At 41.7% G+C, this 101562-nt stretch overlaps 1 protein-coding gene and 1 pseudogene across 2 annotated transcripts; both read right to left on the bottom strand.

Annotated features, from left to right (window-relative positions):
• Nucleotides 1-1241: 1241 nt before the first annotated feature.
• Nucleotides 1242-29519, bottom strand: LOC125125655 (zinc finger protein 709-like; annotated as a pseudogene).
• A 21437-nt stretch (nucleotides 29520-50956) lies between these two features.
• On the bottom strand, nucleotides 50957-100980 carry LOC125125653 (zinc finger protein 709-like). Of its 2 annotated transcripts, XM_047776960.1 has the most exons (5): nucleotides 100807-100980; nucleotides 87137-87263; nucleotides 86872-86932; nucleotides 83767-84805; nucleotides 50957-52158 (listed from the first exon to the last, which is right to left on the bottom strand). In XM_047776960.1, the coding sequence occupies exons 1-5, from the start codon at nucleotides 100807-100809 to the stop codon at nucleotides 51307-51309; spliced, it is 2082 nt and encodes a 693-aa protein (XP_047632916.1). In that variant the 5' UTR covers nucleotides 100810-100980; the 3' UTR covers nucleotides 50957-51306. The 2 variants fall into 2 exon arrangements, with proteins under 2 accessions (XP_047632916.1, XP_047632915.1); XM_047776959.1 differs by lacking the exons at nucleotides 83767-84805; nucleotides 86872-86932; nucleotides 87137-87263; nucleotides 100807-100980 and adding exons at nucleotides 53303-53363; nucleotides 53568-53694; nucleotides 61699-61865 and having other exon boundaries at nucleotides 50957-52441.
• Between the last annotated feature and the right edge of the window lie 582 nt (nucleotides 100981-101562).

The raw sequence follows: 101562 nt of genomic DNA, 5'->3' as shown, positions 1-101562 counted from the left end.
AATTTAAAACAGACTGAAGGAGTACATTCAACTACAAGAACTGGACACACCAACACAGAGAGTTTTTTCTCACATGGAAGCATCAGGTGAAGGCAGCCAGTGTACATTGCAGCAGAGAAACAAACTCCCCTGTTGTTTTTTTCACTGCACATTGTAGATCTCACAGTGAATCACGAAAATAAACTCACTAGCACCATTAACAGAAATAAGGTGTTTGTTATACACTTTAGACTTTAAATACATATAATCTAGAGGAGTGTAGAATCAGACAATACTCCCAAGTAGTAAAGGCCAAAGTAGTTTCCTGGTGGATACAAGAGGTCTCACAGAAAAATCCAAACTCTGGTGGATCTTTAATGTAGATCTTGGAAAGACATCAATGGAAATCTATAGATCTCAGAAAATGGAACTCAAACAGTTGGGTGGTGGTTTTGAAGATACTCTTGATTGGAAGGTCAAAAAATTCCTAAAAGGAGTTCCCATTGTGGCGCAGTGGTTAACGAATCTGACTAGGAACCATGAGGTTGCGGGTTCGATCCCTGGCCTTGCTCAGTGGGTTAAGGACCCGGTGTTGCTGTGAGCTGTGGTGAAGGTTGCAGACGCGGCTCAGATCCTGCGTTGCTGTGGCTCTGGCATAGGCTGGCGGCTACATCTCTGATTCGACCCCTCTCCTGGGAACCTCCATATACCGTGGGAGAAGCCCTAGAAAAGGCAACAAGACAAAAAAAAAATTCCTAAAAAAAAAAGGGATGGAAGATGGTATCCTTGAAGCTCCAATGTATTGGTTTCTCTTCCACTATGGTGGCTCCAAACTCTGACTAATGTCTTGTTCATTTCCGCCTTCCAAATCCCATGCAACTGAGGCTACTGGTGAATTCTAGAATGGAACTATAAAGGGGATAGATTCTATAAAATTTAGTTTCTAACATTACCCACAGGTCATATATCTGTCCCATCACAAGTCCCTCTTCTGAAAATCTATTCACCAAGTACCAGTCAGAAGAAGGGACAACAAGCAAAGGCCCATATATAAAAATAATAATTCACATGAAATTCCAAAAAAAAGGAGCTTTGTCATTAAGAAAAGCAGAATAATATGTAATAGACTAAAGATATCCAGGAACTTTCCAGTATCCAGATATCCAGTACAAAATCCCAACAAATGCCACATTTTCCAACTGCCCCTTATCACAGAATAAAACTATAAAAAATTAAACCTGATTAAATATCAGAAATACATTTCAATTCACCCATGGATCCAACAAACTTCAAACTGGAGAGAAAAAATACTAATTGATTCAAGGATAAAGCACTACTTATTAATCTTAGGTGCTGTCATTAGAAGACAATTTGCAGAATTATTTCACCTCAATATTCATTGATGAAACTAGTAGAAACCCACACTCCAATGATGTACTAGAAAGAGGCTTGATAAACACAAATATATTTACAACTTGTTAATAATTCTTTTTTGTGTTGAAAGTTTTCTGAAGCATTATACATGGATTGATTTTCATAAAGCTTTCTCATGTTATTTACATTTATATTTATTTCTGGTGGGAGTCTTAACATACAAGGTTGAAGGCCAATTGAAGTCTTTTCCACGTTGTTTACATTCAAAAGGATTTACCCCATGAGTGCTTTCATGCCTTTGGAAAGAAGTGGGATGACTGAAGGCTTTCCCACATTCTTTACATTCATAAGGTTTCTCTCCAGTGTGAGTTCTTTCATGTCTTCGAAAACTCTGATACCATCTGAAAGCTTTCCCACATTCCTTACATGCATAGGGTTTCTCTCCTGTGGGAGTTCTTTCATGTGTTTATAAGGAACTGAAACCTCTGTAGGCTTTACCACATTGTTTACATTCATAGGGTTTTTCTCTGGTGTGAGTTCTTTCATGTGTTCAAAGATTTACTGGGACACCTGAATGCTTCACTACATTTTTTACATTCATAGGGTTTTTCTCCAGTGTGATTTATCTCATGACACTGAAAACTCTGAAAACATCTGAAGGCTTTTCCACATTGTTTACATTCATAGGGTTTCTCTCCAGTGTGAGTTCTTACGTGTGTTTCTAAGGAAATGTAATCACTGCAGGCTTTTCCACACTGTTTACATTCATAGAGTTTCTCTCCAGTGCGTGTTCTTTCATGTATTCGAAGTGAAGTTGAACAACTAAAGGCTCTTCCACACTCCTTACATTCATAGTGTTTCTCTCCAGTATGACTTCTTTCGTGTTTTTGAAACGAAGGGTAATATCTGAAGGTTTTACCACATTGTTTACATTCATAGGGTTTCTCACCAGTGTGACTCCTTTGATGGGTTCGAAATGAACTGGGAGAAATAAATGCTTTCTCACACTGCTTACATTTATAGGGTCCAACTCCAGTGTGAGTGATCATGTGCACTTGAAGGCTTGCAAGAGCTCTAAGGGCTTTCCCACATTCTCTACATTCATAAGGTTTTTCCCCAGTACGAGTTCTTTCAAGTTTTCGAAAAGAACTGGGACAACTGAAGGCTTTACATTTTTTGCATTCATAGGGTTTTTTCCCCAGTGTGATTTCTTTCATGTATTTGGAAACCTATATTGGAACTGAAAGTTTTACTACATGGCTTACATTCATAGGGTTTCTCTCCAATATGAACTCTTGTGTGTTTGGAAGGAAGAGTAATATTTGAATGTTTTACTGTACTGTTTGCATTTATAAGGTTTCTTTTCAGTGTGAGTTCTTTCATGTATTCTAAGAAACTGAGACAACTGAATGCTTTACTACATTTTTTACATTCATAGGATTTCTCTCCTGTGAGTCCTCTCATGTGTTTGAAAAGTTTGATGATATCTATAGGCTTTTCCACAATATTGACATTTATAGGGTTTCTCTCCAGTGGGGCTCTTTCATGTATCTGAAGTGAAGCTGAAGATCTAAAGCTTTTCTCACAATCTTTACATTTATAAGAGGCACATCCGTATGTGTTACCATGTGTCTTTGAAAAGTTTTGAGTCACTTAGAGGTTTTCCCACATTCCTTACATTTATAGGTTTTCTCTCCACTGTGATTTCTTTCATGTTTTTCAAAACACTGCAGATAACTAAAGGCTTTCCCACAAACATTACATTTATATGGTTTCTCTCCATTTTTCTGACACTCATATGGCTTGTGTCCAATGTGACTGCTGGTGTACCTATTACAGGATAAATGATGCATGAAGACTTTTCCACATGCTTTGTGTTCCCATGGCTTTACTCTGATAAAGAGTTTTCTTGTTCAGACTGAGTTTTGGAATAAAGCTGAAGTTTTCTCCACATGGATTATTCTCTTTCCCTTCATAGATTCTCCCTACTTTATGTCTTCTGTAAGAAACAAGAAGACAATTATTAATGATTTCTTTATTAATGATTTTATCTTTATTAGAATATTTCAGCTACCCTTTTATGATTTATTGCAAAAATTAATGTTTTTTTTCTATCTTCAGTGAACTGCTTGCAATTAAATATACTGAATGCTCCACAAGAAGACTCACTCTTGTTCATCAAACAGTGATATTTAGGAGTTCCTGCTGTGGTGCGGTGGGTTAAGGATCCAGTGTTGCTGCAGCTGTAGCTTGGATTCAATCCCTGACCCAGTAACTTCCATATGTCACAGGTGTGGCCAAAAAAAAAAGATGTTTATATATATATATGGTTTATTGATATTGTTTCCAAGTGAACAATTTTGAAAACACTGAACATTATGTCATATATAAGAAAGTAATTGGGTGAATTTTTTCTGAGAAACAATAAATTTGAAGCATGGGTTGTTTTGATTCTTTTTAAAATTTGGTACAATAATATAATTCTCATGTGAGACACTGCTTTCTACTGTGAGTGCCACTCACCTTAGTTTCTCCCCTGGTTTTTGTGCTGATCTTCCATGTCATGATCTTTCCATGTTTTTCCTAAAATGCATACACAGAAAAATGATTCCAAAGTAGCAGAAGTTATAGAAAAATTACAAGACTCCAGTTCTACAATAAGCTGTGACCATGCCTAGTTTTTTTAACATTCACACATTCTACCTCTTAGAATAATACTGATGAACAGAAAAACATGTCCTTTGACTGACAAGGTGAAGGGAAGTTTTCATCCTTACCTAATGACACCAGGTTCCTGAATGTTTCCCCCATCACATCTCTGTAGAGTTTCTTCTGTGAAAAAGCCAGTAAAGCCCACTCCTCCAGGGTGAAGTTCACAGCCACATCCTCAAAGGCCACTGAGTCCTAAAACATTCCAAATATGTATATGGTAGGATGAGTGAGAATGACTGCACTGGACATCTATACTTAATTTACAAGAAGGTTACATATGACTCTGTCATCTCTAAACATTTACTCTCTGACTGGATCATCAGAAATTTACTCTCTATCCCACTTACTTCCTCATAAATTTAACAACGTCATGAACACATGAAAATTATTTACATAGTTTTATTGTGATCACATTACAAATTTTACTAGTCTCCAATGGCAGGGTCCAGAATATGTGGGGAAATAAAAGAAATGCTACACAAATGAAATAGATAGCAATTTAAGATCATCAATTTCTTGTGAGAAAAACTCTTTCATCTCCTTCCTTGTATCCACCATTTACAGCACGCCATGAGCCAAAGGGACAAATCTGCATGAGGTTAAAACGAATAAAAACACAGTGAAGAACTGAGAGTTTTTGCCGCAGCTTGGGGCAACTGGGGATCCTTAACCCACCAAGCGAGGCCAGGGATTGAACCCATATCCTCATGGATACTAGTCGGGTTCATGAACCTTCTGAGCCACAACAGGAACTCCTCCATCATACTTAACATAAAATGTTTTACAATAAGAAGACATTAGGGGTTTCAATTAAGCCCTGAAATGTACTAGGAATTTCAAAATTTCCAAAAGCTTTAATGTTTTTTCCTCATGTCAATAGAAAGTCAAAATTTAACTGCTTTATTATCCATTAAAACAGGAATGGTAAGTATAACCTCTTAAAAGTCAAAGTTCTCTAGTGACATAAACAAGTACTGACCTAAAAATGGAAAAAGCACCTGAGAACTTAAAAACACCCATATCTTTGGAGTTTCTTTGTGGCACGGAGGGTTAAGGATCTGGTATTGTCACTGCAGGGGTGTGGGTCCCTGCTATGGCATGGGTTTGATCCCTGGCCTGGGAACTTTCACATGCCCCAGGCATAGACCCCCGCAAAAAGACAAACAAACACCACTCATATCTCACATCTTGAGGTTCTCTTGCCTAAACTGAACTAAAACTCCATTTGGTTCCACAATATTTTTTTTTTGTCTCTTTTTTTGGGGGCCACACCCATGACATATGGAAGTTCCGAGGCTACGGGTCTAATTGGAGCTACAGCTGCCAGCCCACGCCACAGCCGCAGCAATGCCAGATCTAGGCCACATCTTCGACCTACACCACAGCTCACAGCAATGCCAGATCCTTAACCCACTGAGCAAGGCCAGGGATAGAACACAAAACCTCATGGTTCCTAGTCAGATTCATTTCTGCTGTGCCAAGACAGGAACTCCTGGTCCCACAATATTCTCATCTTACATTCTATGTGTGAATTAACTTACATAGCCTTAACCCAGAATACCAATGCAAACTAGTTTCAAAGGGCTGCCTTAGTCACTGGATAAAAGAAAAAGAAAAGAAACACAAATATTGCAGATATGCAGCATGCTTCCCTAAATTCAGGGGAAACACACACACACACACACACACACACACATATTCAGAGAGTTGACCGTAATTGCAACTTGGGTTCTCAACATTGCTGGTTGAGATGTAACCCCTGCAGTGGGACAGTGAGTCAGTCCCTGGTGAAGAAGGGTAGGGACACCTGAGAAGCCACAGGAATGAACTTTGGGAACTCCAAAATGATCTCGCCTATGCTGTTAACATGGAAGCTCTCCCTCTTTCATGCTTCTATTCTCATGAGAAAGAAAACTCAGCCTGACTCTGTTTTAGGTTCTGACTCAAATGAACTTCCAAGTTCATCAATCCTTTGTCTATGAGACCCAACACCTGATCTTCAGACTTTCTCAGTGTGTACCAATGACACTCTGAATGCAAAACTCAAACATATGGTCTAAAAATATCTAGACCTAGGAGTTGCCATCATGGCTCAGCAGAAACGAATCTAACTAGTATCCATGGTGCAGGTTCAATCCCTGGCCTCGCTCAGTGGGTTAAAGACCAGGGATTGCCGCAAAGCTGTGGTATAGGTTACAGACGTGGCTCAGATCTGGCATTGCTGTGGCCGACAGCTGTAGCTTCGATTAGACAGACCCCTAGCCTGGAAACCTCCACATGCCACAGGTGCAGCCCTAAAAAGACCAAAAAAAAAAAAAAAAAAGAAGAAGAAGAAGAAGTCTAGACCTAAAAACCCCAACTACGAACTCAGAAATAGAAATAGCATCATTTGCACCTTAACACACACCCCTCCCCCACCACTCCATGTGAACATGCATCCCCAGTGTACTAGAGTTTGGTAGATTTTCTAAGAATCAAGAACTCCTTCTGTGGTGGGTGTGAGCAGGAAGGACACCTGCAGAAGGAGGTTCCCCAAGAATCCAACAGGCCTTTAAGTACTTCCCTTTGCAAGACAAGGGAACCAGAGCTTGGGTCAGCGACCATAGGCCTCTGCTCCACTCTGTAGTTGCTTTGGAACAGGGTTGATACTTTTTTTTTTTTTTTTCCTTTTTCCTTTTTAAGGCTGCACCTGGAAGTTCCCAGGCTAGGGATGAATCAGAGTTGCAGCCACCTACCTACACCTCAGCCATAGCAACGCCAGATCCAGGCTGCATCTGCAACCTACACCACAGCCTACAGCAACGCCGGATCCTTAATCCACTGAGAGTGGCCAGGGATCAAACCCACTGTGCTGCAACAGGAACTCCCCAGGGTTGATACTCTAAATGACATAAACCCAGCACAACCCCCCCCAAACCCCCCCCCAACCCCCCCCCCCAAAAATCACTCAAATCCAGAATTTACACTGAAAGGAGGTATGAAAACTGTAAGGGACTTTGACCAGTTCAAACAGAAAATCTCAAATATCTATTCCTTTCAGAAAAAGACGTCAGTTAATTATTATCTCCAAGGAGGGAAATTGGGTTGCAAAAACTATTCATACTGGAACATTTCTACTCTGCAATTCTAAGCCCTGGAAATTTACCTGTAAACACTAAAAAGTAGATAACATCTCAAAAACTTTTTTTTTTAATTGTTTGCCTTTTTTTTAGGGCTGCACCCATGACATATGGAGGTTCCCAGGCTAGGGGTCGAATAGGAGCTGCAGATGCCGGGTTACACCACAGCCACAGCGACATGGGGTCTAAGCCACATCTGTGACCTACACCACATCTCATGGCAACGTCTGATCCTTAACCCACTAATGAGGCGAGGGACCAAACTGCATCCTCATGGATCCTAGTCGGGTTCCTTAACCGCTGAGCCACAAAGGGCACGCCTCAAAAACTTCTTATACATGCTCAGTGGAATAAAGAGTGAAAGAATCCTATACAAATGGAATGTAATACCTGAACATATAATTTTTCTTCTCAAATTCACCCCTCTCTCACTTGTCTATAACTCCTTTTAAGCTCTATTGATTAAATACATTTTATTTCTATTGACAACCTGAGACTTAAATAAGCGAAAAAAATCTTTCCAAGGTGACAAATCCAGGGAGGGGCGGTGCTGACAAAACACCCAGGAAAATTTCCAAAGAGAACCTCCACCCAAACAACTTCCCATAGGATGTGTGGGTCCAGGAAATATCCTAGGGGGAGAGACAAGAGGATTTAGGTGGTTATTCTCGGCTTCCTTCTCACAAATATAGGCACAAACAAATATAAATCTTTTTTTTTTTTTTTTTGGTCTTTTTTGCCATTTCTTGGGCCGCTCCCATGGCACATGGAGGTTCCCATGCTAGTGGTCTAATTGGAGCTGTAGCCACCGGCCTAAGCTAGAGTCACAGCAAGGCGGGATCCGAGCCGCGTCTGCAACCTACAACACAGGTCACGGCAATGCTGGATCCTTAACTCACTGAGCAAGGCCAGGGATCGAACACTCAACCTCATGGTTCCTAGTCGGATTCGTTAACCACTGAGCCACGATGGGAACTCCACAAATATAAATCTTTTTAAAAGAGCATTCCATGACTCTGGAGAAAAAAGATAAAATCTGTTTGACACGCAGTAGGAGAACAAATAGCTGATTATAATGCTGTGAGTTAGAGAGTGTAAGTTGGCTTTGGAAAGGAGATGAGGGATCTGAACATTTTGGCATTTATTACCAGTCCTAGGAGGTGGGGGCAGGAACAGAGATTTGAGACCCTGCTTCCCAAATATTCAGAAAACTCAAGAGAAAAATAGGTGACCCGTGGGAGAAAGAAGACTACAGCCCCTCCCCCCCGCACGAACTCCAGAGACTGAGGCCTGTCACTAATGACCCCCTCTATGGTCACCACACAAACTAAGTGGAGACACAGGGATGTGGGCACAGCGTTGCCCAGGGAGGCTCTGGAGCTTGGACTAAGCAGCCTGGCACAGTGACGAAAAGGCCCGGCTGCCGGTCCAGGGCCCACGCTAAAGGCTGGAGAAAACTGAGGTCCTAGTCTCGCCACAGCTGGTTCCCACAAGATTCTCAGCCTCAACTCTGCACCTGGGGGCAGAACACTCACCATTTCCAGATTTCCCAGGGTCTCCCTTACTACGACTCCCACAACCAGTGCAGATCAGAGCACAACAGAGACCACGGCGGCGGCCGCACCAGGAACGTGAACTACAGACCTTAAGACAGGCCAGCAAGTCTACGTTGGTGAGGTGCGTCACCCCCACCCACCTGCGCCAGTGGAATCCCTGATTGGTTAGTTCCAAAGGCCACGCCCCCCAGCTTGAGTGACAGCCTGAAAGACTCCTTCCGTCTCACCCAAACCAGCTTTCACCAGTGAGTAGAAATCTAACTCAGCCACGGTCATTTGCGTTGGGAAAAATTTTCCCTGGCTTGGGGTTGCCTCTACAGTTTGTGAACTTGTGGGCACATTTGTTCATAAGGACTTCTTGGTTGAGTTTCCATGAAACGAGCATACAGCATAAGGGTTGGCCCAGGCCCAGATGGAACAAGAGGGTCTTATGTCTCTAGGGGTCAAGGGATTGGTGTAGATGGAGTTCCCGTCCTGGCGCAGTGGTTAACGAATCCGACTAGGAACCATGAGGTTGTGGGTTCGATCCCTGGACTTGCCCAGTGGGTTGGGGATCTGGCATTGCCCTGAGCTGTGGTGTAGGTCGCAGATGTGGCTTGAATCCTGCGTTGCTGTGGCTCTGCCGTAGGCCGGTGGCTACAGCTCCAATTAGACCACTAGCCTGGGAACCTCCATATGCAGCAGGAAGCAGCCCTAGAAAAGGCAAAAAGACAAAAAGGGGGGGGGGAATTGGCGTAGAGCTGTCAAATCATCCATGGAACTGTGACCCTTGTTTAGAAGCACAAAAGGCTTAATGTGACCTTGCCATTTACAATAAAGAACCCGGCTCCATTTGATCTTTGATCCTTGCAAGGGTAGAACCTTCCATCCATCCCTTTCCTACTCCCACTCATTTGGTACTTAAATGAATGAAAGCCAGGGCACTTGGCTGTGTAGAAAGTTTGAACCCAACAGCCCCAGGCTGAGTGCAAGGACTTCAGTCCAACCACAGGGTACAAGATGTGCTCATTGAACTTATCAGGTGATGAAATAAAAATTTGTATTCGAGGCAAGTCAAAAAAATCAAAACAAAAAATTTTCTCTGTCCTTTGGCCTCATTTCTCTTATGTGTTGTGTATCAGCATTATGCATCAACTGAAACTCCCCCATGGCAGAAATACTTGCTCAACCATAATGCTCAACATTCTCCTAGCATCAAGAAGATAACTCCTTAGGAGATAACCATTTCTGCTTTATTTTGTAAGGGGCCACGATGACCCATGACCCACTATTCATGCTTGCTTTGCATGTGTAGACCTGGACTGTGTAAACTGTGGGTAATACATCATTTAATGTACAGGCCTCTATCTAAAAACCTTACATAACTGTGCTTTGACCTCTAATGGGCAGAACAGTTCTTGGGGATTTCTGAGGGGCTATTCCCAGGCTATAATCCTCAATTTGGCTCAAATAAAATTTTCCATTTTTTTCCTAGGTCAACTGATTGATTTTCATCAACACAGGTTTCATGAATTCACATTTTAGGAATTCCCTTGTAGTGCAATGGATTAAGGATCCAGCATTGCCACACCTGTGGCTCAGACTTGATCCCTGGCCCAGGAACTTCCATATGCCACAGGTGTGGCCAGAAAAAAAAATTTTCACATTTTACATCAGAAGGAAATTCATTTAGCTCAAATTTTGCCTGTGTTTCTAAAGAACTTCAAAATGTGAATGACTATACTATCCCTAAGGCAACTGATTCCAATTTTCACTGATAGAAGAAAAATACTGTCTTTATGTAAACATAGGAAGTATCTTGAAAACCCTCCCTCACCTGCTTTACTGAGGTAAATAACTAATAAAACTGTATTTGGAGTTTCCTTGTGGCACAGTGGGTTAAGGATCCATTGTTGTCACTGCAGCAGCCTAGGTGGTTGCTGTGGCATGGGTTCAATCCCTGGCCTGGGAACCTCCACATGCCTTGGGTGCTGCCAATAAATAAATAAATAAATAAAATTTTAAACCTGTATTTGAAGATTACAATGTGATGATTTAATATAAGTATCCTACGTTGTAACCTGATATCAGCCAAGACATTGGATTAAATGATCTCAGCACACACACAAGAAGTAACCATGTGTGGTGATGGATGTGTTAATTATTCTGAAACTCTTACAGGCCTACAAGATTGAATTGCAGAACTCTTAATGTATTTATGTGAACACCTTTACTGAGACATAATGCACATACTACTCAATACACATTAAAGAGCACAATTCACAAGTTTTCAGTATATTCCCAGATATGTGCTATCATTCCCACAGCCAATATTTGAAGATTTTCATCACCTTAAAAAGAAATTCTTCTACAGTTTTTCACTCCCAATATTCCATCCTCCTCATCCAACATCCAGATTTAGGAAACCTTAATCTACTATCTGTCTCTATAGATTTCCTTATTCAGGGATCTCAAATGAAAGGAATTACATAAAAATGCTCTTTGTGATTGATTTCATTCACTCAGCATTTTTTCAAGGTTCATCCATGTTGTAGCATTAATCAAGACTTCATTTTTATGGCCAAATGATATTCTATTAGATGGATAAAATGTTTTGTTTATCCTTTCATCTGTTAATAGACATTCAAATTATTTCCACTTTTTGACCACTATGAGTAACACTGCATAAATTACATGTACAAACTTCTGCTTGACCATATGTTTTCATTTTTCAATTGGATTTAATTGAAAACCATGCAATAACTCTACCAAACAACAGGAGAATATACATTCTTCTCACATACATATGGAAAATTCTTGGAGCTAAAATACATTCTATAACATAAAATAAACCTTAAATTTAAAAGAAGAGAAATCATACAAAATATGCTTTCAGACCACAAAGGCATTAATCTAGAAATCAATAACAGAAAGATACCGGGAAATCCTCAAATATTTCAAAATTAAACAATACATGTCTAAATAGCTCATGGATCAAAGGAAACAAGAATGATTAATAAAATTATTTTTGATTAAAAGTGAAAGTACATTATCAAAACATTAGAAATCACCTACACTAAAAGCGAAAAAAAATGAAAGTACAATTTATCAAATTTTGTTGGATCTAGCAAAAGAGTGCTTAAAGGAAACTTATAGCATTGAAGGCACACACTTAAAAAAAGAGATCTGTAGTAGGAGTTCCCTTGTGACGAAGTAGGTTAAGAATCTGGCGTTGTCACTGCAGCAGCCTAAGTCACTGCTGTGGTGAGGGTTAGATCCCTGGCCCAGGAACTTCCACATGCTGCAGGTACAGCCAAAAAAAGAAAAAAGAGATCTGTAAGCAATGACTACACCTCAATCTGACAAAACTAGAAAAAGAGAAAATTAAGCCAAAATTAAGCACAAGAAAATAAATAATAAAAACTGGATACATAAATCAATGAAGAGAGTTCCTGGTGTGGTGCAGCAGAAACGAATCCAACTAGTATCTATGAGGATGCGGGTTCAATCCCTGGCATCACTCAGTGGGTTAAGGATCCAGCATTGCCACAAGCTATGACATAGGTCACAGATGTGGCCTGGATCTGACATTGCCATGGATGTGTTGTAGGTGGGCAGCTGCAGCTCCAATTCAGACCCTTAGCCTGGGAACTTGCATATGCCTAAAGTGCAGCCCTAAAAAGCAAAAAAAAAAAAAAACAAAAAAAAACAAAAAAAAACTTAAATTATGGGAGGTCAATGGAGAAAAATCAACAAAACCAAAAGCTGGCTCTTTGAGGATATTAATAAAATTGAGATATATCTATAAAGCTGAGGAAAAAATATTAATATCAAGAATGAAAACAGAGAAAATGAAACCGTAAAAGCATTTGACAAAATGCATTCATGATGGCAAACTACAAATAGAGTGGAATTTCCTCTTCCTAAAACCATCTACAAGAAACCTATAGTTAACATCATACCCAATGGTGGGAAACTAGATGCTTTCTTGGTAAGATCAGGAAGAAAGTAATGATGCTCCCTCTCACCAGTACTGCTCAGCACTGTACTGGAAATCTAAGATAACAGAGAGTAGAAAAAGAAATAAAAAGGATAAAGAATGGAAAGTAAAAAAATAAAAAACAAGCAAAAAAACTGTCTCATATGACATCCTTATCTACAGAGAAAATCTCAAAGAATCAATAACAAAAAAAATCCCTTCCACTAAAATGAGAGAGTAGGAGTTCCCGTCGTGGCACAGCAGAAATGAATCCTACTAGGAACCATGAGGTTGAGAATTCGATCCCTGGCCTCACTCAGTGGGTTAAGGATCTGGCATTGCCATGGGTTGTGGTGTAGTTTGCCGATGTGGCTCAGATCTCAAGTTGCAGTGGCTGTGGTGTAGGCCAGCAGCTGTAGCTCCGATTAGATCCCTAGCCTGGGAACCTCCATGCCACGAGTGTGGCCCTAAAAGCAAAAGAAATAAAATAAAATAAGAGAGTAGATCAAAGCTGAAGGATAAATGCTTTATATATACCAAAGTCAGCGCTTTATATGTACCAAAGTCAAAGATTCAAACAAATACAGTCAACTGATCTACAAAGGATCAAAGGCAATTTAATAGAAGACAACAGTCTTCTCAAAAAAATAGTTTGAGGAGTTCCCATCATGGCTCAGTGGTTAACGAATCCGACTAGGAACCATGAGGTTGTGGGTTCGGTCCCTGGCCTTGCTCAGTGGGTTGACGATCCGGCATTGCCATGAGCTATGGTGTAGTTTACAGACACGGCTTGGATCCTGAGTTGCTGTGGCTCTGGTGTAGGCTGGCGGCTACAGCTCCGATTCGACCCCTGGCCTGGGAACCTACCTATGCCGAGGGAGTGGCCCAAGAAATGGCAAAAAATACAAAAAAAAAAAAATAGTTCGAGGGAGGAGTTCACATGAATTTTTATAAAAGCTTTACTCATGGTTGCTAAGACTTACAGGTAACCAAGATATCCTCTAATAAGCAACAGAAAAAATAATCACGGGAACATCCATTCAATGATATATTATTCAATAATAAAAGAATACGAGGTACAAAAACAGACATATGGATCAATGGAACAGAACAGAGAGTCCAAAAAAAACCCCAGACACCTATGATCAATTTATCTTCAACAAAGGAGGCAGGAATATAAGGTGGGAAAAAAGGCTCTTAAGCAAGTGGTGCTGGGAAAGTTGGATAGCTTCATGTAAATCAATGAAATTAGAACACACTCTCACACCATGCACAAAAATAAACTCAAGGAGTTCCCGTCGTGGCGCAGCGGAAATGAATCCGACTAGGAACCATGAGGTTTCGGGTTCAATCCCTGGCCTCGCTCAGTGGGTTAAGGATCTGGCGTTGCTGCAAGCTGTGGTGTAGGTTGCAGACTCGGCTCAGATCCCACATTGCTGTGGCTCTGGTGTAGGCCAGCAGCTACAGCTCCGATGAGACCCCTAGCCTGGGAACCTCCATATGCTGCGGGTGCAGCCCTAAAAAGGACAAAAGCCAAAAAACAAACAAACAAACAAAAAACCTCAAAATAGCTTAAAGACTTAAACATAAGACATGACACCATAAAACTCCTAGAAGACAACATAGGCAAAACATTCTCTGACATATATCATACAAAAGTTTTATTAGGTCAGTCTCTCAAGTCAATAGAAATAAAAACAAAAATAAACAAATGAGACCTAAATCAAACCTATAAGCTTTTGCACAGCAAAGGAAATCATAAAAAAAAGACAACCTACAGAACAGAATAGTTGCAAATGATGCAGCTGACAGGGCTTAATCTCTAAAATACACAAACTCATACAACTCAACAACAACAAAAAACAACCCAATTGAAAAATGGGCAGAAGACCTAAATAGACATTTCTCCAAGAAGACATAAAGATGGTCACGAGGCATATGAAAAGATGCTCAATATCACTCATTACTAGAGAAATGCAAATCAAAACTACAGTGAGGTACCACCTCATACCAGTCAGAATGGCCATCAACCAAAAAGTCTATAAATAGCAAATGCTGGGGACAGTGTAGAGAAAAGGGAAACTTCCTACACTGTTGGTAGGAATGCAAATCAACCACTATGGAAAACAATATGGCGGTTCCTCAGAAAACTAACAGAATACCATATAATTCAACAATCCCACTCCTGGGCATATATCTGGACAAAATTATAATTCAAAAAGTTACATGCACCCCTATGTTCCTAGCAGCACTATTCACAATAGCCAAGACATGGAAACAACCTAAATGTCCATCGACAGACAAATGGATGAAAATGTAGTCCATAAATACAATGGAATATTAGCCATAAAAAGAATGAAATAATGCCATTACCAGCAATGTAGATGGACCTAGACACTCTCAGACTGAGTGAAGTAAGTCAGAAAGAGAAAGACAAATACCATATGATATCCTTACATGTGGAATCTAAAATATGGCACAAATGAACCTATCTACAAAACAGAAACAGACTCAGAGATACAGAGAAAAGACTCGTGATTGCCAAGAGGGAGGGGGAGGGAGAGGGATAGACGGGGAGTTTGGGGTTAGTAGATGCAAACTATTACATTTAGAATGGATAAACAATAAGATCCAACTGCATAGCACAGGGAACTATATCCAATCTCCTGGGATAGAACATGATGGAAAATATATATATATAAAGAATGTATACATATGAATGATTGGGTCACCTTGCTGTACAGCAGAAATTGGCACGTTGTAAATCAACACTAATTTAAATAAAAAGGAAAAAGATGAGGTATCAAGCCAAAAAGACTTGTAAATACCTTAAAATAAGATTGCTAAGTGATCCCATAGTTCTAAAAAGGACAAAACTATGACAAAGTGAAAGATCTTTGGTTGCCGGTGATTTGGGGCAGGAAGAAGGAATAAAGAGGTGGTGCCCAAAAGATTTTTGGAGCAGTGAAAGTACATGACACAGAAATGATGGGCACATGTCATTCCATGATGTCAAAGCCCAGAGGCTGTATAACACAGATTAATGCAATCTTAGATGTACATTTTTATGCATCAATATTGGTTCACTGAATGTAACAAATATACCATAGTAATACAAAATATTAAAAATAGGGAAAACTACGTGGAGGCACAGGGGTTATGTGGGAACTCTCTGTACTTTCTGATCAAGTTTTCTATTCACCTAAAACTGCTGTAAAGAAAAGTCTATTTGGGGAGTTCCTGTCGTGGCACAGTGGAAACGAATCCGACTAGTATCCATGAGGATGTGGGTTCAATCCCTGGCCTCTCCCAGTGGGTCAGGGATTTGTCATTGCCATGAGTTGTGGTGAAGGTTGCAGACGAGGCTCAGATCCTATGCTGCTATGGTGTGGGGTAGGCTGGCAGATACAGCTCTGATTCAACCCCTAGCCTGGGAACTTCTGTATGCTGTGGGTGTGGCCCTAGGAAGACAAAAAAAAAAAAAAAAAAAAGAAAAAAAAAGAAAAGAAAAATCTATTTGGAAAAAAATGATAAAGACAGATGCATTAACATTCATCCCAGATGACTGGTGACTAAAAAAGGCCATTTTTCATTCAACTGATCTGAAGTTACTTCAATGAGCCATTTTTGTGCTCTCAAGAGGCCCGCACCTGAGAGAGGGTGAAACTACACTGAACGCCATGTTCCACAGCCCAGGACTGCATCATCTGAGAAGTGGAATGAGTGCCTTGGTCATTATCCAGAGTCTGGTATGCTGAAGTGGATAAGAGCAGCCTGGCAAGGCCTCCTGCTATGGCCTCAGTACATATACAGACAAGCGTTACCTTGATTTACATGATGGTATCTGTTAGGCAAGAGATTCACAGGATTCTTTTACTATAAAGTGGCAACTCTTAAGACAACCATCCAGGGGTTTGTAAACATATGCTGACAAAGCCAATTGCTTGTCAGTGCTAAGACGACAGCCTGGTGTTTGGTCAGCTGTGGACCCTTGAGTCCCTTCCTTCATCAGGATGTCCAATGAAGAGATGGAAAGCAGCCACTCCGCCTGAGCTGGATCATGTGTGAATGTGACCACGCTGTCCTGAAGTCTATGCATCCCACTGCTTCTCACTCAGGGAACCTAAGGAGCCCTCAGGGAGCCTGGGGGTCTGGGAAGGGGGTGACCTCCCTGAGTACCATAGCACCTGTCAAGGACTGCAGAGACAGGAAGCCACCCCTCCTGCAGGTAGGTTATCTTGACTCAATGTGGGGGGGGGCGATCTGTAGCTGAGCTGAGCTCTTGGGGTGCTGGTTACAGACCCCAAGTCATGATGGGAGGCTGGATGAGGGGTGACATGCTCAGGCCTATTTTTAGCATAGCTCTGTAAGAAGGGGTATTGCCACTCAAATGGCAAACAGACTGGGGCCTAGGGAAGGAGTCAAAAGCCAATGAACAATTAAGGCCACAATGGGTAACTCCAGAGGCACAAGAGGAGGTCACTGAAGCCTCTTTTGGGAATCAATATCTGACAGCACTAAAGGAAGTGCCTGTCATCTGGCATTCTGACCCAAGTCCAGAGCCTTTTTCGTTGTTTTGCAGGGGGAATATTCAAGGTGGACCCATCTGCAAATAATAGAATAAATGGGCTCAAGTAAAATTTGTAAACAAGGAATAAGATGCTTCCAGAACACCAGAAGAATCCAGGCAAGGTTGTGGGTGCTGAGAGGGGCAACACTTATTTCTTCACTGCATCAGGGAGGGAGCAGGCCCCAGATTACCAAATAATTTTTAGGAATTTAAGCAAATTACCTGGAACCTCAATATCGTATGCGTGCAATTGCCTTTCTAATCTTTAGGAGCTGTTTGTGTCAACCTTTTTATGGTCTGATGTCCTCAGAAAACAATGTCATTGGTGTAATGTCATACCTGTGCTTCTGGAGGAAGGAGGCTACAGTTTAGACCCTGCCTGCAGACACTGTGTGTGTTTACAATAGCGTTGAAGTGCCCTGAGGGTAACCAGTTAAAGGTGTATCATGCCCCTTCAGAGGTAAAGGCCAACTATGGCCAAGAGGCTGTTGAAACAAACACTGAACAGAACAGACTTAGCCAAATCTGTGAGAGCAGAATATCTGCGCCAGTTACTGAATGGATGGAGTCGAAATTTTCCATAATGTGGGGACTGGGAAAAGGGATTTTTTTGGTGCATCCAAAGCCTCATAGTTACAGTAATCCAGTGTGAAGTGTCATTCACCCTTTCCAGGTTTAAGAACAGGTTAAATGAGGCTGTTAAAAGGAGAAACAGAGGAGATAATCACTTCTTCATTAAATAGGTGTTATATAGTAGTTCTCAATCCTTCAAGGCCCAATCTAAGGTTTAGTTTATATTGAGCCAGATTAAGTAATTTAACTGGTGGGTAAAGCCGGTGGTGTTCCATTTTCCCTATATAATTTGAAAGTGTCAAAGACTAAATTAAAATTTCATTTTTAACTCAATGGTTTGGACTTCTCTGCTCAGTGTGGGATGATAAAAACAATGGGTGCTATGATCAAGAGGAATTTAGTTCTCATGGTTAAGGTCAAACATCCATTTGTCCTCTCTATGATTTAACAACTCCCCTGAGATTATTCAGAATATTTTGCTTAAATTTTGTGGTATTCCAAGGTATCCCTCATTAAAGCCCTAATACAGATTATCTGCCTGAGAGTTTGTGAATGAGTGCATTACTGCAATAGGAAAATTACTTCAGAACCTATGCTATAGAGGCCCCAAAGCAGAACAGTGTCCTTTCATATCTTTAATTTTTTTTTAACTTGGTCTCTTCTTTTATTCTTTTTGTTGTATAAGTTCTTTTAGAATATTTTGAATTATGAACTGAGTTAAACTGTAGACCTTTGCTTCTATATATTTTTTTTCTTTGTTCTCTTCCTCTTATCTTTCCCTGTTTTGTTTTTCTGGTCATTAGATATACTCCCAGGGTGGGTGTTTCCTCTCTACTCTGGTATCCATAAACTTTTTCATCTAGAGAGCCACCAAAAGGTGCCATCATGGTTAAGGGCCTCCCCCATGACAACTGCTACCTTTTAAATGTTAAAAAAAAATAAGACAACAAAGGAGTTCCCTGTGGCACAGCAGGTTGAGAATCTGGCCTTGTCACTGCAGTGGCTTTGGTCGATGCTGTGGCATGCGTTCAAACCCTGGCCCAAGATCCTCCTCAGGCCTCAGATGTGGAAAAAAAAAAAATAAATACCACGTACACACACATGACACATATATATATAAACAAAACAAAAAAAAACAAGACAACAGGCTCAAAACATGATTACTTATACAAAGCAGCATGTCACCAAACCAAGACTTAATTTCAGTTTCAGTTATCTAAGAAGTGGAATCTCTTTTTTTTTTTTTTTTTGTCCTTTTAGGGTTGCATGCTTGGCATATGGAGGTTCCCAGGCTAGGGAATGAATTGGAGCTACAGCTGCCAGCCTACAACACAGGATCCAAGCTGCGTCTGTGACCTACAACATAGCTCATGGCAAAGCCAGATCCTTAACCCACTGAGTGAGGCTAGGGATGGAACCCACATCCTCATGGATGCTAGTCAGATTTGTTTCCACTGAGCCACGATGGAAACGCCCAGTTATCCAAGAAGTAGAATCTTAAACCATCAATCAGGAATTACCCAGTCAGCACTAGTTAAGTAACCAACCACACAAACCACTACCATCCCCGGAAAGGAAGTGACCTTTCGGGACCAATCCACTTTCTGCTAGTATTAAAGTTCCTTGTCTCCAACCACCTCTGCCTATGTAAGCCTTCCACTTCTTGCAGCTCTTCGAAGCTCCTTTCCATCTGCTAGATGAGATGGTGACTGATGTAAGAATCACTGAATAAAGCCAGTAAGATATTTAAAATGTATCAGTTGCATTTTGCTTAGTATAAAGTGTAAGGATTGTGGGCTTCTGTAGGATTTGAAACCCTTTGCTGTGCCACAGTGAGGCCATGGTTGTTGTTCCCTATAACCCCTATGATTGAGATCTTTGCTACAACAGAGGAAGCAGCAAGAAGTACTAATGGGTCCTGGAAGTCCTCTAGTATTAGGAATGTGGATTCAGCCCACCATCTAATGGCTGCTTTTCCCCCCATGTTTTCCCTCTTTCTTTGTTTAAATAATTGTTCTTTCAGGAAGGACCATCCAATGGGCTCATCTCTTGCACAGGCTATAATTTCCCTCTCTCATCAGTGATACAATGATGGGGTTGGGGCCAACCCATCCTCTGGCAGATTCACTCTAACACACAGATAAATCTGGGCAAAGAAACTAATTTAAGATTTAAGGACGACCCCAATCCTATACTCCTGCTCCCAAAAGCCTAGGAATTCTCCAGTGTCAGCTCTGGTCCATTTAACTTAGAACTGAGGCTTGGTGGTGTCAACAAGGCAACAGAGGGCAGCATGGCTCACAGCAAGAGTGCCCGGGGCAGTTGAGCAAGTCCAAACAGAAGACAGACCCACGGGTGGTGGTCATGTCTGGACATGCTGCTCACGGTGCCAATTATTATGGTCACCTGCAGAGGTGTGGTTCCCATGTTGAGTGACACCAGTGGGGCATAAATACACACATACACACACACACACACACACACACACACACACACACACACACACAGAGGGAGAGGGTAGGAGAAGGCTTATGAATCACACAATTGAAGTTTCAGAGGAGGGCAGGGCAGACCTCTCAAGCAGCTCCGAAAGGACTTCAGAAAGCAAGGAAAGGAGCCTGGCCTGTGTGCTCACTGGGGTTGGGGGTTGGGGTTGGGGCAAGAAATCCTGCCCAAGGGCAGGGATTCATGTGACTTGAATCTGTTACCACCTCTAGAGGGGAGAACACCCAGATTTTCTCATCTGCTGGTCCAGATGGAGGCACAGAGGAGGAGGGAGGGATGAGGCTTAAGCTGAGAGCAGTCAAATACCAAAAAGTGGGGGCTCATTCCAAGGACAAAAGTAAGAAAAATATGCATTCACAACTGCTTTTTTAGATAAAGAAATACCAGATATTCAAGAAATGATAGCCCCACTGGCTTTTGGGGTGGCTAAAGCAAGAGCACCAGAGGGGAACAAAATGGTCAGACATGGAGTCTAATTTAGACCTTCTTATCTTACAGAATTTTGCTGTCATATGATTATTTAAAATAGGCAGAGTAATTTATATAAACCAAATTCATCTATTTAAATTCATTTTTAGGAGTTCCTGTAGTGGCGCAGTGGAAACGAATCCAACTAGAAACCATGAGGTTTCGGGTTCGATCCCTGGCCTTGCTCAGTGGGTTAAGGATCCAATGTTGCTGTGAGTTGTGGTTTAAGTCGCAGACATGGCTTGGATCTGGCGTTGCTATGGCCCTGGTATAGGCTGGCAATTGTAGCTCTGATTAGACCCCTAGCCTGGGAACTTCCATACGCCACAGGTGTTGCCCTAAAAAAACAAAAAAAAAAATTTTTGAATAATAAATAAATAAATTCTTAAATTATTTTTTATTTTTTAAATAAATTTATTTTTTGGCCATGCCCACAGCCTATGGAAGTTCCCAGGCAAGGGACTGAACCTGTGCCATAACATCGACCTGAGCCAGAGCAGTGACAACACCAGATCCTCAACCTGCAGAGTCACCAGGGAACTCTGACTTTATTTTTTATTAACTTGCTTTTGCTTTTTAAAATTTAATTTTTGGAGTTCCTACTGTGGTACAGGAGACTGCAGGAGTTCCCCCATGATTCAGCAGGTTAAAGATAAGGCATAGGTCACAGCTGTGGCTAGGATTTAATCCCTGGCCCGGAAACTTCCATATGCTGAGGGTGTGGCCAAAAATATATATTTTTTTTTTGTCTTTTTAGGGCTGCAGCCGAAGTATATGGAAGTTCCCAGGCTAGGGACTGAATCAGAGATACAGCTGCTGGCCTGCGCCACAGCCATAGCAAAAGGGGAGCCAAGCCGCGTCTGTGACCTAACCACAGCTCACGGCAATATTGGATCCTTAACCCACTGAGCTAGGCCAGGGATCGAACTTGTGTCTTCATGGATATTAGTCAGGTTCATTTTCGCTGAGCCATGACAGGAACTCCAATTTTTTTTAATTTATTTAATTTTTACTTTTCTACAAGGACACTATTCTAGAATTTAATCCTTTAGACACTGATGCTTATAAAAATTTTAACCATACAAAAATTTCAGATCTCTAAAAGGCATTATGAACTAGACTTTAAAATATTGTACACCATAAGAAGTATTATACAAACTATTACATTTAGAGTAGATAAGCAATGAGGTCCTGTTGTATAGCACAGGGAACTATATCCAATCTCTTGGGACAGACCATGATGGAAATAATATAAGAAAAGGAATGTATGTATATATGTGACCAGGTTGCTTTGCTGTACAGCAGAAATTGGCACAACACTGTAAATCAACTATAATTTTTTAAAAAATTTTTAAAAGAGGTATTATAGTTTCCCCCTTATATCTTACCCTGGGGGATTATTCAGGAATGAGTAACATAATGCACTGAGGATTTGGGAGTAATCCATTAAATGCATCAGATTTCTTAAGACTTAACATAAGTTTTAAGTAGTTTTTCTCATAGCTATTAAAATAGGAACTCATGTGCCTCAGCAATATTATAGAATTTAAAATTTCAAAGCTCTAGGGTCATGCACATACAAAAACTGACCTAAAAAAATGTAAAATCTGGGGGAGTTCCCGTCGTGGCGCAGTGGTTAACGAATCCGACTAGGAACCATGAGCTTGCGGGTTCGGTCCCTGCCCTTGCTCAGTGGGTTAACGATCCGGCGTTGCCGTGAGCTGTGGTGTAGGTTGCAGACGTGGCTCGGATCCCGAGTTGCTGTGGCTCTGGCGTAGGCCGGTGGCTACAGCTCCGATTAGACCCCTAGCCTGGGAACCTCCATATGCCTCGGGAGCGGCCCAAGAAATAGTAACAACAACAACAACAACAAAAAGACAAAAAAATATATATATAAAATCTGGAGTTCCCGTTGTGGCTCAGCAGTAACTGACTAGCAGTAACTGCCTAGTATCCAAGGATGCAGGTTCAATCCCTGGACTTGCTCATTGGGTTAAGGATCCAGCGTTGCTGTGAGCTGTTGTGTAGGTCACAGACGTGGCTCGGATCCTGTGTTGCTATGGCTGTGGTGTAGGCCAGCAGCTGTAGCTCTGATTCAACCCCTAGCCTAGGAACTTCCATATGCCTCTGGTGCCACCCTAGAAAGAAAAAAAAAAAAAAAAAAAAGTAAAATCCACCTGAGAACTCATATACTCTTATCTTGAGAATTTCTTGCTTAAAAGGAACAAATATTCTGTTCCTGCCAGAATTTCTTGCCTTACCTCCACTGTATCTCTCAATCAACTTACATTTTCGAAGCCCCACAAAGAAAAGTCTTATGCATTTGTGGAAAATAATATCACAAATTGGCAAGGGAAAACAGTTAAGAGCTGCAATATTCAATATGTTAAAGTATACAAAGAAAAATGCAAATATTTGAACAAGGAAAAATGCAAATATCTGAATCAGGTAAGCTAAGCAGTCTGTTTTCCTACAGTTCAGAACAAAATCCAGATTCCTAAGCCTGTAAACCAGTTTCTGCCTTAAGGGCTACAATCCCTAGGGTCTCCCTTGTAATGGAGGGTTAGGGGACACCTGAGCAGCCACAAGAATGAACTCTGGGAACTCCACATATCCTCTTGTCAGGGCATGATAAAAATAATCCCTCTCTAAGTCTTCACTTCTCACAAGTGAGAAAACTCCTGGCCAGATCCAATTTAAGGTTGTGATTCAAATCAGCTCTCTGCAGAAAAACGATTTGACGAAGTCCAACATCCATTCATGATAAAAACTCTTATGAACATGGGTATAGAGGGAACATACCTTAACATAATAAAAGCCATTTATGACAAACTCACAACCAATGTAATACTCAAGGGAGAAAAGCTAAATGCCTTCCTGCCAAAATTTGGAACAAGACAAGGATGCCCACTCTCACCACATTTATTCAACATAGTATTGGAAGTTCTAGTCACAGCAGTCTTACAAAAAAAAAAAAAAAGAAAGAAAGAAAAAAAAAGAAATAAAAGGTATCCAAATTGGAAGAGAAGAGGTAAAACTGTCACTCTATGAAGATGACATGATACTCTACATTGAAAAGCCTAAGACTCCACACAAAAACTACTCAAACTGATCAACAAATTCAGGAAAGTAGGAGGATACAAGATTAACATTCAGAAATCAATTGCATTTCTGTATGCTAACAATGAAGTATTAGAAAAGGAATATAAAAATATAATACCTTTTAAAGTTGCACCCCCTGAAATTAAATACCTATAAATAAACCTGACCAAGGAGGTGAAAGACTTATATTCTGAGAACTATAAAACATTAATTAAGGAAATTAAAGAGGATTCAAAGAAATGGAAAGATATTCCATGCTCCTGGATTGGAAGAATCAACATTGTTAAGATGGCCACACTACCCAAAGCAATCTACAGATTCAGTGCAATCCCTATCAAATTACCCATGATATTTTTTACAGAACTAGAACAAGCAATCCAAAAATTTACATGGAAACATAAGAGACCCAGAATCACCAAAGCAATCCTGAGGGGAAAAAAAACCAAGCAGGAGGCATAACTCTCCCAGACTTCAGGCAATATTACAAAGCTACAGTAATCAACACAGTGTGGTACTGGCACAAAAACAGACATACAGACCAATGGAGCAGAATAAATAACCCAGAAATAAACCCAGACACCTAGGGCCAATTTACCTTCAACAAAGGAGACAAGAATACAAAACGGGGAACTCCCATTGTGGCTCAGTGGAAACAAATCTGACTGGCATCCATAAGGACGCAGGTTCAATCCCTGGCCTTGCTCAGGGGGTTAAGGATCCAGTGTTGCTGTGAGCTGCGGTGCAGGTCACAGACAAGGCTCAGATACCATGTTGCTGTGGCTGTGGCTGGCAACTATAGCTCTGATTGGACTTCTAGCCTGAGAATCTCCATGTGCCACGGGTGCAGCCCTAAAAAGCAAAAAAAAAAAAAAAAAAGGAATATAAAATGGGAAAAAGATAGTCTCTTCAGCAAGTGGTGCTGGCAAAACTGGACAGCTGCATGTAAATCAATGAAACTAGAACACACCCTCACACCATGCACAAAAATAAACTCAAGGAGTTCCTGTCGTGGCATAGTGGTTAACGAATCCAACTAGGAACCATGAGGTTGCGGGTTCGATCCCTTGCCTCGCTCAGTGGGTTAAGGATCCGGCATTGCCGTGAGCTGTGGTGTAGGTTGCAGACATGGCTCGGATCCCGAGTTGCTGTGGCTCTGGTGTAGGCCAGTGGCTACAGCTCTGATTAGACCCCTAGCCTGGGAACCTCCATATGCCATGGGAGTGGCTCAAGAAAAGGTAAAAAGACCAAAAAAAAAAAAACTCAAAATGGCTTAAAGACTAAAACATAAGACATGACACTATAAAACTCCTAGGACATTGGCAAAACATTGTCTGACATCAACCGTACAAAAGTTTTCTTAGGCCAGTCTCCCAAGGCAACAGAAAAAAAAAAAACAAAAAATAAACCAGTGAGACCTAATCAAACCTACAAGCTTTTGCACAGCAAAGAAAATCATAAAAAAAAACAAAAACAAAAAGACAATGGGAAGAAATAGTTTCAAATGATGCAACTGACAAAAGCTTAATCTCTAAAATATGCAAACAACTTATACAACTCAACAAGAAAACCAACAACCCAACTGAAAAATGGGCAGAAGACCTGATTAGACATTTCTCCAAAGATATACAGATGGCCAACGGACTCTTGAAAAAATGCTCAACATCTATAATTATCAGAGAAATGCAAACCAAAACTACTATGAGGTACCACTTTGCACTTGGTCAGAATGGTCAGAATGGCCATCATTAACAAGTCTACAAATAACAAATGCTGGAGAGGATGTGGAGAAACAAGAACCCTCCTACACTGTTGGTGGGAATGTAAATTGGTACAACCACTATGGAAAACAGTATGGAGGGCACCCCAGAAAAGTAAATATAGAACTATCATGTTCAACAATCCCACTCCTAGGCATATAACCACACAAAACTTTCCTTAAAAAAGATACATGCACCCATATGTTCACTGAGCACTATTCACAATCGCCAAGACATGGAAACAAGCTAAATGTCCCTCGAAAGATTAATGGATTAAGAAGATGTGGTATATATACACAATGGATTACTACTCAGCCATAAAAAGAACAAAATAATGACATTTGCAGCAACATGGATGGAACTAGAGACTCTCATACTAAGCGAAGTAAGTTAGAAAGAGAAAGACAAATACCATATGATATCATTTATATCTGGAATCTAATAAATGGCACAAATGAACCTTTCTACAGAAAAGAAACAAACTCATGGACTTGGATAGCAGACTTGTGGTTGCCAAGGGGAAGGGGGAGGGGTTGGGATGGACTGGGAGTTTGGGGTTAGTAGATGCAAACTATTGCATTTGGTGTGGATAAGCAATGAGATCCTGCTATATAGCACAGGGAACTGTATCTAGGCACTTGTGATGGAACATGATGGAGAATAATGTGAGAGAAAGAATGTATATATATATATAGAGAGAGAGAGGGGGAAAGAGATATGAATATATGTATGACTGGGTCATCACTTTGCTGTACAGCAGAAATTGACAGAACAATGTAAATCAACCATAACAGAAACAATAAAAACCTAAAATATGAAAAAAAAAGAAAAAAATAAACTCCCTAATTCTTCTATTTTTTTTAATGGCCACACCCATGGCATGTGGAAGTTCCCAGGCTAGGGATTGAATCTGAGCTACAGCTGTGACCTACACTGCAGCTGCAGCAACACCAGATCCTTTAACCCACTGCACCAGGCTGTTGATCAAATCCTTGCCACCACAGTGACCCGGGCTGCTAGAGTCGAATTCTTAACCCACTGCTCCACAGCAGGAACTCCAATCTCCCTAATTCTTAAACTCTTTATCCAAAAGACAGAACTCCTGACTTTCAAAGACGTTCTCAAAGGACTCAAATTACTGAGTGCACCCACACTATGGATGCCTACCTCTACAAGCACAGTTAAAGCTTCAAAAAGGCCTTACCTCCCCACCCCAACCCCACATCCCACGTGTGTCCCTAGCTTTCCAGGTCTTTATAGCTTCTCTCAGTATGAAGGGTTCTTCTGCGGTGGGTATTAGCAGGTAGGACACCTGCAGAAGGAGGCTCCCCAGGAAGAACTGGGCCTTCAGGTACCTCCCTTTGCAGACTCAAGGGGGTCTTAGCTTAGAGAAACTGAACTTCCCATTTAGGTGCTCTGGACCACCACCATTGATACTTTAAAGAAAGAAACCCAGGGTTTGAACAATCCAGAAAAATCATTTAATCAAGTGTTTATACAAAAATCATGAAAGAAAATAGAAAATTATAAAGAAAATAGAAACTGGAAATTAGAAATAGAAATTTTCTATTTCAAAAAAAGCCCCACAAATATCTATTCCTTTCAGGAAATACATGTCAGTTAATTATTATTTCCATGCTAAGAAATTGTTCAGAAATATTATTTCACTTACATGTGGAATCTGAAAAAACAAGCATAATAAAACAGAAACAGACTCATAGATACAAAGAACTAGTTGTTGCCAGAGGGGAGGAGGGTGAGAGATGAGTGAAGTAGGTGAGGGAGATCAAGAGGTAAAAACAATAGAGTTCCTATGATGGCTCAGTGTTAAGGAACCCGACTAGTATCCACGACGCTCTGGGTTTGATCTCTGGCCTTGCTCAGTGAGTTAAGGATCCAGTGTTGCTTTGAGCAGTGGTGTAGGTTGCAGACGGGGTTCAAATCTAGCATTGCTGTGGCTCTGGCATAGGCCAGTGGCTACAGCTCCGATTCAACCCCTAGCCTGGGAACCTCCAAATGCTACAAGCGCAGCCCTTAAAAAAAAATAAGTGAATAATTGGCAAACTCATGCAGGACAGCACCAACCTATAACTGTGAGGAAAGGACAGATCATCAGGAGAGGTATCAAAGGAACCTCTATCTGAAGGACTCCTATAGGATGTCTGTGCCCAGGGAGATTCTGAGGACAGACACTACGGCAAACAACATAGTTCCAGGTGGTTAATCTCCGATTTCCTCTCATGTAAAATACCCAAAGGCAAAAAAACAAATCTTTGGGTGGGGGATGTGCTTGGGTTGTGGGATGAAAATCCTGTGAAATTGGATTGTGATGATCATTATACAACTACAGATGTGAAAAAAAAAAAAAAAGCTATAGTAATCAACAGTATAATATTGTCATTAAAAATAAATAAATAAATAAATAAATAAATAAATAAATAAATAAATAAATCTTTAAGGAGTTCCCACTGTGGCTCAGCAGAAAGAAACCTGACTAGTATCCACGAGGATGCAAGTTTCATCCCTGGCCTCACTTAGTGGGTTAAAGATCCAGTGTTGCCATGAGCTGTTGTGTAGGCCAGCAGCTGCAGCTCCCATTCAACATCTAGCCTGGGAACTTCCATATGCTGCAGGTACAGCCCTAGAAAGAAAGAAAAAAAAAATTTTTAAAAGAACTATCCAGGAGTTCCCCTTATGGCTCAGCAGCAATGAACCTGACTATTATCCACAAGGATGCAGGTTCCACCCTCGGCCTCACTCAGTAGGTTAAAGATCCAGTGTTGCTGTGAGCTGTGGTATAGGTCGCACATGCGGCTGTGGTTGTGGCTGTGGCATAGGCTGACAGCTGCAATTCGGATTTGACCCCTACCCTGGGAACTTCCATATGCTATGGGTGTGGCCCTAAAAAGCAAAATGAATGAATGAATGAGTAAATAGATAAATAAATAAGACTATCCATGTGGAGAAATGATAATTAAAATACTGTGTACTTTAAAACTCACCATGGACAACAGTTAACAAAGAAGCTATGAACTGGAGAGGGGAAGATGGCATTTGGGAATGTGGGGAAAGATCTGGAAATTTAGGCATTTATTGCCTGCCCTAGGAAGAGCTAACGTGGGGTACAGGGATTTGTGACCCCATTCCTCAAACATTCAGAAGAGAGAAGGGAGAAGGAGGGACTGGGGACCCCTCATACCAGAGCTCTGCCCATGCATTAAGCCCTGTCACCAAGTCTACGATGCTCCCCAACGGCCTTCCCTGTGGACACCATACAATCTGGAGCAGATGCAGTGAGCGGAATGGACGTCCGGGATCCTGACTGCCGGCCAAGCCCTCAAAGTAAGGGCCATGCCCCCAGCAAACTCAGAGTTGACCGCAGGATGGCCCAGGTCCCGCCACGGTCAGTCCCAACAGGTCCCTCCGCCCCCGTCTCCTGACACCCGGTCCCCCAACTCACCATTTTTCTGTTTCTCGGCTTCCCGGTTATCTACCTCAAGACCGTTGCGGCAAGTGCCAGTCACAGCGACACAGGATGCCACGGAGCTACTGACGGCCTTTAATGGCAGAAACCAGTGTGACCCAAGCGAGGAGGGGCAGAGCTGCACCAAGCGCCTGCTCCACTCCGCCCATGTCATCATTCTAGCGGCGCCCACCGTCGCCCACAACCCATGTAACCAGCGACTCCTCTGATTGGACAGCTCGAAAGGCCCCGCCCTCCCATGCCTGAGTGACAGCAGACCGAAGGGCACATCTTAGAGCCGATCTGGTACTGACTGGGCTGGAACTGCCCTCTCCACAGACACTAAACAGAGCCATAAGGCTGAAAAGCCTTCACGGAGTTGTGACTTCTTTACAAACAGGGACACTTACGAGTGACCTCACCGTATGTAATAATGAGTCTGGCTCCACTTTGATCTTTGACTATTTTCCAAGGGGCCTCAGAGGCACTTGGCTCTGGCTGGGAGGATAAATCCCACAGTCTAGACCAGGCCCTGGGCCTCAGATGCTAGCATGTGGCATACACGCAGAGAGAGAAAACCACTGAAAACCTTTTTAGTGGAATTCCACTCATTGAAATGTCAAAGGTGGAAACACTGAAAAAACCCTGCTGAGTGAAAAACAAAATATGGTAAAGGTTTGAAGAAGAACAATTCCCTGATGGCCCTGTGGGTTAAGGATCCAGCATTGTCAATGCAGTGTCTTGGGTTGCTGCTGTGGAGTGGGTTCAGTCCCTGGCCCGGGAACTTCCACATGCCGCTGGGCACAACCAGCAATAACAACAAAAAAGGATATGATGGATAAACAGAAAATCAGGAGAATGAATGTCAAATCAGGTGGTGAATAAAACAAGATAGATGTGAGTCACGAAAAGGAGTATAAAGACTCTCATCTCTGCCCAAAGGCCATTTGAGTCCCCAAGATGACTCCAAGGACATGTACCTTGTCATTACTGAATCTTACTGCAAAACATTTTGTACATTCTTTCCTGAATATATTTGATATCAAAACTTTAAGAAGTAATTAAGGTTGGAAACAACATAATTTGTATATGTTTCCTCGTCCTGTAATGTGGCAATCTGAGTTTTCATTCACAACTTTGACAGCAAAAATTGTTAACAAGCCAAGTGCCTAGTAAGAAAGTATGAGTTACAGGAATTCCTGCTGTGGTGCAACCAAATCAGGTTCTCTGGAGCATTGGGTCTCATGCTTGACCCACAGCACAGTGAGTTAAGGACCCAGTGTTGCCATAGCATCAGATCTGATCCCTCTCAGGGAACTCCATGTGCCTCGGGGCAGCCAAAAAAGAAAAAATAAGAAAAAGACTGGGTTGGAGTTCCCATCATGGCACAGAGGAAACAAATCTGACTAGGAACCATGAGGTTGCAGGTTCAATCCCTGGCCTCACACAGTAGGTTAAGGATCTGGTTTTGCCATGAGCTGTGGTGTAGGTTGCAGACACAGCTTGAATCCTGCGTTGCTGAGGCTGTGGTGTAGGCCAGCAGCAACAGCTCCAATTAGACCCCTAGCCTGGAAACCTCCACATACCTCAGGTGCAGCCCTAAAAAAAAAAAAAGCCCAATAGCCAAAAAGTGGAAGCAACCCAAGGGTCCATCAACAGTTGAATGAATAGGCAAATATGGCCCATCCATACAATAGAATATTATTCAGCCTTAAAAGGAAATAAATTCTGACACCCAAGAATAGGGTTACATAAATTTATCATTAAATTCATCATCTATATACTCTTTTTTATCATTAAATTCATCGTCTATATACTCTTTCTTTCTTTTTTTTTCAGTTGTGCCCATGGCATGTAGAAGTTCCTGCCAGGAATCAAAATCACACCAAAAAAGTGACCCAAGTCACAACAGTGACAACACTGGATCCCTAACCAGCTGAACCACCAGAGAACTCCCATCTATGTACATTTTCAAAACAAAGGGTCCAGAGGATTTATCAATAGAACAAATAAGCAAAATATATTTATATAGATAGATCTAGATCTATATATATTATAGATTATCTATATATCTATACCTATCTATATATATAATGTTAGCTTTTCAACTACCTTTGGAGACAAGTGGAACCTCAATAGCCACCCAAGGTTTGGTTGAGTCCTAGAGAGTAACACCCACCCTTCAGGAATAGATGAAAGGATTCATTATTTTGGCAACTGAGGTCTCTGGGAAGAGCAGAGCAGGCCTCTCAGGCAGGTGGGAAATGCCTTCAGAGAGCAAGGAAAGGAGGCTGGCCTGCACTTTTTATTGAGGTCAGGGGTGGGCTAGGATGGGAGTTCACAAACACAGTAAGGAGTTTGCTGACTGAATCTCTTACCAGCCCCAAAGCAATGAGCAACCTGGCTTTCTTACCACCTTGTACAGATACAGGGCATATGGGGAAGAAGGAGGGGTATAGACCTTAAATGTCAGCCGTCAGATAATAAATATATACATACTGGTAACTGCCCCCAGTTCCTGGCACAGGGCTCCAAAAACCTTTGTATATGCCTAAGGGGTGAGATTACTAGGAGTGTCTCCTGTTTGAATTTTTGGTGTTTATCCCTGTCTCTAACACAGGTCTGAAACCCTGTAAGCTCATAACTGATAAGAGAATAGGAGCATCTTTTGTTCTGTTGAAGTGATTCTGGTGGGGCTCCTGGATGGGAGCTGGTCACCAGAAAGACTATGCCATGCTAGGAGCTTGGGATTTGCAGTCCAACACCCCATCCTCCAGAGAAGAGAGGAGGGCTAGAAATGGAGTTAATAATTGATCATGCCTACAATGGTTTGGGGTTCAGAGAGCTTCCAGGTTGATGAGCACATCCAAGTGCAAGAAGGATGATGTGCCCCAATGCCACAGGAACCCTCCCAGACCTCACGCTGGGCATCAGTTCATCTGGCTGTCCATCTGTATCCTTTATCATTTCTTTTAATAAACTGGTCAATGTAAGTAAGTGTTTCCCTGAGTTCCGTGAGCCACTCTAGCAAATTAATCAAGCCCAAGGAGGGGGTTGTGGGAACCTCTGATTTATAGGCGGGTCAGACAGAAGTTGTGAGTAACCTAAGGGCCTACTACCTGCACTTGGCATATAAAGTGGGGAGGAAGCAGTCATGTGGAACTGAGCCCTTAATCTGTTGGATATGATGTTATCTCCAAGTACATAGTGTTAGGGTTCAGTTAAGTCATAGGACACCCAGCTGGATTCACACTGGTGACTAGAAGTGTCAGATGTGAAGTGTTCTGGGTGAAAGTAAAGGAGACACACAGGTGGAAAGAACTGGGTTTTCTCTACTCAGGAAGAATACTGAGTTTTCCCAACACATCAAGAGTCAAACATGAAAAACATGGAGTCAGGGAATTCTCTGGTGGCCTAGTGGTTAAGGATTTGGCATTGTCACTGCTGTGGCTTGGGATGCGATCCCTGGCCTGAGAACTTCCACATGCCAGGTCCAAGGCCCCAAAAAATGGAGTCAGAGACCTCTGGTTTCTGGTCTGGCAGATAAAGGAGTTTAGAAGGTAATGGTTCTGTCTTGACTATAAAAAAGCAAACAGGAGTTCCCGTCGTGGCGCAGTGGTTAACGAATCCGACTAGGAACCATGAGGTTGCGGGTTCGGTCCCTGCCCTTGTTCAGTGGGTTAACGATCCGATGTTGCCGTGAGCTGTGGTGTAGGTTGCAGACGCGGCTCGGATCCCGCGTTGCTGTGGCTCTGGTGTAGGCCGGTGGCTACAGCTCCAATTCGACCCCTAGCCTGGGAACCTCCATATGCCATGGGAGCGGCCCAAGAAATAGCAAAAAGACAAAAAAAATAAAAAAATAAAAAAGCAAACAAACTTAAAATCAATGACTTTTCTCAGATCTATCAAAGAATGCAAATCAGAGGGCAAACTGCTAGCTCCAAAATTGGCAAGAGACTTAAAAACAGCCATTTTGAAATATGACCACAATATTCTGATCTTCTAAACAAGTCCTGTCCTCCAAAGTTTCTGTTTCACCTGATCCTAACAGACTGGGATTTTTCCAGCATCTAACTGATGTGGTGGGTGAGATGCTGGCAACATGGGTCTCCTCTAGCCTTCCTGCCTCACCTAAGTCAGGTAACATTTTGCTCAAAGTCTGAATAGGAACAACGTGTTCCTAATATATAGCTTATGGATAAGTGAAATGAATGACAGCAATGTCACAAGGAATTGGGAATACTGTTAGGAGGAATTTGCACATCCAAGGACTGGTATAATGTTACCTCCAAGAAGATTTGGGTTAGTTGTAGACGTATACTGAAAATCAAGCCCAATTACTTAAAAAAAAAAAAGTGTAATAATATACAAGTGAGGAGAAAAAACAGAATCAGTAGAATGCTCAATAAAAAAAAAAAAAAAAAAACCAAGAGTTCCCATTGTGGCCCAGTGGTTAATGAATCCAACTAGGAACCATGAGGTTGCAGGTTCGATCCCTGGCCTTGCTCGGTGGGTTAAGGATCTGGCATTGCTGTGAGCTGTAGTGTAGGTTGCAGACAGGGCTCGGATCCCGAGTTGCTGTGGCTCTGGCGTAGGCCAGCAGCTACAGGTCCGATTGGACCCCTAGCCTGGGAACCTCCATATGCTGCGGGAGTGGCCCAAGAAATAGCAAAAAGACAAAAAAAAAAAAAGAGAGAGAGAGAGAGAGAAGGCAGAAAAACATAGAAGACAAAAAGAAACAAAAAGCAGGAAACAAAAAACAGTCAAAATGCAACAGATATTAATCCAACTATATCAGTGATAGCACTAAGTATCAATGGTCTAATTATGACAAGTGAAAAAACTATTCTGGATAATAAGATAGCCATTATACGTTGTCTACAAGATTCAGACTTTAGATATAGAGACACAGATAGACTACAAGTACAGGGATGTAAAAGGATATACCATGTCAACACTAAGCACAAGAAAACTGCCATAGCTACATTAATCAGATAAAGCAGACTACAGAGCAAGGACAATTCACAGAGATAAAGAGGAACATTATTACATAATGATAAAGGGGTCAGTTATCCATGAGGACACAGCAATACTTAAGAGTATATGTGGGAGTTCCCGTCGTGGCGCAGTGCTTAACGAATCCGACTAGGAACCATGAGGTTGCGGGTTCAGTTCGGTCCCTGCCCTTGCTCAGTGGGTTAACGATCCGACGTTGCCGTGAGCTGTGGTGTAGGTTGCAGACGTGGCTCGGATCCCGCGTTGCTATGGCTCTGGTGGAGGCCGGTGGCTACGGCTCTGATTCAACCCCTAGCCTGGGAACCTCCATATGCCATGGGAGCGGCCCAAAGAAATAGCAAAAAGACAAAAAAAAAAAAAGAGTATATGTGAAAAAACAGCAGAGGGGCAAAATATAAGAGGAAAACATGATTAAGCTTCAAGGAAAATAGATAAATCCACTATTATAATAGTTTTCAACCCCTGCCCCCATCAGTAATTAAGAGTTCCAGCAGGCAGAAAGGACATAGTTAAATTAAACAGCACCATCAAACAAGTGGATTATTTTTTTCTTTTTGGCCATGCCTATGGCATGGGGAAATTCCTTGGCTAGAGATCGAACCCAAGCCACAGCACCGACCCGAGCCATAGCAGTGACAATGCAAGATCTTTAACCCACTGAGCAACCAGGGACTTCCATACAAGTGGATTTAAATGAAATCTATGCAGTGCTTCCTCCAAACACAGAATACACATTCTTCTCAGCTTCACATGAAACATTCACAAAGATTGACCATGTTTGGGGGCATAAAACAGACCTTAGCAAATTTGAAAAAAAAGAGATCTATAAGATATGTTCTGGAGACCACAGTGATAATAAACTGGAAATCAAGAGAACAATAGTTGGAAAATTCCCAAATACTTGGAGATTAGACAACACAATTCTAAAAAACACAAGTCAATAAAAGTGTGATGCCTGCAAAAACATGGAATAAGAGTTTTCTACTGTCATATCCCCATACCCAAGGATAAGAGTACCTCTGTGGAAGTCTAGGAGTCCAGTGGAGAAGTTCCAGCACCACTGGAGCAAAAAATCTGAAAACAAGACACCATCAGAAAGGTAAGAATAGTCTCACTTCACCCCAGAGGCGGCACAGCTCAATGCCAACAAAGACCTTCTCAGTTCATGATTCCCCGACCAGGAAAGTTGAGAACATAGTGTTTTCAGCCTTCAGATTGGTGGTGTAGGACACTGCCTAAGAGACTCACTAGCCAGGTTCGTGACCTGCTGAGCCACCATGGGAATTCAGGAAACAAGAATTTTTAAGACAATCAAGTAATTCTAGACTATTTTCTTTTTTTCTGATATTCACCTATGTCCTGCCTCTTGGGAAATATTTTATACTATCTTTCAAGCTCTAATGATTATATAAATTTTAAACCTTTGAGAATTGAAGCTCAAAGAAGTGAGTAAATCTTTTCAAAGTAACAAACCCAAGGAGGGGCAGTGCTGGCAGGACAGATCACTAAGGAACATTTCCAAAGAAGCAGTTTCACCCAAAGGACTTCTCACAGGATGTCTGTGCCCAGAAAAAATCTTAGGGGAAGAGGCACAAGCATTTCATACACGTAGCTCCAGGTGGTTATTTCTGCTTTCCCTGTTTGGTAGGATATCCAAACACAAAAAAATTAGTCTTGTAAAAAGAGCTATCTGTTACTCTGTGGGAAAAGGATAATCTATATGTGTGTGTATATATATGTATGTGTGTGTGTGTATATATATATATATATATATATTTTTTTTTTTTTGCTTTTCAGGGCCACACTCTCGGCATATGGAGGTTCCCAGGCTAGGGGTCCAATTGGAGCTACAGCTGCTGGCCTATACCACAGCCACAGCAACCTGGAATCCGAGCTGAGTCTTCAACCTACACCTCAGCTCACAGCAATGCTGGATCTTTAACCCACTGAGTGAGGCCAGGGATTGAACACACGACCATGGTTCCTAGTTGGATTTGTTTCCCCATGTGCCACAACAGGAACTCCGGGATAAGCAATATATTAAATCTGTTTGAAACTTGTCACAGAGGATAAATATTGGATAGGCACTGTGACTCAGAGAGGGGATGCTGGCGTTTAGGAATGCGGGAAAGTTCCAGATATTTAGGAATTTATTCCCAGCCTTAGATTTGAGGCACTGTTCCCCAAACATTTGGACAACTCAGGAGAAAAAGGCGCCCCCCACCCGTACCCCCGGGGGAAAAAGGAGAGACTGGGCATCCCACACAGACCTCAGAGCATCTAACGCAGGAACCAGGGACACCCAGTCAGGATTAACCTTTGAAGACCCTCCCTGTGCTCACCGCACAATCTGGAGCAGACACACCTGCTAACAGTGAGCAAAGAGGCCGCCCAGGGTCCCCGCTGCACACCAAGACCCCATGGTTCCAGCCGGAGGGGGCTACAGACTCCGGAGCTGACCACCTGAGGCCGGGGTCCCGCCACTGCTTGTTCCTACCAACCCCCTGGTCTGTCCCAGGACACCTGGCCTGGCACATGCTCCCCTGCACACTCACCGTTTCCCTATGACCTCTGCAATGGTGCAGGTCACAGCGTGATCGAGGCTCCAGCAGAAACACCTGAGCCCCTTAAGTGTGACCACCAGATCTGGCTTCCATCAGATAAGAAGCGTGGAAAGCAGAGTTCACGTGATTCCAGAGCGTAGCCCCGCCCACCTGCCGCAGATGCACCTCATTAGGCGCAAAACTCGCCCCACCTTTTCCCCAGTTACAGCCGTGCACGAGGCCCCATTATTGAGCAGAACCAGCTTTGGCCACAGGGTGGGCACGAGTCCCCTCCGGGCATTTTTTTTCTTTTTTCTTTTTTTTCTTTAGATTCCCCTCACCCACCGGCCCACCCCCACATATGGAAGTTCCCAGGTTATGGGTGGAATTAGAGCTAAGGCTGCAGGCCTAAGCCACAGCTACCCAAGCAGTGTCTGGGGCCTACACCACAGTGTGGAGGCAACACCAGATTCCCAATCCACCCAGTGAGGCCAGGAATGGAACCCGCATCCTCATGGATACTAGTTGGATGTATTTCCATTGCAGCCACAAGGGGAACTCCTCCAGGGAAATTTTCTTTAAAACAAAAATTGTTACTGGTCCTAGACAGGCACTGGTGTCCTCCTGCAGCTCCTTCCAAGCTCAGGAGCACAGGTGTGTGAGGGAAATTCAAGAGTCAGTTTCTAGATGGTGCCATGACCTTGTCAAAAACAGGAAGGTGCCCAAGTCAGTCCAACTGGGACAAGAGGGTCTGAGGTCCTCCCCGGTCAAGGGTTGGCACAGGCAGCCTCTCACAGAACTCTGACCTTTGTTACAAACACCCCTCAAACGACCTCAGCGTGAAGTTCCTGTTGTGGCTCAGCAGCTTAAGAACTCTGTGAGGATGCAGGTTCAATCTCTGGCCTCACTCAGTGGGTTAACGATCTGGCATTGCCCCACGACGCAGCCAGATATATCTCCGATCTGGTGTTGCTAGGGCTGTGGTGTAGGCCGGCAGCTGCAGCTCCAAATCAGCCCCTAGGCTGTGAACTTCCATATGCTGCAGGTGCCATGAAAAAAAAAAAAAAAAGACATACAATGATTAATTATACAATAAAAATACATTAAAATTAGATCTGTATTAATTTCACTCAATGTTTTGTAGATTACAGAGTTTGGGTTTCTCTTTTGTTAAAGTTAAATATTTTACTCCTTTTGATACTTTTGTAAATTGATTTTTCTTAACTTCATTTTTAGATTGTGCATTGCAAATACGTAGACATACAATTGATTTTTATGTGTTGATATTGTAACCTACAACTTTGCTGAATTCCACTATCAGTTCTGATAGTTTGGGGTTGGGTTTGTTTGTGTGTGGATTTCTTAGAACTTTCTATACACAAGATATGTCATTTGCAGGTAGAGATTTACAGTATCCTATCCAATCTGAATTAATTTTATAAGGATAGTGTCAGAAATGGTAAAAACAGACATCCTTGTATTCTTCCTGATATTCAGGGGAAAGCACCTGGTTCCAACATTAAATATAACATCAGCTGTGATTTTTTTCACAGATATTCATTTTCACATGAAGGAGATTTTCATCCATACCTAGTTTGTGGATGGTTTTCTATCATGAAAAGGGTGTTGGATCTTGTCAAATACTTTCTGTGGGTTTACTGAGATGACCATGCCCTTTATTTTTTTGGCTGTGCCCGAGGTGTGTGGAAGTTCCTGGGCCAGAGACTGAACTCACGCCACAGCAGTGACCCAAGCTGCTGCAGTGACAATGCTGGATGCTTAACCAGCTGTGTAACAACAGAACTACTATTTCTGCTTATTATTCTAGTAATACGTTGTATTGCATCAGTTAATTTTAAGATGTGGACCAGACCTAGCATCCCTGCAACTAAGTCATCATGCCTATTTGTTTTAAGATGTCGCTGGATTAGGTTTTCTATTATTGATGATTTTTTTTGCATCCATTATCATAAATGAAATTGGTCTCGATTTTTAAAAATTTTTTGTCTTTTCGCCTTTTCTAGGGCCGCTCCCACGGCATATGGAGGTTCCCAGGCTAGGGGTCTAATCAGAGCTGTAGCCACCGGCCTACGCCAGAGCCACAGCAACACAGGATCCAAGCTGCGTCTGCGACCTACACCACAGCTCACAGTAACACTGAGCAAGGCCAGGGATCGAACCCACAACCTCATAGTTCCTAGTCGGATTTGTTAATCACTGTGCCATGATGGGAACTCCGATCTCTTGATTTTTTTTATGACAGTTTTTCTGGCTTTGGAATCAGAGTAATACTGGTCCCAAAGAATGAGTTTGAAGTGTTGTGTTCATTCTGTTTTTGAGGAGAATTTCTGAAGAGTTATATTAAACCTTTGAATGTTTTGGAGAATTATGTGGTGAAGCAGTCTGGGTCAGGGTTGGGTTTTTTTTGGTTAGTAATTCAATCACATCATTTCACTTGTTATAGTCAGATTTTCTTTTTTCTTGAGTTAATTTCAGTAGCTTGTTTTTTTTAGGGGTCCAAGTTATCTAATTTGTCATACAGATAGCTGTTCATTATATTCCTTTATAATCCTTTTTATTGCTATGAAGTCAGGAGCAATAGTTGCTCTGATTTTAGAAATCTGAGTCTTCCCTTTTTCTCTACATTAATCTAAAGCTTTGTCAATTTTGTTGATCTTTTCATAGAATCCTTTTTTGACTTGACTGATGTTCTTATGATGTTTCTATTCTCTCAATAATTCTTTCATCTTATTTTGGGTTTCATTGCTCCTTGTCAAGTGTGTAGGATGGAAAGTGAGGTTATTGATTTGAAATCTTTCTTCTTTATAAGTATAGGCAGTTATACCTATAAATGTTCCTCTAAGTAGCATTTCTGATGCAGCAAGACACACTTGTATATACTGTGTCCTCAATTCCTTTAACACAAACAATTTTCCTCATTTCTATATTGACATCTTCTTCGACACATTAATCAGGAGTGTGTTGTTTAATCTTCTGATATTTGTGAATTTCTCCAGTTTTTCCTAAGTTTGATTTCTTTACTTTTTTTTTTTTTTTTAATCCTACAGGTTCTGCTGATTCTCTCATTCAGCGGCAGGGCTCAAGTCATTGTTAGGGAATTTTATTTTATTTTTTACTATTATATTTTTTAAAATTCTGTTTTTCTTTCTTTTTTTTTTTTGTCTTTTGTCTTTTTAGGGCACACCTGCGGCACATGGGGATTCCCAGGCTAGGAGTCGAATCAGAGCTGCAGCTGCCAGCCTACACCACAGCTACAGCAATGCCAGATAAGAGCCACATCTGTGACCTAAACCACAGCCCACGGCAACGCCAGATCCCCAACCCACTGAGCAAGGCCAGGAATCCAATATGAAACCTCATGGTTCCTAGTCGGGTTCATTAACCACTGAGCCACGATGGGAACTGCCTAAGTTTGATTTCTAATTTCATTCTATTGTTATCACAAACTGTTGATTGTTTTTATTCCTAGTGTTTTGTTTCTTTGTTTTTGTTTTGCTTTTTAGGGCCACACCTGTGGCATATGGAAGTTCCCAGGCTAGGGGTCGAATTAGAGCAACTGCTGGCCTACACCACAGCCACAGAAACGTGGGATCCAAACTGCATCTGTAACCTACACCACAACTTGCGACAACGCTGGATCCTTAACCCACTGATCGAGGCCAGGGATCAAACCTGCATCCTCATGGACACTAGTCAGGTTCTTAAACTGCTGAGCCACAATGGGAACTCCCCCTAGTGTTTTAAACGTAATGAAGCTTATATTTTAGCATTTGTTCTACCCTAAAGAAAGTTCCAGGTCCACTTGCAAAGAGTATATATTCTTTGTTGTTGTTGGGTGGAACATTCTGTAGCTACATTAGGTGTACTACACAGTACACAGTAAGAAATGTTTAAATGTTGGAGTTCCCGTCGTGGCGCAGTGGTTAACGAATCCGACTAGGAACCATGAGGTTGCGGGCTAGATCCCTGGCCTTGCTCAGTGGGTTAACGATCCGGCGTTACCGTGAGCTGTGGTGTAGGTTGCAGATGCGGCTCAGATCCCGCGTTGCTGTGGCTCTGGGGAAGGCCGGTGGCTACAGTTCCAATTAGACTCCTAGCCTGGGAACCTCCATATGCCACGGGAGCGGCCCAAGAAATAGCAAAAAGACAAAAAAAAAAGTTTGAATGTTTAGATAGTGAGAAGGAAAAACAGCACTGGCTAACCGGGAGCTGCCTTCCACTCACCAGTAGGGCAAGTCCTATATGTTGAAGAGAAAAAGGTCACATACTTCCACCATCAGGCAGTGCTGTTGGGCAACCATGATGGATCATAACAAGATCAAGGAAACTCTGTAATCATGTCTGTCAAAATGGTAAAAGAGATCAGAGTCCAAGCCACCAAAATGACCAACTATTCCAAAAGATTATGGTTACTAATCACAGAATTACATTTAACTCCTCACAATGCCCCAAAGACAGCAAGGTCTTGCTTTATTAAATGACAATAAAATCACCTAGCACCAAATTCTATATGGAGTCTTTTAGCACGTACTTTTTTTTTTTTTTTAGGGTCACACCTTCAGCAATACGGAGGTTCCCAGGCTAGGGGTCAAATCAAAGCTGTAGCTGACGGCCCATGCCACAGCCACAGCAACTCAGGATCTGAGCTGTGTCCACAAGCTACACTGCAACTCATGGCAATGCCAGATCCTTAATGCACTGAGTGAGGCAAGGGATCAAAACCGCACCCTCATGGATGCTAGTCGGGTTCGTTACTGCTGAGCCACGATGGGAATTCCACTTAGAGCATACTTTTACTGATACACCCACAGTCATTTATCACTTACAGTCATGCTTATTACATACCACTCTTTATGACTACAGGTATGTCGTATGGCCTTTGGCAAGAGTGTATTGAGAAAAGCATGATTTAAGGTTTTGGTATTATAAGTGAATAAGTTAGTTTTATGAAAACAATTTAAATAAAAAAAAGACACTAAATTTGCCCTAATATAAATTTCCCCAAATTTCTGTGGCTTGCTAGTATAATTTCAGAATGTACAGATTAAACGGAGTAAATGACAAAGTGGATCTGCAAATATAGGCATCTCTTGGAAATACTGTGGGTTCAATTCCAGAGGAGAGGCAGAGAGAAGGGGTAACACCTAGTCGGTGGAGCAGTCAGAATACACATATTTATCTGTTAAGTTTGTCATCCTATATGGGCACAGTTCATGACACCCCAAAACAATTACAATAGTAACATCGAAGATCACCAGTCACACAGGTAACCATTAACAAATATACTAAAAATGAAAAAGTTCGAAATACTGCGAGAGTTATCAAAACGTAACCAACACAAAGTGAACAGATGCCATTATAAAACTGGCACCAATAAGTTTTCTTGTGGCACAAAAGGTTGTGGATCAGGCACTTTCTCTGTAGCAGTTTGCGTTGCTGCTGTGTTGTGGCACAGGTTTGATCCCTGGCCCCAGTCCAAAAAAAAAAAAAAATGGCACCAATAAAATTGTTCCACTCAGGGCTGGCACAAACTTTCAATTTGTAAAAAAAAAATGTCATGTCTGCAAAACACAATAAAATGAAGCACAATAAAACATATGCCTGTACATAACTGAAAAGGAATATTTTATTGGCCACACCCATGATATGCAGAAGTTCCCAGGTCAGGTATCAAACCTGCACCACAGAAGTTAAAATGTTGGATCCTTAACCTGTTGAACCACCAGGGAACTTGAAAAGGATTTTTTTTTTTTTTAAGGGCCGCACCCACAGCATATGGAAGTTCCCAGGCCAGGGATCAAATACAACCCACAGCTGTGACCTATGCCACAACTCTGGCAATGCCGGGTCCTTTAGCCCACTGTGCCCAGCCAGGAATCTAACACATACCACCACAGAGACAACACCAGATCCCTAACCTTCTGTAAAGCAGCGAGAACTCCAAAAAGGAATATTTTAATGTATGCTTTCAGTAAGGGAAAAATAAAGACAATATTTATACTAGTCGTTTGAAAATACAGCTAATAGGAGGAGTTCTCATTGTGACTCAGCGGTAACGAACCCATCCATGAGGATGTGGAATCCCTGACCTAGCTCAGCGGGTTAAGGATCCAGCATTGCCATGGGCTCTGGTGTAGGTCTCAGAAGAGGCTCAGATCCAGCCTTGCTGTGGCTGTGGTGTAGGCCAGCAGCTATAGCTCCTATTAGACCCCTAGCCTGGGAACTTCCATATGCCACAGGTGCAGCCCTAAAAAGAAAACAAAAATGAAAATAGAGCTAATAGGATATTTCTAAGAAACATCCACATAAAGTTGCACATTGTTGTTTCTTATAAGAGGTTAAATTCAATTATTCTTAAGGATTTTGAATTTTATCCTTTTTAAAAAAAATTTTATGGCCATACTCAAGGCATATGGAAGTTCCTGGGCCAGGGAGTGAATTGGAGCCACAGCTGCAGCAACATCAGATCCTCTTTAACCCTCTACACCAAGCTGGGGATCAAACCGGCATCTCCACATTGACCGGAGGCACTGCAGTCTCGGTCCTTAACTCACTACACCACATTGGGAACTCCTGAATTTTGCCCTATGTTTTTATTTTTGCAGTTTATCTGTTTAGTGTTTGAAGCATAAAGAAACATTTTCTCTTCAAATGCGGATGTTCATATAAAGATAACTGTTCTTAATGCTCTCAAATACAACACTTCATTGTTTTCAGCTTGAATTTCCCAAAGATTGGCTAATACCTGACCAGGGACCTTATGACTATGGAAAATATCCAAATTGCTTATGGTTTAAGGAAAAGTGAAACTGAAACAACAATTTTAACCAAAAACTGAAAACAGAGAGCACACAAGTGACTTCATTTCCCCATATTTGTGGGTTTTGTTGTTGTTGCTTTTTAGGGCCACACCCACAGCACATGGAGGGTCCCAGGCGAGGGGTTGAATCGGAGCTGCAGCTGCCAGCCTACACCACAGCCACAGCAACTCGGGATCTAAGTTGAGTCTGTGACCTATACCACAGCTCCTGGCCACGCTGCATTCTTAACACACTGAGCGAGGCCAGGGATCAAACCCACACCCTCACAGATCCTAGTTGGGTTCATTAACTACTGAGCCACGACGTGAACTCCCATGTTTGTGATTTGTTTTATCACAGTAAGATTTGCGGTAAATAGACCTTTAGCGTGACATTTCGTGTATTCTTGAACAGGAGTTAGACTGTGTTCAATGTTTGCTGTAGGTGTCAGGGGCTTCAGTATCCTCCAGGATACTTGTGTGTGTCTGAATATCCTCAGAAACTCATTAGTAAGTAGAATATCTTCCATTTCTCTGTTAATCCACTGTTTCTTTACTGGAGTCCTGTTGATATGGTGATAGGTATTTAGATGGAAAAAAGCTCTTATGTTATAATTAAACCTGTATATCACCGTGGGTGGGTTTGTTCACATCAGGTGCACTGGCCGGTTGCTAAGTGGCCATGGCAGAGAAGGGATGGCTCATGAATTCTGCCTACCATTGAGGTTAGAGGCCTCCAAATGCTTATGGATTGTGGGGGCTCACAGGGCCAAGGTAATACCATCAGATCCCAGGTGAGAGTGTGGTCAGAAATTCAAGTCAGTTGATTGACTCGTACATTGAAATGAGCCTCTGCAGACTGCAGTTTAATACATGGGCAGAGTAAGGACTGGCATTGATTTGTCCTTGGATATTGTGAGGCAAATACCTCAGCGTTCTTATGCCAAAGGGGGCAACCTTGGAAAGGAGCTGTTATTAGTGGAAAAGACACCTGGATCTTGGCAATGGCCAAAGGACCTATAAATATGCGGGTGAGTTCAACTGGTAGCAGTGCTACCACCTTTGCCTGGAGCTGGATTAATCCCTCTAATACTTGGGTATAATCTTTCATCCCAGGTGGCCTGCTTGATTTAGGGACAGAATGCAGCACCTCTGCAGTGGACCCTATCAAGGGTGGTAGCAGCACCCTTTACATAAACTATGTGAACTCCATGGTCTCCCATGTGATCCCAAGTGACCTCCTCACGTGGCAATGTTTCCAGAAAGAAGGGACCTACTACAGAAGGTTCCTCCAGTAAGTGGGATGTGACAGAGGGACCAATTTTTGCTCTATGCTTCAAGTACCAATGCTTTTTTTTTTTTTTCTTTCTTTCTTGGCTGCACTGATATATGGAATTTCCTGGGCCAGGGATCAAATCCCAAGGCTGGATCCTTAACCCATTGTGCCACAGTGGAAACTCCACCAATGCCTTTTTAATGGGGAGGTCTCTGGGTTAGCAAAACTGAGGGGTCCGTTCATAACCCAAGGAGAAATGGGAAGTTGGTTGGGGAGGCTCAACTCAGGCCATGGGAGGGACTCCATTTACACAATGACACTTCTCTAATTGTATGCAGTAACAGCTGAGACTAGTTTCCAGTCCAATAATGTCTTGGCCCACTTATGGTCACCATGGGTGGTTTAGAAATACTTGGATGCATAATGGAGACTGTTAAAGCCTCTGTGGAAAAGGGGTGGGAGGAGGGAGATAATATTGGAGTAACTATTACTCAAATTATAGAGCATTTGATTTCCCCACGCAAACTCAGTAAAAATTAAAGTATTGTGTGAATGAACAAGCAAGCATATTTGATAAACATGATACAGGAGTTCCCGCTGTGGCACAGTGGGCTAAGAATCAAACTGCAGCAGCTTGGACTGCTGTGGCAGTTTGGGTTTGACCCCTGGCCTGGCACGGTGGGCTAAAAGATCCCATGTTGCCTCAGCTATGGCTTGGATTCAGTTCCTGGCCTGAGAACTTCCATATGCTGCAGGTGTGGCCATAAAAATAAATAAATAAACAAACAAATAAATAAATAAGATGGCTACAGTTTCTGTGGCTGATGGAATGTGCCCATGATATAGGTTCTTCCAACTCATTCTGTCTCCCTTTCAATTCACAGTCACTGTTGTTGCTTCAGAAAATGTTCCAGAGTGGGCTATGCACAGATTATAAAGATGTTTCCAAATTAGCAGGTAAACAGTAGGCTTGAGAGCTGGAGATGGTCTAAGGATGGCCATGGAAAGAAACAATGCTGATTTACATGAATGACAAATGTCCCCAGATCCCACTTGGGATCCACCTTCACATTTCAGAACTATAGTGTTTCAGTACATCTGTCCGAGGAAGCTGACAAAGTGTCAAAGATGAGTTCCCCTTGTGGTTCAGTGGAAATGAACCCGACTAGTATCCATGAGGATGTGGCTTTGATCCCTGGCCTTGCTCAGTGAGTTAAGGATCTGGCATTGCTGTGAGCTGTGGTGTAGGTTGCAGACGTGGCTCAGATCCCACACTGCTGCGGATGTGGCATAGGCCGGCAGCTGCAGCTCTGATTCAACCCCTAGCCTTGGAATCTCCATATGCTGCAGGTACAGCCCTAAAAACAAACAAACAAAAAGCGTCAGAGAGATCTGGGAGCCTTCTCACTTCCCTCCTAGTTATGGGACGAGATGAGGGCAGGGGCAGCCCTAGAGGGTGTTTTCTCAATGAAGACAGGGTGGCAAAAAGGGCCTCTTGGGAACTGAATTCTTCCATATCCTTCAGTTCTTCCTAAGAAGGACCCCACAGTTGTGGAAAGAAGTGCTGAACCCCCAAAAATCAAGGTTCCAGATAGTTTAACGTTCTCCTAGCAAGTGAAAACTTTTGTTATTCATTTTCTATGAAATACATATGCCCATGTGTGTTAATTCAAGCGTAATTTTGAGTTCTAACATATGTATAATGATACTGCCATTGAAGATGGTAAACATGCCATGACCCAGGAGAGAACACTCTTACGGCGCCCCTTTAAATAAAATCCCTCCAGAAGTTTACTGAACGCTGAAAAACAGAAAAGATTTCATTTCCTGTGCTTGTTAACAAAAATTGAAGTTGTTACTTTTATTTTCCAGTCTTCAGGAAAATCTGCTGGAAGTCTAAGCATACAGAAACGAAACCTATGAACAGCAAAGTGCGCTATGGGCTTTGTGGAACATGGAAACAAAAGGCTTCCAGCTCCTCCTGTTAGAAAAAACATTAAATGTTTTCCATCTTTCCTCTTATTATTATTCAAAATGACACAAAGTACCTGAACTTATAGGCCTTGGCTGAGTCAAAAAAGGAGACGATAAAGTGATCATATCATATACTAAGCAGAAAAAATATATTTTTTAATATAAAAAATTGTATTTTTTTTAGTCGTGCCCATGGTTTGTGCAAGTTCGCAGGCCAGTCTCTGAACCTGTGCCACAGCTGGGACCCAAGCCATTGCAGTGACAATGCAGAATCCTTAACCCACTGTGCCACAAGGAAACTCCCCAGAAAATTTATATATTTTTAACTAAGGTACTTAATTGTACCTCAGGAAGTATATACAGTGTTCCGATAACAAGCAGGAAAGACAAGAGCTGTTGCCTTCAGCTCCTTCAGTTCAGAACTGAACTGCAAAGCCAAGTCTTTTTCTACTGAAGAGAGAAATGCTGCACACCAAACATACTTGGTGACCATGATGGACAAAAACATCTATAGCGACATTTTATAACACTATCTCAAAAAACGGGAAAATATAAAAATGATCAGTATTTTCCTTTTCTTACTAAGATGACGGACTGGAATGTCCTACAAATTAAATTTAGCTTCTATATTCGTTTTGGCCTTCTAGAAAACAACAATTATGATCACCAATGTGAGGATTAAGTTTATCTCCTAAGGCATTCAATACAGAAGAGTGTTTTGCTTGCTGAACTGGCCGTCATATCCTCTACAAAAAGGCAAAATCCAATAAGAAATCCACTTCAGCATCCTGTTTCTCTTTTTTATTTGTTTGTTTTTTGTCTTTTTAGGCATACGGAGGTTCCCAGGCTAGGGGTCAAATTGAGCTATAGCTGCCAGCCTACGCCAGAGCCACAGCAATGCTAGATCCGAGCCCCATGTGCGACTTACACCACAGCTCATGGCAATGCCGGATCCTTAACCCACTGAACGAGGCCAGGGATAGAACCCATATCCTCATGGATCCTAGTCAGGTTTGTTAACCACTGAGTCACGATGGGAACTCCAGCATCCTGTTTCTATTACACTGCACAGTCCTTTATGGTCAGAGGTTATTCTTACTAACATTCATTGCACTCTCCTCTGACTATTGGTACAATCCTGTGGGCCAATTCCAAGAGGGCACTGAAAAAAATTGACTTTTAGGGAGCTCCCTGGTGGTTTAGTGCTTAGGATTCAGCACTTTCACCACTGCAGCCTGGGTTCAATCCCTGGCCTGGGAACTGAGGTCCCATATCAAGCCTCTGTATGCTGTGGCCAAAAATAATAATAAATTTAAGTGTTTGGCATTAAGAGTGAATGAAAAACCCCCTTGTAACATGGCGGGTTAAGGATCTGGCGTTGTCACTGCAGCAGCCAGGGTGCCTACCATGGCACAGGTTAGATTCCTGACCTGGGAACTTTTTTTTTTTTTTTTTGGTCTTTTGTCTTTTTGTTGTTGTTGTTGTTGTTGTTGTTGCTATTTCTTGGGTCGCTCCCGCAGCATATGGAGGTTCCCAGGCTAGGGGTTGAATCGGAGCTGTAGCCACCGGCCTACGCCAGAGCCACAGCAACGCGGGATCCGAGCCACGTCTGCAACCTACACCACAGCTCACGGCAACGCCGGATCGTTAACCCACTGAGCAAGGGCAGGGACCTAACCCGCAACCTCATGGTTCCTAGTCGGATTCGTTAACCACTGCGCCACGACGGGAACTCCCCTGGGAACTTCTACAAGCAGCAGGCACGGTCGAAAAATAAATAGTGAGTGAAAAATTAGATTCATGACAAAAATGATAACGAAAGAAGCATAAAAAGTAAAATTTACCTGAGGGGGGAAAAAAACTTTTACACACATAGTATTACTGACTCATAATACATAATGAACATGTGAAGAAAACTGCAAGATTTATCTGAATATCCATAATTATAATGGTTATTTTAATAAATTCTGAGGAAATAAAAACATAATATGAAAGCTTAGAAAAGAGCTGATAAAATACTCTAAAGAAAAAAAGCAGCTTTTGTTTCACCAAAAAAAAAAAAATGAACAAACTTTTGGAATTTTGTTTTCTTTTTTTGTCTTTTCAGGGCCGCAGTGTAGGCTGGCGGCTACAGCTCCGACTAGACCCCTAGGTTGGGAACCTCCATATGCCTCGGGTATGGCCCTGGAAAAGACAAAAACAAAAAACAAAAAACTTTTTTTTAAATGAACATACTTTTAATCACATACAAGCAAACATAATTGAAAGCATATTTAGGGATTATATTCTGCCAAGCAACAGGAAACACAGTCCTCCTGCTATGAAGAAGCAGCTTATTATCATATGGAAACAATGGGTCAAGGCAGCCACTGCCCAATACACCAGAGAAACAAACTCCCATGTCATTTTTTTTTTTTTTCAATCCCACACCCATGTGGAAGTTCCCAGGCCAGGGATCATACCTGTGCCAGAACACGAACCCATGCCAATACAGTGACAATGCCAATGCCAGATCCTTAACTAGTTGTGCCACAAGAGATCTTCCCATGTCATTCTTTTTGGCTGCACCATTGTGAATTTCATGGTAAACCAGGGAAACATACTCACTAGCACTGTTAATTGTTAAAGGTGTTTCCTATATATACTGGACATTATGAAGATATAATCTGCAGAAGATGGTAATTAGACAATACTCCCAACCATGAAAATCTGAATGACTTTCCAACGGGAGGTATTACAGAAAAACTCAAAAAATTCTGACAGATTTTGATGTTGAATTTGTGAAGCTATCAGGGGAAAACTACACTTCTAAGAAAAAGTGTGTCAAACATTTGTTGGTGGTGTTGAGGATACTTTTGACTACAAGGGCACAGAATCTGGAAAAGAAGCTGAAAGACTGTGTCCTCAAACCTCCTATGCACCTGTCCCTCTCCCAGTGTGGTGGATCCAAACACATACATTCTGAAGAATTTATTCTTTGTACTGCCTTTTAATCTGGTTCAAGTGATGCAACTGATGAATTCTAACACAGAATCATTAAGGGTATGGACTCTGGAAAATCTAGAAGCTAACATTAATCACAGACAAGATATCCCAAATCTACATTTTTTTGTGCCATCACAAGTCTCATTTCTTTCTTTTTTTGGGGGGTGCCAGGTATATGGGGTTCCCAGGCCAGGGATCAGATCTGAGCTGCAATTTGTGATCTACGCAGCAGCTGTGGCACTGCCAGATCCTTACCCCACTGTGCCAGGGTAAACATCTGTGCCAGGCCAGGGATCAAACTTGCGTCCCAGCACTAGAGAGCCACCACTGATCCCACTGAGCCACAGTGGGAACTCCCACCAGTCTCTTTTCCTAATTTAAATTCTATTCACCAAATACCAGTCAGAAGGGAAGACAAAAAGCAAACCGGAAAATCGCAATTAACAAAAGTGTACTCAAGACAACTCTGCCATACACAAAAATTCATTCTAAGTGTTTAATAGAATGGAAAATGGAAAAACCCACCACCTCCAAAAAAGGATCTTTCTCTGTAAAAACAGTACAATATATGTCACAGATTAGGGACATCTGGGACCTGCCACCCAAAGGCCAATAGGAAAATTCCAACAAATACCAAATTGCTATTTTCCAATGGCCCTTTCAAAAAGAACAGAATATTATAAAAGTTTAAGCCTAACTGCACATTAGAAATATACTTTAGGAGTTCCCCTGTGACGTGGTGGGTTAAGGATCCAGTGTTGTCACTGTAGCAACTCAGGTTGTTGCTGTGGTGAGGGTTCAATCCCTGGCCCAGGAACTGGAAGGAAGGAAGGAAGGAAGGAAGGAAGGAAGGAAGGAAGGAAGGAAGGAAGGAAGAAACTTTAATTCACCCATAGATCCAAAAGATTTCAAAATGAAAAGAAAAAAAAATCATCATTTGATTAAATGAAAAACCACCAACTTTTAACCTTATGAACTATTGTTGAAAGACAACTTACAGAATTAACACAAATTAATACTCATTTCTGAAAATAGTAGAACTCCATGATCCAAGAATACACTTTAAGAAAGATCCTTAGTCTAATGCTGTCACTGTAGTGGCTCTGGTCGCTGCTATGGCATGGGCTTGGTCCCTGGCTTGAGAACTTCTGCATGCTGCAGGCACAGCCAGAAAAAAAAAAAAAAAAAAAAAAAAGACAGAAAAATCCTTAGTAAATACAATATATTTATAAACTTTTAAAACAACTTTTCCATATTGAAGGTTTTTCTGGAACATTATGCAGAGATTACTTTCCATCAAGTTATCTAGTGCTACTTACATTTATACTGCTCCTCCATGGGAGTTTTCACATCTAAGGATATGGGCCAACTGATGTCTTTCCCAAGAGTTTACAAATAAGAATCTCTGGAGTTCCCTGGGGGGCTCAGTGGGTTAAGGATCTGGTGTTGTCACTGCTGTGGCTTGCGTTGCTGCTGTGATGCAGGTTCCATCCCTGGCACAAGAAATTCCCCATGCCACAGGCACGGCCAAAATAAATAAAACCAAGAGGTTTTATCTAGTGAGTCCTTTCATGCTTTCGTAAAGTACTGAGATCAGAGAAGCCCTTCCCACATTCTTTACATATATACAGTTTCTGTTCAGTGTGCAGTCTCATGTGTCTTCGAATGCTTGAGAGACAAACGTAGGCTTTCCCACATTCCTGACACTCATAGGGCTTCTCTCCAGTATGAGTTCTTTCATGCACTTGAATATAAGAGGAAGTGAAGGTTTTCCCACAAATTTTACATTCATAGCGTTTTTCTTCAGCATGCAACCTTTCATGTTTTTGAAGATATTTGGGGAAACTAAATGCTTTAGAACATATTTTACACTCATATGGTTTCGCTCTAGTGTGAATCCGTTCATGCTTTTGAAGAGAAATGTGATATCTGAAGGCTTTCTCACAGTGTTGACATTGATAAGGTTTCTCTCCCGTGTGAATTCTCTCATGTATTTGAACACTTTCATGACGTCTAAAGGCTTTTCCACACTGTTTACATTCATAAGGTTTCTCTCCAGTGTGAGTTCTTCCATGTGCTTGTAAGGAGTAGTAATAACTGAAGGCTTTGCCACATTGTTTACATTGATAGGGTTTCTCTCCAGTGTGACTCCTTTCATGTATTTTAAGAGAACTGGGATTAATGAATATTTTCTCACATTCCTTACATTTATAAGGTCCATCTCCAGTGTGTGTTATCATGTGTTTTTGAAAGGTTATGAGCCATGTGAAGGCTTCCCCACATTCCTTACACTCATAGGGTTTTACTAAAGTGTGGGTTCTTTGATGATCTCGAAGAGAACTGGGAGAACTCAATGCTTTAGAACATGTTTTACATTCATACAGTTTCTTTCCAGTGTGGCATCTTTTGTGCATTAGGAAGGAAGTGTAATGATTAAAGGCTTTATCACAGTGCTTACATTTATACAACTTGTCACCACAGTTTTGAAACTCTTCTGGTTTATGTTCACTGTGATGTCTCGTGTGTCTTTTAAGGGATGAGTGATCCATGAAGACTATTCCACATGCACTGCATCCCCATTGCTTTAACCCAGGAGTTTTCTTGTCCAGATTGAGATTTGGAACAAGGCTGAAGTTTTCTCCACACAGACTATTGTCTTTATACTCAGAGAATCCCTCTTCCAAATGACTTCTGTAAAAAATGAGAAACACATTTCTAATGGTTTCTTTTTTACTTTTTCATTTTTTTGCTTTTTAGGGCCACACTCAGAGCACATGGAGGTTCCCAGGCTAGAGGTCTAATTGAGCTGTAGCTGCTGGCCTACACCACAGCCACAGCAACATCAGATCTGAGCCACGTCTACGACCTACACCACAGCTCATGGCAACGCCAGATCCTTAACCCACTGAGCAAGCCAGGGATCAAACCAGCAACGTTATGGTTCCTAGTCAGATTAGTTTCCTCTGCACCACAGCAGGAATTTCTTTTATGGTTTCTTTATTGATCTTATATTCATTCTATTTATTATGATTTCTAGGAATACTATAAATCATAATAAATAAGTTTTCCACCTTGTGTAAATTGTTAGGAATTGAAATACTGAATATTCTGTAAGAATATTTCACCCTTTCCACTATTAGAAAGTAATATTCAAATATGGGTTTTTCTTTTATTTATATATTGTTTTTTTTTTTGGTCATGCCCATGGCATGTAGAAGTTCCTGGGCCAGAGACTGAACCTGTGCTACAGCAGCAACCCAAGTCACTGCAGTGAAAATATCAGATCCTTAACCTGTTGTACCACAGGCGAACTACCGGTTTTTGTTTGCTTTTTTAAAAATACAGGGTTTATTAACATTGTTCATTGCAAGGAACTATTTTGCAACCAACTAACATTTATGTCACATTTAAGAAAATGTTTTTGGTATAAGGTTTCTAAGAATAACTGAATTTGAAGTAGGTGCTCTTTGTTTTGTTTGCATGTTTTTAATATTTCATAATATACCAGGATTCTCATATGAGATGATGCTTTCTGGTATGGGTGTGACTTACCTTAGTTTTCTCCCCTGGTTTTTGTACTGATCTCCAATGTTGTGATCTTCCCATGTTTTTCCTAAAATGCAGACCCAGAAAAATTATTCCAAATATCAGAAATTATATAAAAATGATTTGATTCTATGTCCTCTGTTGAATATGACTGAATCCAGTTTATATACCAACATCCTCTCTTCCTCAATTCCACATCTTAGAACAAAGTCAATTAGCATGGAGCATTTGTTCTCTAATTGATGAAGTGAAGGAAAGTCACTATCCTTACCTAGTGAGGCCAGGTTTCTAAAGGTTTCCTCCATCACATCTCTGTAGAGTTTCTTCTGTGAAGGATCTAGTAAAGCCCATTCCTCTAGAGTGAAGTTCACGGCCACATCCTCAATGGCCAACAAGTCCTGAAATACCCAAAATACATGTACAGTAAGATGCATGAATGTGACAGAACTAGACATATAAACTCCACTTACAGGAAGGTTACATATGATTCTGTCGTCTGCAAACATTCTATGACTTGATCATGAGAAATTTACTCTCCATACCCATCCTCATAAATTGAACAGCATCATGAACACATGTAAATTACTGACACATTATTTCTGTGACCACATTATACCATATACCTCATTAATGACAGAGGTCAGAGATTGTTGGGAACTGAAAGAAATGCTACACAAATGAAACAAATTTCACTTTAACATTGATCCCATGAGAGGAAACTTGTTTCATCTTCTTCCTTGTTATCCACCATTTACAGCACTCCAGGAGGCAGGTGGTTAAGCCTGCATGAGATTCCAATGAATAAGTCTCCTGAGAAGACCCAGAACTTTTTTTCATCTAGTCCTACCACCAAACATGAGAGTCCTGGCAGCCTATAGCTATCCATTTTTTTTTTTTTTTTTGGCTGTGCCCATGCCATACAAAAGTTCCCCAACCAGGGATCAAACTCACACCACAGCAATGGCCTGAGCCACAGCAATGGCCTGAGCCACAGCACTGACAATGCCAAATCCTTCACTTCTACGCCATCAAGGAATTTCAGAAATCAAACTTTTAACAAAGCTCAGCTGACCACACTATTCCGAAGTCCTCCAGGTCAGTAGAAATTATCAGATACACTATTATTGTGAGCAAGCACTGCTTTTAAATTGTGTAATAAGGAGTTCCTGTTGTAGCTCAGTGGGTTAAGAACCTGACATAGTGTCCTGTGAGGATGCAAATTCAATCCCTGGTCTCACTCAGTGGGTTAAGGATCTGGTGTAGCTGCAAGCTGCGGTGTAGGCTGCACATGCTGCTCTGATCTGGTGTTGCTGTAGCTGTGGCATAAGCTGGGAGCTGCAGCTCCAATTGGACCAATAGCCTAGGAACTTCCATATGCTACAGGTGTGGGCTTAAAAAGAAAAAAAATTGTGACATAATTATCATAGACCAGGTTCTTCTGTTCCCTCTAGATATAATTGCATGGAGCTAGAAAGTTATTCTAAACTTAGAGCTCAGACTCAAGGAAAAATGGAACAACAACTTAGATCACAAAATACCTACACTCATGTGCCTCAGGGCTTCTTCCAACCAAGTTTTAGAACACACAGTGAGATAATGTTCCAGAATAGCTCTTTCAGGCCAAACTCTGTTCCCTTGAGAAACAGGTTAAGAGCTACAGCTACAAATGCAGGGCAAGTCCATATATGCTGATGGTGAATTTGTCCATGATTAAAAATTATGCAATGTTTTCAACAGTGGTCTCCAAAAACAACATTCAGTCTCCATTTTGCCAACTTCAGAACTTAGTGTTTCATGAGCAGTGACCTTAGCTGTTGCCTGGCCAACTTCCAGTCTAAAATTTATGAAGTTAGCAGCTTTGATTCCCAGTCATAAGAAAAGAAAGAAACAATTCAAAATAAATCCTTCTAGAGCCATGAGAGCACTGACTTCAGAGGGGAAACTGATGCCTCCAAAACTGGGAAAGAGAAAATAAAGACGTTTTATGGAGCTCCCATTAAGGCTTAGCAGATTAAGAACCTGACATAGAGTCCCTGAGGATGTGGGTTCAATCCCTGGTCTCATTCAGCACGTTAAGGAACCGACAATGCCGCAAGATGCAGTGTAGGCAAAAAAAAAAAAAAAAAAAATTATCATGCTGAAACTAATGAAGAGAAAGCTGGCACTGGTATATGAATTTCAGGCAATACAGATTTCAGACAAGGGAAAACTCAGAGCAAAATACGGGCTTTAAAAATAAATAAAATATCTTAAAGATATGGGAAAAAATATATATATAAATAAATAAATAATATGGCTTTACATAATGACAAAAAGGTCCATTCTCCAAGGAGCCATACGAATCCTTCATGTGTACACGCATAGCAACAAAGGGACAAGATACATAAAGCAAGACATGGAAGATGCAAGGAGAAATACATGAACCCATTATTACATCAATATTCTCTTATCACAAGCTATAAAATTCAACAGGCATAAAATCAGAAAGAATAAAGTTGAGCTTAACAAGTACTATTAAACATTTCAATGTAACTGCTACCTGTGGAATGCTTTATGCAACAAGGGTAGAATGCACATTTTTCTCAAATTCACATGGAACATTCACCAAGCCAGAACACATTTTAGGATATCAAACATACCTTAACAAATCTGAACAAAAATCATATAAACTATGCTCTTAGACTTCAAAGACATTAATCTAGATGTCAATAATAGCAAGAGAATTGGAAAATACACCACTACATGAAGATTCAACAAGATACTTCTAAGTAATACATAAGATCAAAGAACTCTGAAGAAAAATAAAATTTATTTTGAACTAAATGAAATGTATCAAAGGATGTGAGATGCAGCAAAAGCAGTGCCTGGAGGGAAATTTATGCCATCAAGTACATACACCAAGATGTATAAGCAGTAACGTTAAGAACCTACCTTAAGAAATGATAAAAAGAGCATACAAAATGCAAACCAAGAGAATAAAAGAAGTAATAAAAATTAGGATAAAAACTGATGTAATTATGGAATATCAATGGAGAAAAATATTTTAATTCTTGCTCTTTAACAAGATTAATAATACTGATAAATATCTAGCAAGATAACTAAGAAAAGATAGAAGACAAAAAGTACTAATATTCCTGTCGTGGATCGGCAGTAACGAACCCGACTAGTATCATGAGGATGTGTGTTCAATTCCTGGCCTCACTCAGTGGGTCAGGGATCCGGTGTTGCCATGAGCTGTGGTGTAGGTCAGATGCGGCTCAGATCCTGCATTGCTGTGGTGTAGGCCTGCAGCTGTAGCTCCGATTTAACCCTTAGCCTGGGAACTACCAAATGCTGCAGGTGGGGCACTAAGAAGCCAAAAAAAAAAGAAAGAAAGAAAGAAAAAGAAAGTACTACTATCAGAAAGGAACAGAGGGGGGGAAATGAAAATTAAAAAGGATTTGATAAAACCCAACATCCATTTATGAAAACAAACTAGTTACAGAGGGATCTTTCATTTTTTTTTTTCTTTTCAGGGCCACACCCACAGCATGTGGAAGTTTCCCAGCTAGGGATGGAAGTGGAGCTACAGCTGCTGGCCTATACCACAGCCACAGCAACTTGGGATCCAAGCGGAGTATGCTACTACTTGTACCAGGGCTCAGGGCAACACCAGATCCCTAACCCACTGAGTGAGGCCAAGGATTACACCTACATCCTCATGGATCCTAGTCGGGTTTGTTAACCACAGAGCCACTAAGGGAACTCCCTCTTTCACTTCTTGAGAATGGACATCTTCATGAATCCTGTAGCTAAATCTATAACATTTGTTTACATAACATGATTATCCCTGTGAAACCTCCAAAAGAATCCACAATGACAGAGATTACTCCTGGAATTAGTAAGAGACTGAGATTGAAGGTTAACGAAGTACTTTCCTATAGACCCACACGAATGTACTCAACTGAACTGGACAAAGGAAAAGCAATTCCAGTGAAAAGGAAATCTTTTAAACAAACAGTGCTAGAAATAATGGATAACCACATAAAACACATGCACACACACAGACACACAACTGTAGACAGAGGCCTTACACATTACACAGAAAAAAATTCAAAACACATCACAGACCTCAATGTGAAATGCGAAAGTAATAAACTCCGGAATCAATATAGGAGTAAACGTAGGTGACTCTGGACACACTGATGAATTTTCAAACGTAACAACAGATGCGATGTCTGAACAAGAAAAAAAAAAAGGTAATTTCACCTCATCGAAATGAGCAAAACCCTGCTCTGAGAAAGACTGATAAGAGAATGAAAAGAAGGAGTCCCTCTGTGGTGCAATGGAATTGATGGTGTCTCTGCAGAGGCAGGAATGCAGGTTCAATTCCTGGCCCGGCACAGTTGGTTAAAGATCTAGTGTTTCCACAGCCGCAGTGTAGATCGCAGCTCCGGTTCAGATTTGATCCCTGGCCCAGGAACTCCGTATGCTGCAGGGCAGCCAAAACAGGAGGGATAAAAGAGAGAGAGCGAGGGAGAGGGAGAATGAAAATCCAAGTCAGAGAGTTGGAGAAAATCATTGCAAAACACTAATCTGATAAATGACCAGCGTCTGACAGATGCAAAGAACTCTTAAAGCTCAAGAATAAGAAGAAAAAAAACAACCTACTTAAAAATGGGCAAAATATCTAAACAAATAGCTCGCCAAGGAAGATATACTTGAAAAGAAACAGGCTCTGTGAAAACATACTCAATATCAAATGTCAATGGGAAGTAGAAAATAAAACAACAAAGAGGTATCACTACACACTTTTAAAATTCAGAACACCAAATATTGGTGCAGACATGAAGATAATCCTCATTCATTGCTGAGGAGAAAGGAACTTGGTATCCCAACAATGAGCTCCCAACAGGAGCTTTCTTCCAAAAAAAATATACTCTATGTATAGTAAGATCCAGCCATCACAAGCCTTGTTTTTTGTCCACACGAGTTGAAAGGTAGGGAGTTTCCTGGTGGCCTAGGGGTCAGGCTTCAGGGCTTTCTCTGCTGTGGCCTGGGTTCAACCTCTGGTCTGGGAACAGAGAAGTGAGATCGCACATCAATGCCAGGGCCCAATTAAAAAAAAAAATCCTATGTGGACAGAAAACCGGTACACACATATCTGTAGAGGCTTTATTCATAATTGGGAAGAGTTAAGAGTTAAGCAAGCTATCCTCAACAGTCCAATAAATAAACAATTAGTGGTACATCTACACACTGAAATATTAAGCAGGGATAAAACAAATGAGATATGAAGCCATAAAACCACATGCAAGAAGCTTAAAACAATATTGCGAAGTAAAAGATGACAATCTAACAAGGTTATATATGGTATGATTCCAAGGACATGATGTTCTGGAAAAGACAAAAGCATGAGACAGTAAGATGATCTTTGGTTTTTTTGGGTTTGTTTTTTTTTTTTTTTGGTCTTTTTAAGGGCTGAACCCTCAGCATGTGGAGGTTCCCAGGCTAGGGGTCTAATCGGAGCTACAGCTGCCAGCCTGTGCCACGGCCACAGCAGTGTCAGACCCGAGCTGCATCTGCAACTTACACCACAGCTCATGGCAACGCTGAATCCTTAACCCACTGAGCGAGGCCAGGGATAGAACCCTGGATTTAAGCTCGAGTTCCTTAAATGTCATGAAAAGGCCTCTGACCCTGCAGGCAGTGATTGCAGGCTCTGTGGAGGAGGGGCCTTAAGTTGTCTATAGGCTTCTAACGCAAGGCACTACCCTAGGTCTTTTCATGACATTTTAAGGAACTGGATTCCTTTCTGCTGTGCCTCAAGGGGAACTCTGATCTTTGGTTTTTGAAGGATTTGGAGAAAGATGAAACAAAAGGCAAAGTGCACAGTAATTTTAGGGAAGTAAAACTACACTGTATGTACATAAAGGATGGACACATATAATACATTTGCCAAATCCGTACCTAATCCCTACATTATGTAATACAGAAAGTCCATGCTAATGCAGTCTGTGCACTTTAATGCACCAGTCTTGGTTCAGCAATTTTAACAAATGAACCAGTCCTACAAGATTTAAAGAACAGTGAATACTGTGTGAATGGAGAAGGGTTATGTGAAAACATGCTATAATTTCTGATGAATTTTTCTGTAAACTTAAAACTGCTCTAAAAGGAGTTCCCGTAGTGGCGCAGTGCTTAACGAATTCGACTGGGAATCATGAGGCTGTAGGTTCGATCCCTGCCCTCACTCAGCGGGTTAAGGATCTGGCGTTGCCATGAGCTGTGGGGTAGGCCGAAGGTGAGGCTCAGATCCAAGTTGTTGTGGCTCTGGCTAGGCCGGTGGCTATAGCTCCGATTAGACCTCTAGCCTGGGAACCTCCATATGCCATGGGAAGCGGCCCAAGAAATGGCAAAAAAGACAAAAAAATAAATACAAAATTAATTAATTAATTTTTAAAAACTGCTCTAAAAAAGCTTAAGTCTATACCAAAAAAAAAAAAAAAAAAAAAAAGAGACAGATCAGGACAACTCCCCTGAGAGGAAGGCCTGACTTTTTCCCTAGGTGTGGTGACCCTTGGGTTTGCTTCTTCATCAAGGATGTCCCAGTCAAGGGATAAAGAGCAGCAACTCTCCACTGAGCCCCATCATGTACCAGGCTGAACTGTCTCCTTGGTCGCTGTTCTCCCCACACCTGTGCCTTCAGTTAATCCCAAGCAAGTACCCAGGGAACCAAGGTGCAGGAGAAGAGTGGCTCCTCCAGCACCAGAGCATTTTTCAAAGGACAGAAGAAAGAAATGCCATCTCTCCACCTGGAGAAATAACCCACAGGCCAAGGTTTGGTTCTCTTGTAGCACAAGTAGATGTAAGGAGCTGAGCTGCTGGGGTGTGGTTTCCAGGACCAAAGTCATAATAGGCACCTCAGTGGAGGCCTCTATCTTTAGGCAATCTCAGAACTCCGGGGATAACAGCAGCTTAAATAACATGTTAATGAGAGACCTAGGGTAGTGCCTTGCGTTAGAAGCCTATAGACAACTTAAGGCCCCTCCTCCACAGAGCCTGCAATCACTGCCTGCAGGGTCAGAGGCCTTTTCATGACCTTTAAGGAACTCGAGCTTAAGCTGGGTTTGAACTAATTCCTTTGCTCTGCCAAACTGACAATGTGGGTCTTGTCCACTATAATTGAGAGGGTACAAATCTTTATTGCAATAAATGCCAGGTCAAAAGCCCCAGAGATGCTTAAAAGTTTTGGTGAGCCATCTAGAATCTCATCATGTACTGGCTGCCATTTTCTGTCCCTTTTCTTTCACAGTCTCTGAAATAACTGCACTTTAAGTAGTAACTATCTCTTGGGCTCTCCTCAGTCACGGGGTATAATCATTCTCCTACTCCCCTAATCATCCCCCACACTAATGTCTATGCAAACCCAGCCTCAGTCACACCTTCACACTAAAGACAGGTTCCTGCTCGGACATCAACTCAGGACCACCGTTAGGAGGGCCCCCTTCTCATACTCCTGCTCCCAAAGGACAAGGAACTATGGAAACTGCCAAATCAGAGTCCTCTGTACATAGAACCCAGGCGTGGTGGGGTCACCGATGCCACACAGGGCAGCACAGCACATCGCAGGGCACAGGGAAAGCTCCCCAGCAAACATCTCACAGAGCAGGAGCCTCCAGGCTTTATCAGCCTGTCCAAGTAAGAAGCACCAGGGAGAAAGGGAGGGGCCAAGCCTGACTTTTTAGCAGTCAAAACATTAAATACGTGGCTCCCAAATAATCGTTATATCACAAGGACAAAAACTGAACGAAAAATAGGCATTGGCACTGGGTTGTTTGTATATAAAGAAACAGTAAAAGCATGATGAAGTAGTACTCAAAACTGGCTATCTCAAGGTGGCTGGAGTTAAGAGCTGAGAAGTGGAGGAGGATGTGCGGGCAGGGAGTCTTGAGTTACTTTTCTCCCTCAGGAATTTATGTTTTTCTACAAAGGAAATTACTGCAAGATCTCATCCTTTAAACAGTAATGGATATTAAGTTGCAATCCATAAAAAATGAAATCCTTTCAAACTAAAAGGACAGGGGGCACTAAGTTTGTCCCAATACCACAGTAAACACAATTGTTCCCTAATGACCCTCCACGCGGTCAACAAACAACCTGGGAGAGACACGGTTGCAGAGCTGCACAGAGGCGCTCCGGGGTCGGGCTGAAAAAGCCAGTCGCGGGGACCAGACAGGAGGCCCAGCATCACAGCTACCGGCTCAGCCCCCAGGCTGCGAACCGGAGGGGACTGAGGTCCGCGCAGCGTCCCGGGTGGACCCGGGTCCGCAGATTCCAGAGTTGCCCCAGAGGAGGCCGCTTACGGCCGGTTCCAACCAGTGCCTCCGCTGGGACTCCCCACCCTGGGGCAGCACACTCACCATTGCGAGGTTTCCTCGGCTTCTGCGTCCTTCCCTCGAGTCCACCGACCAATGCAAGTTAGAGCACGAAAGAAGAGACTGAAGCGCAACCGGGAACCCTGAAAGGTCAGCAACACACACCACCTGCGCGGTGGGAAGGAGAAAGGACGTCCACCCTTGTGCGGCGCGTCGCTCCGCCCACCTCCCTCAGCGGCGTCCTGGTTGGACAGCTTCCAATACCCCGCCCCCACGTGCCTGAGTGACAACCTACGGGAAGTGGGACTGGACCTACCCACCCCAACACCCCCACCCCCGCCTGGTCCTTTCGGTTTGTTATCAGAACTTTTTCCTGGACTGGGATTGCCTCTAATGTCTTCCATAACTCCTCGTGTTTGGGATTGCTGACTCATTTTCAAAATGGAGTAAATACAGGTAATGAGGAAGAGCAGGCCACACGTGCCTGGAGCAAGAGGGGCTCATGTCCTCCAGGGGTCAAAGGCTTGCCATAAGCTTCTGTGGCCAATCCTGGAGCTGTGCTTCTTATTAAGAAATGGTGACACTAGGAGTTCCCTCCTGGCACAGTGGTTAATGACTCCGACTAGGAAACATGAGGTTGCAGGTTCGGTCCCTGGCCTTGCTCAGTGGGTTAACGATCCGTTGTTGCCCATGAGTTGTGGTGTAGACAGAGCTCGGATCCTGCGTTGCTGTGACTCTGACTTAGGCCTGGCATCTACGGCTCCGATTAGACTCCTAGCCTGGGAACCTTCCGCATTCCGAGGGAGCGGCCCTAGAAAAGGCAAACACACACACACACACACAAGTGACACCAAAATGTGAACCCACCCTCTGTAATAAAGAGGCTGGCTCCATTTTCATCTTTGGTCCTTGGACCGCACTCAGCTTTCCTATAGGCCAAGGGGTCCAATCCGAGCTGCAGCTGCTAGCCACAGCCACAGCCACAGCCACAGCAACACCAGATCCCAGTCAGCATTTGCAACCTACACCACAACTCTGGGCAACGCAGAATCCTCAACCCACTGAGCAAGGCCGGGGAATTAGCATCATCATGTATACTAGTCAGGTTCTTGAACCTGCTGAGCCACAAGGGGAAATTCTGCATTCACATGCTTTTAATCAAGGAAAGTTCCTGTTCCCATTGAGAGATGGAATAAAGTTGAAGTTTTCTCCATGGGGACTACTGTCTTTATGTCCAGAGAGTCTCTCTACCACATGATTTCTGAAAAATGAGAAGCATATTAGCATTTTGTATTAATCATTTTATATGAATTACATTTATAATTTATATGAATTGTGTGGTTTTGTACCTTTCGTGAACTGCTAAGAATGTCCTGCAAAGGAACTTATCCCTTTCTATTAAAAAGAGATACTCAAATACAGGGTTCATTTTAATTTTTATGTAAATAAATATATGTATATTTATATTATATAGTTGATTTACAATGTTGTGCCAATTTCTGCTGTACAGCAAAGTGACCCAGTCATATATATTTTTTTCTCATATTATCTTCCATCATGTTCTATTCCATGAGACTGGATATAGTTCCCTGTGCCATACAGTAGGAACTCATCACTTATCCATTCTAAATGTAATAGTCTGCATCTACTAATCCCGAACTCCCAGTCTATCCCACTCCCAAGCACTTGGCAATCACAAGTCTGTTCTTTACAAATACAGGTTTATTAATACTGCCTGCAAGTACACTATTTTGCAAATACCATAGGTTTGTATCGCATTTATTAATACATTTTTTGTAGAAATTTTCTAAGAATAAATAAATTAGAATAAAGAGCTATTTCTTTGGTTTGCTTCTTCCTTTTTTTTTTTTTTTTTTTTTTGCCTTTCTAGGGCTGCACCTGCAGCATATGGAGGTTCCCAGGCTAAGGGTAGAAACAGAGCTGTAGCTGCAACCTACACCATAGCTCACAGCAACACTGGACTCTTAACTCACTGAGCAAGGCCAGGGATCAAACCCGTGTCCTCATGGATACTAGTCAGATTTGTTTCCACTGAGCCACAATGGGAACTCCTGGTTTGCTTCTTTTAAAAATTTCATAATAAACACTGTAAAGCAGCTATAATGAAAAAAACTTAAAAGAAAAAACAGTACAAACAACCACGAAAAAAAATATTTCATAATATACCAAGATTTTCACGAGTCAATGCTCTCTATTGTGTGACTTACCTTAGTTTTCCACCCCGGTTTTTGCACTGCTCTTCAATGTCATGAGAGTCCCATTTTGTTCCTAAAAGGCAGACCCAGAGAAATGATTCCAAAGAATTGGAAATAAGAGAAACATTATTCAATTCCATGTACATTTTTAGCTATGACCATGCCCAGTCTATATACTATCATCCTCCCTCCCAACGTTCCACAATGTAGAAGAAGATCAATGAATGAAAAGGATTTGATCTCTACCTGACTAATGTCGTCCTTTCTACCTAAAGGAAAGGCATCATCCTTACTCACCGGGATCAAGTTCCTAAAGTTTTCCTGCATGACATCTCTGTAGTTTCTTCTGTCAAGGATCCAGTAAAGCCTAGTCCTCCAGGGTGAAGTTCATAGCCATATCCTCAGAGGTCACGGAGTCCTAGAATATCTCAAATATGTGTGTAGTAGGATAAGTGAGACTGACTGCACTGGACATCTATACTCCACTTATGGGAAGGTTATGTATGATTTTATCATTTCCAAACATTTATTCTTTGATTTGAACATCAGAAACCTACCCTCTGTCCACACTGACTTCCTTATAAATTTATCGACAATAAACACATGGAAATTATTTACACATTTTACTGTGATCACATCTAATGGCAGGTCCAGAGAACATTGGGAAATGACAGAAATGCTATGCAAATGAAATAAACATTATCATTTTAAGACTATCAATTCCTCATGAGAAAAATTCTTTCATTTCTTTCCTTAGTACACACCCATTCCAGCACCCCAAGGAGGCTGAGGGTCAAAGCTTTATGAAGTTTCAATGAGTAAAAACATAGTGAAAGCCTATACGCTTATTGTCCTCTTCCCATCACCAAGCATGGGACACAAGGAAGCCTGTGGCATGTAACTTTAACAATGTCCAGCTGGGAGTTCCCACTGTGGCTCAACAGGTTAAGAGCCCAACTAGTATCCATGAGGATGCAGTTTCACTCCCTGGCCTAGCTCAGTGGGTTAAGGATCCCGCATTGCCACAAGCTGTAGTGCAAGTTGGAGAGGCACCTCAGATCCCAGGTTGTGTGGCTGTGGCATAGGCTGGTAGCTGCAGCTTCAATATAACCCCTAGCCTGGGAACTTCCATATGCCACAGGAGTGGCCCTAAAAAGACCAAAAAAAAAAAAAAAAGTTACTTGGAACATGAAACTCAGACAAAATAAAGAAGGCTTAACAACTTGAACCACAAGATCCCTATACTTCTGTACCTCAGGGCAGCTTATTGCTAGTTCTGGGCACAGAGAGGCACATACACTGCAATCACTAAATGTCAGAAGAGCCCTTTCTGGCACAACTGTAACTGTATACCCACATCTCTGCTGACATTGAAAAACAAGAGCTGCAGATTGCAAAGGAGCTCACTGAAGTCCACAATGTTTTTGACAGTGAATTTCCCCATGATGATTATAAAATAGTTAAACCTCTCCACAGTGTTTGCCACCAAAAGAACGTAACATCACCATTCTCTAATCCCTGACCAGCCACTCTAGAAGCTGCCCTCCCTTCTTCTGCCATTGCCAAGCTCCCCTGGGGAGGAAAGGAGCATAACAGCTCAACAGCTAAGCATAGGAATCCCTCGGCTGATGACACTACACACTGCCAGTAGGCTGTAAAAGGGTTAACTCCTCCAGAGTTAAGGTCTCTGGAGAGAGTAAGGCAGGCGTCTCAGGAACACATAAAATGGCTTCAAAGAGCAAGGAAAGGTCATGGACTTTTTTTTTAATTGACCTTTTGTGGAGGAATAAGGTGAGAGTTTACACCCAAAGGCAGAGCATGTGTGGATTCAGCATTTGTTACAACAAATGTGGGAGCAAAGGCTCTTGGGTTTTTTCCATAATTTTTTTTATTATAGTTGATTTACAAAGTTCTGTCAATTTCTGCTGTACAGCAAAATGACCCAGTTATACATAAAATATATACACACATTCTTTTTTTAAAATTATTTTTTGGGAGTTCCCGTCGTGGCACAGTGGTTAATGAATCCGACTAGGAACCATGAGGTTGCAGGTTCGATCCCTGGCCTTGCTCAGTAGATTAACGATCCAGCATTGCCGGGAGCTGTGGGGTAGGTTGCAGGTGCAGCTCAGATCCCACGTTGCTGTGGCTCTGATGTAGGCTGGCGGCTCAGCTCTGTTTGGACCCCTAGCCTGGGAACCTCCATATGCCGCAGGATCAGCCCAAGAAATGGCAAAAAGACAAAATAAATAAATAAATAAATAATTTTTTTTGCTTTTATGGGCCACACCCACAGCATATGGAGGTTCCCAGGCTAGGGGTCAAATCGGAGCTGTAGCCAGTGGCCTACACCACAGCCACAGCAACACAGGATCTGAGCCACATCTGCGAACTACACCACAGCTCATAGCAATGCTGGATCCTGAACCCACTGAGCAAGGCCAGGGATCGAACCTGCGTGGATACTAGTCAGATTTGTTAACCACTTGGCCACGATGGGAACTCCTATATATACGCTTTTTTCTCACATTATCCTCCATCACATTACATCAGAAGTGATTTGATATAGTTCCCTGTGCTATACAGCAGGATCTCATTGCTTATCCACTCCAAATGCTATAGTTTGCATATACTAACCCCAAATTCCCAGTCCATCCACTCCCTTGTTTTTTGTTTTTGTTTTTTGCCATACCTGCAGCATGTGGAAGTTCCCAGGCTAGAGACTGAATCTGAGCCACAGCTGCAGCATTGCCATATCCTTAATCCACTGTGCCACAGTGGTAACTCTGCAAAGGCATTCTTTTTTCCCTTAGAAACAAGTGGTCACAAGCGGAAGAAGGAGGGTTGAAGCTCTAGAGCTATAAGCAGTGAATTGTCAAACTTTGGAGTCAGAGGCTTCCCTTCCTTGTCCGGCATTTAAAAACTTAGAAGCAATCATTTCTAACCTCTAAGGAAAAACAGCAATCATTTCTAACCTCTAAGGAAAAAAAACAAAATAACTTGATAATCAGAGCACTTACATCATGGGGAAACAGAGGATCTTTCAAATTGGGGAAGAGAATATAATATAAAACATTATATGAATAAGCCCCCACTACTCTGTTCTTACTATGGCCTGTACTCAAGAAATCCTATTTCAGCAGAGCCTAATGAAAAGACAAAGAAGAATGAAAAATACAGAACACAGGAGTTCCTGTTGTGGTGCAGCAGGTTAAGGATCCAATGTTGTCTCTGAGGCAGCATGGGTTCAATCTCCAGCCTGGTGCAGTGCGTTGAGGATCTGACATTGCTGCAGCTCTGGTGGAGGTCAGAGCTATGGCTTGGATTCAATCCCTGGCTCCAGAAATTCCATATGCCATGGGTGCAGCCAAAAAAGAAAAAGAAAAAAGAACACAATATTCATGAACCATAAGATAATCTGTATTAAAAAGAAGATTTATAGATATCATGGGACTACATAATGAAAAGAAAGATAGCAAAGAACAGAAGAAATTAGTGTAGTAACAATTATTGAGATTTTCCTAAAATGAATGATACACAACAGAGTGTAGATGGAGGAAGATCGGAGAACACTAAACACGAAGGACAAAAACAAAGCTTCCTGGGGAGTTCCCGTCGTGGTGCAGTGGTTAATGAATCCGACTAGGAACCATGAAGTTTCAGGTTCGATCCCTGCCCTTGCTCAGTGGGTTAAGGACCCGGCATTGCCATGAGCTGTGGCTCTGGCGTAGGCCGGCGGCTACAGCTCTGATTAGACCCCTAGCCTGGGAACCTCCATATGCCGTGAGAGTGGCCCTAGAAAAGATAAAAAGACAAAAGACAATAAATAAATAAATAAATAAATAAATAAATAAAACCTTTCTGTTGTGGCTCAGCGAAAACAAACCTGACTACTGTTCACGATGAAGGTTTGATCCATGGCCTCACTCAGTGGGTTAAGGACCCAACATTGCTGTGAGCTATGGTGTAGGCTAGCAGCTGCAGCTCCAATTTGTCCCTAGCCTGGGAACTTCCATATGCTGAGGGTGCAGCCCTACAAAGCAAAAAAAGAAAAAGAAAAAAATATACTCCCAAGAGTCTTGTGTTCACACTAGACAAAAATCAAGGACAAAGTGAAGATACTGAAAGAAGACAGAGGAAAAAATACCTAAGTTATACAGAATCAAAGATTAGAACTAGGGAGTTCCCGTCGTGCACAGTGGTTAATGAATCCGACTAGGAACCATGAGGTTGCGGGTTCGATCCCTGCCCTTGCTCAGTGGGTTAATGATTCGGCGTTGCCATGAGCTGTGGTGTAGGTCACAGACGCGGCTCAGATCCCACACTGCTGTGGCGCTGACGTAGGCTGGCAGCTACAGCTCCGATTGGACCCCTAGCCTGGGAACCTCCCATATGCCATGGGAGCAGCCCAAGAAATGGCAAAAAGACAAAAAAAAAAAAAAATAGAACTAAATCAGATTTCTTTTCAGAAACCATGCAGGAAATAAAAGAGTGGAGTGAAATATTTGAAAGAGAAAAAACACTGTCCTAGAATTTTATATCAAGCAAAATCATCTTCCAAAAATATAGGAGGTATGAGGACTTTCTCAGAAAAATTGAGAGACTTTGTCTTAGCACACATATTTGAAAGAAAAGTTCACAACCTCATCAGAAAGAATGTAAATAATGAAGATGGAAGATGAGAAAAAATATGAAAGTAAAGTATATGTTTATGTCATCATAATTAATATAACATAACCACCTTGTTTCAAATATTAGCTACAATGTATTTGGTAATTATAAACTTATGACTAAATAGAATAAATGACAGCTATGTGACAAGGGACAGAGATGGGGGAAGTTGGTATGAGGTACCTGCATGACCAGTGAAGTTGTATAGTGGTACCTGACAAATGATGTGGCTTAGTTGTAAATGAGTACCGAAAACTCAAGGGAAAGCACTAAAAAAGTGAAAAAATAATCAGATAAAGTGCTCAAGATGGCAGAAAAAAGAGGAAAGAAAAAAGCAACTAAGGACAAGGGTAACAAATAGAAAGTAACAAAAGGTGTGGTAGATATTAATTCAATTGTGTCACCCATCACTTTAATCATCAATGGTTCTTTTTGTTTGTTTGTTTGTTTCTTGTTTTTAGGGCCACACCCATGGCATATGGAGGTTCTCAGCCTAGGGGTCCAATTGGAGCTACAGCTGCGAGCCCACACCACAGCCAATGCAACACAGGATCCAAGCCACGTCTTCGACCTACACCACAGCTCACAGCAATGCCAGATCCTTAACCCACTGAGCGAAGCCAAGAATCAAACCTGAAACCTCATGGTTCCTAGTTGGATTTGTTTCCACTCCGCCATGACAGGAACGTCATCAGTGGTTCTAACACCACTGAAAGATACATACATTAATAACTGATTTTTTAAAAGTCACACTTTATCATACATTGTCCACAAGAAATCCACTTAAAACATAAAGACATAGACAGATAAATGTTAAAGGGATGAAGAAAAATGTCCCATGACAAAGCCTGAGAGGGGCAAGGCTGACAGACCAACCAGCAAAGCTTCCAAAGAGGACCCTCAACTGACAGATTTTCAGATAGGATGTCTGTGCCCAGAAAAGATCCTGAGGCAGAGACATAAGCATTCAAACAATAGCTCCATGTGGTTATTCTTGGCTGTAAAATATTCAAAAGAAATATAAATATCTAAAAAGACTATGGCACAAGTGAACCTATATACAAAAGATAAACAGATTCACAGACATAGAAAATAGACTTAGAGTTGCCAAGGGGGATGAGCTGCTGCAGTGGCAATGCCGGGTCCCTAACCTGCTGAGCAACAACTCTCAGGCTGTTCTCAGAACTCCAGGGAACTGTTAACTGAAAGCAACTGCCCTGGCCAGAATAATCATGTGCATAAGTTGTCTCACAACAGGATGTCCCAATTAGGAACATGGAACTAACAACCTGCCACCAAACACAACGGAAAAATTCAGGAGGGTCCAAAAAGAGAGGACAGACATCAGCCTATGGTATGTCTTGCCAACCTCCCAGAAATCCTCACATTTAGAATCATTCTTGACTGAGGGATGCCAGCATCACCAGGAAGGGCCCTAAGTGGCACAATCAAGATGATTGGCTGGAGACAACTGGGAAAGCTAACCCCACTGCCGTAAAACCTGAGTCCATGAGCCTCAGGCAAAGCAGTTGCCCTAGGTTCACTTACCCTACTACTTACTCTCTGCTTGAGTGGTTTGATGCATTTCAAAAGTCTTTTGTCTGTCAGTATGATAGGTCCCCAGGAGGATGGGGACAGACCCCCCCTCCGCCCCTCAAATGTGGCTGTTCAACTTGGGAGACCAGCTGTAGACATGGATATGGCTGCGTGCAAGATTTACATCCTCTCCTGGAATGTGGATACTCAAGTTGGTCGGCAAAAAAGCAGTGGTTTGTGGAAAACAACTGCCAGCATAAATTAACCACCTACAAAGACTAAATGCCCTCTGTCATGGGACTGGACCCCCTACCCCTCCCCTGACTTTCCCCTCCTCCTTCTTCACTGTTTCCACAAGTTCCTGCCATAATAAACTCCTGCCACACACCCAGTTGGCACTGGCACCATCTTGAGCTCAGCCCATCTTTCGAATGCCTTAATAAATCTCTCTTGCTTTACCGACCTGGCCTTGCACGTTCCTCCCCTGGCAAACTTAACACAGTGCATGTGTCTTCCCTGACAATTCGTTTCCAACTATGAGACAGGCCCCCACTCTTGGGCCCCGGAAGGGGTCCTTCTACAACACAACCATTTGGAAAACTCAGGAGCAAACAGGACCCACTCTGGAAAGAAAAGCAGGGCTGGGGACTCCATGTAGCCTTTAATAGGCAGGAACCCCAGGGACTTAGTCAATATAGTCCCCTGATGCCCCTCCCTATGGTCACTGCACAGTGTGGGGGAGAAATGAGGCTGAGGTTGCAGAGCTGTCCAGAGGTTCGGGGTCAGGGCTGAAATGGCTGCGAAGAGTGAGGGGACAGGACACTCAAGGTCCCACTGTCAGCCATGCCCCCACACTGCCTGCAGGGGGAACTGAAGCATGAGCATCACCGTGGGAGGACTCAGGTCCACAGACTCCAAAGTTGACCACAGGGATGTACAGGTCATGGCTGGGCTGGTTTCCACCAATTCCGACCAGTCTATCTGCAGCATCTTCATAACCCCAGGGAGGAACACTCACCACATCATTTTCCTGGGTCTCCTGGAGTCCCACCCATTTTGTGTGGAAGGCATCCACACAAAGGAAGAGTCTAGGTTTATTTTATGGGTGCTTTTTGTTTACCAACTCAACTACTTCACTTTCTATAGTTCTATTCTGATTTTTTTTTTTCTTGAGTTAGTTTCAGTAGATGGCTTCTTTTGAGGGATTGATGCACTTCATCCAAGTTGTCTTATATTTTGATGTACAGCTGTTCAGCTCCTTTATAATCCTTTTCATTTTGGTAGTAATATCCGTCATTCTTCCTCACTCTATGAATGTTAATACTCCTTTCTCTCTAGATCCGCTTAGCTACAGATACGTCAATTTTGTTAATTTTTCCATTGAACTTGTAAGCAGAGAGGGTAAGGGATTCTTGGAGAAAGAAACCAGGCATGGTACTTTTTTTTCCCACTTGCTGTGTAGCTTCCTGCAGAAGTTCCCAGGCCAGGGACTGAACCTATGCCAAAGCAGTGACCCAGCCACTGAAATGCCAACACTGGATCCTTAACCTTCTAGGCCATGAGGGAACCCCAGGCATGGCTCTCTTGATAGAAACTAGCCTAAGCCATTTTGTGACCTAAGCCTGACAGCAATGCTTTCCCTTGAACAGGTCTCAGTAATTAATGATTTTGAAGTAAGTAAGGGAATGCAGAAACAAAGGAAGAGGAGTCAAGTAACAACAGGTCAGTGAGAAAACAGAGTCCTACTTTCTCCTCAAGGAGGATTGTCATGTATATATGACATGTATCATTTCCTCTCCTGATCTTTGGCTTTTTTTTTTTTTTTTTTTGGTCTTTTGTCCTTTTAGGGCCGCACCCGAGGCATATGGAGGTTCCCAGGCTAGGGGTCTAATCGGAGCTATAGCTGCCGGCCTATACCACAGCCACAGCAACTCGGGATCCAAGCCGCATCTGCGAACTACACCACAACTCACGGCAATGCTGGATCCCTAACCCACTGAAGGAGGCCAGGGATTGAACTGGCAACCTCATGGGTTCTAGTTGGATTCATTTCTGCTGTGCCACAACGGGAACTCCTGATCTTTGGCTTAGATGTGTCTTTTGCTAAAATCCCACCAAGAGGAAAACCAAGTTTCCAGGTAACAAACTCACTTTTGGTTTCATTCTTCTATATGGTTTTACTATTTCCCATTTCATTCATTTCTACATTAGTTTTAATTATTTCCTTTTCTCCTTCTACTGGGTTTGGCTCCTCATCTTTAAAGTCTGTTAAGGGAAACTGGTTACTGACCTGAGATCTTCCTTCTTTGCTATTAGAGGTGAACCAAGAGGAAAGAGGGAAGGACACAACCTTTTTTAAAAAATAGCATAGCCATTGTGAACGTGACAAAAACTCGTTAAAACCGATTAGGCCTAAGATAGTGGAAGTTTTGGCTTCCGGTGGACCTTGGGCCTCATTATCTGCACATTGTAATACATTAGCTAAATGGCACACCCTTCATGCATACTAGTTTGCATCTGCCAATTCTCTACTAATATATTTTGTTTTCTAGTCTGTTTTTCCTGATATTTGTATAATCTCTCCAATTTTCATGTTGTGCTGTTCACAGATGTACTTATCACATGCTTTTAATCTGTTGGTATGTTTGCATTTAAAGTGCACTTCTGGAGTTCCCTGGCAGCAAGTTAAGGGTCCAGTATTGTCACTCTGTGGCTTGGGTTACAGTGATGGAGTGGGTTCAAACCCTGGCCCCAGAATTTCTGCATACCATGGTGTGGCCAATAAAGTATGCTTCTTCTACATAGAACATATTTAGATCATAGGTTGTTTAATCTGAGGTGACAATCTCTTCCTCCTGTTTGGATCGTGAAATCCATTCACATCTAGTATTACTGAGATAGCTAGAATTACATATGCCATTTTTTATAATGATTTTTATTTTTTCCATTATAGCTGGTTTACAGTATTCTACCAATTTTCTACTGTCAGCAAGGTGACCCAGTTACACATACATGTATACATTCTTTTTTCTCACATTATCATGCTCTATCATTTTATCATAACTATATCATATCACTAGATATAGTTTCCAGTGCTATACAGCAGAATCTCATTGCTTATCCATTCCAAAGGCAATAGTTTGCACCTATTAACCCCAAATTCCCAGTCCCTCCCACTCCCTCCCCCTCCCCCTTGGCAACCACAAGTCTGTTCTTCATGTCCATGATTTTCTTTTCTGTGGAAAGTTTCATTTGTGCCATATGTTAGATTCCATATATAAGTGATATCATATACACATGCCATTTTACTTTTAGTTTTCTACAATTCTCATGTGTTTTGTTTTGGTTTTTGGCCATATTCTGCAGCATGCAGAAATTCCTGGGCCATGGATCGAACCTGAGCCACAGCAGTGACAAATCAAATCCTTAACTGCTGGGCTACTAGGAAAATTCCATGCTCATGTTGTCTTAAGTACTGAGTCCTCCTTTATAACTTTCTTTGGCATTAAATGAAGATTTTCAAGAATAATACTTTCATTTTTAAATGACTTTGACATTGTATATTCTTTAAAAATTTTGGAAGTTGTTCTTTGAACATATACACATTAAATTACTAAAATGTGACTCAGATTTATAACTAGTTTAATTCCAGTGATGCATGAAAACATTATTCATATAAAGCTCTATTACAATTTGCCTTTTTTTTTTGGTCTTTTTTTGCCTTTTCTAGGGCCGATCCTGCGGCATATGGAGGTTCCCAGGCTAGAGGTCTAATTGGAGCTGTAGCCGCCAGCCTACACCACAGCCACAGCAACGCAGGATCCAAGCCGCGTCTGCGACCTACACCACAGCTCACGGCAACGCCGGATCCTTAACCCACTGAGCAAGGGCAGGGATCGAACCCACAACCTCATGGTTCCTAGTCGGATCTGTTAACCACTGCGCCACGACGGGGACTCCCTTCTTTGACTTTTTAATGGCAAATGTACAACACAAATATTACATTGCTATATGTTATAATCTAGTAACAGGTTATAAACATAGGATTTATATATTTTCCTTGACTTCACTTAAAAGAAGAACAGAAAGGAGTTCTTTTGCTGTGGCACAATGGGATCGGTGGCATCTCTGCAGCACCAGGATACAGGTCCAATGCCCAGACCAGCATGGTGGGTTAAAGGATCCAGCCTTGACAAAGTATGCCATAGCTGGAGGTCAGATCTGACCCCTGGCCCAAGGAACTCCATATGCCACTGGGTGGCCAAAAAAAAGAAGAAAAGGAGAAAATATTTGTATTGATCCTACTTTTTCTACTTACAGAATTACTTGCAGGGGTATTTTTCTTTCCTTTTTCTCCCATCCTTCCTTTCTCCTTTCCTTCCTTCCTTTCTTTCTGGCAGGACCTGTGCCATGTGAAAGTTCCCTGGCCAGGCACTGAACCCCCACATCAGTGACCTCATCTGCTACAGTGACAGTTTAATCCTCTATGCCACAAGGGAACTTCATTTTTCTCTCTTTATGTTACCTTCTGCAATCCCTTGCTTATAGCCTGAAAAAGTCCTCCAGTAATTCCTGTGAGGCAGATAGCTGTCAATATACTCTTTCAGTTTTTGTTGATCTAAGAGATTCCTTAGATTTTTTTCCTTCATTTTTTTCCCCGAAGGTAGTTTTGGCGAATATAGGGTTGTTGTTGACAGATTTTTTGTTTTTTGTCTTTTTTTTTTTTTTTTTTTTTTTTTTTGCTTTTTAAGCCCACATATGCAGATATGGAAGTTCCCAGGCTAGGGGTCTATTTGGAGCTGTAGCTGCTGGCCCACACCACAGCTCACAGCAACACCAGATCCCCAACACACCCACAGCATATGGAGGTTCCCAGACTAGGGGTCAAATGGGAGCTACAGCTGCCAGCCTAAGCCACAGCCAGCCAGATCCAAGCCACGTCTGCGACCTACACCACAGTTCATGGCAAAGCCAGATCTTTTAACCCATTGAGCAAGGCCAGGGATTGAACCCGCAACTTCATGGTTCCTAGTAGGATTCATTTCCGCTGTGCCATGATAGTAATTCCTCGGTTGTGTTTTAGTATCCATTCAATCAGTGCATGTCTTTTGGTTGGAGTACTTAACCCCTTTATATTTAAGGTAGTTGTCGATATGTATATTCTTATTGCCCATTTGTTCATTATTTTGCATTTGTTTTTGTAGGTCTTTTTTCTTCCTTCCTGTTTTGTTCTCCTTTGTTCATGTTTAGTGTTGTGTTTGGACTGCTTTTTCTTATTTGCATGTGTATCTATCATAGGTCTTTGGTTTGCAGTTACCTTGGGTTTTTGATATAACAGTCTCTCTCTCTTTCTATATATATATATATATATATATATATACACATATATATGTATATATACACATATATACGTGTGTGTGTGTGTGTGTGTGTGTGTATATATATATATATATATATATATATATACACACAAGATTGTTTTAAATTGCTGGTTTCTTAATATCAAATGCCTCCCCAATAGCCTACATTCACTTTCTCCTCTTCTCATGATTGCTGGTTTTGATATCATATTTGTGTGTGGATGATTTCCTACTTTTACTATATGTTTGCCATTACCAATGAGCTATCCCATTCACAATTTTCTTTTTTCTAGTTGTGGCCTTTTTTTTTTCTGCTTAGAAAAGTTTTTTTAACTTTTGTTTTAAAGCTGGTTTGGTGGTGCTGAGTTCTCTTAGGTTTTGCTTGTCTGTAAAGCTTTTTTTTTTTTTTTCTGTCTTTTTGTCTTTTCCAAGGCTGCACCCACAGCATATGGAGATTCCCAGGCTAGGGGTCTAATCGGAGCTGTACCCACCACCCTATACTACAGCCACAGCAACACAGGATCCGAGCTGGGTCTGCGACACCAGACCCTTAACCCACTGAGCAAGGCCAGGGATCAAACCCGCAACCACATGGCTCCTAGTTAGATTTGTTAACCTCTGAGCCGTGACAGGAACTCCTACTTTAATCATTAAATACACAATCGACTCCTAGCAGATTTTCATCATATTTTCCACTTTTTTGCTAGTGTCCTTTGACGTTCATTTTTCACAATCTTAAGAGGTCACATCAATACTTTGGAAAGATAGTCAGAAGTTGCTTGCCCCCCACCCACTCGGCTCCCTGTACTCAAGAAAAATCTCTGTGCCAATCCTGGAACTGTTTGGGGGGCAATAAGAAGCCTGTCAGTATGAAAATCCCAATTAAAGAGCTGAGTGCTCAGTGGAGGGAGGTGGCAGCCTGTGGCCCACTTGATTGTATCTTCTGGCACCTCAGGAATGACTTATGATACAGCCACCTCGTCTGCTAGGAAACAGACAATCAACACCCTGTATTGCCAGTGCCCACTCCAAAGGCATTACCTCTGTTCTATGTGTGGGGAATACAAGAAAGGTGTCCCAACCTTGCAAGCAAAGTCACCCAGTATGTATCAACCCTCAGCAAGATGTAGGAAGGGGTGGGTTTGAAAAGCTGGAAGTCCTGTACTTCCCAGGAAGACAGCACTCTGAGTGGGAGCTGGGGTAACAGGGTGCCATGTGTTCTAGGCCACAGTAGCCTAAAGTGAAATCTTCAGCAAACTGAGCTGGGAGGAGCCAGAGAGTATGTAAAATAAAATTTGTATTTTACAGCAAGACAAGAAGAGTTTGAACATAAATTCTTCCCTGCCCTTTGGCCTCCTCTCTCCCCTCACTGTGCATTGCGCATCTGTATTATGCATCATCTATACCTCTCCAATCAGCAGAAATACCTGCTCAGCCATAAAGAGCAACAATTTCCTTGGGTCAGCATGATGACTCTTTTTTTTTTTTTGGTCTTTTTTTTTTAGGGCTGAACCGTGGCATATGGAGGTTCCCAGGCTAGGAGTCGCATCAGAGCTGTAGCCACCAGCCTATGCCAGAGCCAAAGTAACACCAGATCTGAGCCTCATCTGCAACATACACCACAGCTTGTGGCAACACTGGATCCTTAATCCACTGAACGAGGCCAGGGATCGAACCTGCATCCTCATGGATACTAGTCAGATTTGTTTCCACTGAGCCACGATGGGAACTCCTCAAGACGACTCCTTAAAAGATAACATTCCTTCTTGATTTCTAGGGGTCTCACGACTCACCAGGATTATGCTTACATCTGAACTATGTAAACTGTCAATACTACGTCATTTGATGTACAGTCCTCTATCTCGAAAAACTTCCATGTCTGTGCCTTGACTTCTAATGGGTGCAATGGTTCTCAGAGCTTTCTGAAATGCTCTTCCTGGGTTATAATCCTCAAATTGGGCTCAAATAAAATTGTTGAAATTTTTCCTACATCAACAGATTAATTTTTTGACAAGAGGGAGTACTCTTGATTCAAATAACACAGATCACATTTCCTACAAATCTTCATGATTTTTTTTCTTCTTCCAGTTTTATTGAGATGTATTGCATATAGCACAGTATATATTCTGTGAAATGATTATCACATCAAGTTTAGTGAGCATCCATAATCTCCTATAGACACAAAATTAAGAAATAGAAATGTTTTTTCCTTGTGATGAGAACCATTAGGATTTACTCTCTCAACTACTACCATAAGAACACATATAGCACTGCTAATTTTAATTATCATGTTGTTCATTACATCCCTAGTACTTATTTATCTTTCAACTGGAGTTTGGACCTTTTGACTGCATTCATTCAATTCCCCACTCCACTTCCTGCCTCTGGTAACAACAAATTTCTTTTCTTTTCCTATGAGTTTGTTTTTGAAATATAAGTGACCTATACACTGTTAGTTCCTCTTAAACAACAGAGTGATTTGATATTTCTACACATTTCAAAATGATCACCATGCTAAGTCCAGTTACCAACAATCACCTTATAAAGATATTACATGGTTACTGACCCTTTCCTAGATTTTTGTGAACAAATGTTCTCCACCTATTATTTTCCTTTAAGACCATTTTCAGCAGCTTGAAATGTCTGTTATTATAATGATTCTCCCCAGCTTTATTGCGGAGAGAGTCAGCAGACTTCCTCACACTGGGCAACCCAATGTATTTAGTATGAAGCCCATTCCAATGAACAGAGGATGAAAGCGAAAGCTTTAAAATCACTTGTCATTTTAATATGTGATCAAAATTGAGAAATTCTGGGAGTTCCCATCATTGCTCAGTGGTAAGGAACCCAACTATATCCATGAGTACACAGGTTCAATCCCTGGCCTCTCTCAATGGGTTAAAGATCTGGCATTGCTGTGAGCTATGATGTAGGTTGCAGATGTGGCTTGGATCTGGCATTGCTGTGTCTGTAGTGTAGGCTGACAGCTATAGCTCTGATTTGATCCCTAACCTGGGAACTTCCATATGCTGTGGGTATGGCCCTAAAAAGACAAAAAAAAAAATTTTTTTGAGAAATTTTATTTTTTATGATTTCCAAAGAGACACTGAACTTTTCACAAAATTCACTGTATAGGAGATTACACAGAAGAAATGGCTTCTCATTTATAAGGCATTATTTGATTTCTAATACATAAAAATTAAAATATGATGTTAGTCATGATTCTTCACAGACACAGAACCATCATGATACAGGAGGGTAAGTGTTTATACATATACATTACTATTCCTTTACTTTTCTTTTTCCTTTTTAAGAAAGTAGCTCATGTGATTATAGAGGATTGGCTAAATAAAAAATATGCAATTTCACATTGTAAATCAACTATACTTGAGTAAAATTAAAACAAACAAACCCATGCAATCTAAATGGACACATTGAAAGCCCAAGGGAATAATTGTAGCTCAAGTCCAAGAACACTCTAGTGCCAGAATTCTTCTGGCTCAGGGAAGATCAGTTTTTATATTATTAAGAATTACAAGAGTTCCCATTGTGGCTCAGCAGATTAAGAACCCAACTGGGGGAGTTCCCGTCGTGGCGCAGTGGTTAACGAAACCGACTAGGAACCATGAGGTTGCGGGTTCGATCCCTGCCTTTGCTCAGTGGGTTAAGGATCCGGCGTTGCCGTGAGCTGTGGTGTAGGTCGCAGATGCGGCTCGGATCCCGCGTTGCTGTGGCTCTGGCGTAGGCTGGCAGCTACAGGTCCGATTCTACCCCTAGCCTGGGAACCTCCATATGCCGTGGGAGCGGCCCAAGAAATGGCAAAAAGACAAGAAAAAAAAAAAAAAAGAAGAGCCCAACTGGTATCCATGAGGATGTAGATTTGATCCCTGGCCTTACCCATTAGGTTGAGTATCTGGCATTGCTTCAAGCTTCAGTGTAGGTCGTGGATGAGGCTCAGCTCTGGCATTGCTGTGGCTATGGCCTAGGCCAGCAGCTGTGGCTCCAATTTGACCCCTACCCTGGGAACTTTATGCCACAGCTGTGGCTCTAAAAAATATATATATATATATGTATATACATATATATATATACACACATATGTATATATACACACATATATATATAATTGAAGTTGTACAAGAATTTGTATACAAAGCTTATGATAAAAACCTATGTTGAAAACTAAAAGAAAAAAATCCTGCATTAATTAGATGAGGTGTACCCACACTAAAGAAAGTAATCAGATTTACTCAACTCCATCCCTTAAAATGGTAATCTTATGAGAAAAACTCTACAGAAAAACATCCAGTAGAATGTTCCACTGGGTACTACAGCTAAGCCAAGAGGTAGTGGCTGTTTATTTCTTGGACAGTGGTGTCTTATATTAGGGAGATCTTGGTCTTGCAAACCGAGTTTGGGAGCATTCCTTGCACTGCTAGTTTCTGAAATACTTTTTAAAACACTGACATTAATTATTTGAATTTTTCATTGTTATTTCTTTTGGCCTGTACAGGTATTCTATTTTTAAATTAATTGTAGGCCACAAAAGCAGCCTTAGAAATTTTAAGAAAGTCCAAAACATGTCAAACATCTTTCTTTTTGCTTTTTAGGGCTGCACCTGTGGCATATGGAAGTTCCCAGGCTAGGTGTCTAATCGGAGATACAGGAGTTCCCATCGTGGCATAGCAGAAATGAATCCAACTAGGAACCATGAGCTTTCGGGTTCAATACCTGGCCTCACTCAGTGGGTTAAGGATGCAGCGTTGCCGTGGGCTGTGATGTAGGTAGATGATGTGGCTCAGATCTGGCATTGCTGTGGCTGTGGTGTAGGCTGGCAGCTGTAGCTTCAATTAGACCCCTAGCCTAGGAAATTCCATATGCCACAGGTGTGGCCCTAAAAAGAAAAAAAAAATGTGAGCCACAGCTGCCAGCCTATATACACCACAGCCACAACTACGTGGTATCTGGGCAGAGTCTGTGACCTACACCACAGCTCATGGCAACACCAGATCCCCAACCCACTAAGCAAGGCCAGGGATCAAACCTGCATCCTCATGGATACTAGTCATATTTGTTTCTACTGAGCCACAACGGGAATTCTTCAAGTATCTTTTCTAACCACAATACTGTGAGACTGGAAATCAAGAGTAAAACTGCAAAAAACACAAAACACATGGAGGCAAAACAATATGCTGCTAAGAAACCAATGAGTCACTGAAGAAATCAAAGCAGAAAGGATAAAATTCCTGGAGACAAGTGAAAATGAGAACACAATGATCTAAAACCTATAGGACACAGAAAAAGCAGTTCTAAGAGAGAAATTTACAGCAATACAAACTTACCCTGGAAAAAAAGAAAAATCACAAATAAACAACATAACCTTAAACCTAAAGAGACTATAAAGTGAAGAACAAAAAATCCAAAGTTAGCACAAGGAAGGAAATCATAAAAATGAGAGCAGAAATAAATGAAATAAAAACAAAACAAAAAAAAAGAATGAAAGAAAGAAAAAGAAAATACCAATGAACATAAAAGCTGGTTCTTTGAAAAGATAAAAATATTGCTAAACCTTTAGCCTGACTCACCAAGAAAAACAGAGGGCCCAAATCAATAAAATCAGAATGAAGAAAGGGAAAGTTAGAACCAATACCACAGAAATACAAAAGATCACAAGAGACTAGAATGAATAACTATATGTTCATTAAATGGACAACCTAGAAGAAATGAGCAAATTCTTAAAACTGTACAAATGCCCAAGACTGAGTGGAGAATATGGAAAATATAAATAGACCAATTACTGATACTTATATTAGCAATAATTTTAAAACTCCCACTAAACAAAAGATAGGACCATGTGGCTTCACAGGTGAATTGTACTAAAACCGAGAGAAAAGTTAATAGCTATCCTTCTCAAACTATTCCAAAAAAATTGCAAAAGAAGGAATGCTTCTGAATTAATGCTGGGGGGGGGGGGCCTGGTATCATGCTAATAATGAAGCCATACAGAGATATACGCCCCCCCAAAAAAGAACATATATGCAAAATAACTCAAAAAAATCTTAGCAAACCAAATCCAACAATACACTGAAAGGATTGTATAACATGATAAAGAAGGATTTATCCAAGAGATGCAGGGATTTATCAATATCTGCAACTCATCAACATGATATACCTGATTAACAAACTGAAGAATAAAACCACATAATGAACTCAATATATGAGAAAAGCTTTTGACAAAATTCAACACCCATTTATGATAAACTCTCCGTAAAGGAAGTTCCCTTGTGGCATAGCAGGATAAGGATCTGGTGTTGTCAGTGCAGCAGCTCAGGCTGCTGTGTGGCACAGGTTCAATTCCTGCCCTAGGAATTCTTACGTGCCATGCACCAACCAAAACAACAACAGCAACAACAAAAAAGTCCTCTCCACAAAGTATGTATAGATCCACATAATAAAGGCCATGTATGACAAACACACAACTAACACAGTCAAGAGTAAAAGGCTAAAAGTATATCTTCTAAGACCAGGAAAAAGTCAAAGATACTCACACTCTTCATGTTTATTCAAAATAATATTGGGGGTCTCACCCACAGTAATTAGACAAGAAAGAAAAGAAATTCACATTGAAAAGGAAAAAGTAAAATTGCCACGACTTGCAGATGATACTACACATACCAAATCATAAAGATACCAAGAAAAACTACTATAGCTCATCAATGAATTTGGTAAAGCTAAGATAAAAAAATATATACACAAATCCATTGAGTTACTATACACTAACAACAGGAATTCCCTTGTGGCAGGTTAAGGATCAGGCGTTGTCACTGCAGCAGCTTGGGTCACTGCTGTGGTGCATGTTCAGTCCCTGGCCCAGGAATTTATACATAAATTCAGTGTGGCCAAAATGAACAAGCAAACAAAACAAGAAACAAAAAACTATACACTAAACAACAAACTATTGGAAAGATAAATTTAGGAAATAATCCCATTTACCATTACATCAAAAAGAATAAAATAGCTATGAATAAATCTATATAAGTAGCTAAAAGACTTGTACTCAGGAAACTAAAAGAACCTATGAAAGAAACTGAACAGAACATACACAGATGCAAACTTATACCATATTCATGAATTGGAAGAATTAATACTGTTAAAATGACCATACTCAAGTTCCCTAGAGGCCTAGCAGTTAAGGATCTGGCACTGTCACTGCTGTGGCTCAGGTTACTGTTGTGGCTAGGTTTCAACCCCTGGCCTGGGAATTTCTGTATGCCATGGGCATAGCTAAAAAAGGAAAAAAAAGAAAAAAAGAAAAAAGACCATATTACACAAGACAATCTATAGATTCAATGCAATTCCTTTCAATATACCAATGTCATACTTCACGGAACCAAAATAAATAATTCTAAAATTTGCATGGATATACAAAAGGCCCCAATAGCCAAATCAATCTTCAGAAGGAAGACCAGAGCTGGAAGAATCATAGTCCCTGAGTTCAGACTATAATATAAAGCTACTGTCATCAAAGTAAAAGGAGTTCCCGAAGTGCCTCAGTGGTTAATGAATCCAACTAGGAACCATGAGGTTGCAGGTTCGATCCCTGGCCTTGCCCAGTGGGTTAAGAATTCAGCATTGCCGTGAGCTGTGGTGTAGGCTGCAGACGCGACTTGGATCCCAAGTTGCTGTGGCTCTGGTGTAGGCCAGCAGCTACAGCTCCAATCAGACCCCTAGCCTGGGAACTCCATATGCCATGAGAGCAGCCCTAGAAAAGGCAAACAAACAAACAAACAAAAAAAAGTAATATAGTACTGGCACAAACACATTCACCAAGATCAGTGGAACAGAACAGAGAGCCCAGAGAAAAACACATTCACTTATGGTCAATTAATCTACAACAAAACATATTCACTTATGGTCAATTAATCTACAACAAAAGAACAAGAATATACAATGGAAAGTAGTTTCTGTTGTGGTACAGTGGGTTAAGAATCCAACTGCAGTGGCTCAGGTTGCTCTGGAGGCATGGGTTCAATCCCCAGCCTGGTGCAGTGGGTTAAATGGGTTGCCATAGCTGCAGTATGAGTCACAGCTGTGGCTCAGATTAGACAAGGATTACTTTCCATCAAGTTATCTCATGTTACTTTCATTTATACTCCTTCATGGGAGTTTTCATACATAATGATACTGGTCAATAGAAGTGTTTCCCGGGCTGTTTACAAACAAGAGGTTTTAATCTAGTAAATTCATGCTCTCAAAAACTGCTGAGATCAGAGTAGGCTTTCCCACAGTCTTCACATTTTATATGGCTTCTGACTAGCATGCAGTCTCATGTGTCTTCGAATGCTTGAGGGACAAATGTAGGCTTTCCCACATTCCTGACATTGATATGGTTTCTCTCCAGTGTGACTCCTTTCATGTATCTTAAGAGAACTGGGATTAATGAATACTTTTTCACATTCTTTGCATTTATAAGGTCCATCTTTAGTGTGTGTTATCATGTGATACTGCAAGTTATTATACCATGTGTAGGCTTTCCCACATTCCTTACACTCATAGGGTTTTTTTCCAGTGTGGATTCTTTCATGATTTCGAAGAGAACTGGAAGTACTCAACACTTTAGAACATGTTTTACATTCATAGGGTGTCTCCCCTCTGTGATGTCTTTTGTGCACTTGGAAAGAAGTAAAATAATTGAAGGCCTTTCCACACTCATTACATTCATAGGGTTTCTCTCCTCTGTGAATTCTTTCATGTAATCGAATACTTTTAGAACATTTAAAGGCTTTTCCACATTGTTTACATTGATAGGGTTTCTCTCCAGTGTGGCTCCTTTCATGCAGTCTAAGAGAACAGGGATAAATGAATGCTTTCTCACATTTCTTACATTTATAAAGTCCATCTCCAGTGTGTGTTGCCATGTGTTTTCGAAAGCTTGTGTACCACATGAAGGCTTTCCCACATTCCTTGCAGTCATAGGGTTTCTCTCCTGTGTGAGTTCTTTTGTGTGTTTGAAAGCTTTTTTGATATATAAAGGCTTTTCCACATTGTAGACATTCATAGGGTTTCTCTCCAGTGTGAGTCCTTTGATGTGTTCTAAGAAAACTGCGATAAATGAATGCTTTCCCACATTCTTCACATTTATGTACCTTCTCACCATACTTTTGATACTCTTGTGCATTGTGTTCAATGTGACATTTCATATGTCTATTAAGTGATGAATGATGCATGAAGACTTTTCCACATACACTGCATTTCCATGGTTTTAATCTAGGAGTCTTCTTCTTCAGTTTAAGAATTGGAAAAGTGTTGAAGTTTTCTCCACATGAACTACTATCTTTACTTTCAGAGAGTCTCTCTACCATAGCACTTCTGTAAAGAATGTGAAGAAAATTATTAATGATTTCTTTATTAATCATTTATACTTACTGTATTTATTATGATTTATAGGAATAGTTTCTACCTTGTGTGAGTTGTTACAAATTGAATATACTTACTTCACCCTCTCTATTAAAAAGTGGTATTCAAATACACCATGTATTAATACATGATTACAAGTGAACTATAAAAACTGAACATTTATATCATATTTAAGAAAACATAATAAAAATAAAAATAAACCAATAGGACCTAATCCAACTTACAAGCTTTTGCACCAGCAAAGGAAACCATAAAAAAAAAAAAAACCTATGGAATGGGAGAAAATAGTTTCAAATGATGCAACCAACAAAGGCTTAATCTCTCAAATATACAAACAATTCATACAACTCAACAGCAAAAAAACAAACAACCCAATTGAAAAATGGGCAGAAGAACTGAATAGACATTTCTCCAAAGAAAACATACAGATTGCCAACAGGCACATGAAAAAAAATGCTCAACATCACTAGTTATTAGAGAAATGCAAATCAAAACTACAATAAGGTACCACTTCACACTGGTCAGAATGACCATCATTAATAAGTATACAAATAACAAATAATGGAGAGGATGTGGAGAAAAGGGAACCCTCCTTCATTGCTGGTGGGAATGTAAATTGGTACAAACACTATGGAAAACAGTATGGAGGTGTCTCAGAAAACTAAATACAGATCTACCATATGATCCAGCAATCCCACTTCTGGTCATATATCTGGACAACCCTTTCATTGAAAAAGACACATGCACCCTTTGTTTTTGTTTTGTTTTTTTGTCTTTTTGCCATTTTCTTGGGCTGCTCCTGCCGCATATGGAGGTTCCCAGGCTAGGGGTCTAATTGGAGCTGTAGCCACTGGCCCACGCCAGAGCCACAGCAACCTGGATCTGAGCCGTGTCTGCAACCTACACCACAGCTCATGGCAACGCTGGATCCTTAACCCACTGAGCAAGGCCAGGGATCGAACCTGCAACCTCATGGTTCCTAATCGGATTCGCTAACCACTGAGCCACGACGGAAACTCCATGCACCCTTATGTTCATTGTAGCACTATTCACAATAGCCAAGACATGGAAACAATCTAAATGTCCATTCACAGGTGAATGGGGAGTTCCCGTCGTGGCGCAGTGGTTAACAAATCCGACTAGGAACTATGAGGTTGCGGGTTCGGTCCCTGCCCTTGCCCAGTGGGTTAACGATCTGGCGTTGCCGTGAGCTGTGGTGTAGGTTGCAGACGCGGCTCGGATCCTGCGTTGCTGTGGCTCTGGCGTAGGCTGGCGGCCACAGCTCCGATTAGACCCCTAGCCTGGGAACCTCCATATGCCGCAGGAGCGGCCCAAGAAATAGCAAAAAAAAAAAACAAAAAACAAAAAAAACAGGTGAATGGATTAAGATGAGGTACATGTATACAATGGACTACTACTCAGCCACAAAAAAGAACAAAATAATGCCATTTGCAGCAAAATGAATAGAACTACAGATTCTCATATTAAGTGAAATAGGTCAGAAAGAGAATAACAAATACCATATGATATCACTTATATCTGGAATCAAATATATGGCACAAATGAACTTATCTACAGAAAAGGAACAAACTCATGGATGTGGAGAACAGACTTGTGGTTGCCAAGGGGGAGAGGGAGAGAGTGGGACAGACTGGGAGTTTGGAGTAGTAGATTAGTTGATGCAAACTATTGCATTTGGAGAGGATAAGCAATGAGATCCTATTGTATAGCATAGTAAACTATATTCAACCACTGTGACGGAACATGATAGAAGATAATATGAGAAAAAGAATGTATATATACATATAACTGGGTCACTTTGCTATACAGCAGAAATTGACAGAACACTGTAAATCAACTATAATAAAAATTTTTTTAAAGGAAAACATTGTAGACATTTTCTAAGAATATCTAATTTTGAAAATAAGGCAATTTGTTTTGTTTGCTTCTTTTAAAAATTTCATAACATACCACAATTCCTACATGAGACAATGCTTTGTATTGTGAGTGTGACTCACCTTAATTCTTTCCCCTGGTTTTTGTACTGATCATCAATGACATGGTCTTCCTGTTGTGATTCTGAAATGCAGACCCAGAAAAATGATCTCAAAGTATTAGAAATACTAGAAAAATTACTTGATTCTAGGTCCATGATGAGCTTTGACCATACCTAGTTTATTTATCAACATCTATCCTTTTCCACAGTCACATCTTGCAACAATACCAACAGGTAAGAAACACTTGTTCTCTAACTGACAAAATGAGGGAATCCTTCATTCTTACCTACTAAGACCAGGTTCCTGAAGTTTTCCCGCATTACATCTCTGTAGAGTTTTCTCTGTGAAGGATCCAGTAAAACCCATTCCTCCAGGGTGAAGTTCACAGCCACATCCTCAAAGACCAGTGAATACTAAAAGACCCAAAATCAGTGTACAGTAAGATGCATGAGACTGTGAACAACAGAATCATATGTAACCTTCCTATAAATGATGTGTGGATGATTAGTTCTGTCAAAAAGTGATTCTATGACTTGATCACAGGAAGTTTACTCTCTACACTTCCTCAATAATTTAATAGCATCATGAAAAAAATGAAACGTATTTACACATTATTTCTGTGGTCACAGTATTGCTTATATCATAATGGCAGAGCCCAGAGAATACAGGGAAATGAAAATAATGCTATACAAATGAAACAAATATCATTTTAAGGACATTTATTTCTTGAGGAAAAAAAATTCCTTCATCTTCTTTCTCATGACCCTCCATTTATAGCACTTCATGAGGCAGAGGATCAAGGCTGCATGACGTTTCAATGAATACAGTAAAGAATGGGCACCTTTTCTCTTGTCCTATCACCTAATAGCAGAGTCCAGCTAGCCACATTGTCTCAAAGTCCTCCAGGCCTTTAGAAAAAATGACATGCAGTTGCCTGAATGTCAGTATTCTTCTGAGGAAGCTTTGCCTTTAAGTTGTGTAATAATTATCACAGGTTCTGTTTTTCTTTTCTCTACATATAAAATTTAATGCAGGTAGAAGGTTATTTGAAACTCAGACATGGGGAAAAAGGAATAATACCTTAGACGACAAAATTCCTGGGCTCATGTACCTCGGGGCTGCTTCCAGACAATTTTAGACACAAAGTGCACTTACATGCCAGAAAATCTCTTTTTCATCAGACCATAACAGTATATTATCCTGGGCTTTACTGCCCTTGAACAACAGGTTAAGAGCTACAGTTTACAAGAGAGTTCACCAAAGTCCGTAACAGTTTGATGGTGAATGTTCCTATTGTGAACTTAAGTTTGGCACTTGCCATTAGCCTCTACATGGATTAAATCATGAGCCACTGCAGCTGCCTACCCACAACACCCCCTGAGCAGAGCGCAGGGTGAAAATCAGGAGGCACTCTGTGCTCTGGGAAAACTGGAAGAACAGGTCTTCAGGCAGCTATTTTTAGGAGAAGTTTTACGTGCCCAGTTCTTGCATCTCCTCAAAGCTAGAAAAACACTATAAAGTCCTTCATGGGGATGTCTGCTCCTTGTGACTGGTGGTAACCTTCAGGAGATCAGCAACAAACTTTTGTACAATGTGTGATGCTTCATGCACCTCCCCCTCACCTTTATCAAATCCTGATATTCCCCCTTTTCCTCCTGGGTAGGATTTCAGCCTGGTCTGTAGTTAAGGATAAAACAAAGAATGTCACAGTCATCAGTGAATGCAGTCACCTCCAATGGTGAGAGCTGGTGAGTCTTGCAGGCTGTGAAAACTCAGGATACTGGCCCTGATAGCGGAGGTGCATATCAAAGGAATGATTTCAGTGAGCTCAGGCCTTTTTTGTTCCTGTTCCCTGCCCTTTGGTGCAAAAACTCCAATATATCCTAGCTCCTCCCTCACCACCTTGGAGCGGTTTCTCAGGGCTGCCTGAGATGCTGTCTCCTGGGTTTAAGTCCTAATTTTGCACCAAATAAAACTTAAGTCTCAACTTTCAGGTTGCAACATTTTTTTAAGTTGACACTATGATTACAAAATATGTAGAAGTTTCATCAGTGGTTCCTTCAAAAGAATGTAAATCTCTAATCTGCAACTTTGGTAACAAGTGTTCGCCAAGCAGCCACTACAGTTACCGTCAAGTGAAAATCTAGTCTGGGATGTATGAATTGAGACGCTGTGATTCTTAATCTCACAAGAAGAGAATGAAAACACATGGCCAGAGCCATGACAGCACTTACTTCAAAAGGCAAACTGGGGCGTTTCCTTGTGGCTCAGTGGATAAAGGATCTGGAGTTGTTATTTCAGCAGCTTGTGCCGCTGCTGTGGTGTGGGTTCAATCCCTGACCCAGGAACTTCTACATGCCTGTACCCAAAAAACTGTTCCACCAGAGTTTAACACAAAGACAAAAAAGAGCAAAATAATAGGTGAATATTCACAATATCCATGAACCCTGGCATGACCTTCTTCGACACATGATTTAAGGTACATATAATAAAAATAACTGAAGGAAAAGAAAGACAGAAAACAATAGAAGATATAAGTAACAACTAAGATTTTCCTCAAATTAATGATAGACAAAACCTGCAGACCCACTACGTTCAGTGTACAATAAACATGAAAACATCTAAAATGGAGACCAAAATACATCATATTCAAAGTAGAGAAAAAAAAGGCTAAATCTAACAAAAAATGATACAAAAGAACTTACAGGAGTTCCTGTTGTGGCTCAGTGGAAAAGAACCTGACTAGTATCCATGAAGATGCAGGTTCGATACCTGATCTCATTCAGCAGGTTAAGGATCTGGTGCTGCCACAAGCTGCAGTGTAGGTTGTAGAGGCAGTTCAGATCTGGTGTTGCTGTGGCACAGGCTGGCAGCTGTAGCTCCAATTCAACCCCTAGCCCAGGAACTTCCATACACTGCAGGTGTGGCCCTAAAAGAACAAAAACCCAAAAAAACAAACAAGCAAAAAAAAGAACTTACAAAGAAGAAACAGACAGAAAGATTCTGAAACCAAATTCATGGTTACCAAAGGAGGTAGGGATAAATTAGGGGGTTGGGATTGACATATACACACTACTATATATAAAATAGGTGTCAAAGACCTACTGTATAGCACAAGGTAATCTACTTAATACTGTGTAATAACCTATATGTGAAAAGAATCTGAAAAGAAACAGATATATGGAAGTTCCCATCGTGGCTCAGCAGTCAACGGATCCGACTAGGAACCATGAGGTTGTGGGTTCCATCCCTGACCTTGCTCAGTGGGTTAAAGATCCAGCGTTGCCGTGACCTGTGGTGTAGGTTGCAGACACGGCTCGGATCCCACATTGCTGTGGCTGTAGTGTAGGCTGGCGGCTACAGCTCCAATTGGACCCCTAGCCTGGGAACCTCCATATGCCTCAGGAGTGGCCCTAGAAAAGGCAAAAAGACCAAAAAAAAAAAAAATCAGACATATGTATATGTATAACTGACTTCTTTGCTACACACCTGAAACTAACACTACTTTCTAAGTCGACTATACCCTTAACACAATTTATCTTAGAAAAACAAACAAAAAACAGGAGTTCCCGTCGTGGCGCAGTGGTTAACAAATCCGACTAGGAACCATGAGGTTGCGGGTTTGGTCCCTGCCCTTGCTCAGTGGGTTAACGATCCGACGTTGCCGTGAGCTGTGGTGTAGGTTGCAGACGCGGCTCGGATCCTGCGTTGCTGTGGCTCTGGTGTAGGCCAGTGGCTGCAGCTCCAATTAGACCCCTAGCCTGGGAACCTCCATATGCCGCGGGAGCGGCCCAAAGAAATAGCAAAAAGACAAAAAAAAAAAAAGAAAAACAAACAAAAAACAAAGGCAAAGAGAATATAAGAACATCAAGGGAAAATATACTTCCAGTATAGAGAAACAAAGACAAAAAGCAAATAAGACTTCTTTTTCAGGAAAAAAAAAAAAAGTGCAATTATCCTATAGAATTAAGAAATTAGGACTTTTTTTGAGACAAAAATTGAGGGCATGTCATTAACATGCCAACTTTGAAAGGAATGTTTAAAAATTTATCAGAAAGAATGGAAATTAGGAAGGAGGATTAAAAGAGGAATAAATAAAGGTAATTATCTTTTATCTCTCTCTCTTTTTTTTTTTTTTTGGCCACACCTGTGGCATGCAAATTTCCTGGGCCAGGGAATGAACCCAGGCCACAGTAGTGACAACACTGTATCCTTAACCCATTGAGCCAGGAGGGAACTCTTCTTTTACATTTCTTATATAACAGATGACACTCTGTGTAAAATAATATTAGCAACAATGACATTGGTAATGATAACTTTGTGGTTAAGTGAAATAAATGATAGCCATGTAAGAAAGGGACAGAGGAGAGCAACTGAGAACTGTGTGGTATGAGGTACCTGTACAATCACTGATGAGGTAGTGTTTCTTAACAGAAGATGTGGGTTAGTTCTAAATGCAGACTGAAAACTCAAGGGTAACCACTAAAACATTTTTTTAATTTAAAAATGTGTAATTAGGAATCCCCATTGTGGCTCAACAGGTCAGCAGCATATTGGGAGCCCTGGAATGCAGGTTCAAACCTCAGCCTGGCATGATCCGATGTTGCCACAGCTGCAGCTTAGGTCACTCAGATCTGATCCCTGGCCTAGGAACTCCATATGCTGTGAAGAGGCCAAAAAAAGGAGAGTGTAATTGATAAACTAAGAGAGACTAAAATGAACAATTAGGTAAAATGCTCAAAGCCAGAGAAGGTAGGGAAAACAAATGAAATAAATAATGGCAACAAACAGAACGGTAAAGGATGTGGTAGATATTAATCTAACTGTATTCATCACCACTTCAATCATCAATGATCACAATACAACTCACAGACAACTACAGTACCACTAGACATTAGAAATTGTGACTGTACGTTGCTTTTTAAAAGACCCAGTTTTGGAGTTCATGTCGTGGCGCAGTGGTTAACGAATCCGACTAGGAACTATGAGGTTGCGGGTTTGGCCCCTGGCCTCGCTCAATGGGTTAAGGATCCAGACTTGCCATGAGCTGTGGTGTAGGTTGCATACGAGGCTCGGATCCCAAGTTGCTGTGGCTCTGGTGTAGGCCGGTGGCTACAGCTCCAATTAGACCCCTAGCCTGGGAACCTCCATATGCCGTGGGAGTGGCCCTAGAAAAGGTAAAAAAAGACACAGTTTTAAATATGAAGACACAGGTAGATGAAAGGTAAAGGGATGGAGAAAAAAGCACCATTCCCAGGGAGTTATTCACTACTTCAGTCATCAGTGGTCTCATGATAACTGAAAGAAAAATACAGTAATATCAGAAGTTAAAAATTATATTTTTAGGGAATTCCCACTGTGGCTCAGTGGTGACGAACCTGACTAGTATCCATGAGGATGCAGGTTTGATCCCAGGCCTTGCTCAGTGGGTTAAGGATCCGGCATTGCCAGGAACTGTGTTGTAGGTCACAGGTGTTGTTTGGATCCGGTGTTGCTGTGGCTGCGGCAGAGGCCAGCAGCTACAGCTCAGATTTGACCCCTAGCTTGGGAAGTTCCATATGCCTTGGGTGCGGCCCTAAAAAAGACCAAAAAAAAAAAAATTATATTTTTGGAGTTCCTGCTGTCGTGAAACAGGATCAGTGGTATCTCGGGAGTGTTGGGACACAGGTTCGACCCCCGGCCCAGCAAGGTGGGTTAAGGATCTGGCATTGCTACAGTGGCAGCATAGGTTGCAGCTATGGCTTGGATCTGATCCCTGGCCCAGGAACTCCATATGCCTCAGGGTGGCCAAAAAAAAAAAAATTATAGTTTCATGTTGCCTACAAAAAAAACACTTTTAAATATGAAGACACAGGTAGATGAAAGGTAAAGGGATGGGGGAAAATACACCATGCCAAAACTAAGGAAAAGACAGCTGGCACTGGTATAAGAATTTCAGACAATGCAGATTTCCTACCATGGAAAACTAAGAGGTAAAATGGACTTTACACATAATGACAAAAGGTCCATTTGCCAAAGAGGCATAAGAATCCTTCATGTGTATGTATAAAGCAACAAAGGGGCAAAATACATAAAGCAAGATGAGAGGAGAAATACACAAATCCATTATTATCTTACATCAACTCCTCATCACAAGCTATAAATTTCAGCAGGTAGAAAAACAGGAAAGAGTTGAACTGAACAAGAGACCATTAAAAAACTTGATTTGACTGTAATCTATGGAATGCTTTATGCAACAAGGGCAGAACTCACACTCTTATCAAGTTCACATGAAACATACACTAAGTCGGAACACATTCTGGGATATAAGATGTATCTTAACAAGTCTGAAAAAAATGAAAATGATAAAAACTATGCTTTTAGACCTCAAAGGCCTTAATCTAGATGTCAATAATAGCAAGAGTTGGAAAACACCCCTTTATTTGGAGATGCAGTATGACATTTCTTTTTTTTTTTTTGTCTTTTTGTTGTTGTTGCTATTTCTTGGGCCGCTCCCGCAGCATATGGGGGTTCCCAGGCTAGGGGTCGAATCGGACCTGTAGCCACCGGCCTACGCCAGAGCCACAGCAACGCGGGATCCGAGCCTCGTCTGCAACCTACACCACAGCTCACGGCAATGCCGGATCGTTAACCCACTGAGCAAGGGCAGGGACCGAACCCGCAACCTCATGGTTCCTAGTCGGATTCATTAACCACTGCGCCACGACGGGAACTCCAGTATGACATTTCTAAATAATAAATAAGATCAAAGAAGTCTCAAGAAAAATAAAATTTGTTTTGAACTAAATGAAATGAAAACACAATGTATCAAAAGGTCTGGGATGCAGCAAAAGCAGTGCCTAGATGGAAATTCATGCCATCAAACAAAAACACTGGAGAAACACCAAAATGTATGTATAAACAATAACATAAGCATCTACTTTAGGAAATGACAGAAAGAAAGAACAAAAGAAAGAAAGAAAAAGAAGAGGATATAAAGTGCAAAGTAAGGGAGTTCCTGTTGTGACTCAGAGGTAATGAACCCAACTAGTACCCATGAGGATGTGGGTTTGATCCTTGGCCTTGCTTGGTGGGTTAAGGATCAGTTGTAGCCACAAGCTGTGGTGTTGGTCATGGATGCGGCCAGGATCTAGTGTTGCTGCGGCTGGTGGCTGTGGCTGTGGCAGACAGCTGCTGCTCTGATTCTACCTCTAGCCTGGGAACTTCTATAAGCTGCAGGTGTGGCCCAATGGGGTTGGGGGTGGGGGAGAAAAAGCAAAGAAGGCAGGATAAAAGAAATAGTAAAAATTAGGAAAAAAAACTAGTGTAACTGCAGGATATGGATGGAGAAAAAAAAATTCTTTTTAGTCTTTTTAGATTCCCAGGCTAGGGGTCTAATCAGGGCTGCAGCTGCACAACCCCTTCCTAAACCACAGCCACAGCAACTCAGAATCTGAGCCACTTCCGTGACCTACACCACAGCTCATGGGAACACTGGATCCTTAACCTACTGAGCAATGCCAGGGATCAAACCCATGTCCTCATGGATACCAGTCAGGTTTGGTTCCACTGAACCATGATGGGAACTCCAAGAAAAAAATTTTAATTCTTGTTCTTTGACAAGATTAATAACACTGATAAATATCAAGTCAAGATAATAAGATAAGAGGGAAGAGAGAAAGTACTAATGACAGAGAGGAACAGAGTGGGACATGAACCTAAAAATGATTTGATAAAATCCAACATTCACTTATGAAAACAAACTAATAAAAAGGGAACTTCCACTTCTTGAAAATGAACATCTTCATGAATTCTGTAGCTAAATCTAGAACATTTGTTTGTATAATATGATTATCCCTATGAAACCTCTGAAAGAATCTACAATCACACAGATAACTCTTGGATTTAATAAGAGACTGAGATTGAAGGTTAATCAACTGCTGCTTCCCTAGAGACCCACACAAATATATTCAGCTGAACTGGGACAAGGAAGAAAAGACAATTCTAATGAAAAGGAAGTCCTTTAAACAAACAGTGCTGGAAATAATGGATAACCACATAAAACACATGCACACACACAGACACACAACGAATGCAGAAAAAGGCCTTACATTTTTCACAAAAAAATTACTCAAAACACATCACAGATCTAAATGTAAAATGCAAAAGTAATAAACTCCTAGAAATTAATACAGAAGGAAATGTAGGTGACTCTAGGTTTACTGAGAATTTGCAACCATAACACCAAACTCAAGGTCTGTTAAATAATAGAAGCTATAATTTAACCTCATCAAAATGAAAAAAACCCACTCTGAGAAAAACAGTGTTAAGAGAACAAAAAGACAGTCAGAGAGTAGAAAAAAATCTTTGCAAAACACTAACATGGTAAATGACTGGTATCCAACAGATACAAAGAACTATTAAAGCTCAACAGTAAGAAGAAAAACAACCTAATTAAAAATGGGCAAAGAATCTGAACAAATAGCTCCCCTAAGATGATATACCAAAAAGAAATAGGTTAGGAGTTCCCATTGTGGCTCAGAGGGTTAAGAACCTGACATGGTGTCCGTGACGATGCAGGTTCGAACCCTGGTCTCACTCAGTGGGTTAAGGATCCCACACTGCCCTGCTTAGATGCACACTGCAGCTTGATGCACACTGGCTTGGATCTGGTGTTGCCAGGGATGTGGTATAGGTCTCAGCTGCAGCTCCAGTTCGACTCCTAGCCCAGGTCTTCCATATGCCACAGGTGCAGCACTAGAAAGAAAGAAAAAAAAAAAAAGAAATAGTTACTGAGAACATACGAAACATTAAAGGACAGGGGAAGCACAACAAAGAGAAAGGGAATCTGTCTAAAAGGTCACATTTGCAGCCTTGAGCACCTACTCAGATCATTATCAAACCCTCTAGGATGCTTCTGCTTCCATGACAGAAATCACAAGTTTAACTTAAGAAACTGATATTAGAGAAAGTTTTGGCAGATACAGAAAATGCAGTTTTATTTGAGAAGCAGGAGTAGACACTGCATTTTTATTTAAAAAGTACAATTGATATCATCTTAATTGATACTATATACTTTCATTTCAATTTTCTTTTTCTTTTTTTTTCTTTGTCTTTTTAGGACCATACCCAAGGCATATATGGAGGTTCCCAAGCTAGGGGTCGAATCAGAGCTGCAGCCCCGGACTACGCCACAGCCACAGCAACTCAGGATCTGAGATGCATCCGCACCACAGCTCATGGCAACATGGGATCCTTAACCGCTGAGGGAGGCCAGGGATCAAACCTGCATCCACATGGATGCTAGCTGGGTTTGTTAACTGCTGAGCCACAACAGGAACTCCCTATTTCAATTTTCTATCCTATACAAAAAAGAAAATAAAATCTGAGTCAAAAAGAAAAAAAAAAAAAAAAAGAGAGGAATTCCTGCTGTGGCACAGTAGGTTAAGAATCTGACCATAGCAGCTCAGGTCACTGAGGAGGTGTGGGTTCAATTCCCAGCCCAGCACAGTGGGTTAAAGATCTGGCATTGCTGCAACTGTGGGGTAGGTTGCAGCTGCAGCTTAGATTCCATCCCTGGCCTGGGAACATCTACATGCTGAGGGTGGGACCATTAAAAAAAACAAAACTCAACATCAAACGTCAATGGGAAATGAAGGAAAAAAAAATAAGATATCACTAAACATTTATAAATGGGTAAAGAACATCAAATATTAGTGTCAATGTTAAGATAATCCTCATTCATTGCTGGGGGGAAAGGAACTTGCTACTCCAACAATGGAAGACAGGAATGTTCTTTAAAAATATATACTCTTAGCATTTTAGGTAAGATCCAGCCATCACACTCCTTGCTATTTGTCCAGATGAACTGAAATCTTATGTTCACAGAAAGCCTGTACACTAGTATCTGTAGGGGAAGAGTGAGTGTTAAGCAAGTTATCCTTCAATAGTCCAATAAATAAACAATTAGTGGTTTATTCATCACAAGATGAAGTCCTATTCAGGAATAAAACGAAATGAGGTATCAAGCCATGCAAACACATGGAGTAAGCTTAAAACCACATTGCTACGTAAAAGAAGCCAGACTAACAAGGTTATACATTGTAAGATTCCAAAGATATGATGTTCTGGAAAAGACAAAAATGTGAGACAGTAAAAAGAGCTCCGGTTTTGGAGTTGCCGTCGTGGCTCAGCGGGTTAAGAACCCAACTAGTATCCATGAGGACATGGATTCAATTCCTGGCCTTGCTCAGTGGGTTAAGGATCCAGCGTGTGGTGAGCTGCAGTGTGGACTGCAGACGAGGCTCAGATCTAGCACTGCTGTGGCTGTGGTGCAGGCTGACAGCTATAGCTCTGATTCAAACCCTAGCATGGGAACCTCCATGTGCTGCAGGTACAGCCCTAAAAAGCACCCCCCCCCCAAAAAAAATCTCTGGTTTTGAAGGATTTGGGGGGTGGAGAAAAACATGAATCCAAACCAACTATAATGGAAAAATAAAATTCATTAAAAAAAAGAGAGAGCGATGAATCCATAGATGAAGCACAGATATTTTGGGGGAAGTAAAACTACTCTAAATGTGGATAAAGGATGGACACATACTATACATTTGCCAAAGTGATACTTTATCACTACATTATACAATACAGCAAGTCCATGCCAATGTAGTCTATTCGTATTAATGCATCAGTATTGGTGTAGCGATTCTAACAAATGTACGAGTCCTGCAAGAGTGAAAAAATAGTGAATACTGTGTGGATGAGAATGGTTACATGAGCGTCTCTATAATTTCTGATGAATTCTTCTATAAACCTAAAACTGCTCTAAAAAAGCTGAACTCTTAAAAGTTCCCTGGTTACAAAGGGGCTTAAGGTTCTGGTGTTGTCACAGTTGTGGCTCTGGTTACTGCTGTGGCATACGTTTGATCCCTGGCCTGGCAACTTCCACATGCCCTGGGGGTGGTCAAAAACAAACACCTGATATCTATACCAAAGGGGAAAAAAAAAAAAAAAAGATGGGAGTTCTGTGGCACAGGTTAAGGATCCTATATTGTCACTGCAGCAGCTTGAGTCACTGCTGTGATATTGGTTCTATCCCTGGCCCAGGAACTTCCACATGCTGCAGGCACAGCCAAAAAAAAAATGAAGACAGACCAATACAATTCGCCCCTGAGGACAGTCTGACTTTTCCCTATGTGTGATTTTTCCCCTTGGGTTTGCTTCTTCATTGAGGATGTTCCAGTTAAGGGATGAAGGGCAGCAACTCTCCACTGAGCCCATCACACACCAGGCTAAACTGTCATCCTTAGTCTCTGTTCTCCCCACATCTGTGCCTTCACTTAATCCCAAGCAACTACCCAGGGAACCAAGGTGTAGAAGGGTGGCTCCTCTAGCACCAGAGCATCTTTCAAAGGACTGAAAAAAGAAATACCATCTCTCCACCAGGAGAAATGGCCTGAAGAGCCAAGGTTTGGTTCCATCATATCATAAGTAGGTGTAAGAAGCTGAGCTGAGGTGTTGAGACACTGTTTCAGGACCAGAGCCATAAGAGGCACGTCAGTGGAAGGCCATATGATCACTGCTTATGCGACAGCACTATTGCATAGAAAACCCAGTGCATGGAGACAATTATAACTTTAATGATATACTAATGTGGGACCTAGGGTCGTGCCTGCATCAGAAGCCAATGGACAACTTAAGGTCCCTCCTCCACAAAGCCTCCAATCACTGCCAACAGGGTCAGAAGCCTCTTCATGACAATGACTGCTTTAGAGAATTTAAGGAACTTGAGCTTAAACTGGGTCTGAACTAATCTCTAAGCTGTGCCAGATAGACACTGTGGATGTTGGCCATTATAATCCAGGGGATAAGGATCTTTGTTGCAATTGATACAGGGCCAGCAGCCTCAGAGTTACTTAAAAGTTTTGGTGAGCCTTCTGCAATCTCACCACCTATTGGCTGCCTTACTCTGTCTCTTCTCTTCCTCTTTCTCTCAAGTAACTGCCCTTTAAGTAATGACTATCCGAGTTTCTATTGTGGCTCAACAGTGAAGAACCCGATTAGTATCCATGACGATTTGGGTTCAGTGACTGGCCTTGTTCAGTGGGTTAAGGATGCAGCTTTGCCATGAGCTGTGGTGTAGGTCACAGGTGCAGCTTCGATCTGGCTTTGCTATGGCTGTGGTGTAGCCTGGCAGCTGCAGTTCCCATCCAACTCCTAGCCTGGGAACTTCCATATGAGGCAGGTTCAGATCCAAAGGGGAAAAAAAAAAGTACTATTTTTTGGGCTGACCTAATTCACAGGGTATAATCATCTCCCAATGCCCAGTCCCCGCCCTGACACACACACACAAATGTCTGGGCAAACCCAGCCTCAGTCACACCTTCACTCTAAACACAAATAGATTCCTGCTCAGACATTAACCCAGACCACTGTTAGGAGGGCCCCATTCCCATACTCCTGCTCCCAAAGGACAAAGAATTACAGAAACTGCCAACTTGGAGTCCTCTGATATAGAACCTAGGCATGGTGTGGTCACCAGTGCCACACAGGGCAGCAGAGGGCATAGAAAGCTCCCCAGCAAACAGCAGCTCACAGAGCAGGAGCCTCTAGGCTTTCTTACCAGTCTGTGAACTTAAGAAGCACTAGGGCAAAAGGGAGGGTTACAGATGAACTTTTAGTAGTCAAACATCAAGCACGTGGATCCCAAACAATCATTATATCACAAGGACAAAAACTGTATGAAAAATAGGTATTGGCACTGGGTTGTTTGTATATAAAGAAACAATTAAAGGATAATGAAGCAGTACTCAAAACTGACTATCTCAGGGTGGCTGGAGTTAAGAGCTGAGAAGTGGCAGAGGATGTGCAGGCAGGGAGTCTCGAGTTAACTTTCCTCCCTCAGGAATTTGAACATTTCCACAAGGGAAACTACTGCAAGATATGATCCTTTAGGGGGTGCAGGGAAGGATAAATTAGGAGGTTGGGATTAACAAATACACACTGCTATATATAAAACAGATAACCAACAAAGACCTACTTATGGCACACAGAACTATACTCAATGTTTTGTAATAAGCTATATGAAAAAGAATTTGAAAAGATATCATATACTATTATATATACACATATATGTCTGAATCACTGTGCTGTACACCTGAAACTAACAATATTATAAACCAACTATAATTTTAAACATTTTAAAAATAAAAATAAAATAAGGAATTCCTGCTGTGGTGCAGCAGGTCACTGCGGTGCAGAGGGTTCCGTCCCTGGCTCAGGAACTTCCACATGCCCCGCGCGTCAAAAATAAAACTAAAAATAATAAAATAAAATAAATAAAGAGGGATAATAACCTCTTAAACCAGAGGTTTTGGTGAGCTTCGGCACTGGTGAACACATGATGGCACTGGGAAGGTCAAAGGTCTGGGGAAGGCATAGAAGCTCTGCCCTCTTCCCCCAAACTCTGCCCTACACATACATCTCTTCCAGCTGGCTGCTCACTTGTATCCTTCGAAATATCCTTTGTAATAAATCAATAACAGTAATTAAAAAAAATCTTATCCTTTATTTGATCCCATAAAAACTGCAATCCAGAAAAAGAGAAAACCTCCTTTTCAAAATAAAAGGACAGGGGCACAATAGTTTGTCCCGCTGCGATAGTAAACACTATTGTTCCGGGATGACCCTCCACGTGGTCAACCCATAAACTGGGGCGGACTCAGGGCTGCGGGTGCAGAGCTGCCCAGAGAGGCTGTAGGGTCAGGCTGAAGATGCCACCCTCAGTGACCCGACAAGACGCCCGGGGTCCCGGCTGCCGGCTCACCCCCCAGGCTGCGAACCGGAGGAGACTGAGGTCCGCGCAGCGTCCCGGGTGGACCCGGGTCCGCAGACTCCGGAGTTGCCCCAGAGGAGGCCGCTTCCGGCCAGTTCCAACCAGTGCCTCCGTTGGGTCTCCCCACCCCGGGGCAGCACACTCACCATTGCGAGTTTTCCTCGGCTTCTGCGTCCTTCCCTCGATTCCACCGACCAGTGCAGGTCAGAGCACGAAAGGAGAGACTGAAGCACAAGCAGGAACCCTGAAGGATCAGCAACACGCACCACCTGCGCGGTGGGAAGGAGAAAGGACGTCCACTCCTGTGCTGCGGGTCGCCCACCTCCCTCAGCGGCCTCCTGGTTGGACAGTTTCCAATGCCCCGCCCCCTCGTGCCTGAGTGACAACCTGTGGGAGGTGGGATAGGACCTGTCCCCGCCCGGCACTTTTGGTTTGGAATAGAACTTTTTTCCTGGCAGGGGATTGCCTCTGCTGTCTTCCGCAGCTCCTCGTGCGCTGAGATTACTAATTAGTTTCAAAATGGAGAAGATACAGGTTAAGAGGATGGCCCAGGCCAGACCTGCCTGAAACAGGAGGGTCTGATGTCCTCCAGGGAATTAAGGGCTTGTTGTAAGGCTCTGTGGCCACTCTTGGAACTGAGCCTCTTTTTAAGAAACGCAGACACTTAAATGTGGAACTCACTGTCTGTAATGAAGAGGCTGGCTCCGGTTTCATCTTTGGTCGTTGACAGCACAGAGCTTTCCACCCATCCTTGCCCCATCCCCAGTCAGTACATAGTACTTAAGCTAAAGAATCTCGGAGCACTTGGCTGTGGGAGGAAGTCTGCATCAGTCAGTCCTAGCCGGGTGTTAGGACAAATCTCAGTCAAACCCCAAGCTGCGAGGTTTGCTTATTAACTTTTC

This window comes from Phacochoerus africanus, chromosome 4 (assembly GCF_016906955.1).
Source record: "Phacochoerus africanus isolate WHEZ1 chromosome 4, ROS_Pafr_v1, whole genome shotgun sequence".
Lineage (NCBI taxonomy): Eukaryota > Metazoa > Chordata > Mammalia > Artiodactyla > Suidae > Phacochoerus > Phacochoerus africanus.
Note: the sequence above shows the minus strand (reverse complement) of the source record. Positions and strands in the feature narration are given on the sequence as shown.

Coding starts and splice junctions, on each gene's coding strand:
- LOC125125653 (XM_047776960.1), bottom strand. Junction 86,933..87,136: donor CAGGAACCTGGTCTTAGTAG/GTAAGAATGAAG, acceptor TCTGCATTTCAG/AATCACAACAGGAAGACCAT. Junction 84,806..86,871: donor AACCAGGGGAAAGAATTAAG/GTGAGTCACACT, acceptor CATTCTTTACAG/AAGTGCTATGGTAGAGAGAC.